This window comes from Aptenodytes patagonicus, chromosome 1, assembly GCF_965638725.1.
Source record: "Aptenodytes patagonicus chromosome 1, bAptPat1.pri.cur, whole genome shotgun sequence".
NCBI lineage: Eukaryota > Metazoa > Chordata > Aves > Sphenisciformes > Spheniscidae > Aptenodytes > Aptenodytes patagonicus.
Window position 1 is genome coordinate 153,013,072 of NC_134949.1, and position 127,581 is coordinate 153,140,652.

The 127,581-nt window shown below is 39.7% G+C and overlaps 1 protein-coding gene across 1 annotated transcript; it reads left to right on the plus strand.

Moving 5' to 3' along the window:
• Nucleotides 1-17,375: 17,375 nt before the first annotated feature.
• On the plus strand, nt 17,376-121,018 carry TMEM131 (transmembrane protein 131). Its single transcript, XM_076359114.1, has 41 exons — nt 17,376-17,517; nt 36,934-36,995; nt 48,237-48,277; nt 55,855-55,923; nt 68,104-68,227; nt 69,200-69,316; nt 70,146-70,268; nt 70,985-71,065; nt 74,011-74,161; nt 74,295-74,351; nt 75,329-75,390; nt 80,627-80,735; nt 82,681-82,789; nt 83,630-83,783; nt 83,885-84,055; nt 84,382-84,492; nt 84,579-84,713; nt 85,194-85,298; nt 86,650-86,736; nt 91,180-91,332; nt 91,489-91,564; nt 91,669-91,786; nt 93,762-93,900; nt 94,010-94,119; nt 94,509-94,575; nt 95,533-95,684; nt 97,015-97,157; nt 98,303-98,489; nt 99,627-99,812; nt 103,359-103,517; nt 104,133-104,728; nt 108,799-108,974; nt 110,223-110,350; nt 111,770-111,894; nt 112,044-112,202; nt 112,942-113,116; nt 113,441-113,562; nt 113,669-113,765; nt 114,865-114,962; nt 116,362-116,525; nt 119,991-121,018. Exons 1-41 carry the CDS (start codon nt 17,376-17,378, stop codon nt 120,285-120,287), a joined length of 5,637 nt encoding a protein of 1,878 aa, XP_076215229.1. The 3' UTR covers nt 120,288-121,018.
• Nucleotides 121,019-127,581: the final 6,563 nt, after the last annotated feature.

Below are 127,581 nucleotides of genomic sequence, written 5' to 3' on the forward strand. Positions count from 1 at the left end.
TTACTTTTGTGACTTTATCAAATGTTTCAAAAGGATCTCTTAGGGTAGTACTGGTTATAATAGCATCCTGAAATGCCAGCTGAAGGCACTGCTGCTAGCAAGGAATACCTGTAGCTCATGGTTCCTTCTTTTACAGTCTGGTTACCATACCCAATACTGAATCTGCTGTGGTTTCCCACAGCTGTTGATCCTAGGATCTAGACGTAAGGTATACCTTTAATTACTGATATAATTATTTCCACCATGCGTTATGGATTATGTTGTAGAATCCCATAAACTACATAATTGCCTGCAGGTAGCATTCACGTCATTATCCATGTATCATAGGCACAAAACCACATGCTCTTTACTGAAGAAATCTTTACTGTCATTTCTGTATACTTCTCTACAGAAATTTTCCTGGAAATACCCTTCAAGATTTAAAGAGGTACAACTTCTATTTGCTGGCTTTTTCTTGACTTGAATGGACTGCCTCATCTAAGAGCAAAGCCCAGCCCTTACGACCAGCATACTTTCTGCTCCACGTTAATTGTCTCATCTCCATCAGGCATTAGAGGTGGCTTGTCAGAGGTAGGATCATTCTGGGTTGCAATGATAATTCAGGGAATTTTCAGCACACAATGATACTCGATTTTTTTTCCTGCTAAAACAGACAGTGAGAGGTCACCTTACATTCAAGGTTGCCCTACACTTCGGTAAATATGGCACTCTGTCTGCAAAAAAATCAGCTAATTAAAACTGCAGGCAGTTTTCTACTGAAGAGCATATTTTCAGTTTGATCGGCATGATGGCCTCCCAGGACAGATAACATATACTACTTGGTATTTACATTAGGCTCTTCCCTTCCTCCTTCTGAGATTACTGAAAACTTGACATGTCTACAACATTCTCTGCAGTCTTTGAAAATTATTTACAGATGACAGGAAGGGATCTGGTGGCCTCTCATATTTGTCTTGAGTCTTTTCCAATTAAAGAATTCAGGCAGCATGAAAACTTCAGCTGTATCTGCTTAGTCAAAAGAAGCCTGTGACCAAAAGCTGTTCAGCAGTCAAGCACAAAAAGCGGTGGGACAATGGAGATAACGGAAAATCATCAGAGGAGTATGAGGAGAAAGCACAACTTTGTTTTCCAGTTTATACCAACATTCAAGGTCAGGCTGGATGAGGCTTTGAGCAACCTGATTTAGTTAGATGTCCCTGCCCACAGCGGGGGGGTTGGACTAGATGACCTTTAGAGGTCCCTTCCAACCCAAACTATTCTATGATTCTATCTAGGACAAGTCTGATGCTGTGGTTGGTGATGTATCTCAGAAATGCTCATTGACTCAGGTATTACCAGAGATTGCTCAGTAGAACAGCCAGAAAACGTCGATCTCCCTGTTGTAGCAGGTATCCTTTCCTCCACTTCAAATAGTTGCATTTAAGTGATTTCTTTTAGCATTTTTAAAATATAGGTGGTTTTGTTCTTCATTCCTGGCTTCATAGGAATGGAACAGCTTGAAGAACTGAAACATGCATATATCAATTCTTCAGCAACATGAAGCATTTAGCTGCTTATTGGTTTTATATAGTACTCTTTGCAGAAGTGTCTAGTAGCTGGAAGAATGAGTAAGAGGGACAGTCTATGACTGATCTCTTGATCAACTTAGAAAATAAGTACTTTTATGGTTGGGTCTTTTTTTTCCTCATATAACATCCTGAGTTCCTCTTTTGTCAGAGACTTCTACTGACAAGAAAAAGTTTACAGTACGCTAGGTAAGCGGAAGGCACTCAGATTACCAGGTATGATGGGATCAGGGCTGAAGGCTGCCAAAGGACCATCTCCCTCTGCGAAAGGAAAGTACTGGAGTCACGCAGCAGGGACGGGAAGCGTCAGCATCGCAGTCTCAGAGGAACGGCAGATGGCTGGGCAGATCTCAGATATCTTTGGCAACGGGGGATCAATAACTCTCATGCTCAGAATTATGGAAAAAATTAAGAAAACCGGCATTCCTTCAGCAAGAAGGAGACAGGCACGGACAGAGGGGTCTCAGCCACGTGTCCAGTATTTCTAGTCATGAGCCCAGAAGGCCCTGCTTACTAAGCAATTTCCCCTTCAGGGAAAGAAAAAAGGCAGAGCCTTCTGCATAGAGCCTATTAGACCACACTCACTGTTTAGAGCCATCTGATACCCTGGGAGAAGGAAAAAGAATTCAAATATGTGAAACCATCAGAGTGAGGACTGTACAAGAGAACAACTAAGTTATCAGGTGATGGCACGTGCCATAATTGCTAGATAGTATGGAAATAACATTCAGCAGCTGTTATTTTACCAGCATTACTAACTCTAGTTCCCCCACAGACATAAATGAATAAAAAAGCTCTCTGCTGCCTACAGATCTGAGATCACAAGCCATGGGCCCCAGAAAGGACTTTTGCCCTAAATGTCTGCATTTTATTACAGTGGTAGATGTACACCATAAATAAAATGAACTAAAATATTCATTTGCTTGGTAACTAAAACAAATTTCCCTAGCCATCAATATGCTCCTCAAAGTATGCATAAATGTGGACTGATGTCAAGTGAGTCACAGAAATAATAAAATAATGCTGTTTATCTTTACACGTCAGCTGTTGTGCTATATGAAAGTCATTCTATATTACAGAGCTTATAAAGTTAAACGAGATTGTACTGCCACAGTAAGAAATTATTCTAGGCCTTTCTTTTCTGTGAAGAAGTTAAAAAAGAGAACAAAAGACCATTACATACGATTCTAATGTTAATCTTCATAAGAACATCTATTTTACTTGAGACAAAGTCTTAAACAAATGTTTTATTGCAAAGGTATTGGTAACCCACCTGGATCAGTGTCTTAGATTACCCTACTAATCTTTGACCACACAGCAACCGTAAACCAAACTGGCAGAGGTATAAGTCAATATTCTTTCATTCTGACAACGAAGACAAGACAACCGAGGCAAACTGCCTCAGTTGCTGTTCGTTTACCAAGAAAAGTATATTATCAGCAAGGCTGGTCACCTAAAAGCAGGACTCTGCAGGTCTAGGTCCCAGTTCAAGGGCCAGATTCAGGCTCAAAGGAGTCTTGTGAGTCTCTCGTTGTTGCCTTGACTTGACTTAAGCCCTCCTCTGCACAAAAACTGTGCATGGCTTTAACTCAACCATTACTTTTCTGGCAGCTCAGTTGCCTCTAGGTTGCAGCCCCCAGTTCCTGCTCTCTCCTAAATAGGTGAGGGAATAAGTGGTTTAAAATGATTAAGCCAGACAGCATCTCCTCCAAAAGATGGTGCTGTATTTTATTAATAACATGCTATGCAGCTTTATACTGTAGTTGCTGCCTCTAAGCCAGCAGCAGCAAAGGAAGGCAATGCTGCTCTCTGCGCTGGGCACGTTACTGCCTTTCCCTGGTAGCCTTTGCATACTTTGCACCTGCGGCAGTGGGCTCAAAACAGAAAAAGCATTTCTTCTAAGAAGAAATTTGTTGGCCTTGAGCAGGAGGGCTTTCCAGTCACTGAGCTAATACTCTCTGAGGGTAAAGGGAAAGCAGGACAGCATCTTGACAGTGCTTCTGGATGTCAAGGCCAAAGCCTTTTGCCACAATTTTTAATATGTAGGCTGTGCATCTTGCAAAGCAGAGTCTTATAATACTTTTCATGAAGTGCAGCAAGGAAAAAAGCAGAAGCATGACTCCTTGGAAATGTCGAATAAACAGCAAACCAAAAAGCAGCAATAGGGCAACCTCCACAGAGGCGGCTTATTTGCATTGAGGAACCTTTTGCTGGGGGTTTCCCTCTACTTCTGGTCAGAAGATAGTTTAAGTGAGGCAGAACTTCATGTATTGAATTAGGAATGAGTAATACAGGGAGACTGCGTGCCCAGGAGGAGGCCATCAGAAACTCTTGTATTAACATTCGCTTTGAAAAGAGTTTGCAGAAAGGCAATTCATAGTTTGTTAGCTGAGGAAGATAACGTCACTGATAATGCCATGGACAGGCTACCGACTGAGCTATAAACACTGAGACAGAAATTTAGGGTGTTTTTTTAAAGGTATCAGCTGTGAATTCCCAGCCTCAGGGTGATTCATTTAGACCAGATGCAGCATTTCAAGGAATCATTTCTAGTGAAGTGACTGAAGAGTTGGAGGAGGCCCAAGTGCAATGCATTCATAGGCATCCCATGGGTCAGATGAAAGAAGCTGTTTCTGAAGGGGACCCCGGGCCAGATGGTATTTGCAGATGATGTAGAGACAAAGGCCAAAGGAGGTGGAGTTGCCCAAATGGAAGTAAGCCTCATCCAGTAAAGCAGGAGCTGCAGAGATGTCGGCACACAACGACCAGAGCAACACGTGTCCAGGCACCTGCTGCTCTCAGCAGAATTCAACAGCTGAAAAGGGTTGTGATTTGGTGAAAATATGATCCATGAAAAATACTTAGGAGCTGAAGGGGAAGAAAACGTACTGCCATAATAACACTGGGAGCTACTAATGACCGGCTGATGCAGAAACCAAAAGAAATTAATCTCCCATCAAATTTGGTGTTTGTGAAAACTCAGTGGATTATGTTGTGTGATCAGTATTTCTATTGCTATTGTACTGAGAGTTGCCTTCATCTAGGGACGCTGGAGGGGTTCTGGGCTACTGAAGCAAGTAAATGTGCTCTGGAGCAGAACTGAACTGCTCCACAGAAAGCTGGCAGGAAGAGACGTGGCTCCAGGGACTTCTCCGAGCTTCAGGTACTTCTAGAATGAGTATGGAGTGACAAAGATTAATTGCTCCCCGTGATAGCTCTAAACTAGGTCATTGTGCAATAGCACGCCTAAGTGAACCTGTTGGAGTATTTGAAACTACAGCTGTGCCATCAGGTTTTCTCCTTGTCAGAATGCTGCCTCACGTGGCATCAAAAGTTGAGCTCTAAGTAAGAACAGAAAATGTGATTGACATTACTAGACCCTAAGGACAATAGCCAAATGTTTCACAGCATGTCATGGCAAAGAAGTGTGAAACATCCCACTTTGTCTAGAAATTAGGGAAACATTCACAGAAGACAAAGAATAGAAGCTAATAATACAACCCATTTTCCTTAAATTTGCAAGGATTTGAGCAATGCAACTGAGTGTAGTATCGTGACATACCACAATGTGCCCTTGCATCTTTTTTTTTCTTGTCACAGTGGATAACTGTGAGGGATTACATTGGGTGGTGGAAATGGCCTGACTGCAGCTACATCATCTTGAACTTCCCATACTGCAACTATTAAAGAAAAAAAAAACCCTCAACGACTTCCCCAACAACTGAGTCAAAGCTTTGCAATAACTACAAGAAAGGCAATTCAAAATAGTGGCACACTTTCCTGCAATCAAGAGCAGGATGTCTTATTGGTTTTGACTGGGAGTCTGGGTCATCCAATTACATTGACACTGACAAATTAAGACAGAGCACAAACCACCACAAGTCCTGCAGAGTACCTTTCATATTCATGCATACGCCAGAGGTATTTCAGAGGATGAGAAATTATCTAACTCAAGGTATGAAAACTGAAGACACCCAAGAAAACCCACAGGAGGAGGATCCAGCCCAGGCCCAAAGATCTGTGAAGCTTTTTTCGAAGATTAGTTAAGAAGGTTTAACTCGCTGCGGATGTCATTGGCTTCTGCACTGAAGCCTTCAAGAGACAAATTGCACGCAATGGATGGGCCTGGTCGACAGAACAAACATTTTTGTCTCACCTATAATCTAGAATGAAGAATGTGGGGTATCCGCCAGACTTGAGCAGGCAGTCTCACGCTGGAGCCTGCGAGGACTGGTGGGCTTCCTGCAACCACAGAGATCACAGCAGTGATCAAACTGCTAATGCTTTCAAATTCTTGCTAAACAAAATAGGGAAAAGTTGCAGAGAGCACCTGGCAGTGACACTGTATGGTTGTCTTAGTGGGAAATTGCTGTGTTTGTATTATATTACACTTTTTGTGTTTGATGGGTGAGGAGAGGCAAATGGAAATTGGGCCAGAGCTTTTACTCAGAGTGCTCCTCTAAGTCTTAGACTTCTATGTCTATCTTACATAGATAAAAATATGCCTATCATAAAGTCTTCAATGCTAAAAGTATTCCTAAGATATTTGCTTTATGCCACATCTGATCCCAGCTGACTGAGAAGAGCAGCAAGCGTTTCACAGTACCCCACCCAGACTCTCTTCGAGAAGATCAGTCCTGTAAACTGTAGGATCTGTGTGTGCAGGGATTATACTTTATGATTGTATAACTACACAGATTTTTAAAAAAAAAAAAAGTTCAGACCACAAATTGACACTGTTGTATAAATCAAAAACAGCCACCTGAAATAAGGCCTTATCCGTCACCACTTGTTCAGTGGGGGAAAGCAGCACATGTGGTCTCCAGTCTTGTAGCTGCCTGGCTGAAGAGGGCTTGGGAGCACTGAGGAGCTACTGCTGCCTAGGAGGAAGGGAGTGCCTGGCATTAGTCACCAGAAACCGGGTCTGAATCAGTTCATGGAGTCCTGATTCAGCAAGTTAAACACTGATGTGAAACAGGAGATGGGTCTTCAGCACTCTGCACTGAAGCGGAAAACTGCCAGGAAACCCAAGGGGACGCCAGTGACATGGCTCTGGAGATTCAGCGGGACCTGGGACTGGGACAGGCCACCCAGGCCTCCATGGGCTTGGACCCAGGCGTGGGACGTTGGTGTGCTGGGGGGAGGATATCCTATCTCTGGGGAGGGCAGTCACCACAAGAGGTGTATGAGGTGGCCCTGGGAGCCCTTGGCCACGTTCAGAGTTTGCTTTTCCCCATCTATTTTTGCTCACCCTGAGTAGACAATATGAAGGCTTACACTTAGGCCTCCTGCACCCGAGAACAACTGCCCGCAATTACGCAAAGCAAATGTGCATTTGGGGAATGCCACATCAGCAGTCCTCCTAAGGTGCATGGAGGATTAGTGCCAGCTCCGTATGATGTTTACGTAAGAGGATTTGATCTGTGCTTCCTAGTGTGAGTCACAGGGCTCTGCCCTGCTGGTGTAGCTAACAGTTAATTCCTGTGCTTCTGTACTTGGTCCCAGTACTCTGCTTTCTACAGCAACTACATCAGTAACAGTAACATTGCAGAAGGCGTTACGGTCCAATTTCAACACAGATATTTTTAATTGACATTTTTGGTTTTCCACATATTTTTTCTAACCATATTTTTTGAACTTGCAAACTTAATTTTCAACTGCAAAGCCTGCTTTCTTTATTTAGATGAAAACCAGAACACTAACATTTAGAAATACAAAGTCGCCAGCACTGTTTAAACACCCTCCTTTAAATACGTAGGTTTGCAAAAATGAAACTGGTGCCCCTGTATTTTGAAGAGCTAAAAATGACACTGGTTTCAAAGATATGAAGCATGAAAAGAAATTAAATGTTAAACTATAAATAACTCATTTTTCACTTGTGCTCCAGAAACTTGCACAGCTTTCTATATAGGTAGCCACTAAGGTACCAACATATTTATCAATGACCAAATGTAGTAACAAGTTTGAGAATTTCACAGAATGTCACTGAAGCACTAGGGTGGTGGATTTTTTTTTTATTAGGGACAGTAGTTTCAAAAATATGCTTTCTCATCTCTTTCCTTACAAATTTATAGGTTTTCTATTCAAAGCCTTGGTGTTCCCTCTTCCTGCCTTTCAGTCAGTGTACCCATTTTGTATCTTAGTTTTCTGACTTTAAACAGATCACAAGACTGACAAACCACACAAGAATCTAACAAAGCTTCACTTACCAATATTTTTAAGTGTTTTGCCTTCCCCATATTTTAGGAGGGACGGGCAGGTAAACCAGAAGGGATAGTAAATAACCATGTTTCGAGCAGGATCGAGAGTTTAATACCCGCAAGTTCTGGACATGACCAGCCCTCCTTGGGCTCAGACTCTTGGTCATGATACTGAATGATCTTTGCTCTCCATCTGGCATGACTATGCAACATTTTCATGCAGCTTTATTGCTAAAATGCAGGTTATCATGGCAAGTATGTACTTTGGCAGCTAATTTATCTTGGTTTGTTCTTCTTCTTCTTGCAGATTTACTTGTTTGTTACATTTTTAAGTGTGGTGTGGCTTTCTGGATACTTCCAACACCATCAGATGTTGCTTAAGGGAGAAGCTGGACTCCCCAGATCCATCTGTCATCGTTGTTTGCCCAAATGGTTCTCTGGGGATGTTTCCGTTACTAGTGTTTCCATGAAAGCAGGCTGATGGCTGGCTGCACAATCCCCAGCCAGGAAGTCCCCTTGGCTGTTTTTCATCTAGTCCCTTTCTTCTGACACGTCCAGCTTTGGTGGCCTACAAGGAGTCAGGCCTCCTCCTGGAAGAGCTATTGAGTTCACTTGAGACACTCACGCAATCACGCTGTGTCAAAGTACAATGAGAAGCAGAGGAATGTTGGCAAGAGAAAATTCTGTATAAGCTATGATTAAGACATTAACAGAGCTGTTGTTTATTACTCAATTTTCTATCACAGCAACCAAGATCAGAGGTTTTGTCTTTTATCCCCCTAAGAAAACCTTATCTGGATCAAGTTGAGTAATAGTCCGTTTACAGATTTTCTGCGGGACTCCCTCCTACGTAGGTTTTTCAAGAACTTGCAAATGCTCAGTCCTCTATGACCATCTCCTCCCCATTCACCACCTAAATCATTTTTGTACACGTAAGTCTGGATTTTGTTGCTTAATGTTTGTTTTGGAGCCACAAGAAACCCAATTGTCTTTGAAAAGCTTAATTTAATTTCAACGTAATTTTAAATATGTCAGTTTAGAGCTGCTCTGGTTTTAATTTTTTTTTCTTTGGTTTCAATATATTGCCATTTTTACATTTTACTTGAACAATCCAAAGGGATTATATACTATGAAATATGAAATTATATACTAAGAGTGTTGTTGGCACAAGAACAGTTTGCTTCCACTGTGCAGTGACTGCCAATTCACTCTGTATCCATGTACGACTGCTGCAGAAGCCATTGTGAGAGCTGACTACTGCAACTAACCAAAAGTGTCCATGCAGAGTGGTGCATGCAGTCACTTGTGGTCTGAGCTAGCTGGATGTAAGCCAGACTAGTACGAATATCAGGTAGCTGCATTAAGCAAAAGCTCAGAGCTGTGTTGATAAGTCCTGCAGAGAGAGCAGTTATGGTAAACACGAGCACAGTGTCACACCGCTGCGGTTTCAGTTTTCATATCAGAGCTGGCCTGCATCCTGGTAGCTCAGAGTATAAGAGCAGGCAAGCAACTCTCCACACCCATCCATGTAGACATAACCCCTGAGGTATGTATAAGATTTTTTAATATTCCAGAGAGGGCATCAGTTCCCAAATGCTCTGTCTTCTCTGGGTTCTCAATTCTCCCCCCTGTTCTTTCTGTTAGATGAAATTCCACCTCTGTCCTTATGTGTGCCCAGGCATCTATACCTGAGTTCAGACAGGCAAGGCTGACAGCTATTGCATTGCTGATGGGAGAGCAGCACCTGGAAGAAGAGCAGCTGGTTCTTATTAAAAACAAACTTCTTCAAGAAAATTGACTACTTATTCGGGAGCCTCAGCTCAGGCTTCCTTGGCCCTCCAACCTACCGCAGCTCCTCATCCAAGGCAGCGCTTCGTCTTTTGAGTCTTTTTGTACTCTGGTGTATAACAAAAGACTGGGATGTCTCACACTCAGACATATCTCAGCTTATGCAGACTGGGATTTGATAGACACTAGATACAATTTTGCAGGACAGTAAGACATGCTAGCCCAGTTAGGATGAGCCAGCATTGGGAACTGCAGCCAATTCCTGAAGCACCGGCTATATCCCATTTGCAGGACTGCTTAGCCCCATGCTGTTACTGAAACCTCTTGCAGGAGCTGTGTTACTGCTGTCCCACTCAGCTGGTGCCACTTCTCTTTTTTTCTGCCCTGACAGATCTGGTGTCTCCTCTGAAGGGTGAAAGGGAGGAGACAACACTCATGAGCTCTGTACCTCAGCTCTGCAGACCCCACTCTTTCCCCCAGAACCTATAGCACAAAAAGGAGAGCACAGCACAGCACAGCACATTTTAAAAGAAGCTGGGGAGGTCACAAATAAACACAGAAGCTGAGGGAATAGAGCCTTGAATGATGATACTAGTACAGTCTATAGACCTTGGGGCTAACCCTCACCCATAAATATCTCTGTATTGCTTCTTGGGAGCCTTTATTTCCCATTGTGAGAGATGAGATAATAAGCACTTGGAGACATGTTAAAGTGATGTCAATCAGTCCACATAATAAAATACCAGGGAAGGTCTTTCCAAAGCTACAAAGCTGCATCATGAGAGTCTACCCTAGCTTTTGGTCTCATCTTTTTTTTTTCTATTTTAACATGCAGAACTGAAAGAGATGCTTACCCACAGCAGCAAAGGGGAAGTCGGACAACAGTGAAGAGCCACCATTTATACAATCCAACCCAGAAACAGAAATGAAAGAGACAGCAGAAGACCAAAAAAGAAGAAGTGCACACCCGAGAGCCTGTACCCAGAATGCCAGTACTAATGATAACATAGGCTACCTGAAAGGACAGGAAAATCCAGACATCCACCTACTCAGTCTTCATATCATGTAGCATATGACTCAGTTAAGATGGAGAAAATATCTAGAGCTGTCTGAAGGGCAAAGAGTAGAAGCTAATCATCAAACTATTCAAGCTCCTCCAGAAGAGAGATTTTTAAAAGTTGGAGAAGAAGACACACCACAAGCACATAAAGCAGGAAGAAACGGATGGAGCTGCTTTGAAATTTTAAGGCATTTAATCCAATTCTACCATCAGAATTTCATCCTGCCTTATCTTGCAAGTTGATCTCTGTGTGCAGATGTCTCTGACTTCGGTCTCCTTCTTTGAGGATCAGGGGCCCAGGCAGCAACTGGAATCCACAGTGCCTGATGTGTGCCGTCTTCACATGCTTCATCTATTCTTCTGTTCAGCTCGTGAATTGAAATCAACAGCAACTCACAAAAATGCCCTCCTATGCCATAGGGATATCCGGGTTCCACATGCATTGGCAGGTAATCTGGGACTGAACAAACTCTGGCCAAGAATTTCAGATGGAGGTGTCTGTGGCTGGGCTTCTGAATGTGCATGGGGACAACTGGATAAATGATCAAGTGTGCTGATCATTTTCAAATTGCCATGAAAATCACTCACACTTCACCAGTCTGAGTATTAACTAACGTCTTTTCACCCAGGCACGGATACCCTTTGGCACTGGCACATCATTGCAATGATGCGCTCATCAGAAAAGACACACATAGCTGAGTGTACCACCATTTTGGTAGATTCCCATTTAACTGAAGGAACAGGTTTACAATGAAGTTTCAACACTCAGAAAAGCTTTAGGAACTTAAGAACGTAGTCTGTGTATCTTTGGGCTGAACAGGGTATTTGGTTGGTCAGCACTCTGTTCGGGCCCATTCATTTTCTATTTCTTCCTCTTTTCTCTGTCTTTCTAATGCATCAGTGGATTGCTTCTGCAGTCAAGGGTGTTTTTGCACTAGATGCCTCCTCTTCCAGCAGAAAAATCAACATACAGAACTTGCAACACAATTAGCAGCTATCTAGCATGATTCTGTGGGTACCACACTACGACACCATGTCAGCAGTCTTGGTTTCGTACCAGACTATCATTGAGAGGAGTCCTGTGTTACAAAGTTCCAGCATTGCTGAATCAGTGTGGAGTAGGGGGGGAATAAATATCACACACCTTGCTGTCACACCAAAATACCTGTCAGCTACACCAGAAATTTTGCCAGGCTGCCAAACATTGAGGAGGCAATACTACCGTGCTGGCAGCAAAAGGGGGCTGTATTGCTGCACCCTTGGGGAATGAATCTGGAAAGTCTGGAGCATACTAGCAAGGCATCCAACAAACACACGGTCGAATGGGAGCAGTTCCCTTCACTGACAGTACTCTTGTGCGCAGAGCTAACCTGGTGTTGAGGTCTTCTGCTACGTTGGACTTTGTGGCAGGATTGAGCCCTTTGTGTTGTATCTCCCAAGCTCGCTATGTCCCAGCACATAGCACCACATAGGATAGGGCATGAGGGCACTGATAATGCATTAGGTCAAGTAACAGTGGTCTGTCACCCAGCACGGAGAGCTCGTGTCACTATACTACAGCCGCACAACACCCATTTCTAGCCAGCCTCCTCTGGGCGCCTTCACCTTTTATATATCAAACCTCTATGCCAGACACGAGTAATTAGGTCATCCCAGCCAAGTCTGTCTGGTGCTGGGATCACAGTAGGAGAGAGGGGCTATGATATGGCAATTGCATGACACTGATGCAGCAGTAGGGAAACATGAAGTGGTGGTCAAATGAATGAGGCTAATGCTTATTGCACAACTTTCCAGGTATGTATTCACAGCAACAGTTCACATCGTAGTTCACAATAGTGATACTACAGCTAGCACTATTGCCAGCAAAATACTGCATCATTTATTTTATTAGAGGAAACCAGTAAACCAAAATCACACAGAGTGTCATGGTTTTCATCATGGCAAAGCTGAAAGCAGGCTCTCATTGGGCAAGTGTGTATCATAAATGACGAGCCCCATCAGAAGGTGATCATCCCTTTCTCTGAGAAAGTAACTTCTGGATCGTTACATTTAGTTCATAAAATGTAAATTTCTTAAAGAAATGAAGGATATTTTCTCTCAATGGGCTAACAAAAACTATATGACATATCTTGGATTTTAATTTAGGTGTATGATCATATAAGTGATTAAGCGAACAGAAAAGAGAAGTAAAACAAATAATAAAAAAGCAAATTTAACACTGTTCATCTAGAAAATAAAGTCATTAAGTAAAAAGTAACAAGGGTTCACTGAAAATAAATCTTGTAGACAATCTTGAATATTAAAACCCCAATATATCATATCTACTCTGTTTTCTTCATGCACAAGTTTCGCAATGCCATAAATAAAATGTTGGAAACAAAGCCCTCCAATGACTTGAAGCTGGCATGGACAATGAAGCAGAGGGGGGGAGCCCTGAGCCACTTGTCCTCGCGGCAGGGTTGCCTTCAGCACACAGGTCCAGCCGAGTACCACAGCTGCAAAGTATCGGCAAGTAAAAGACACACCACAGATCCACAGGGTGGTGAACCCAGTTTTAGGGTGCTCAGAAACGTAGCCAAGTGATGCAAAGCACTGAAGTGATGCAAACTTATTTTGGCAGCTCAAGCTATTGAAACATTTCTGAAAGGACAACTTTTCCCTAGCAGACTCAGTGCTGGTATGTGCGTCGTTTCTGTGCAATCCATCATAACGTTGAGGCAAATGAGGCAATTTAAGGAACAGCAGCAAGAATTATCTGGAAGAGCGGTTTTATAGAGAAAGGTTAAAAGAGCTTAATACATCTAGTTTTGTTGAAGCAGAGGTAGATGGAGGCATGTCTCCAGCCAGCAAATGCTTAAGTAATGCAAACCTTAAGGATGGCGAGGAAATACTTGTGCTTATACATATGGGAACAAGTAGGAGTAAATGAAAAGAGGGTGAGGAAAGACTGAATATCAGAAAATCTTGTTGGCAGTGAAGAGCAGAGCTTGTGCAAATTTCTCAGAGGAAGTGGTGGGACTTCTTTTAGTTAAGTTATTTAAAAAAGAATTTGAAAAATACTAATAAACAAGCGTCCTGGTTTCAGCTGGAACAAGCTACCAGGAGTAAGTCTACTAGCAGGAAAGCTGATTGGATGATCCAACAGCCTCCTCTGTCCCCATTTCTTTCTTTGCTTGGTTTATTTTCAACCAATTGGCCATGTACAACATTTGGGAAAAGCAAAGAGAAAGTAACCTGGGGCACATTCACAACAGAAATCTCAATGCCAATTTAAGAGACTGTATTTCCCACTGTGAGGTCCTGTCCTCCCAGCAGAACCTCAGAAAGGAACATTTCTCATTTATTAAAAGCGCAACATCACCTGGATTTGATCCGTGTCCCACAGAAGAGGTAACCCCCTGCAGAAGAGACACGGGGGTTCAAACATTTGATTATGGCTTTTGGAGTCTGACAGATAACCTCTAATGAATACCAGCAGTTGAAGAGGTTACAGCTTCTAACCAACCGCTTTGCCACTCTCCCAGAAATTTCTGCCTCCATAGCAAAGGTGGCAGGACAGAAACCGCACATCTGTATTTTAGCAGTTCTGTTTCCTTGCCCAGAAAAAGAGTATAAACTATCAACGAAGGTAACTTCCCTGACAGTTGGAAGCTGACACTTGGGTGTGCATAGGACCAATACTTTAAACTACCATAGGTCAGTAAATGTTGCAGTCTTTAAGTACACACCTTTCCACTGAAGGTAGGCAAGACTGAAGGTAGACCGACCATACCTCTTCTGGCATGAAATTTACTGTGTTTTAGCAATCATGCTAACAAAGCTGACAATAGCTGCAGAATTCAGAGTACGGCTCCCCATTTCAAAGTCTTTCTGATGGGTTCTCCAGTAGAACAGGGCATTTCTTCATCTGACAAGTCAGCTGTTGAACTTTAGTGTCCAAGTATTTGTGCAATTTCTGTTTATCAACACAAGTACACTTCCGTAAGAACTATATTTTATGTCTCGTCATAGTTTATTAGAACGGTTTTTTTTAGTATAGGAATTGTTTTTTAAAAAACTGTTCAACAGGCTCAAGCAATACTGCAATATCCAAATGTTAATATTTATATGCACTGCACGCATAAACCAAGCAACTTGAAGAGCCTCAAACATGTATGAAATAATATAACCCAGATTAATTCAGAAATAAATTAACAGAATATCATTTGCAGACATTGAACCATATTGTACTGTTTTTTCCTGCACAGAAAACAGTGGGAGTTCTGGACAAAGATGAAAGGGAGAATATGTACTGTGAGCTATTTGTTTTCTACACATCTAATAATATCTTTTCAGAAAGACATTCTGTATATAGAACAATTAAAAACTGCCCGTATTTTAATGCTGTAAGGTTTAAGATTCATACATACCATAATGATAGGACTCACAATTGTTCTCTCATTTATATCATGGCTTTTTTTTTTTAATAACACAATTGGCAGTTCCATTTTTACTCCAAGGCAGATTTTGCTATCCTCACATCTTAGTTTCATTAGAGTTCCCATTCATTTTAGTGGGTAGGATGCTCTACAGCATGAATTAGAGCGAGAAAGTCTGGCTGCTCAGTTGTGCAACACTGGATTTGAAATACAAGAAATAGCTGACTTCTTTTTCCAGAAAAGTAATGCGTGTACAGCAGAAGCCTAGTTAAGAAGGTAAAATCAGGATCATATAGGGTCTACTGTAATAAAGAAGCAGCACTAACTGCTGTTTGTCTGAGTTCTTTACCTAGATTTGATTGTGCTCTTTGATGTACATACCTATCCCCCCCAGAAGATAATGTGGGCTTCTGCTCACAGCAGTGATTGGGCTTTATATTTACTGTGGTTTGGGTGGTTCTGAGAACTGTGAACAGAGACTCATGCTCCTAAGTCACTGACTCATGCATGTCCTTTTTCAATGCAGTGGTCAAAAAATTATACAAGTTTGAAAGATTAATAACTACACAGCAGCCTTTAACTTGATTCCTCACATCTTCCGGAAACGATCACTGTTGCTGGGGAAGACTTCGACCCAATGTTTCTAACTTTCCATTCCTCCCTTGAAAATAAACCTAGTTGATGCTGTGGCCATGGTTCAACAAAACAACAGCATCCAGAATTTCAAGGTGTCTTTGGGGTGTTCTGACAATAAAGAACACCGTATGTTATGATTGTGTAAGAGCCATAATAAACGTTACTATTTTCAGTTAGGCTGTGCGTTAGTCAGTCCCTTAGAGACTCTGGATCTATTACACTATACAAATCTATTATGCTGTTGTGACAGCTGAAATTCAACCGTGTTCAAGCACTTCAAGCCCAATGTAACGTTGATCACGTAAGGAAATGAATGATTAAGAACACAGCATGGGTGCATACAACTTTTTACTCTAAAAAGCCAAGCCAGTTCATCAGTGAACAGACTATTGGTGCTACCGACTTTTCCCTCTGCCGCTTTATCCAAGATGGCTTTGGCAGTATCAGTCCTGATCTTGGACAGCCGATATCCAGTGCAAGCTACAGCTGCAGTTCACATCTCTTATCGGCAGCCTCGCCATGCCGCACGCCTGGTATCACAGCTCCTTTCAGCATTGGTGAAACGTGCCCATTTGCCAGTGCAACGTTACAACCACTTGACAGACACGCAACCTCCTACTTGTTAACAACGTGCCTTCTCCCCCACTGCAAATTCGCTTCATGCATTTCAGGAAGGCCCTATGGCCACTCGTGTCTCTGAAACCGATGGTGACAGGTATAACATCTTTCCTCAACAGCGGCAGACGCGTGGTATGACGCCCTTGCTCTAGCACAGGGCCTCGCACTACGCCTTAGGCATGCAATACCTCGCTCTTCTCCGATTTTATTGCTGGCGAGGGTGCTGCGCGGACAGGCCCGGCCCGGCCCAGCAGCGGCGGGAGCGGGGCGGATTCCCTCACTGAGAGAGCTACCGACATCCCCGCCCCGCATCCTCCTGCGGCTCCAGCAGCGCGGCCGAGGGGCGGGAAGCTAAGGCGCGGGAAAAGGACACAAACACGGGAGAAAAACGTCCCCGCCGGGCGGTCGTTGCCCGCTCAGGCACCGCCGCCCCGCCAGCGAGACCGCCCGGCGCACCATAGGAAACGGCCCTCCCACCACCGCGGCTGGCCAGCGCGTCGCAGCCCTGCGCGCAGTCACCCTCCCGCCACCATCTTGAATGTGGGCAGGAGAAGCCCCGATGCCCTCTGTAGCGAAACAATGAGAGCGACACCCCAACCCTTCAAGAGGCGGGGAGAAGAGAGTACCGAAGAGGCGGGATGACCCCACCAAGAACGGCGAGCGCCTGCAGAAGACCTAGAGTCACATTTAAAAAAATAAAGCAAACCAAAACAAGCCGCTCCCCGAACTCTCTGCCCCGGACAGAGGACGGGGGCGGCTTGCCCGCACTTAAAATGGCACCTGCTTCCGCCCTCGCCGGGTAACCCCGCCCCCTCAGGCAGGGGGCGGGGCGGCAGCAGGTATGCGCCTCTGTGTGCGTGTGCGCGCGCGCGCCCGTAGAATGGCCCCGCGCGCGCGCGGCCACCCACCCCCACTCCCCCGCCCGCCCGTGACACACGCGTCAGGAGACGCAGCGCGCTGCGGGGCGCCCGCCCCCTCGGCCCCGCCCCGCCCCCTCCCCCGCCCCTCCCCTCCCCTCCCCGAGCTCCTCCGCGCGCGCGCCGCGGCCCGGCCGGAGACACGGCGGACCCGCACCGGCTGCGGCAGCGCGATGACGGCGCGGCGGGAGGCGGCGGCCGGCTGCCCCGGCTCCCCCTTCCCTCGCGCCGGCAGCTGGGCGGCTGCCTGGCGGGGTGCGGCGCTGCGCTTCGCCCTGGCGGTGCTCCTCCACACGGCCCGGGCCGAGAAGGAAGGTGAGACCCAGATTTCCCTTCCTTTCTTGTCCTTCCTCCCCTCCTCCTCCTCCTCCTCCTCCTCCTCCTCCTCCGGCGGCGGCTGCGGGGCTGTTGGCGGCCGCGGCCCGCGCGCTCCCAGGCGGCGGTTGCGGCGGCGGGGGGGGGGGGGGCGGCTGGTGAGGCTCCCGGCCTCGCCGCCCCTTCCCCCTCGGCGGGGCCGCCGGGTCCCGCTGCCCGCCGTGCGGCTGCCGCTGTCGTCGTCCGTCGCCGTCCCCCCCTCTCCCCCAGCGGCTGCCGGCGTGCGCCGGCGGGTCTGCGTGTGCGTGTGGTGGCGGGGGATAGTCGCTGACATCGGGGCGAACTTGGTGGGGCTTCTCCTCCCTGACAGCGCGGGGATGGAGCTGGAGCTGCCCTTTAAAAAGGAGAGAGGGAGGGGAGAAAAACAAAAAAGGCTTTCTCGCGTTGAGCTGGTTTCCCTGCGGCAGGCTTCCAGCAGGAGACCGAGCCAAGCCAAACAGAGGGGCAAACCTGCCTGAGAAAGGGCAAAAATGCACGCTCGGAAGTGACAGCGAGACCCCCTTCGCCTCCCCGAACTTTTGACAGGTGTCTGACGCCTCTGCGAGGTCGATGGCATGTTCGCCAAACTTTAGTGAAAGTCGGACGGGGAGTTTTTAACTTCTGCTGTCTTTGATTTTGGCACATTGTCTTTTCATTGTGGTTTAACAAGGAAAAAAAGCCCCAGGCGAAACACCTAAGCATATTCTGTAGCATTGCTGAGAACGGCTTTCAAGCATTTCCAAGGTGCAGACTCATGGTCTACTTAGAAGTGTGGCTGTGTGGCAGCGTTAAAAAGCAGCAGATAAATGTAATGTATTACAGAAGTAGGTGAAACAAATTTACTCCGGCTGACACAAGAATTTACTTTTCAGGCAAGCTGCTTGCACTGGAGGAGGGTATATTGGAAGAAGATTGAAACGTGTCAGGCCAGATGAGGTCTGAGAGGATGAAACAGAATAAGAATAAAAAAGTATAAGAAGGGAATGGAAGAGGAGTTTAGTGAGGAGGCTGTAGTCATGTCTCCAGACCAGATTTTGGGGAAGAAATGCATCCTAATAATGCATGTATCAATAAATGTCGATATGCCTTTCATTTTCTAATGCAGGGCTCAATTTGAGTAATTTCCTAGTACCTTGTTTTTACAAATATGATGATGTTGATATTAAGGTGGTAAAAAAAAACCAATCAATTTTGAGTCACAGCCATTCTTGTTCACTTGACTGCATCTTCAGAGAATTTAACATTTAGAAAACAGTGTGAAAAAGGTACAGGATTCTTAGTGTGATGAGAATTTGTAAGTCTGTCAGTTCAGTCTGTAGTGTCTCAGGGTACTAGAAAAGTTCAAATGCTTGAGAAATACCTTTTTAACTCTGATTTTGATTGCATTCCTTTACAGGTAATAGCTTATATGAGTTTATAAGCTTTATCAGAGATGTCATATGCCGGTATGATGGAATTGCCCTAAAAGTTGTGACAGCTGGGGCCATGGTCTAGCTTTGTTCATTTGTGAAGGAGATACTGTTTTTTCTATGTGGACTTCCTTGGCATTCCTAGATAAACAAAGGCAGGTTTAGATTCACAGAGTTTGAACGGATATGATTGAAGTCCTTCAAGAAAATGGAATAGTTTGTACTGATACCATTTCCTTCTATTGATACAGTCTGTTGCTTAAAACTTATCGTAGCAACACTTCTGTCATTTTCCAAAAGTTAATTTGATTCTCATACAGAACACAGCTTTTTTTCAGTCTTTTCTGATTTCTGACACTCATTTTTCTTCCCAAGATTTCTGCTACTTGAGTGTAGTCTGAGTAGTGCGTTTAAGCTTACTAATAAGTCTTGGTTTGGTGTTTTGGTTTTTGTTGTCGTTTTGTTTTTAATTAATCTTTTATGGATTCCGTAGAAGAATTCGTTGATGATCTGTGTTTGTGGATCACACATTGAAAACTGTTGTCTTGGTCTCTTTCTTTTGCTGAGTGCAATGCCTGTTTATAGCCCTGGGTAAAAGAACAGTGGAGTTTTAAAGCAAGACAAAGTCAGATAGTGACTTGTGAGACCCAGTCCCACTGATCTTAAACTACAATCTAAGTGCCTGTCTGCAAGGGGCAGTAACTGAGCATAAGCGAGGAAAGACCAGCTTGAATAGTGGGCCTTTAGACCAAGGTAGGAGCTCAAAATGAAACGCTAGTTCAGAAGAAAGGAGGGAAGGGTGTTTCGGGCTCTATCCTTCAGTGCCTTAGCTTCTGCCAGGTTGTGTCAAGTTAGACATGGTGAGACACAGTTTAAAAAAGATAATCTGGAAGTAAGGAAATAGCTAGGAATATCCTTTCCATCCCCCAAATGTGGACATACATGTTTCACTACAGCTGCAGGAAGGAAGCTGTGGAGAGGGATTAGAACTGAGGTTGTGCATTCTTGCTCCTGTACTATTTTCTACGCTGCTGAGTTGAAGGTGACTGTAGTAAGACAGTGCAGTATACTCCAGAGAAGTTGCTACAGAAAAAAATTGATAGAAGCAGGTGCTCAGATGAACGATAGGAGTGAGAGAAGAATAGATCAGATTATCACAAAATAAACTGAAAAATGAAGGTGGAGGACACTATTTTCCTCTTACCTTGCACGTACAGGAGCAGAAATGGGGAAAGGTGGAGCTGATGCACAGAAGAGTAATGCTGGCTTTATGCTCCTATGGAGAAGAAGCAACAAGCAGTTCTTTATGGAAGAAGATTGATGGTGGAGTATTCCAGATTGACGTGACTGCTTCTGGTCCCCAATCTTAGTTAAAGAGTTTGAAGGTAAAAATGTAACATGAACAGCTTTGCCATTTGTCTAACAGCAAAAAGCAAAACTGAAATCCTTTGTGTATACAAGCTGTAAATCAAACTCATGGGGAACAGTGATATTGCTGTACACTCTGTCTGTGCTAGAGAAATAAAACTTGTGGAAAGTATCCGGTATCTGAACAAATGAGAGCAGAGAAAACTGCATGTGGACCAGCCAAAAAAACTTAAACATCAATTTCAGATTAAACATTGACGTGTGACTTTCCCGCACACACACCCCCCACCACCACCCCGTCTAGCTGGGTACTCAGTGCCCATGTATTGCTGAAGAATGAGTAAGACTGAGAATGTTGTAAAATTTTTTGTTTGTTTTTTTCACTTAGGAAATCTGTGAACCCATAGCAAAAGAATGACATGTCACGAAAAAAATTCTACATTCAGTCTCAAAGAGCCTCTTGCCATTTAGGAGAGGCAAAAATAACTTAAGAGTTTCTTTTGCAAATACATATGATTTTCAGGCTTTTTGTAGGCTCATCCTTTCCTAGTGTGTAATTATCACGTTTGTATTGCCACATGGATTGAGGACAACTTTCAGTTTATATTTGAGCATGTGTGGTTTTTGCTTTGGGTTGGTTTGTTTGTTTTGGGTTTGTTTTTGTTTTTTAGTTGGTGTTTTTTTTGGGACACACACACAACAGCCTTCTGGGTTTCAGGTTGAAGGAAGCCATAGCAATGCCATAAGCCTCATGGTCAGTATTATGTTTTGAAGACAAATGTCTAACATCAGCATGCTTTTTTACCTGAGAACTGTTTTGTGTTTGTTCCTTTATTTATATTAATTTATATTTATTTATATCCCCCCCCAATCTTGATTTTATACAACAGCAAATTTTTTTTTGTTTTTATAATCGCCTTTTATTTGGCCAGCTGGCTGGAAGCCTGCTGAGACTACTTTGATAGTTCTCTTACCTACCCACTTACTCACAAGATTGGTGCAATTAGAGCAAGGTTGATATTTAGGCTAGGTTCAATCCCTAGCTGTAACTTTTGAAGTTACATCTTAGTGCTGGATCTGGGAAAAATTTCTATTTGAACATCTAAGATCTGATATCAGATAGGTCAGTGAAAATGCGGAATGTTCTTTTTTTACTAAAGCTTGACTTAGTTTCTAGGATGTTAGTAAAGAATAAGATAGGTAGAGAGTGTAAATGATAGCTAAAATAATCACGGAAGAGTTGAAGGGAGGTGTTGTCATTGGAACAGTGCACTGGGATGCTGGAGTTCTGATTCCGTTTTTGTCATTCTGTCTAACCTCAGGCAAGTAGCTTTTCCTTTTTGCTTTTTACCTATAGCTAAAATGGCAATCCAGGATACTTCATATGAGTATCGAAAATAGACTAATGCTAGAAGGTGGTGTGGAAGAAAGTTTATATGTTTAAAATAACATTATAAAAAACTCTTCACATATACTACTTGTTTGTCATATCCTGCAGTCAGAACTAATATAAAGCATGCTATCATTTATTTTAATACTAATGTTTGACCCTGACTTAAATCAAAATGTGATATAGAAAGAATGACCTCAATCAAACTGAAAACACTTTAGCAGCTGAAGTAGCACATCAAAATCATGAACAGTGTGAGGAAAACACAGTGAATAAAAATTGAACATGCTGTCTCACTATGTTTTTGAAACTTAAGTATGGGAGAGCTGATTAGGTTTGCACTACATCTTTTCTCTTGTGAATGATAAATATTAACCATGTGCTTGGATTGAAAGGTCTCATACTTGTCTGCAGAGTCTTTGGGCTAAATTAAATATAAGGAAAAATTGTAATGTGATGGACAGGAAGTTGAGACCCCACATTCTCTGTGACCTTCTGTGTAATCTCAAAATGGTTGCTATTCCCTCCTCTGCATCTCTTTCTCCCTCACCAGTGTCCAGTTATATTGCATGTGTGAGGCAGACTGAGGTACCCTCACTTGTAGAGGTCGATTGAAGGATAATGTGCTGCAGTTCAGGGCCTCGGATCGTAAACTTTTGAAGGAACTTGCTATGTATTTGTATAGTGCCTAACATGATGAAGCACCTCCAAAGTTTGCAGAAGTATAGGCATTACTTTATTAACAACCCCATGCAGCGCTACAGGCTTGGGGAAGAGAGGCTGGAAAGCTGCCTGGAGGAAAAGGACCTGGGGGTGTTGGTCGACAGCCGGCTGAACATGAGCCGGCAGTGTGCCCAGGCAGCCAAGAAGGCCAATGGCATCCTGGCCTGTATCAGAAATAGTGTGGCCAGCAGGAGTAGGGAAGTGATCGTGCCCCTGTACTCGGCCCTGGTGAGGCCGCACCTCAAATACTGTGTTCCGTTTTGGGCCCCTCACTACAAGAAGGACGTCGAGGTGCTGGAGCGTGTCCAGAGAAGGGCAACGAGGCTGGTGAGGGGTCTGGAGAACAAGTCTTCTGAGGAGCGGCTGAGGGAACTGGGGTTGTTTAGCCTGGAGAAAAGGAGGCTGAGGGGAGACCTCATCGCTCTCTACAACTCCCTGAAAGGAGGTTGTAGCGAGGTGGGTGTCGGTCTCTTCTCCCAAGTAACAAGCGATAGGACAAGAGGAAATGGCCTCAAGTTGCGGCAGGGGAGGTTTAGATTGGACGTGAGGAAAACTTTCTTCACCGAAAGGGTTGTCAAGCATTGGACCAGGCTGCCCAGGGAAGTGGTTGAGTCCCCATCCCTGGAGGTATTTAAGAGACGTGTAGATGAGGCGCTTAGGGACATGGTTTAGTGGGCATGGTGGTGTTGGGTTGACGGTTGGACTCGATGATCTTAGAGGTCTTTTCCAACCTTAATGATTCTATGATTCTATGATTTAAAGCTTTCAGTTGTGATTTTTGTGATTGATTGCCAGTATTGCAATATGGGTTGCTTTGAGTCATTTGGATGCATTTGTGCATGTTAAAATTTCAGCTGTTTGTGGTGAAGCTTGGTTGTTTGCTGTGTGTTACTTTAGTTCAAAACCTACCCAATTTTGCTCTGCTTAAAGCGATACATGTTATGATTCCATGGTGTGATTTACTAAGTTTACAAGTATAAAGAATCTTTCAATCTGTAAACTTGGTAAGTGAGCTGGGAGTTTGACAGTGAATGGTGGATGTTGTGGTTCATGCATAACGAGCAGTAAAAGTTGTGTGACTGAAGCGCAGGCTAGAACCAGTTTGGTTTGTTCCTGTGTTTGTGGGTTCAGCAAGAACAAAAGTCAATAAAGATCCGTTTTATTTCTCTTGCTAGTAACTGCTATCCAGTGTGGTGCCTCTGACTTTGTCAGTCTACACCATGAACTTACCTGGGTGTAAGAGGAGCTGCGAGAAGGTGCCTTTTTTTTTTAAAAGACAGCATTTGAAGTAAATCTGTACTCTTCATGGTAATAAGTGGGGGTACTTAAAACTGGACTAGGTAATACCTTGAGCAGCCTGCTCTGACTGGACCCTCTCTGACCAGGCGGCAGGGCTGGAGGCCTCTGTGGTCACTTCCAGCCTGCCTTATTCTGTAGTTCCAAAAGGCGAGTGCGCTGGGTGCTTGTTACAGAAGCAACTGATTCTATCCATTCACCTGTGGTAGTTGCCAAATTCAAGTTTAAACTACAGTTATCTTAATTCTTTCTGTTTTTTCTAAAAAAATTGTGTTAGTATTTCAGCATTTTTAATTATTAATACCAAGATAGAGGATGCAGAATTTCTTCTTGCATAGGAAGTATATCAATGCATTGCTGAAATGGCCTTTATTTTGTGATTGACTTGTTTGGCATTAGTAATCTAGCTCATTAATTTGGAAATAGGAACATAATTCAACTTAGTTTGCTCACTGTCACCCACCTTTCTTGTATGGAGGAATTGTGACTAAACAGTCTAGATATGGAGGCAGTAATTCCTGCCGCCAACTTCCCTTTTCCCATTTTGTAAAGCTTGTAAATGGAAAATGTAGATACCTGATTTAGGAAACCAAAGGAACCAATGACCATGAGAGTTAAAGGGGAGGTATTTATCTTTCTAGTCATAAATACAGGCAAAGAATCATCCTGCGTCGGATATGGGTTTGTTAGAGGCAGCTGGTAAAATTTTAACGTGTGATGCAGGAATGTGGGATATCTCTGTTTTTTGAACTATCTACATGGAATAATTAGTGATTTACTGACTGTAGCAAGGATGTGATGCAGCATCTGCATTTAAACACTTTTTAAAGTCTGTATTTAACATTTGCTGATAAGCAGGCGTGGATAACTTGTGCTCTGGAATATTAAAGGGACTAAACCGGGAGTGTGTGCGCTCACGCGCACTCCCTCTGTTTTTAAAAACAACCTTGGAAGTAGCTCTTTGCTAAGAGCAAAGAGCTGAAGGATTGCAGTGTAATTCCACTCTCTGAAAAGGAGAAAGAAAATTGAGGAATCTTACACTAGTTGGAGATTTTCCTGCTACACTTACTAGATCTATCTTCTCACTAAGACTATCATAGAGGTGTTTTTAATACCTCTCCTCCTGCTGCCTGGCATGCATAGCAGTAGAGAGCCATCCGAGAACAACTGGAGTGTTACTGTAGTTATTGAACTGGTTTTAAGGATACCTGAATGAAATTTAATGGAAGGAGGTGTACAGGAAATAAAACTATGTACTTAACAGCTCCTTCTGTCCACGTACTGTATGAAGTTCCAAAATGTTATTTAATAGAACTGTTTAGCTGACTCTAATACAACACGCTTAGGTTTTTAAAGGTATTTGTCCAATGTATCCCTTAACTATTCTTCATAAGGCAATCTGTCTTAACAATGATGCCTTAAGGCTTATCTGAGGGTTTTTTTCAGTTGAATATCTAGATCTGTGTTGGACTGTACAGATTTGGTGCAATAGAATGTGCACAGACTTTTTAAAGTTACCTAAACTTAAAAAAAAATTCCAAACAACCCTTGGTTATAGAGGGGTTTTTTTACGTTATTTAAGTCAGGAAGGTACAGCTAATAGTGGTGTTAAACTGATTAAATCACCATTTGAGGGAGTGATGATAGAATAGGAGACAAAGTTGTAGACAAGCATGGTACTGATTTAAATAATTTGAAACACTTGTTTCCACTAAATGTCTTATATACCCATTGTTCATCAACTTGACTCTTTAGATCCATAGATCTGAAGTAGAATGGGGTCCTTGCAGAGGAGGGTGGTAGTGAAGAAAAAAATGCCTGAGAAAAGTTCTCAAAGAGGAGGTTTTTAAATAGGGAATTTTAGCTTTTGAAAATAGAAAGCTTTCTTGTTTCCTTACAGGCATACTTTGTTGGAAACATCTCAAGGTAGTTTCCTCAGTGTGAAATCGGATGGCTTCAGCATAGTTTGATGTGACTGGCTTATGAAATTTCTTTATTTTTCTAATAGATAAGCTGCAGACTGCAAATGTCTAGCTTAGATTGAAGATGATAGAAGATACTGATATTGAGATAGAGTAAAGAAATCAGCTGTTTTTCATGACATCGGCTTCCACTAGGGGATTTTTGGGTCCCCCATTTGAGATGTTGAGATAGGATGTTAAGTGAATTTAAAAACTGGTTATCTGAAGCTTGTAAATAAATACGAAGTCATCTAGCAATACAGAAAAAGTCTGTCCTGCTTAATATCTTTGTCACTGATCTGGAGTTGGAGTGTACCAAATCTGGGGAGCAGTCAGTATGCTCAAGGGCAGAGCTGCATTTCAGAGAGATCTAAACAGGACAGGACAATGAGCTGACAGGACCTTCGTGAAATCCAAAAAGGACAAATGGAAAGTCCTTCATATGGGACAGAATAACCACTTGCAGGGAATACAAGCTGGAAATGCTATACATGAGTCAGCAATGTACCCTAGCTACTAGACTGAACAAAGTGATTATTCCTGTTTACTCATTACTTAATAGACCACACCTAAACCACTGCATCCAGTTTTGCTCTCTACCGTCCCACTGGAAGGCTGCAAAGATGGTCGGTGGGCACATGACCTATGAAGAGAGGCCGAGGGACCCAAAGCTGCATGGAGATGAGGCTTTGAAGGGACCTCATGGCAGCCTGCCAATATCAAAGTAGAGGTTGCGAAGAAAATGGAGCCAGACTCCTCACAGAGATGCATGGCAGGAGCCTGAGAGACAATGGTCATAGGGTGAAAGAAGGAAAGTTTGTTTTGTACCAGGAGGTGCTGGTCTGTGATGATCCGAGTAAGAAAGGCACTCAGACACTGTGAAATATAATTGAAAATGCTATTTATTAGAGCTAACACTATAAAGAGAGAATAGTATAGATAATCTTACATCTGTTTTGATGCTGGGAACCCTGAGTTGTGCAGCATCACACAGGCCTCCAGTCCATGTGCAACAAACTGTGCAGACCCTGTCCATAGAAAGGGTTACACCATGTTGATCCTTCAAGCTATTGCTGAGTTTTCTTACAAGAAAACAACTCTGTTCATAGTTTCTACTGTCAAGCAGAAAGGATGTTCACATGAGAACTTCTAGCTGCACTTCCAGATAAAGGCAAGGCCACCCAGGTGGCATAATTGCCAGTACCAAGTGGGAGCTGCCTGCAGGCTCCTCTGTTACAGTGAGCTGGCTGAGCTCATCCTGCAGCCAGGGGGTATGTGCAGCACAGCACGGGCCTGAAAGCCAGCCCGTACATGCAGCACAGCACAGGCATGGGCCTACTCAGGCTAGCTGTTGCATGGATCACTGACTCCTCAATGTATTACGGTCTTCTGGTCAGGATCACTACAATGTTCTGGTTTGACATAATGAGACCATATTTCACCATGAGGACAGTCAGGCATTGAAATAGATTCCCTGGAGAGGTTGTGGAATCTCTGACCTTGGAGGTTTTCAAGGCCCAGCTAAACAAAAGCCTAAGCAACATTGTCCAAATTCAGCATTCGCCGTGCTTCAGCAGAAGGTTGAGCTAGATGACATCTTAAGGTCCATTCCACTCTGATTGCTCTGTCTCTGTGTTTTGGGTCTCCCTCATGATCTTAAAAACTTGGTTGGAAGTTGCGATAACTTTGTCGCAAATGATGGGAATATTCACAAGACAGGAGAATTCTGGGTTTCCACGTAACTCCATGGTGAAATCAGTGCTATGGTAGTAGTAATTTAGATATAATTTAGATAGAAGTGGAGTTGTAATTGGATCCAGGAAGTTTCACGTGTTGCTGCGTCACTAAAGAAATGTGATCACGGAATAAAAAAAGGACCCTGTCAGCCATTCCTTGTTTCTGTAGTCATGCATCACATAGGCTTTATTTGTCCCCTGATTTTCATTCTTTGTCTTGAACAATTCGTTTCAACAGGAATATTTGTATCCCATCTTTCATGCGAAGGATAATACAGCCGTTAGTTTCTATCTTTGCTAGCTGCTGACAATAAATTGGATTGTGGTTGATGTGTTAATATACAAGATATATTAAAGTAATACTTTACAATCTGTGCAACTCGTATATCTGAGGAAATACTGAGCTCTGGATATTGAATGTTGCCAAGTTTGGCTGTTCCTTTCTTGCAGCAGGGGACATGGAGTACTCGGTCCTTACTGGCAACCATTTCCTTCTCATACGTTTGCTTTGGTGTTCTCGACCTGTGTTTAACTTCAATCTGTGGAGCCAGGAATGGGCAGTCTACAGGTACCAGAAGTTACCATTATCTAGTGAGACCCTTGCCCCCAGCCATCCTGCTACTTAATTCAGTGATAGAAAACACTGAAACTACTCTTGCCCTCTAAGTTGTTGCTCCTAAATATAAGAAGATAAGGAAGGGGTGTGTGTGGGGAACTTTTATATTATGATATAGCTGCTTTTGTATTACCATATACCTTGTCAGTTGCCTTTCGTGTAGCTTAACTAGGTTATGATCTGCCCAAATAGCTTTGGCTAAACTGTATCTTCCAAAATAATGAAAAGATGAATAAATTCCTTGTTTGGGGGGAAGCCTGATTATATCTGATGCTGAAGGAGAGATCATTTTCATTGCAAGAGACTGAATCTTCACAGGTGAAGTTACTCTGCCAGTTAGTACTACTGAGTATCATTATCTGATGGAGAAAAGACCGAAACAAACTTCCAGTTCATCGGGGAAAATTTGATCAGAGTTCCAGTACTTGATGAGTCCCATTAATTCTTCCTTTAATTAAATTGAATTTCTCTAGGGGAAAAAGACATTAGAGTAAGAAACTCAGAAATTGAATAAAAAAATTTATTTAGCTTTATTTAATTGTGCTTTGAAAGTACCTGCGTTGGGGAAAAAAAATTCCAAGGGTGAAGGGCCATTTAATCTAGCAAAGGTGTGCATATTTAGGTTGAGACTTGGTGCTAGGCATGTCAAAGTAGAAATGAGAGGTATTTTTGAGTGAAGATAATTGACTTACCTTAGTTCAGGGGCAACTTAGTGATGTGGGGTGGTTGCAATCTTTAACGTAGAATTAGATGTCTCTCCAAAATATATTCTGTAACTAAGCCTAAGGGTTTGGAATTACTGGGTGAAATTGTGGTCTGTGTTGCGCAGGGTGTCAACCTAGGTCATCACAGCAGTTTCTGGAAGAGTGACTAGAAGAGGTAGTTTATTTACTTCTGAGGGGTAACTGCCTGCAAGGTATTTTGGGTAGCTGAATTGAATTTCTGCAGTTAAACATACTTAAGCATTTCATTTCCATATGCCTACTTGCACCTTTAATTTCTTATTAATGTTTTTGGATTTCTTCCCCAAGGCTGGAATTCCCCTATTTTGTTTCATTCTTCTTGCCCTATATTTTATCATCTTTCAAAACTTGCTGCAGTTGCTCTTCTCCACCCATTTCTTTTCTGGCTTTATCAGACATCGTGGCCAGCTTTTTCCTGCTGGTCTGTGTTCCCACATGGCAAGTCAACAGGCTTTGCTAAACAATCAGTAAGTAGCATTACTGCCACATCATCACAGCGGACACTTGAGTAACAGTTGCCCCATGAGCACAGAGAAAGTGGAGGTACTGCGCTCCTCCCTCCCAATGATTCTTCTCTCCAGCTGTAATTTAGTCTTAACCAAGTTGCAAGTGTTACGCAGCAAAATCTAAATTGATGTGTTGTCCAAGTTCCCTTGTTCTATAAATTCATGCAGTTCCACCCTGATAAGTCACTAAAAAAAGGGGGGGGGGAGGGGTAATCAGGGCAGGGAGGAGAGCAGAACTCTTGTCACTCAGTAGGCCCCTGTTTCTGTATCGTAACATTGGTTAAGACAAGTGATACAAAGCATCCTCTGTAACAGGTAGCAAGGTTACGAGTAAGGATTGAAAATTGAGCGCTGTCCACAGAGCGTAAGCTGTAGCTCTTATCTGATTGCATTCACATTGCCAGCAAGACATTTGGATGTTGGGAGGTATCTGTCTGGGGCTGTCGTCTTCCTGTTCTGTGGGGGTTTTTGGAAGCTGAAAATCCCATCCTCCTTCCTCTTTTCTACAGTGTAGAGAACAATTTTTTCTCTCTGTGTAGGTTTATTAAGGTCATTAATCAGCCTGGATGTACCTTTTAAGTAGGTCTTTGCACTGTGTCGGTACAATCCATTTTTTTTGAGTTAGTGGGTTTTATGGGTTTGTTCAGTGGCTAATTTCATAAGAGTGCAAGTTTGGAAGGCTGACGTTAATGGTAATAGTTACAATTATTATCAGTTAATGCATTGTTCTCCTGAGGCTGCAGAATCTATGAACTGACTGTCATTTCTTGTAAACTACATATTAAATGTTTCTATATGCTGAAAAAGTTAGAATTCCAGTAAGTCCATGCTATCTGTGCACACACCAATTTGCAGTGCTACATGAGTAGTAAAATTTATTGCCACAATTTAGAAGTTTCTGATCTAAAATTTGAGAACTGAAGCATGATGAAGATTTAAGAATAGTTTGGAGGAGCGGCTGCTTTCCCCCCCTCTCATTGCAGGACAGGTTATATTGTTTTTGAGGCTAGTTCCAATTAATTTTATGTCTGTACAAGCTCAATAACAACAAATTTATAGAGGTATAACCGAATTTAGCATATTAAAATTTTAAAATATTTAGAATCGTCATCATTAGAATAAAAACCCGTAATTTGTATGGCCCAAAGCCAGAAAGAAGGATGCTACTTGCAGATGTTGGGTTTCTCTTTAACTTCCTTTAAAATTTTTCCCTCTCTTTAAATGATTTATGAGAAGTTTCAGTGAATGTCAGCAGTATTGTTCTTTTTGGCTTAAAAATAATGTGCCCTAAAGTCTTTCTCCAGATGAGAGAATTATTTCTCCTTTCTTTTTTTTTTTTTGTATAAATTTATTTAAAAATAAGTGTTCTCATTCATACCCCCCCATGAAATCTTCATGAAAAAACAGAATTGGATATTATTTCCTGAGAAGCACTTTGGAGCCAGCAATTAAATGTCTTTGGAGGAACAAATGAAACTATTGAAATGTTTAAAAGTAAAGCACCAACTTAAAGCAAATGTTTTTAATAGGTATTTTAAAGCATCTAGCAACTTTTAAAGTAGTATTTGATTTTTTTTTTTTAAGTGAAGTTTTATGATATTTATTGCTACCATCTGAAATAGACCATTTTGGTCAATGGCAGATAACTTTTTAAACTCTTACTACAAAAAAGATTAAAATAAAAATTGCTCTAGCTGAAGTGGATGAAAATGCAAATTTCTGTAAGGTGGAAATACAGGCTGCGTACGGAATAAGCATCTGAGAATAAAGGTATCTGAATAATGTGTGATTCTTTTTTCTGTCCATCTAAAATCACCTAAAGTAATTTTCTTAGAAAAATAACTAAATAAAAGCAGACTGCTAGGTATAGTACGTGTTACTTTCAGTGAGCTTTTTAGTTTCTAGGTATGTTTCTATAGTTTTATTGCAAGAATGCATCCATTACACAACACATCCAATCAGTGCAAACTCCGTAAAAGAAACCTTCAAGCAGTTGCACCATCTTCTGAAGCACAAAACAAATGCCTTTGAGCCAGATGTGTGAACTGTGTCTTCAGGACGGAGACCCGCTTTCTTCCTTTCTCAGACTAAGCAGTAGCTTCATTGTCTGTCTGGGGCCTGTGTTCTGAATCAGAATTGTGCTGTCACTTTCTGTGTTGTGGCTGGCTTTAAAAACTGAATCGATCACTGAATTCCTAAAAATCTGCGTCAGCCTTAACTAAGGGGAAAAGAGATGAGTGGATGAACGCAGTGTGACAGCTCTCCTTACTAGGAAGGGCCTTGCTGTGTAAAGAAGCTTGTCTTGTATCTAAAGTCAGAAATGGCACGTGAGTGAGTTAGCAAAAGATTATATGCAGACTTAGTTGGGTAACAGTGTATACACTCAAATTTGTGCTGTTGTGTGCAGTAAAATACAAATTATTTGACCTTTTTTTCCCCTCACTGTGGAATAGTGAGTCATGCGCTCAGGTATTGCAGTGCAAGTGATCTACTGTCTCTGTTTAGCTTGTATTAATTTGGGCATAGGTTGGTGCATATGAACGTATTTGAGTATGTGTTGTGTAAAGTCATAAAAATAATTTTTTATAATCAGTAGTACAAAATGAGGTTTTTAATGAAAATTCTATCTTTTTGTTATTTAGCTTAATATATTGCTTTTTCGTTTCACATGATGATTGAAGTGCATTATTTAGGAATGTTTCTATTTGAACTCTAATATGTAAACAGAAAATAAAAATTTGGCAAGTTGGCTTTTTGAGGGATGGTAGTTAGGGATTTTAATAAAGAAAAACAAATGAATATGTTTCTATGTAAAAAGACTTCAAAGTGAGTTATTTTTGCGTGTGATCTTTACTACTTTGTGTGTATTTACTGTCTTGGCTGTGATGGCTCTTCCTGAGGTCTGTTGGAAAAATTGTTAATTTCCCTTCATTATGGACTACTAGAAAAGAAACAAGTGAATTGGCTATGTAAGTGCAAGAGGATTTAGCTGGAAAGGGAGCCTGCTGGCTGGTGATTCTTTCTCGGAGCCTCTTGCCTGAGATTCGCTGCCTCATAAGACAATGATCTTTTACATTTCCAGTGAACAGTCACCTGTTAGGATGTGGGCAGAAATTCAGGCTGATAGCTACACCGAATCTCCCACCTTGGAGAACAGGCCTTTCTTTAAACAGCTTTTATTGTGTTGAACACTGAAATGGGACGTGTTTCTTGAGGCTCACCAGACTTTTGTATTCTTGAAGCCGATAAAAATGGTTGCTTGCATTACAGCATAATACTGTTTTTCTTTATCTGTGTGGTATTTAATTTTTTACAATGTAATTTTCCTTTCATAATAATGTTATTTTATCATTCTATATTCACCTGCCTGTATTTAACATGCTGTTCAGTTTTCCACTGTTCAGGATGATTGAAATTGTGTGATTGCGCATAAGCAGTTAATTCGTAGTCAAAGCTTTAAAACCAACTCGTCCAGTTTTAGTTGTGTTGTTTAACTGGTAGTGATACAAATGCTGTAATTACAATTACATAGGCAGAAGTGAATGACATTTAGCACATTGTAAGTGGCTCATGTGGTTATAGTTACCTTGAAGTGAGCTTAGTCATTAAGACAAAGGGTTAGAAACTGGACTTTTAAAAAACTTAGTGTAAATTAGGAGAGATTTAAATAATCAATCTGGCCCTATTTTATTAAGTTGGGACACTATTTCCGGAATTTGGAGAAGATTCATAGACTAGATGATACTGGATTGTATAAATACAGCTTATAAGAAAATTAGAAAATTGGTTTAGACAAGAGTTAAGGGAGAAAACAGTTCTTACAAGCATGTAAGAGGATATATAATGATGATTAACATAAAAATAAATGAAAGCACTGTGTTATGGAGTAGCTGTTCCAGGACTAAGTAATATTTCAGAATAGTGTTTTTATAAGCATGTATGCCAGAATATACATTCCTATTGAAATGAAGAAATTGACAGTGGCTAAACGAAAGAAAAATTTGCAAAGCCACCTTAAAAATCAGATCTCGATCAGAGTAGGCCTCATAACCTGTGAACCATGGAGAATTTTTTCTTATCGTTGCACACCAAGAGTCTTGGCATATTCAGTGGTCTCGCATTACATGCAAATTTATTCTGTTATGTGTTATTCAGGCACATCTAAAGACTAGTGTTGGCTAAAGTGATTTTGATACTAAGTTCCGGTTTACTTTGGAGAAGTGTAGAATTTTAAAATTTTCTTCTTGTTACTTGATGCTTTATAGGTCTGTACTTTTCTTATTTTAAGCTAAAATATAAAAGGCCTGGACCAGAGACAATTAAAATAGGAAAGCGTTTGAGCAAAATTTGGCTGCTAGCTGTATAAACTTGTGAGAAGATGCTGCTTTAAGCTGTGAGGAATTTAAGTGAATTCAGTATCTCTTTAGGCCACTATTGTTTCCATGTTTATTACTTTAGGTGTTTACCATCAAGCACTGTGATGTTGTTGGGAAGGGCAGGGGAAAGCATTTAGAAATCTACTGGTAATAATGACTAGATAGTGGTTTTATTGTTCCGGAAAGCTGTGGTTTGGGGGGTGGGGGTTATGGCTGTGGTGGTAGTTTTTGTTTTGCCATTTTTTAGAGTTTGGAAAAGCTTAGAAAATGCTCTCTGTAGGAAAAGGTGTTTTGGAGCAAGTGGAAAGACCTACATTCATAGTCTTTTTCTGGTATCTTTTATGGGCTTTTCATAGAAAAGCTGACTTAAGCAAAGAAGTTGCATTTTAAAGGCTGTAAACTGAAAACAGAAAATGAAACTTACAGTATTTTTAGCATTTGCTGTTGCTTATATCACTTCTGTTAATAGTGACCTACTGTCTGAAAAGAGGAAACCAAGATACGCAGGCTAGAAGCTGGAAAAATTTGACCCTGAAATCACTTAATATCCTAGTAGTGAGTGACTGAAATTGTCACAGGTTCTCATGAATCTGATAAATTTGCTTCTTGTGCTTGAAAGGATAAAGGTTTTCTGCTGAGAGGGGTCTGTGTATACCTCTTAGAAGAAAATATTCTGTTCAGCAGAGGTGAGGAGGAAAGGAGACTGTGATTCTTCTGGCCTTGAAATCTGTGGATATGAATCTTCATCCTTTTCCTTCTTTGGGCCGTGAACATGCTAATAGCATTTAAAGTTTGACTAATAACTATTATAACCAGCCTTCAGGGCTTCAATTGCCTGTAGGGTCAGGAAGAAATTATTTTCCTAATGTGTAATTTGGCTTCTTGGCTGCTGATTTGTGCAGTGGCAGATCACACTGTGACAGCTGAAATGCTTCCTACTCCAAATGTTATGTTGTGCCCCTCTCATAGCAGCTGCTGGTCATGTGGCAGGGGTGACCGAAATGGCACAGTCAGCAGTTCTTAATTTGCTGCAGTTTACTATTCCAGAGTATTAAAGTATTGGCTACAGCATTAGGCTGATAATGGAGCATGATGGTATCAGCCTGGACTTCGGGAAGAAGTTTTTCCAGGAGAAATTGTTAGGGGCTTTGCAGAAACAGTCATCTTCCTCTGTAGCATGGGGAATGGTTCACCTAATAAAGCATGCCCAGGTGATCTCATACTTAATTGCTTGCAGAGTCTTTTGGCATTGGTAATAACCAATTCTCTATGGTGGCATACGTATTTTGTGTAAAGAGAACAGAAAAGACTATTTTTGGACTTGCACTGCAGAAGTTTGTGAACTTACTTAGCTCAGGTAGTACAAGTGCAAATGGTGAGCAACTGCTTCTAATTCTGGAATGGGCAAGTACTCAGAAGAAGCATTCTGCTCTTCGGGCTCCGTCTGCATTTCACTTTGAAGAAGCCTTTGTCCTCTCTGTGGTCCATATTGGACAGTTTGAGAGCTGCTTTTACAGGGATTTGGGTGATTCTTTATGACTCGTCAGTGGAGCTCTTTTAAAATGTAATTGGCTTTGCCTCATTTGAAGGAGGTGACTCGTTGCTTCATCCTGAATTGAGAGTCTGAGAAGTCAGTTGCAAAAACAAGCTTTCATCTCACGAAGGTGTAGGTATTTACTTGTCATTTCCTTGCTTTGATGAAATAACCGATAAGGTAGAAACAAAGGCTTGAAAGTTAGTCTAAAACAAAGTAAAAGGTGTAACCACAGAAACTTCATCACAGTCTGAGTTGAGATGCGACTGCCGTGAAATGGCCAGCAGCCAAGCTTTGCAGTGCATCTGACTTCACCTGGCACTAACTGTCATCTGCTCTCTGAAAACATTTCTTAAATGATATAATGATGAATGGCACTTCTATTTAGCAGTGTCATCTGCTCAAAACGTTCTGTAACATCCATTGCTTTGTTCGTAAGGTGCAACAGGGGTGAAATAGCTGTAGAGTGGCTGAGATAGTGTTTGGGGTCTACAGAAGGGCTGTCTGTGTTCAAGCTGCTTAGGTAGAAGGCTTTGGCTTGTTTCTCTGAAAACTGTTTCCCACTGACCTTCAAAGTGGGAGATGAAGGTTTAAATCTCCTTTTTCAGACTGGGATTCAAATTCCATCTTCCAGAAGCACACACTATGCTTCTGTGTGCTGGGAAATCTTTAACTTCTTCCTATTGAAGTTATTCCTCTTTGTGGAAAGAGGAGTGTGTTCTCACTCTCTCAGCTTCATCTAGCTGAATGGTAAAGGCAGTCATGGAAAAAGGTCGTAGGGTAGGGGAGGAGTTAGTTATAGGGATTTTTGGTTTTTGATACGATTTTCTACTTTGAGGTTGTCACTGTATTTTATCCTAAAGAGGTGCTTTTGTGTGTGTGTGTGAATAGTCTTTTGGGGAGTAAAATTTAGACCTGTTTGAACTTCTCTTTCCTCTTTAACTCATGTTCATTCTTGTACAGATTCTTATATTTTACAGGAAGGGCAATGCCCTTATTTCTTTGTCTTTAAAAGAAAGTAGCATTCCCTACATTTTGAGAGGAATTGAAGAACAATTGCCTGACCAAACATTTAGAGGAAATGCATGGAGGAGGAATGCTTAATTTGCGGATCCTATATGTGACTGAGGCATGGATTTTTCATCGAGTGTAGTCATATGGTGCAAACACTTGTAAACTGTTGTAAATTTTATTATGTTACTGTCAAGATGGAGAGAATTGTTGCCATGTTGAGGATTAGGGAACAGTGTGAACAAGGCTTTCCAGATGTACAGTTAAGATTTTAGGTGTATAAATGAAACTGAAATTCCATTTGTAAGCGTTGGAATTCTTTGTGGGCTTAGATGCATTAAACTCAGTTGTTTAGCTACCCAGTCAGTCATATTGGTTGAAGTACTGAGTTAGCTTGGTACAGCTAGTGTTTTTAGGGAACCTAGAAGAAGTTGTTCACTTTGGAGTTAAACAATTTTGTGCCAAAAGACTGATTTGTGAAGTGTGGTACTTACTAATATGAACATCTTGGAATTGGGGCTCTCAGAGGAAAATTAGTATCATAGATTTGTGTTTGGTATTTCGTTAGACTCTGCATTGTTATTTTGGTTTGTCATAGTTCTATCTACTAAACAAGGTACAGCAGATTTTAGATGTTTAAGTTGCTTTTTTTAATTTAATAACAAAATGTTTTTCTGTTAAGTAACAGTTTTTTGTTTTTCTTTGCAGCTTTCATCCAGTCGGATGGCATAATAGAAATGCTACGTTTTGATGAAGGAGACCTATTGCAGGTATGTAGTCAGAGTAAATCATCTGAACTAGCAATGTTTCATCTTTTTGATAGCTGCTTTTTGAAACTCATGGGTGAGTGGATTTTTGAAAATAAGCAAGCATCAAACTTAAGTAAATCCAAAAAACTTTTGGGCCTTCTAGAGTTATTTTCAACAGTATGCTTTGATGTGTCCTGAGGTTCTGGTTCCCTGAACTTTTGTGTTGGGAAACTGGTGGAGTTTACCACAGGTTCTGTCTGGCCTGTTTGTCCAGGCTTTTTTTCCTCAGAAAAACTGGGGGATGCTTTGTGTTTAAGACTCATCTTGATGTAGAGTTGGGGTGCAATTGGATAGCACGACTAGAGGAACTGGGAAGTGTTGCAAGATTCCCAAATGTAAAGGCAGCCCTTGGGACCAAGTTGCCACTGGGTTTAAAGAAAGTTCAAATTACTGCAGTGAGGTAATTGCTGTTGCAAGTATGGATTTTTCAGGTATAATGTTGCCATTCTTGTCAGCTTTCTTTTGGTGTGAGTCAAAACAGATGAAAAGTTAACTTAAAAGAATACGTGCTAATATTTTGAGACCGTGGTAGTAGTTGGGAGGAAAGACATAGCAACGTGGCTTGATACTTCAGAGCTACATAGTTCTGAAGTTTTATTGACTAGAATTTCATATGCATGCATTTTGTGGATTGTATTTATGTTGAGAATATCTTTCGTTAAAATTCCTTGATGATGTTAATCCTGGTAGTTGAGAGGGAGGAGAGGAGAAAGAAGAAAGCAATTAATTGTTTAAATTATTAGAACACATGGCATGTGACTGTGTTTAACCTCATTAGTTACCAGGGCAGTGCTTGATTTACAATTTCTACCTCCTGTCTAGTCTAGAAGAGTCAACAAATGTAAAAGCTGTATAGTTCTGGGATTGTGATAATAATATTTGTTTCAGATTTATGAAAGTGTTTTTTCTTTTTTCCCCCACCTACCTAAGTTGTTTGGGTTTTTTGTTTGTTGTTTGGGGTTTTTTCCTTCTTCCACTGCTTGTTCCTTAATGTAAATCAAGAATAACTTATTACAGATTTTAAAATTATAATGTACAAGGATAAGATCCTTCAAAAGGATCTAAACTGGTGACAGAAAAGGTTGCAGTTAAAAACAAACAAATCCAACACCCCCCCCACTCCCCCCAAAAAACCCCCACCAAACAAGTAAACAAAAAAGCCCCAGGTTTCTCATTAAACAGTTGTTTAGATGTCATGTGCTAAACACATTCTCATAGTAGATATCTATGTAGGCTTATTTTTGGACATATAGAGTAGAATGGTGGAAGTTTTCCATATAGTGGTTACAGTCTCAATTATTGCAGTTTTCGACTCGGAATATTTCTTCAACTTGCATGGATATACCACATCAGTATAAATATAAGAGAAGAAAATCACTAGGCTTTGTTTCTTTTCTTTTACATACTCTATTAGAATATATTTTGTTCGACAAGAGTGGTTTGATAAAAATGACAGACAGGTGTTGGCCCAAATTTTAAGATAAAAATGATGTAGTCGAATTCACTTACCTACATTTTAGGTGTTGTTTTTTACCAGGATCCTTTTTTTTTTTTTTTTAAGTAATTAAAATTAATCTTACAAATCTGAAATTATCTTATTTATTAATTTTAGCACTCTATTAATCACTGTCTTTCTCTGGACTAGAAAGTAATGGTGCTGCTGTGAACCACCTCAATAGTTCATATAAAGGTGGAAAAGTAAAATGGATTGTTAATCATTCCAACTTTATCGCAAGATGCAACAGAGACAGGAAAATTAGTTTAAATATTATGGTGGGACAAAGTCAAGCAATTCTGGATGTTGCACTATAAACTTCGCAGTGCTTTGGATTGCATTTGGCTGCCACTTATCCTAATACGCTGCTGAATATTTGATTTAAAACAAAGCAAGAGAGACAAAATTTCTAATAAATGGATTATATGTTTTATATTATGGTTGTGGCTCTTAAGCCAAAAATACCTACGTAAGTGAAACCAGTTCCTTTTAATCAGAATGATACAGCATGTTTTCTCTAGCTTACAATTTCTTTGTTTTTTTTCCCTGTAGATTTTAATATGGTGACCTCTTGTGACTACTTACTGCAATTAAAAAATAAAACCAAAGCAAACACATTATTGTAAAAACAGATTTATATCTTGTGAACCACAGTTACTAAACTTTTAAACCTACTGTAATGTCATTGAATGTTTCTCTTTAAGGCTTTCTGTAAGTTTTCACAAATGTTTGTTGATTGTAGGTCATCCATCATTACAGAGCAAATACAATGATGTAGTAGTAACTCAGTATTGTCTAATGTTATGTCACCTTCAGGTGATTTTTGTGTGTAACAGCACTTGTTTTAGTAATTCCAAAATGAGTTGTACTTTTTTTGACAGCATTTTGTTTGCTCGTATAGTTTGTATTTCACTATGCTCTCCAGACACATTCTTTTTCTTTAGTGTACTACCGCTTAGTCAGTTATTCCCAGTTTTAGATTTGAGCTCTCCTTCAGTTAAACTTTGCCTTGTCAGTGTCAGGCCATCTCCTCCATGTGTCCTGATTATTTGAATCCTTGTCCAGACCTGACAGATGCTTCAGGTCCCTGACGATGATGTCATCTGCAAATATTAGGAGTGCTGAAATAAACTCCAACTGTTACTTTTAATAGATTATCCTTTCATGTTAAGCCAACGTACTGACTCACTTTTTGAGGACTTTATTCTGAAAAGTGAACAGTAAAGTAAAACTTATTTTTCAGAGCAAAGTTTTCATTTGCTTTTAGTTCATAAAGGACTGTTTCCCAGGTCATTCTATTTATTGTGAGAGCTCTTGCCTTGGGTATCTAATGTTTTCCTGCACAATGTAGTTGGGCCGCTATTTTCCAGAGTGAGCAATCTTCTATTCTGACTAAGTGTTTGGAAAGTACTTCTGCTTATGTAGTAGTATTTTTAAAGTAGCATATTCCTACAATGAAAAAGGAAAATGGTAAGACTCTTCAGTCAAGTTTTCTTAATGTGAATCGCTACACTTACCCTTGCTGCAATAATCTTAAGTGTATGAAATGCTTTTTTACAGGCAACTCCTAGAAATTATTTTACTGATACTTACTGGTTTGCAGAATAGCTAAAATAGGGGAAAAAGAAAACCTCTGTGGTTATATATACTTAATACGTATTTGCTGTCTTTGTTCATAAACTGCTGTAAACTGCTAGTCACAAAAGCTGGTAATGAGAATTACAATGGTCCTAAATGTCAAATAGACAGAACCTTAACATGACTTGGTGGTGGCTTTGCAACAAGGAAGCTACGGGACTGAGTTACATGTGTGGGAATCAGCAATGCTGATCTCTTACTGGAGGAATTTTAGTGTTTTCTGCATGATCTGTACTTCATTCCATATGGCATGGTAAAGAAGTATCTTAACAGAAGTGGCAACCGTTTGCTTCTGGTGTATCAGCAATAGTGTTTTCAGGGTGTAAAGTTTAAGTGTATTTTTTTAATTACCTCAAATTTTCATACTGTTGACTTTTAAAAGGGTTTTGATATGATCTTCATTAATATCCATATAGCCAAACTGCTAAGATACAGACCACATAAGCAGGCAATAAAGTGGCTGGACCATTGACCTCAATGGGTGTACTCTACAGTACAAAGTTCAGCTGGCAGTCAGTTACCCATGATGGAGCTTGATACTGAGGACAATACTGCTTAGTGTCTTCGTTAGCAGCCTGGATGATGGTATAGAGAGTATTCTCAGTAAGTTTATGGATGCTACCAAATTGGGCAAAGCAGTTGATACACTGGAAGGCAAGGCTGCTATTCGGAGGGACTTTGGCAGGCTGACAGGAACCTCATGACATTCAGATGAGGCAAATGCAAGTCCTGCACCTAGGAGAGAGTGACCCTGTGTAACAGGACAAGGCTGGGCAGTGACTGGCTAGACAGCAGCACTATAGAAAAGACCTGGGGGGTGCTGGTAGACAACAAGTTGAACATAAGATAGCCATGTGCCCTTGTAGCAAAGGCGGCTGCCAGCCGACTGAACTGTATGAACAAATGTGGAGCCAGAAGATAAGGGGTGTGATTTCCCCCCCCGCCCACTCAAGCACTTGTGGGGCTGCAGCTGGAGTACTGTGTCCTGTCTGGGCTACCCAGTACAAGGAAGGCACTGACATACTGGAGCAAGCACAGCGGAGGGATACCAGGATGATCAGGGGCTGAAATGCTTCTCACATTAGGATGTGTTTCTTCAGCCTTTAGAAGAGAAGACCAAGGGGAAAACTAATTGCTGTGGGCAGTGTAGAGTTGATGAGCCAGATTTTTCATCGTGCACAGTGGAAGGATGAGAGGCTTTGGACACAAATTTCAGCACGGGACGTTCCAAACCCATGTAAGAAAAAAAGCTTTTAAACTTGAGGGTGATCAAACACTGGACTGGATTACTCACAGAAGTTGTAGAATTTGTGTCTTTGGAGATACTCAGGACTTGATGGCCCAAAGCTGCGAGCGACCTGTGCTAACTAGACCTCCCCTGAGCAAGGATTGACTAGATGGCCTCTGGAGCTTCCTTCCAATGTGTGTGATTTTATAAAAGAATAAAAGCCATCTCAGTTCATTGCCATTGCTTGTGAGCAGCTGAAGTCCTGCTGCTGCTCAGAAAAAAATTGCAGTTTCTTCGTCTTGTACAGGAAGAATTACCGTCCCCAGGCTTTAGTTTAAAAATAATTAATTGATGCCCAGGAGTAAGTGACTGTTGCAAAACCAATGTCAATAGGATGTGTTGCATCAGCTAAAGTCAACTGATGTTTTTGTTTCCTTATGTGAGTTTGGGTCATGAAAGAGTGTGGCAAGAATAACTCAGTTCAGTCCACTTTCAGCTACCTTCCAGATTACACCATTCATTTTTTTTTTTGTTACCTTAAGCAAGATATTCATCATTAATTATGTTTCTTTTAATTATCCTACTTATTAGCATAGAGCTTGTGAATGCAGCAGTGAAAATTTAAGCTGCCATCTATGTATTGGTTTTGTAGCTGTCTCTCAACATTTAGTTGCAAGCAGCACATAGCTTTTCTACAAGAAGGAACCAGCCTTACTATAAAATATGTAAAATATTCATACAAAATTAAAACTGAAAGAGTCTTTTAAATTAGTGTGGATACTCTTGTGTAGGAATACAGAAAGCTTTGGTTGATGAGAAATTTGGTAACATTAAAGAAATGTATTTGGTGTCCAGAAACCTTAGGACTTTAGGGCTTTAATTCAGTTGCTGAAACATAGGTAACCAGTGCTATTTGAGATGCTCTGGGTTGTCCCAGCCCTCTACATGGACCTGGCAGATATGGCACAGGGCATAGGAGAAACTGCGTGCCCTTCTGGATGTCAGTCTGAGACCAGGCAGGTTGCCCTAGGACATTAATCTCAAGTAGCAGCAGATGCCTATGTTTAGATGACTGAATGTAGTGCTAGGTAATATGACCTCTTACCAAGAAGTGAAGAACAGCTATTATAACAAACTGGTGAGACATTAAAATTAAACTTTTTTTTTTGTTGGTTGGGGTTTTTTTTGGTGGGATTTTTTGTTTTCTGGCTAAAGTTAACAACCATGGGTATGTCTTTAGAGACAGCATTTAGAATGTAAGGTCTGTGGTTTGATTCTCCATGTGCACAAGATTGGTGTCTGGTACTGTTCCACAACTGTACTGACGTCTGTAAGGTGTGCTGTCAGGTACAGATTCTCTGTGAAATCTTTCTTGAGGATATGAGCCTCTGGAGAGAAATTGTTGTAAGTCTTAAAACCGGTGCTGGCTGACTGCCTTCAGATCTTTTAACTCACTGTGTACAAGTTGTCTGAAGATCTTTATTCTGAAATCCCTTTGATTTATAGTTTAATCCTTCTAGAGTTAGGTAAGAGATAAATTAAGGCATGCAACTGTTAGTAGCAACAGCCTAAATGCATGTGCTATCTTTAAATTTAAAAAAAACCAATCATCTGTCTCCAAGACTTGAAAGCAGCCTTTTGGGTAGAAGGATTATAAACCCCCAGTACTGGTGGAAGGGGTGATTTTTCCCTCTCCTGCTTCTTTTTCCTACTCAGTTGTATACTTCTACTGTTTCTTTTGTGCTAACCTTAGTTTTTGTTGTTAGGCTGTTAGTCAGTTGGATCAGGAAATTAACCCAACTGAATTTTTTTTCTCTGTAACTTAGCTTATTGTGTCTCTTGAAATATTAATAGTGTGCACGTGCAGCCTCTATTACAGATGTATCCTTTACAGGAGAAAAAAATAAACTGTATTTATTAAAGAGCATAATTTTATTTCTCTTCACGTGATAACCCGGCAGTATTCAACAAAACCTACACTTTAGATAGTGGAGTGATCTGGTACATGATTTTAGTTCTTGGCATTTATGTTTGACAGTTTTGTGCAGTCACACAGGAATGCCAGACTGCAGTACAGTAGGTCCACAACTTTACTTGACGATCAAATTAAAAAAAAAAACCCAAAACTTTAGAACATGTAACTGAACACATTTGTATGTTTTTGTTTACTGCACAACTCTAAAGATTGACGTGTAATAAAAATGAGTGGTAATTATAGAAACTGCCACATGAAATTTATTTTTGGTTTGGTTCCATGATGCTATGGTTGATGAGCTGCTGAAGTTGGTATGCTATTTCTTTGCTCTTGATTGACCCTGATTTAAAAAACAAACAAACAAAAACCCTAAAAAAACCAAAACAAAAACGCACACAACAAAATACGCACAAAACCCCCAAACAAACCAAAAAGCAAACAAACCCCTACTCAAAACACAAAAAGTATTATTGAAATGAATTTGTCATCTTGCTTGTATTTAACAGACATCTGAAAGCAAAAATCAGGCTTTTCCTTATAAGCATGAATCTTTGATGGATTTTTGCTCTTAAATATATTTCAGACATATGATGTCGTACCAAAATGACTTGTGATTTTAAGCTTTACGTACAGATATTAGACTAATATTTTCATAGCAAATCTGTAATTTCAGAACATAGGAGGGAAAACTTGGGTATATGATCAGCCAGCGAATTTAACTCCCAACAGTTGACTACAGCCATGGTTATGTAATAGTTCACCTGTTGTCAGTGACATGTATTTCCATTTGTTTCTGTATTTTTCTGGAGTTAAATTTGATCTCCACTGCCCTCTGTCTAAAAGTTGGTCTGGGTGGGGTCTTAGACTAAGACTAATATTAGGGGTATTGACTGCCAGTTACGATGCTTAAGAGAGTAGATAACAAACAACTTTCTCTATCAAATAATTTAAAATTTAATAGAACGTGCTCTCTTCTTGGAGCCAAAGCTAGTTGTCAAGGATGGGACAGTGTTGGTAATGACAATTTTGGTTGCCCTGTCATAGGATCTGAACCTGTTAGCTCCATCATCTGACTGCCAGGTAACTGCTGGTAATTTAATTATGTGCTCTAGTTATGTTTCTAAAGAAAAATCAATTACTGAAAGGAAGGTTGTATTTAATTGTAGTGAATAATGCACTTTCAAGGACATTAGTAAGGAATACAGGGTGTTTATACATCTGTTAACTTCATAGAGTAAGTTTGGTTGTTGTCGTGGTTTAACCCCAGCCCTGCCCAGCTGCTCGCTCACTCCCCCCAGTGGGATGGGGGGGAGAATTGGAAGGGTAAAAGTGAGAAAACCCGTGGGTTGAGATAAAGACAGTTTAATAAGTAAAGGAAAAGCCGCATGCATAAGCAAAGCAAACCAAGGAATTCATTCACTGCTTCCCATCGGCAGGCAGGTGTTCAGCCATCTCCAGGACAGCAGGGCTCCATCACGTGTAACGGTGACTTGGGAAGACAAACGCCATCACTCTGAACGTCCCCCCCTTCCTTCTTCTTCCCCCAGCTTTATATGCTGAGCACAATGTCATATGGTGTGGGATATCCCTTTGGTCAGTTGGGGTCAGCTGTCCCGGCTGTGTCCCCTCCCAGCTTCTTGTGCACCCCCAGCCTACTCGCTGGTGGGGTGGGGTGAGAGGCAGAAAAGGCCTTGACACTGTGCAAGCACTGCTCAGCAGTAACGAAAACATCCCTGTGTTATCAACACTGTTTCCAGCACAAATCCAAAACACATCCCCGTACTAACTGCTATGAAGAAAATTAACTCTATCCCAGCCAAAACCAGTACAGTTGTATAACAATATTTCACAGGAACACTGTCTCAGCAATTTTTGGTTGTCTCCATCCAGTAGGCAGGAAAGTCAGTGGTGTGAATGCACAGCGTGGAAGAATGGAACTGGTGAAACCAGGAGAAGAATGGCTTTAAATGACTGTGCTGTAGTAAAAAAAGAGAGGGATATATGTGTGGTAGGGAGGAACAGCAGATGATTTCAGTTAGTAGAGAAAGCACTTAAAATGGATTTGGGTCATTTTTTGGGTACATCTGCATTAATGATTGTGTTGCATAGATCTTCAGATCCAAAACTTCCTCATCATCGACACTTGGAGCATACCACTTGCCACACGTGTCAGAGATGTACAGAAAGCTCATAAATACTGAGACTTACTGATCAATTTGTCTGTTAGCCTAGATTAATGGTAGCTGGCTGTGGTGAAGATCAGTGTGCCTCTCAGCTGCAGTCAAATAACTCAGGCTTTTTAGTCCTTGTAAGCAAGCACTAGTCTGTTTCTACTGAGTAGGCTGTGCAGCATCTCTTGCAGAGCCTTCAAATCCAGGTGTAGTCTGATATGCTTTTAGAGAGAATGGGTATATCTGCAAGCTGTAGGCAATAGTAGCATAGTTTAAAATAAAAAATGGAAAAGAAAATTGGAAAGGCAGATAGTGATTCATGGTTTTCAGATTTATGATAGAAACGTAGATAATAAGAATAAGCTTATGTAATTATAAGTAGCTGTTTGAAGCTTATTAAAACTATTTTTAAGATACTCAAGCAATATGTATTTTCTGCAGAGCTTATAAAATCATGCTGTTGTGAACTAGAGGAAATCACTGGCTTAATGTTTTGAACAAGTGCTTGTATGAAGTGTTAAACCAGCTTTTGACAGCACAAGTCCTTTCTGGATGGAGAGAAAATATTTTTGGTTGATTCACTTTGATTCCATTTCCTATCTATTTTTTAAGTTGAGAAATTAATGGGTAGCAGTTTAAAATGGGAAGTTTTGCTCTCACCTTTCCAGTCTGAGGAAAAATTAAGGTATGGAAGGCAGAGATCTGGTTTTTCTGATTAAATTCTTTAGATTTCGGAGCTAGTCAATTAACTTGTTAGGCAGTACTTCCTGGGAATTTTTAGATACAAAACATTTCGTATCTTAAGCATTCATCAATTAACTAAAACTGATTTTAAATTTCTGCTTTCTTCATTTTAATTGAATTACTTTTACTATTCTGAAATAATTCACTGCAGGTTGTAAGTACTCATATCTTACTATAGAAAATGGAGGGTGACATCAGAAATTAAGAAGCTGAACTAAAAGCTTTTCAGTATGTGAGTAGTATACATTAGCAAGGAAAACTTAATGGGAAGATTTGCAAGCCAATGTATTTTAATGAAAAATAAGAAATGCCCTGTTTTCCTAATTGCGGTACAAATGTAATACGTAAGTTTAAATGAAAGCTTGCTGAGTTTAAATGAAAACTTGCTGGTTTTTAAATTACAATAAAATTGGCAATACAAAACAACTTACTTTGTCCCTTAGCATTCTGTTCAGTGAGGAAAAAACACACTGATCATGCTGTACTGCAAAGCGTAAGTTCATGTGAACACCTTCCTCCTGCAGTGTTCCTTTAGCAAGGCCGTCTGCCCCTCTATTTCAGAGGTTTTAAAACAAAAAAGCTAATTGATGCTCTGCCTACACATTTAAAATTGCAAATAAATCCTCAAGTTACAAACAGATTAGCTTTGTTTTACAATGGTAAATAATACACTTCCACCTTTCTTTAGTTTGATACAAATTGCAGGGTCAATAAACCAAATCATTTCATTTTAAATCTGAAACACTACTTAGATTTACAGTCCAGAATTGATCCTTGGCATGAATCAAACATTAGTGTTTGTGGACTAAATGATTTAATAGTAGTAATTATAAAATTCCAAAGAAGTGTCTCCAAAAAGCAAAATAAAATACAGGTTCTTTTAGTAGAGGATTTTTTAAGTAAAGATAACTTTTTAAAAATTATTTTAATAAAAAATACTTTCATCTTAGGAAAAACAAGGAAAGAAAGTGTAATTTGTAGTTGAAATAGAAATTGGTGAAGTGCCCAGCCAAGGGACTTGATTTTAGTTCTGAAATGAGATATGAAAAATTCGCTTTCCCCTTGCAAACAAATGACATCCTTATACTAGAGGTGAACTATGTCAGGTGAGCCAAGGTGCACCCTAGACTTTATCAGACCTGTAAGCTTTCTTCTGGCTCCCAGATGATAAATATTCATCTTGGCCATGAATTGCCTTTAAGAGAAGGACTGAAATCCTCAATTTGATCCCCAAATCTTATGGGAAGACAGAAGTTTTCAGAGTCAGCTACGTTTTAACTTTAGCTGTATCAGGAGGACATTCCGTTCACAGCGTTCTAAACCAGTTGGGATTTCTTAGACAAGGGTAAACTAGTTGGAATTTCCTAGACAACCTAACTTCCTTGTTTTCAGGTAATTAACCGTAATGTCCAGCAGAGCGGTAGTAAAGGTATGAATAATAGAGGCTGGAAGATCATTAGCAGGGAAGGAGATGAAGTTTCCTAATCAGATGGAGATTATAGCATTCTTTGTTTTCTAGTTCGTTAAATTACACCAGTGAGATAATTGCTTGACTGTTATTTGTTTTATATGTTTTTCTTTGTAATTTGTTTCTTACATCTATGCTAGGTTTTTCATTTGCTCCCTACAATGTTACAATTTCCTGGACTTTTTTCCTCCTCTCAATTTTTAAGTTGTTAAGTTGCTGCTTGTCTTATAGTTTGTAGGAGTTCTGCCACTGGAACTGACTGCAGTTCTTGTCCAGGGCCAAACAGTCTTTCGGTAGCAGCTTAATTTCTTTAAGTAATTAATTGGAAAAAACCAATTTGCATTTTCTGCTCCAGATCAGAATTTCTCCTTTTGTCTTTCAAGATCTGATCTACTAACTTGTTACAGTTGCTGGGGTTTTTTCCCCACAGGAAGTATAATGCTGTCAGTGTCTTAAACTTAAAATATTTTTTTTCTTTTACAGACTGAGACAACTATAGGCCTCAGTTCATATCAACAGAAAAGGTAAGCATGATTTTCTACAAGTTTAATACAGCCATCCTATTGCGAGATTTGTGATACTTTTCATAAGAATAATAAAGTTTTATTGTAAACAAGGTCAAATACAAATCTTGTAGTTTTTCAATTATTTGTCTCATACAGAGGAAATTTAAACTAAAGTATAAAACAACTTTTAATATTGGACAGCTAAGTCACTTCGCATATGGAATAAGAAATGGAAGGATTCTTTAATTCACTTTGTAATGTATACCACAGAGTAATTCTGTGTAAATAAAGAGGGGATAAACTGAGACTCTGCTTGTAGATTTTCTTTTTTTTTTTAAATCATTTTACTGAAGTTTTATTGAGAAAGGAGTGGGTTTGTTTACCTGCTTGGGTCCTTTTGAAGAAAAACTTTATGATGTTACTTGCGATAGATTCTTCCCCACCCCCTTGTCTGTCTGTCCTGTGTCCCTCCCGAAGACGTAATCTGTAACCAAAGAACTTTGCATGTATAGTATGAGAGGAGGAGAAGTGGCCTCTTTTTTTCTCTGGTCCCTAATTTTTCCTCTGGAGACTCCTCAAATATTCCTGTGTATTTAATGAGTACATTGAACAGTAATAATGAAGCCTGTTTCTTACACAATCGCATTCAACAAACTGCCATGTAGAGTATAGCTTATTTTCAGTAAATACAGCTAGATTTTTTTCACGGGCTGTTTCCAGTTCCTTCCCAGGAAGTCTTATAAAAGGACTATTATTTTTTCATTTCAGATGAGTATATGAAAAGTTCTTATTTTACTATGTATATAGTTGCTTAAACATGAGTTTAAGAGCATTCTTTTTGCAACAAGTTTTGAAAAATCTCTGGAAAAAAACAACGTTTTTCATTTTACACTTAAAAGCTTTGATCCTATTTGTATCACTTGCCACCAGTCTCTGCTGCCTTCTGATTAGATACGGACCTAAATCTTGCAATGTAAATCTCCTGAATTGTATGAAAGTACTGTAGACTTTGGCTTACCTAGTACTAGGTTTCTAAGTATACTTGGAATTCAGGGTTTCAGGGGGAAAGTGAATTTGAAGGTGCTGAAGAATCTTATGAGGATGTGGCAGGTCTTGCACTCCACATGAAATTAAAACATAAATTCACATTAACTTTATTGTGATAATGCAAAAGAGGAGAGTTAATATTATGTACTGAAATAAGACAGTTACTTCATATTTTGGTCTGAAGCTCGAGGCAATTTGTGTATTATGGTAATGTGAATTTTGTCAAACTTGTATTATACAAACTTCTCATTTGCTTTTTAATTTGAAAAGTTTAGCTTAGTCATTCTGCATAAAACTTGAAAACTTGTGGTGCTGTACTTTCCCTGAATCTGTCTTCTTTCCCCTTCCCCAGCAATGGAGGCTCCTCTCTGCCCTTCAGGACTTCTGCCCATTTATTTCTCATCTATGAAGTCTCTCAAACTTTCCACCTGGTGCTTTTACTAAACTATTTGTTTTCTATTTGTCTGTTAATATTGGATTAAGCAAGCAGAATATGCATTTCGCTAAACTGCTCCCATAAATAATCACTTCCAAAGGTGTGTTCAGTACTGGTTTCTCTATTAACCACTTACACATACAATATATACAGCTCCATGTGTGTAACTGTACTGTGATAGGAGAATGAATTACCACATGTAAAGTTACCATGCATTTAGAGTTACTTGAATTTAACTTTCCTGGTTGCTGTAATCATACAAATCATAACATTTCATGATAAAATAGTTTTTTAAAGAACAAATTAAAATGATGCACTTCAAATTATTTTTTTACTAGGGGGTTTCCTCATTTTGCTATCTTAAACTGCTTGTGTGAAGCCCTGTGCTCATTACCCTGTGGACTCAGACTTTGCACAGCAGTAAAAGAATCTCTTAAATTTCATTATTGAACTTCTCTTGTATATTGAAAGATAAATAAGGCGATCCTTAATGCTTCCGGAAGAACACAATCAAAGCAAATAGGTTACAGAGCAGTATAACTAACATTAACTTCCAAAACTTCCATTTCCGTAAGCCAAGTAGCTTAAGCTAAGTGATCATTGTGTTCTTCCCTGTCATGGTTTGTAATATTAAATCAACTGGACTTCTGGTCATTCATAACTCTCAAACAACATGAGTGGTTTAAGATGCTAGTACCCCAGTTGTTGTTTACCTGTCCTTCCTGCCAAGAATTTTCTCTCCTGTGACAGAAAGTGAATATGTGTGCCTGTGTCTCAGTTTGCTGCAGTTTGTGGTCCAGTAACTTGTTTTACCCTGCCGGCGATGATGGAATGTACACAGATTGTGAACTGGAGCTGTTGTGCTGTGGGTATTTGTCACATTCTTCCACAAGCTGTTAGGGGATTGCAAAATGGTAGGGATCACAGTGGTAGACAGGAACTTAAACAGCTGTAGCTATGCGCTGCAGTATGTCAGTCAGATTGCAAGTATGAAAACATGAATTTAGGAATGACAATTGAACTTCTGAGAACCATGATTAGTGTATTTTATGTCTTGGGTAGAGTCACACTTTATGGAGGTAGTTTAAATGGAATAGTATCTTGTTTAAATCATTGAGTCTCAGTGGCAGAAACAAGTTGCCTTTATTGGGACCTAGGGATTGTGTGCAATTTTTTTGTCTCCCAGGAAACAACTGAATTTGGTGGTCCTTGAGAATGAGACTGAGGCCATGGATTAGATATGCTTCCAGGATTTTTTATTATAATTTCTCATCTAAGAAGATCGCTTTCTGTGTTTGAAATTTCAGTGTTCTAGAGTGTGTTCTAATACAATACCGGTTTACAGATTTGAAAAATCTCCAGGTTTACCAGGAGAAATAGTCCATTCCACTTCAGAGCGCTGGCCTATTTGGGGTTCAATCACAATGTGATAAAGATCTGCATCGCAAACTCTTCGATGCCATATTACAAAGTAAATACCCAATTTGCTGTCTGTCTGTTTCTCTCTCTCTGTCGTTATTGGTTTCACATGGATCTTTTTCAAGTATTTTTCTAGGTAATTTTTTTTCAATGGCATTGCTGAAAAATCTAGGCTTCTGGTCCACATGCTTAACTTCTCTAGATGACTTGTCTTTCATTGTCCTTATTAGAGATTATAGTATCTCCTTGGTATAGCTTGCAGATATTTCTTCCCTATCTATACAGTTTATTCAGTTCTTTGATCTGCTTTTTAACACTAATTAGAAGGAGGGAAACGAACTAGATGTTTAATTTGTTTTGTTCTTGCCCATGGTCAGGTTGCAGTGCATCTATTCAAGCTTCTCCCTGTTCTTTCCCCACCCTTTCCCCAGACAACCCCCTCTGGAAGTGTTAGCTTTGAAGTTTAAAATCTGATATCATAAGCATGTTTTCCTGATACAGGGTTAATGTTGGTATAACTGAGCCAACCACTAGCTGGGTGTAGTTCATGAAAAACTTTTGTTGCTAGTCTTTTTATTCATCTGTACTCACAGCAGCGGCTACTGCCAGATACCAAAGTGGTCAAATGTTTTGTGGGAGTTCACTTTCTCACTGAGGCTGTGTTTAATACCCATATTTCTGAAATAATTTTAACTATAAAAGTTTAAATACGTTTTCTGATATATGCAGCTCAGCCTTATCTTTAAATATTAACAAGTCATGGATGCGCTCAGGGAAATAGGATTGGTTACTTTTTTAGCCAGAAATGTTCTGTCTTTGAGGTGGCTTTTTCAAGGATGTTCTGGCACAAAAAGTACCTACTGTGAGGTATTTGCCTATTTGTTGTTTTAAAAATTCACGTGGTTATTTTTGGACACACTTTCATTTTATTTTGTGGTAAGGGAAATAAAAAAGTAGTGTCTTTCTAAGAGTTTGTGTTGCTAAATAAAATCATGAGATCTCTTGCTATTTGATGGTTTAATGCTGTTGTCTTTATTTCTTGACGATTTATGGCACAGGAGAGGAGATAAAACCCTTAAAACAACTGGTAAAATAATGTGGGAAAAATACATGTAGAGTAATGCTTAGATTTGAATTTTCCACAGTAGCAATTAGAGATGGTACAGATAAAATTCCACAGAGCACAGACCTCCTCCAGAAATCCCAGAACAACTAGAAAGGTAAAGTGAGGATACAGAGAAACAGTTACTGCCCAATTTTGCAGAAATCTTTAAATACTATATTTGACAAGCATTTTCTTCATCTCCAAGTGCAGAGATGTGCACGATTATTTAAAATTATGAGTGCCTAGTACGCTGTGATAAACAGCAAAACATTATAGAAGTGCTGCAGAATGTCCTTAGATGGAAGAAAATTGTTTCCTAAGCACAGATGGACATCCATATCACCTACAGTCTTTCCAGGCATTGATATTTTGACCATCTTTATAACTGCACCTGTGACTAACCTTGTTGAGACATGAAGTTGCACTTCTGTGAATCGCATCTGGTAGTAGGTTGCTTCTGGGTAGTAGCACTACAGTAGTTATTTTAGTAGTTGAGGTAAATGCCCTCTCACTTGGATGGCAGGGTGGATGGTATGGCGAGGGTAATGATCGTGTCAGGGACTGCATGTAGTTCACTCTCAAGTCTCATTTTTTAAAATCAAAATTCTTGCAGAAGGGAAAAAGTGTGTGACCATCTTAAATCATCGCCAAGAACTAGTCATTCCTGAAACTTCATAGGTTAGGATGACTCCTGGCCAATTCTTGGTCTGGTGGAGCTTGTCGGCAGATGTCAGTAGTCCTCTCTTTCAGATGCATCTTTTCCTTTTCATGTTCTGCTTGACTTTGAAGGTTAGAAAACTTGGGGGGGTAGGGAAAGAAAAATGTTTAAATTCTGATATAAGACCGGGAGCCATAGCTCTACATGCATACAATAGTAATTAACTTAAATGTCATTATGCTGTAAAGTTGCCCTACCCATGGGTGTATCCAGCCTTCAGTGAGCAAGTGCCCAGCAGAGCAGACATTATCATCATTTTCTAAGTCTGCTGCAAGTTGACTCATGTTGGGCCTTTCAGTAGGCAAAATTTGGGAATTCCAATATTGCTTGTTCCCATTTGAATCTTATTACAGTTGTTACTTTTATTATAATAGTTGGCATTCATTATGATGTAGCTGCCTTTACCAAACTTCAGCCATTGAAAAATTCTGTGTTGTCTAAATGGCTATCGAGGACAATATAGCTATGCAGTCTGAGAAAATGTTGCTTAAACTTTTCATGTACGTGGAGAATTGTGTATGTCCTGGTTGTTTAAGTTAGTTCAAGTTACTCTTGACTGTATTTTCAATGCATTTGAAATAAAGATCTTCATTATCACTTTTGTAAATACTGTAAATACTTCTGATAACTTTTCTATAAAAGGAATTGATATGTCCTTTTACCAATAATTACCAATAAAAAAAGAGGTGCTGGCTGATTGTTCAGAGTTTTGAAATTGGAAGAAACTGACAGAACTATTTTAAAAATCATTATTGAAGAGTGGTAGTTTCTGTTTAGTGTTATCTTGACAACAGAGGTACATGAGCTTTTTGTCCTTTTCAGTTTAAAAATGCACTCTAAATGTTTTTTAAAATGGGACCATAAACTTTGAAAAGTGAGATGATCACTTTGAAGACTTATTATCAACTTGTTTTATGCTTTCAAAATATCACTGCTAATGTAATTTTCTAACTTTATTCTTTTATGTTCAGTGCCTCTGTAAACTTCATTTTGTTGAGCACTTGTTCCACGAGGTTTGATTTTTAACCTGAGAAGGTATATCCAAGCTCGCTCTCATTCAACAACTGTAACGAGTCACAGTAGCACTTAATAGCAGCAAGAATTGTAACTTTCTGTAGATTTGAATACAGTTCTTCCTATTAGTGTTTCTTACGCCTTCACTTCTATTGTTTTGTGAGCTATACATACACACATGTATACACATACATATATAAGTATACACTAAAGCTGACTACTATGTCTACTCTTGCCCCAATAGTGTTTTATTATGAGGATAAAGCTATTTTTAACGACTAAGCTCTAAATAGTATTGAAGATGCTTTAACATCCAAATTTAGAGAGCTATAAATCGATCAGCATGAATAGATCTCCCTATTACACATGTATTATACTTGAAGTGTGAAGATTCAGTTGTGGAGTACTGGAGTGAGTCATTGAGACACTGTATTTTTATAAAAAAAAGCTGTTGATTTGTTATACTGTTGTCGTTGCCCAGATCTGTGCTATTGGAGAATACAGTTAAGACTTCATACCCTATTCTTTAATTTTTACTCCTGTAAATAGCTTTTTGTTGAAGTGGTTCTGGAGTATGGAAAGACATGTGAATTTGGTCAACAGTTGGTTTTCCTGGAAGTATGCTGGATGGAATTAGATTTATTGAGTTCAAGGCCTCAGTTTTCATAAGGCGAGCCACATGTGCCTGTCCAAGGGCATCTGCCATTTCCTGGCTTCTCCCTCTGTTGAGGCGGAACTGGGTGGTTCTGCTGCCCTGGCTGGGTTTGTGGAGCAGCTTTGCTTACCCAGGACACGTGGCTGCAGCTCTGTCTTTGGGCATCTAGGATTGATACAAAGTCAGAAAACAAGGATCTAAAACAAGAGTGCTATTTTAGTATCAGTAACAAAAGCATTTAAAGAAAAAAGAAAGCCATTGGTCTTGAGCCATTCAGGAGCCATTGATCTTGAGCCATTTTTTAGCCTTTCCTGCTTATTTCTTTTACATAATTGTCTCCCTGTTTTATGTTGTATGAATATGACTTTTACTCAGCCCAAAATAAAGTGTTACTGAATTGCAGAGATGCTTAAGTGTGGTTACAGTCACATCTTTCTGAATAAGAAAACGTTTCAGTCAATGAAACTGTTTTGTATTTTTTCTTGTAACTTAAGTTGTGGGTTATTGATTGTGTTCTATATAACTGTACTGGTAAAATAAGCAGTAGTAGAAAATGTTTCCAGATACTGTTCTCTCTTCGCTGCTGATTTGTTTGAGTGGTATTTAAGTTTTAGTCTTCTTGTAGCATTCTCCTAAAGAGTTCCCAGAGGGCGGTTAGTATAGGCAAAGTTAAGGAATGTTTCTAGAGCAGAGTTGCTGTCTTCTGGAGATTATGGGGTTTTAACAGTATAGACACGGGCTGTTTTCTCCCATGTGGCAGCAGTACCATCAAATGGGTCCAAGATAGTTTATGTACTAGTATAGATGTAGCTAGAGAAACTCATGATGTGTATGTAAATTACTGTTATACATTGAGGAGGATGTTTGGATATTGCTATTAAAGATGATATGAACCTATTTAGCTTACTGTTTCACTTGGCCATCACTATATAGAGGAAAACTAACACTTCAATTATGTCCGTTTCCAAGATATGTACTCTTGCATAGTCTTTCTTGGAGACACCACATAATCATGTAAGTGGCTGGTAAAATTACGGTATTCTGACTGGACAAGTTTGTCAGGCTGTTTCTTCTTTTGAATTAATTGCTCCATTATTAGTATTAATTAACATTTTGCTAAGAAAGGGCAATTTGAGGTGGGAAGAGAGCAAAAATATATCATTTAACAGTATCTTTTACAGCATTTTAATTTTTCTTGCAGTGTATCCCTGTATCGGGGAAATTGCCGACCTCTCCGGTTTGAGCCTCCAATGCTGGATTTCCATGAACAGTAAGTTGAAAGGTCTTTTGATCTGTTTAATTAGACAAATAGAAAAAAAAAACCATCTCAAGAGCATTTAAAACTGATGGAGAAGGTTGTATACATAAATGGCATTGATAGATTGTCTGTAAGTGTAGTTGACCTACTTGTTCCAGAGAGCTGGTGTACTCGGTCTTAAACATCATGTAGCGACGTATCAGCTGGCATAGTTTTGGTAGGGTAGGTACTTGCACTTACTTCTTGGGTACATGTGCAGCCGCTCGGCAGAGTGGAGACAGTTTTAAGTCTGGAACTTAATGTACTGAGGTGAGATTACCTTTCTGCTTGTACATAATCCACGTCAGAGAGCATCTACTCTAGCATGTCCATTTTACTATTGCTTTAGCGGCAAAAAAACTTTGTCAGTGGATCTGCAGTTATTAGAACAGTAATGTCGAGTTGTGAAAATACAGCCTCAAGGAGAACAGCCTCCAGGAACCTAGCTCCATGCTCCACCTTGCAGCTGGTTGCTGTTTCAATGCTCAGTGGCTGAATGTAATGGTTTACAGCAAACGTATCTGTGACTTCTCCAAAAGATAAAAGAAAGGGAGGAGGAAGAAAGTCTAACAATTTCAACAATGTACCTGTTTGTAATCAGTTCCTCTGAGAACTACTTCAGTCTTAACTTTTCTTACCAGTAACTGGTTACTATGTATAGGTAGCTACAATCGTTCTGCTTGTTAACAGTCAAAATCAGTTCTGCAGTTGGTGTACATGGATGCAGCCTCTGTTCATGATTGATACTTTGACGCAATGTGAACTGCAGTGAGGACATTTGAAACATATTTTGTTAATAGTTCAACCTGGGAGAAAGAAAACAGCGCAGGTGTGCCTTAGCGCAGTATTGCTTCCCCCATCCTCAGCCAGCACTGCTGCTGGATGAAAGGCTGCTTTATTTACAGATAGGCCACAGATTATTAATAAAAATATAGTACTCCTTGTCTGTAGGAAAGACAATTGTACAGTATGGTGACTACAGAGATGTGCAAGGAAGGTCCTGTGTATTGACATGGTGTATACTTCTGTGTTTCTGAAAGAAGAGAGGCTGTATATTGTTTGCACAGAGTAGTTTTCCAGAAATAACCTTTATACAAAAAACCAAACGTAATGCCACTAAATAGCAAAGCTGTATGAAAATGTCTCATTTTACAGAATTTATTTGTGCTCAGTCTAACAAAATTGTAACTTTTACTTCTGAGTAAAGACATAATAAATCACTCTGTCCCCTCTTATTCCCTCAAAATTTCAGAATCTCTAGCTTGTGATGTTGTGTGTTTTTGTTGGTTTGTTTTTTGTAATGTCAGTAACTGGTCCTAGGTAAGAGGGTATTGAGCTTCTAAACTGAATAGTAAAATACCTAGTGGTAAGCCCTGCTCTACTGCATCTCTGCCATAACAAAATCAGGTTATAGTTAACAAATTATACTGGTAAGTGCAGCACAAACTCAAACTTGTAGAGCAGTTTGCTCTTTGTTAGAGTTACTGTAAACTTACCTATTGATTTGGTTTTAAGTGATTTTTCTCTTAAAATTGTAAAAGTTTTCAGTTCATAGTAATTACAGAATTTGACATTTGAAATGTATTTTATACACCTTTTTCTAATATGAATAAAGTGTTTTGTTGATGGGCTCTGAAATATCTTGCTTTTAAAGGTCCTCTATAGTTTGCATGCTTATCTGAAGAAAACTACATGTGCTTCTTTGCTTTGTGGATTTCCAAAGATGCTTTTGTTTGGTTGGTTGGTTTCTGTTTTTTGTTTTCCTTGGTAAAAATAGATCCCAGACGGTATCATAAATACTTTAAGCTGTTAATTATATTTTGGCTTTTTATGTAAGCTGTTCTTGTCAGAGCTGGAAGCATTGAAGAAATAGTGTAGATCTAGCATACTGTTAAAGTAGTGCAAATCTCTTACTTAAGAAGTACTCTGTACAATAAATGCAGAACTGCACTGGGGGATCGCTGCCTTCTATCAGTTAAAATAGGGAACCTATGTGTTAGATCTTGGTTCATTATGTGTTCTGTTTCTTGTTTTGTGCTTTTGGTTTTTTATTCCTAACAGTATATGATAATTAATATATCTGTTGTAGTTTCAGTCATAATCTCAGGCAGAAATCGTCTTCTGATTTATTAAAAGTTCAGTAAGATGTTAAAAATGGTTTTAGAAAAGGTTTAGATATGGAGCCCCAAAGTTCAGTTTAAAATCTGTACTTAGGCATTTAAATAAAAGTGAACCAACTCTGACAAATGCTGAGTAACTCAACCTTATGGTGGGAACAAACTGCAGGTGCCAAGCACCTTGGAAGTCAAATAATGCAGATTTAAGCTTTTGGCTTTTTTGCCTTTTAAGATAGACAGGGTTTTCACATTCAAATTCTGGCTTTTCTTTCTTTGTTAAGAATGGATTTTAGGAAAGGCATAAAATGTGTATTTAGTTTCTAAATAAGTATTGTACCTAAACGGTGTTTTGTTAATAGGTAGCATGTAGCATTTAGTAGAGCAAGCTTGTTCAAAGTTCATGTTTATGCTGAGCTATCAACATATATCATTCCTAGGCTAAAGTAGGTTGCAATATTTCATTTCAGTTGTAAGCTAGCCCATTCTTCCTGTGACATTTTCGGTCTGCTAAGAGTGTGTGGGTTTAATCAGATGTTTCAAAAACATGCCAACTTGAGCAGGAATAATATTTATTAAAAGTTATTTTGTCTAGGGATCTCAGAAAATCAAAATCAGTATTAAGTTGATAAATAGGTACTGTAGACACACTTCCTGTGTTTCACCTGGCGATGAGATTACAGTGGCCTTATACTTCTGTTTTATAACAGTTGGGGGTTTTTTAATGCTATTTTAATATAAAATAAACACTACCATATTCTACCACTTTGAAGGTAGTCCAGGTAATCTCACATTTATCAAAGGAAATGTATGCTGTGTATTAGGATATGCAAATCTTTAGCTCACTTGAAGAGATCCCAAATGTTCTCTGTATACATTAAGCCTCTGGGAATGGGGTGGAACTGAGACAGGTTCTCCCATATCACTGCTCCAGGGGACTGCTTGGACTAAGTGGAATACTCATTTGGTTATTTAATGTGAAAGCCTCCTGCCTGTGTTTCTGAAGCAACACCAGTCTTCCTCTGGAACAAATTCTGCAACATGTTGGATATCGGAGATTTGAGGCTTTAAAGAAAACAAACAAGCAAAAAAACCTCCACCCAAAACCAACTCCGCAACTAGCTGCCTTTGTTCTTAGCTGCGTTCTGTGCCTTGTAATCTCTCTTTTAATCTGTTACTCTCCCCTGTTGTTAAATGGGAATGGAATAATTGAGGTGTTCTAACATACAAACAGTAACCATTACGTTGTCTTCCATAGCTTTGGGAGTTGGTTGCTCAGAGGCTATTTTGGCAGAACAGTCATTACCTATATGGCTTTCTGTGTTTGAGAGAAGTCTTCATATTAAAGCTCTTGCAGGTGGCCCATCTGGGTGAAGACTGAAGACTGTTGCAGGGCAGTTTATATTCAGTTCTTGCACCTGCTTTGTGAGAGAACTTGAATCTTCATAGGTCTTGATACATTGCCTTCATCTGTGTTAATTCAGCTCTGACTATATCAAAAGTAAAGCTTGTAAGTTCTTAGCAATTAAATTTTTAGTAGAAGTCACTTTTGGTAATGGAGCACTTGGGTATAGAGTATTTTAGGATACTAACACAACATAAGCTAGAACTCCTTACCATCAAAATTTTAAAATGTGGAATTATTTTAAAGATGAAGCTGACATCTTACCCTTGCTTCATAGAAATGATTGGTAATGTATGAAATGACACTTTTAGCAGAAGTAATATTTTAATCCTTGATCAACGTATGCTTTTGTGGTGAATGGAGGTTCTTGCTTCACTCAATGTGAGCAAGGTCCCATTCTCTGGACAAAGTTTCCTCGTTGGTAGGACAGTATTCTGAAAATCTGTCTTTCGGTTTTCTATGGATAAACAATCTCGCTTTGCATTTCCTTTGAAATGTTTTCCTTAGGGGGTTTTTTGTACTGTTTTCGTGTTTCTTGTTTGTGAGCTCTAGTATTTGGCAGGATATTCTATGAAAGCTTGAGCTGGCCTTGAAAGCAATTGCTTGGTAGTGTTCAAATATTTGAGACCTTCTTGCAGGTCTTGAGACATTATGTTACTTGAAGTAATATAAGAGGATGGGAAGTTTAGCAAATTGGTCTGTTTTCTTCAAGAACTCTAATCTCTTTACAGGAAATAGTGGAGAATTTTAGCAATTAGAAAACTAGTGATTTGGATAAATTCTCTTACATTTTGTACAAGTACATTTACAAATGGTGAAGGGACCTGTAAGGTACCTATAATGTGCAGCCAAATGTTTACACAGTACATTTGATACACTCCTAATGTGTGAGAGTTTGAGATCTGTTGGAATTTTTAAAAAATGTTGCAAAATGAAATTTTCATTTCACTTGGAGTTTTTTAAATGTAAGAAACTGTTGACAGTAAATTGACATTTAGTCCAGATCTACCTCTGGTTTTGTTCGCATATCATGCTAGACTGCAAAATGCTGCCAAAGCAAATAATAGTTTATTACACTCTTAGATTCATTCAAATCACAGTTGGTGACATGATTGGATAAGACTCTACTACTGGTGACTTGTATATGGGGTTTTGCTAACTGTTTGGAAAAGGTATGATTTGTTGTATGGGATCTAAGTTAGATTCCTAACATAAAACGGGGCGTTTGCTCTGTTTAGTATGTTGCATGGACACTAACTTTTTGTCAAGTACAATATAAAAGAACTTTCTTGATTTGTTAAAAGCCAGTGAAATCTGGAAGCTGAGAAACAATTGGTCTATAGGCTAGTACATATAGAAAAACAAAACCTTTCTGTTTTCTTTTGCTTTTCCGCGTTAGAGACGCATTTGCATTCTCAAACTTACATGCTTCACTTACTCTGACTTCAGTTAAAGAAGCAACTTGCCTGTGTTACTCATCCAGTGATGCATACAAATTCATGTGAAACGGGAAGAATGCTCTAGTCACTAGTTCTCTAGTCTTGTACATCATGCAGGCTTCCTTCACGTAAGGAATTAGCATTTTGTTCAGAATGGGGTACAAGAGGCATTCCCCTTCAGTCTCTAGAAGTAACCTTGTAAGACCAGCTTGTTGCATTTCATTAAAAGTGGCTAGATACATTACAAGTCAACACCCAAGTTCTTACTGTTGGAGCTCACTCTCTCTGATCTTCTGACTGGAGAACCATCTGCATTGGTTCAGGAAGTTCCCAAGCTGCATATATTTAGAGGCTAGGAGAGTTTCCTGGGCACCTGACTTTCTATGCTTTCCACATTATTACACTTTTGCCTTCTAGGCATCTGCTATTCATTCCTGTCTGACACAGGACGCTGCTTTAACCCATGTGAAACTTTTGATATGCTGTGCGACAGCTGGTCTTACAGTTGTTTCAGCAGTTGCCAAAGATGCTAAAAGAAAAAAATACTTAGGGGAAAACATATTTGTTAAACTCTCAAATTCATGAGGAATTTAACTGAATTGAATGTTGAGTATATTTATCTATATTCCCAGCATTCCAAAATCTAAGTGGAAAGCTTTTGGTTGACTTCAGTTCTCTCTCCAGTTTCATCAGAAAGAGTAAGAGATGGAAGAGGAGGAATGTATCTGCTGAATTTATATCCTTTGCTTTTTAGTAACACATTTGTATCAGTTTCATAAATCAAGCGAGCATTTTACAGAGGTGTTTAAACTATATGCAGTAAGAAAAAATGTAATTACTCCTTTAAAAGGGCATTTTCTCAATCCATATTTGCTTCACAATAAGTAGCTAGATATTTTTGCAAGTTAAGTTTGAGCCAATAACTCAAGAACTCGTCTCCCCAACTTTTTGCAGGAGCTGGTTTCCTTTGTTAAAAGAATCTACCTCTTGATCTCTAGAGCAGCAATGAATTCCGTTACAAGGACATGCTTACAGTACAGTGCAGATACTAACTCAGACTTTGGAAAGAGTTGAGTCGCAGCAGTAAAGAACGTGAATGCAGGCTTCTTTACCCATTTGAACAGGCACCTCACCTTGTTAATGACCGTCTTCTCATCTAGGTTGTGGTATCTGTGACAATGATACGGTCGAGTGTTTATGGGTAAGGATGAGGGGGAAGGCCAACAAGGCAGATATCCTGCTGGGAGTCTGTTATAGACCACCCAACCAGGATGAAGGGGCGGATGAAGCATTCTACAGGCAGCTGGCAGAAGTCTCTCAATCACTAACTCTTGTTCTCATGGGGGACTTCAACTTCCCGGATGTCTGCTGGAAATACAACATGGCAGAGAGGAAGCAGTCTAGGAGGTTCCTGGAGTGTGTGGAAGACAACTTCCTGACGCAGCTGGTAAGTGAGCCTACCAGGGGAGGTGCCTCGCTCGACCTGCTGTTTACAAACAGAGAAGGACTGGTGGGAGATGTGGTGGTTGAAGGCCGTCTTGGGCTTAGTGACCATGAAATGGTAGAATTCTCAATTCTCAGTGAAGTAAGGAGGGGGGCCAGCAAAACCACAACCATGGACTTCCGGAGGGGGGACTTTGGCCTGTTCAGGACGCTGGTTGAGAGAGTCCCTTGGGAGACAGTCCTGAAGGGCAAAGGGGTCCAGGAAGGCTGGATGTTCTTCAAGAAGGAAGTCTTAAAGGCACAGGAGCAGGCTGTCCCTGTACACCGTAAGAAGAACGGGTGGGGAAGACGACCAGCCTGGCTGAATGGGGAGCTCTTGCTGGGACTCAGGAAAAAAAGGAGAGTTTACCGCTTGTGGAAGAAGGGGCAGGCGACTCAATGAGATCCCTGTACTCTTCTTAGGTCATGCAGAGAGGAAATGAGAAAGGCAAAAGCCCAGCTAGAACGCAATCTGGCCACTGTTGTTAGGGACAACACAAAATGTTTTTACAAATATATTAATGACAAGAAGAGAGCCAAGGAGAATCTCCATCCTTTATTGGATGCGGGGGGGACCATTGTCACCGAGGATGAGGAAAAGGCTGAGGTACTCAATGCCTTCTTAGCCTCAGTCTTTAACAGGCAGACCAGTTATCCTCAGGGTACTCGGCCCCCTGAGCTGGAAGACAGGGACGGCAAGCAGGACGAACCCCCCATAATCCAAGAGGAAGCAGTTAACGACCTGCTACGCCACCTGGACGCTCACAAGTCTATGGGGCCAGATGGGATCCACCCGAGAGTGCTGAGGGAGCTGGCAGAGGAGTTTGCCAAGCCACTCTCCATCATTTATCAGCAGTCCTGGTTAATGGGGGAGGTCCCGGATGACTGGAGACTTGCCAATGTGATGCCCATCTACAAGAAGGGCCGGAGGGAGGATTCAGGGAACTACAGGCCTGTCAGCCTGACCTCGGTGCCGGGAAAGATTATGGAGCAGTTCATCTTGAGGGCGCTCACAAGGCATGAGCAGGACAACCAGGGGATGAGGCCCAGCCAGCACGGATTCATGAGAGGCAGGTCCTGCTTGACCAACCTGATCTCCTTCTATGACCAGGTGACCTGCCTAGTGGATGAGGGAAAGGCTGTGGATGTGGTCTACCTGGACTTCAGTAAGGCCTTTGACACCGTCTCCCACAGCATTCTCCTAGAGAAGCTGGCGGCTCACGGCTTAGACAGGTGTACTCTGCACTGGGTCAAAAACTGGCTGGACGGCTGGGCCCAGAGAGTTGTGGTGAATGGAGTTCAATCCAGTTGGCGGCCGGTCACGAGCGGTGTTCCCCAGGGCTCAGTTTTGGGGCCAGTCTTGTTCAATCTCTTTATCAATGATCTGGATGAGGGGATCGAGTGCACCCTCAGAAAGTTTGTAGGCGACACCAAGTTGGGCGGGAGTGTTGATCTGCTCGAGGGTAGGAAGGCTCTGCAGAGGGACCTGGACAGGCTGGATCGATGGGCCGAGGCCAACTGTATGAGGTTCAACAGGGCTCAGTGCTGGGTCCTGCACTTGGATCGCAACAACCCCATGCAGCACTACAGGCTTGGGGAAGAGAGGCTGGAAAGCTGCCTGTCAGAAAAGGACCTGGGGGTGTTGGTTGACAGCCGGCTGAACATGAGCCAGCAGTGTGCCCAGGCGGCCAAGAAGGCCAATGGCATCCTGGCCTGTATCAGAAATAGTGTGGCCAGCAGGAGTAGGGAAGTGATTGTGCCCCTGTACTCGGCCCTGGTGAGGCCACACCTCGAATACTGTGTTCAGTTTTGGGCCCCTCACTACAAGAAGGACGTTGAGGTGCTGGAGCGTGTCCAGAGAAGGGCAACGAGGCTGGTGAGGGGTCTGGAGAACAAGTCTTCTGAGGAGCGGCTGAGGGAACTGGGGTTGTTTAGCCTGGAGAAAAGGAGGCTGAGGGGAGACCTCATCGCTCTCTACAACTCCCTGAAAGAGGTTGTAGCGAGGTGGGTGTTGGTCTCTTCTCCCAAGTAACTAGCGATAGGACGAGAGGAAATGGCCTCAAGTTGCGCCAGGGGAGGTTTAGCTTGGACGTGAGGAAAGATTTCTTTACTGAAAGAGTGGTTAAACATTGGACCAGGCTGCCCAGGGAAGTGGTTGAGTCCCCATCCCTGGAGGTATTTAAGAGACGTGTAGATGAGGCGCTTAGGGACATGGTTTAGTGGGCATGGTGGTGTTGGGTCGACGGTTGGACTCGATGATCTTAAAGGTCTTTTCCAACCTTAATGATTCTATGATTCTATGATCTGTTTTTTATCAGCGTAGGTGGACCTAGTATTATGCAGGGACAAAAGATCATGAGCAAAATCTTATGTGCTTTGACAGTTCATGTTTGCCTGAAGGTGTGTGTCTGTACTAGCTTCTTGCAATGAAAAGTGCTAACTGTGACTGCTCCAGGAAATTCTGCTGTAAAACTTGGTACCAGGTAACGCTATACTTGTGCAGATCATTGCAGCTTGATAATCCGCAGCCTGGAGAGCATCCCTTGTGTGATTATCGCTTGGGATGGAGGTTCATTTAAAGGTGTCTGGTGCACACTGCTTTACCTGGATTTTATCATGTCTCATGGCAGATAAAACAAGTGAGGTTTGTCCTATTTCTGTAGATTTGGCTAACATCAAGCTTAAAGAATATAAGGAAAGCTGTATCTGAGCAAAACATAATACTGGACTCATTGTTTCAGAATCAGAATGGTCAACAAAATAGTAAAATAAAACATAGTCCTAGCAACAAAATTCCTTTTTAATGACTTCTGCCTTTATCACCTATAATTATACTGTGGTGGTTTAGTCTGGAATCTGAAGTTAGTGAACTGTGATGTCTGTCATGGCTGCTTCCCTACTAGTTGTTTTTATAGGCTTTAGCCTCTCAAATATACTGTCTTATATTCCCCTCTTTTCAGAACTGGAAAAGGATGAAGGTCTTAAAAGATTGTTAATATTTGAAACATTTCCTGGGATAATGAGTTTTACTTCCAGACTACCTTTCTGACAGGAACAGGTTGGCACTTCAGTATTACCGGTTCATTCAACATTGTTTTCTTGGCTTTGTGGTGTTTCACACATTATGCATCATAAAAGGTGTCACTTAAGTCAACTCTGATCTTAGGTTTTCAGTACACAGCTGGTTCTGTATAGAGACCTCAGGTGATATGCTAATCATGTCATTTGCTCACATGTAATATAGTGCTTAAAATCTACCTCATCTTCTCTCGCTTCCTGCTGTTGTGGTTGGTGGGAACTGTTCTGCTTGATTCTTGTTTTCAGCTCTTAAGTTCCTCTTATGAAGACTGGTTGGAGTGCATTGTAATAGAGGAGGAGGATGGTTTCCCCTTCTCGGGGAGTTACTGAACATGCTCTGGGGAAGAGAAGTATCCAGAAACTGCACTGTGGCAAGCAAAAGAATTGCAACAAGGTGCTGGGAGCATGTCTTCCACACAAATTGCAGTGAGAACTAGGGAACAGACAGCTGATCCTCAGGAAAGACTGAAAGAGCTTTCTTCAGTGTTGGAGGAGTTGGTCTATTTTCTGTCTGTGTTTGTAGAATCAGAGGGTACTTGTTTAAGGCACGATCACTTTCTCTAAACAACGAAGTCACTGTGAAATTGCTGTCTGTTATAAAAGCTTGCTTATGCCTTTCACAGTTACCAAGCAGATAAAATACTCAAGCTCATCTGTACTGATGTCAGTGCAGGAGTGTTTGAAACAGTGGGTTCAGAATTCAAGGGGTGCTGGGTAATTCTGTATCAGCAGACACTTTTCTCAGTTGTGCCTTTCCGGTTGTTTTTTTTTTCTTTTTTTTTCTTTTCTTTTTTTTTTTTTCCCCCCTGGGGGTGGGGTAGAGATGGGGAACTTTGAAGGGCTGGCTCTCATTCAAATTCCTCTGGTTTGATAAGCTTTTCCCTAGCAAATGGAGAGCAGGTGTATAGGTTTACTGTTTGATTCCATTGATCAACAATGTAGCAGTTACAGCAGTTAATGCAAAACATCACAGCTGATAAACCATTTCCCTTTTTAATATCCCCATGTGTACTGGCAACAAATATGAATACTTTCATGTTATGGCTTAACCTGGATGTTAGGTTTTGTACAGGTTTTAAAAGGTGAGGAGAGAAATTGTTGTCTTCATTACTAGTTAAGTTAGAGAAGTCTTAACTTTCTATTCTATGATTCTAAGTCAAAATGAGGTTTTTTGACAGTGAAAGAAGGATCAAGAACAAGTATTTGCTGATGCAGACATGAAATTAGGAGGACTCAGCAAGCAAAGCAAAGAGATGTACAGTAGTAGAGTGCAGATATATTTTACTGTTAGTGACGATGCAGTTTATTGAAGGTTAATAGTTGTGTCTTTGAATTAGTATCGTGGTCTTTAGCATCTATCTGTTTAGCCCATGTTTCATAAGTAGGAGGTTCTGTCTGTTACCGCAATCACTTTGTAAATTGTGGCATATTTTGATTACTGTCACTAAATCCTCCATTCAGTGCAACCTTTAATTTACAGCAAACTTATGTTGCTCTATCTATTGAGACACATCCTCCCCCCCAGGGTGAAAAACTGTGTGCCTGCAATAGCGCTTATTAATTTGGCCTGTTAAAGTTAACTGAGGATGGCAGAACAACTGCCTGTTATTGGTCATCATCACTTCAGGTATGACAGATAGTAATTCTTATCAATAGTTTTGCGGTCCTTGCAATGTTTGGAGCAGGTGACATGGGAGGGAGTGCTACATGGAATATGTGTAGCCTGAAAGTTAAGAGTTAAATATTTTGAATTCCAAAATTTAATTTGGAGCAGATTGTAATCTACATGCTTTATTAGTGCATTGGTGCTGATGTTTAACACATATGTGTTAAAAGGCATGAAAAAAATTCTGAAGAGGTACCAAAGTCTGAAAAATAATTGGAGAAACTGAAGCATTTATTGTCACGTCAGCTGTTGTAAGCAAAAAGGAACAAGCCTAAAGCTTGTGTGGAATAAATTGTTAGCATCTCCTGTTACTGAAAAAGCGTGCTGTTGTTTAACTGACTTCTGTGTTTTAGACTTCTTAAATTCTAGAATTTATCTCAAGCATTTCTTATTTTTTTTTTCTTAAGGTATGAATTCAAATGCAATATACAAATAAAATAGTTGTTGCTCCATGTGTCTGTGAACTTAATTTTGTAGAGCATATTATAAAATATAACACCAGAAAAATTCTGGGTTCTGGGTAAGACTACTTACAATCTATCAGGAAAAAAATTGTGCTTAGGCTTTTGTCTAGGGTGTGTTCTGTTTATTTTAAGTTGCTGTGTGCAACCTTTCTTAAGATAATTATTTAGAGGTTCTAGCACAGGAATAGAAAACTTTGCCTCTTCTGATTCTGAAGTAAAAACCTGAAAAATAGAATTTCATTTTGGATAGGTGTCATTTTAGAGGATGATACAATGTTAGGTAACCCTTCAGGAGAAAGTAAGCAATAAAATAATGGAAAAGATGTTAACTAAGTAATTCTTCAAGGTAGAATTTACATATGTTACTTAAAAAAAAATTTAATGCAAAGTTCTATTGTCAGTGTTCATCACTGTTATGTACCCGTCTGGTTTAATGGGACAAAGCCCAATGGTCCATTTTCTAGAATTCTCACACTTTAAAAATATTCTCTCTCTGTTTTGACAGGCCAGTTGGAATGCCAAAAATGGAAAAAGTTTACCTACATAACCCTAGCTCAGAAGAAACAATTACATTAGTATCAATATCTGCTACAACATCACATTTTCATGCATCATTTTTTCAAAATAGGGTAAGTTATTCTGCTTTCTCAAAATGAGCTTTTCCTTCCCCCTCTCCACCCTGAATGGGAGCTTGATTTCCCTCCCTTCTTTAAATAAGTTACTTACTGCAATAATTACATACCTAAAAGTATTAAGATACTGCAGTTCTTGATCCGTATCAGTTACTAAGCAAATTTGAACTGAGCACGGAAGCACACACAAACCCTACTAGACTAGAAGGAATGAAATATTGCGTAGGAGTTCTGACTACGTTGGAAGTGTGTACTGTAGCTGATGGTTTAACAGCAGATCTCCTTTGCTGCTGAAGTGACTAAGAGTATGCTGCCTTAGAGCACATACAGGAACAAGCTGTTCTTACAATTTTTCTGAAAATTGTAAGTCCAGTGAAGTGGTGTTAGTGTGAAGCAGTCACTCCAATGCACTTGTAACTACTGCAGTCACGTTACAGGAACTTGCAAGTTAAAAAGTATGGTGTCAGCAGGGTTAACTCTTAACCACATTACTGTCAGACATAGTCCTCTGGTTTCAGTTTTGTCTGCAGGGCCTGTGGCTTAGCAGGGGCCATGTAAACACTAAAAACTTCAGAAAAGCTGTCTATAAGCAACCTTTCTCACTTATGGAAGTCTTGTAGTAATTGCCTTTCTCCAATGTTCTGTAAACTGTCAGTCCAAAATACTTCTGTAATAAGCTGAACTCTAAGTTCAGAATTCAACATAAAAATTCAATTAAATATGATCCTGCGCTAGATAATAGTTGTAAAATATTGGTATTTTTATTATTTTGTTACACATTTTTATTTGTCTAAAACGTCTACTTTTTTTTTTTTTCCAAATCTGCAGTAGACTTTCTAACTTCAGTTTTCCATAAAGAACACACGGAGATCTTCTGTAGCACAAAAACTATTGTTCATCCTCAGGGTGGAATGTCTTCAATAAACAGTTTTGCTTATTCCTCTGCTTGCTTGCTTTTATTTTTTCCAGAAAATTCTTCCAGGAGGGAATACGTCCTTTGATGTAGTTTTCCTCGCAAGAGTAGTGGGAAATGTAGAGAACACTTTATTTATTAACACGTCTAATCATGGGGTATTTACTTATCAGGTAAGAGAATTACTCTTTCAGAAAAAGTTGTGAAGTGTGAATCACCCAGAGCAGTATCTATTATGGCATGCTTAACCATCCAAGGATATTTGCACATTAGTGGGGGTTTTTTTATAAGCCCAGTTGAAGAAGTTTCCATCCTGGCTGCTTGTTGTAACACAGAGGTATACCACTGTAAATATCTGTAAGCCAGATCGATGAAATTATGTAGGGTTTAATCCTCCCAACAGCTTTTTTCTGTGTTATTTTAGTGGCTCATTGCAGTGATCTAGCTCATTCTTCAGCTCTGTACTCATCTGATCCAGTGACAAGACAATGTTATTCATTAAGCTGGCAAAAAATTACTCACTTGAGATTCAGAAAGATAAAGCAGACAGATGAGGGAGTCTGAAAAGGGAGAGAAATCCTCTTGTTGAAAGAATGACTCTTACCATGGCAATGTTTTGAAAACAACAACAAAAATGCTTCCCATATGGATAGTCTGTTCCATAATGGTATGATTAAAGGATATTTCACATCTTTTTAACCTTTAGCTGCTTTCTAGTGTTTCAGAGTATCAGAAAAAAAGATGGTATTTTGACTTCCTGTGTTCTCAATATGTCAGTGTAAGTAAGTAGTAGCTATGAGAAATACCCTTTAGCTGCAAACTAAACCAGTTTCTCTGTTTCAGTGTTTTAGCATGATGCTAGTTTTAAATCTTTGGTTAGAAGTATACTATGAAATTAATCGAAAAGAGTACTTGGTAGATTACTAAAATTGACGCACATATGTTAGGCTCTGCAACAATTACATACAGCTACTTAAGCTTGTTTTTCTTTTTCTGAACCAGGTGTTTGGCATTGGAGTACCAAACCCCTATCGATTGCGCCCATTTATTGGGGCACGAGTTCCTGTAAATAGCAGTTTTTCTCCTATAATAAATATACATAACCCTCACAGTGAACCTTTGCAGGTGAGCCTAAGAGAAAACCATTAAATGCTCATTTATGTTTATGATATTAAACTGAGATTTTGTTTATTTTGGTACTTCTTAAAATTCTGTTTGAACTTTAAAGCTATTTGAGGCCAAGTCTTTCATATTATATAAATGTTTTTCTGTTTAAGTGCAAATCAGTTGTACTAGAAATTGTAGATTATGCTCACAGACCTCTTATTTGCTAAATTGAGGTTTTACTGTGAAATTTCCATTTTTAAAATGGTCATAATTACTGCAAAATAAAGAATTAAAGTTCACTGGTAATTAAGAAGAATAGTGAAGTAGTAAAATAGATCTTGTGCTTTTAATCCAGGCATGCCTCTTAGCTTCCTTCTGCTTGTTTTGCACAGCATAAGGTGTCTTTATGGTGTACCCTAGTATGTAACGTTGGCAAGCATTCTTATGTTAAGGCACAATTGATGTCTGTACCTAACCAAACAAGTAAATGAATAGTCCACTGATAAACGCGATCTGCTTCTGTTAAGTAAGTGATCCACAAACTGTGAAATGCTACAGAAAGCACGTGAAGTGTAGCACTAGCAAATGGCTATATCATCATTAAAAGTGAATTTATAAGATACTCCAATGGTCAAATAGTTGCTAACCCATGGCATTGCACATTATAATACCTGATAACTAAAACAGGATCCCTTTAAAGTTGAATGCTAACATTTTCCTGTTACCCACCTCAGGTGGTAGAAATGTATTCCAGTGGAGGTGATCTCCATTTAGAGCTTCCAACAGGTCAGCAAGGAGGTACAAGGAAGCTATGGGTGAGTAGTCATGTCTTGCAGCATTCATTGTACTTGTTTGGGGAGGTTTTATTTTAGTATGATTTTAGGTTTTGGGGTTTTTTACCAACTCTTTTTCTTGTCATGTAATCATTAAAAATACCCCATAAAAATTGAAACAATAACAGGGTCTGTTAATTGTATGGTCATAGGAATTGAAGGAAAGGTTTAATTAAAAGAAGCCATCTGTATTGAGCTGTGCTTTTTTGAAATGAGAGGAATAAGATGATTCCCAGTAGAATGAATTACACCTACCTAAGCATTCAGGATAATGTGGTCCTTCTGATGGCCTGTGAGCTGGATCTAACCCAGAGGAAAAATATACGGTGGTTTTGTTTTGGTTTGTTTTTTTTTAAAACTGAGAAAGTCCTTCCTGCAAATCACTATGAATGCATGCATGGGGTGAAAAAGCAGCTGAACAAACTTAGGGAAGAAGAATCTATCAAGGACTACTAAATAAAACAGCAGTGTGTCTAGCTGCAATAAATCCCTAGATCATGAGTCAAGAGTGGCTGAAAACTGTTCTGGAAAATACTCCTACATGCATGCCCTGCAGTTACTCTTTACTCTTCATGTCTGCTGCTGGAGACGGGCTAGTGGGTTGGATGGACTCACGGTCTGGCCCATTAAATCTGTTTTGTTGTGTTCTTCACTTAATGTAGTTTTGAAGTGACACATGCTGATATCTCTAAGTGAAATAAATTTTAGAAGCATCCTGAAGGTAAAGTATTGGCTCCGTGCTGTATATCACACTGTTAGTAATGTCCAACTAGGTACAAAAGATATTTTCCTCTTTAATTAGAATTATTCCTTTTTTGATGACTGTTTTTTGTCTGGGAGAGACTTTAGAGTCATTGGGCTCCAAAACTTGTCTCTTGCTCAAGTGTATCATTACAGTCACTGATGGTTACATCTGTTGTAATGAGTAAAGCCAGGAAATTTCCAAGTGAGCTAAGAAGGCGATCTTAATTCCTGGCTTTTCCAGAGAATGTCCATGAGAATGGCAGTATCTTAGTTTTTGATACAAAAGTTGCAAACAAGTGAGTATGAATACAGATCACAAGCATTTCAAAAAATGCAGTGGAAAGAGTAAACAGATGCTGAGGGTTAGATGTAAACATTAAAATGGATTTTAAAAAATGAAGGTCCTTATGTTTTGACACAGTTTTAGTCAAATGGCATTACTTCTAAAGATAGCCCCTTCCTTGTCAGAACTCAAGGGGAATGTTGAATTCTGTAGCCATTAGTAGGTACGTAACAAACATGTTAGAGCCACAAATAAAAGAAGATTTTTAAATGTCTGGTTTATTTCTAGTTCTGTTTCTTGAGCACGTAGCTTTTCAGCTTCTCTAGGCCAGGTTGCCAGTTAAAAAAAATGATGACATGCCTGTGAAAGCTTCCAGTGTATTGCATGGAAAGGCAGTTAGGTTAATACTTGGTTTTCGTATCAACCACTGGTATTTTAAAACAATAAGGCAACTAGAAGAAATTAAACCAGTAGGAGGAAACAGCCAGATATATCATTGTATTGGCTATGTCAAGAGCTGCACTGCAGTTAGAAAAAGCTGCAAAGTAGAAGAAATTATTTGAAATATGGTGACGATACTTTCACATATGGATGTACATCATTGTCTAAAATTATTTTGATGCCAAATGTTTGGATGATTGGATGAAGCAGTCTGCATATGCAGGAGTATTTTTGTAATCACTGTTCAAAGTTACTTCAGGGATCTGACAAACCTTGGATCCCTGGTTATACATATGGAAGTCAAATCACGTCCTTTGAAACATTAATGAATGGCTGTATTATGTTAGGTCTGTGAGTAAGTGCAAAAACAGAACTTGAAAGCATCTTAGTTTAGGGACTCACCAAGTAGTAGCAGTTGAAACTAGTTACTTTGATATTCAACAGTTTTCAAAGAATACTTCTACAGTCATTGTGCCATGGAAAATATGGCTTGACCTCCAGAATGAATTGGTATGAGTTTGTACTACAGAAAGCACAGAAGAGATGTATAAGACAATCAGCACCTATATGGATTATGTCCTGTCCGGTTTCCTTCATCAAAAACACAAAAGAAAGAAGCTGTCAACTGAAACAATATCAATCGATGCAAGGGCTACTCATCAAAAATTCCTACTTTCTGCCATATTTATTTGCATTTAAAGTGGAAGAAGCTCCAAATTTCAAATCAAGGTTTTCATCTTCTATTTAAAAAAAAATAAAAGAAGAAGAAAAATCCAGTTCCCCAGCCCTTCTGTAATGTGATGGGAAAGAATATGCAATGTTAGTATTTCAACTATGGTTCTGAAGCTAGTCTTGTGCTGCAGCTGTGTCCAGCAAATACAGAAAGAGTTGTCTTTCAAACCCTGAATGCAGACTGGAACTGATGGAATAGGCTTGGTACAGAAACTAAACACATTTTGACTTTTTGCTGTAAATTGCTTGGTGACTAATAAACCTGCAGCTCCACAAGCTTCTGGCTACTTGCAGTTCTGCGGTATTTGAATTTGTGTTTAGCACTGAAACTGTATGCCTTGTGTCTGCTTTAGAGAAAAAACAATTAGAATATGCAAAAACAATATTTGATGTTACTGCACTCAATAACATTTTTATGACTAGATTTTGTTTATTGGTAGATTCTGTCAATTTAGTCTCCTGTCTTTTCACCACAATTTTAATACATAAAACTTAATCAAATGGGACGTGAAAGCCCTCTTGCATATACCTATTTTTAATCATTGTCATATTAGGTGATTACAACTATCCTTACTAAATTTAGTGGTAATTTTAATAACATGCAGCCGCTATTGCAGCTTTTTCTCTTAATACAATTATACTCAGTGCTTCTATTGTAATTTTTTGATGTGGCAGCTTTTTTTTGTAATTACTGCACTCTCATAGATGTGCTTTGATTATTTATCAGGAAATACCTCCCTATGAAACAAAAGGAGTGATGAGAGCCAGCTTTTCTTCAAGAGAAGCAGATAATCATACAGCCTTCATTAGAATAAAAACAAATGCCTCAGACAACACAGAATTTATCATTCTCCCTGTTGAAGTAGAAGTTACAACAGGTTTGTAGAAAAGTGGTTTGGGATTTTTTTGTTCGTTTTTTTGTGTGTGTGTGTGTGGGGGGGTTAAGTTATTCAGCTTAATTAACTTCTAGTGTAATAAGAAAATGGTAACTTTTCTTTTTGTTTCTTAAAGCGCCAGGAATCTATTCATCAACAGAAATGCTAGATTTTGGTACACTACGAACTCAAGGTAAACTATACTTCAGGTCTCAAAGTATTTATAAGGAGTAGGGTGGGGAGGGGAAAGCCCAGTTATCTTTGTACTATTCAGGGTTGCTTGTGGAATGATGCTTTTTAAAAGCCAGAGTTTCGAAAGCAGGATAACAATGTCTTGCAACAGTGCACAAATGTATTCACCTGCAAGTATATTTGAGATGTGTACAAGCAAACAGTAGTTTGCACATCCAGTTATAAGTCTAGTAATAATATTAGTCTTACACAGTTGTGCATGGCTTAGTCTGAAAACCATTGTCAGTTTACTTAATTTGTGAACTTGTTTTGAAAGATTGCTTTACATCTGCCTAAGTTTTAATAATTGTCAGACACAGGGAATAGTGAAAGTGTGCAAACTTAATCAAATTTGTTACTTATGATAAGATCTTTTTTTTCTGAAGTGCCACTTACACATTTGTGCCTAGCATTTTACATTTTAAATTAATATTGTTTAGTGAATTAAAAAAAATAATATATATATGGCAGAAAGTAGTAAAACTTAAGGTAACTTTGAAACTGTAAAAGGGACTCATTACTGAAGAAAAACAGTATGTATCTTCTTTCAACTAAAAAAAGGTAGTTTCTGCAGTACTTTTCCTCAAAACTTACTTAACGTAAAGATTTTTAAATAAGATTAGTTTCTGCTGAATATTGGTGCATCTGGCAAACTCATTCATTGTAGTATTTTTAGCCTGTTCATTTTTTAATGTGTTAGAAATACGAGTGGTTAGCTGAAGCAAGTAATACCTACTAATGCACAAAAATGCAGTTTTTAAGTGTGTTAGATTCTTGGGACTAGCTATTTTGACTGGCTGTACTGTCATGTTAGTCTTAACTTTTTAACACTGAACAATAGTAGATTTATATGAGAAACCAGCTAGTGCAGATGATTTTGTATAAGGTTCTTATGTTAAAATAGCCTAATGGCCAGGTGTGTTTTTTGTTCTTTAACAGATCTGCCAAAAATTTTAAATCTGCATTTATTAAATTCAGGAACAAAAGATGTGCCAATTACAGTAAGTTTTATTTCCTTTCAATTTGAAACTTTCTACTTGGATTTACTTTCTCTCATAAAAATTGATCATTCACAGGTTCACCATGTAGTGTTTAGAATGAGAAACTAGGTGATGTGTGACTGAAAACATAACTTAATAGTAAGACAAATAATCTATATGCGTGGTAAAATTCATTTGCTTCATAGCCTTCTTTGAACGGCTGTTTCAGCATTTATAGGCTGTGCCTGCAATATCTGAGCCTCTGGAAGCTTTTATACTTGAGAACAGTAACTCCTGTTCAGTGAACAAGAGATTAATGCAGAGTCTGTGGGATTCTTTGTCCTCATCACACGCTCCATGAGAGTGTATAAAGCAGTTGCCCAACATAATCTTTTAAGATGAGCAAAGAGTAGCTTTCAAGAGCAGACTGTAAAATGACCCTTGTTTTCTTGAGGTTATCTGCTTTGTAGCTTGAAATAAGAAAAAGCCTGCAAGCACTCCAGAGCCCTTTCCAGTGAGATCACTGCAGCTGCACGTAAAGTGCAGCCAGCTTCAGAATTCTAGGTTTTGGATTTTCTACTTTCTGTTTTTATTACAGAATTTTGGCTCTAGTCTGGTAGTGCGCCTTTGTTCATTCATACCTTTTTCCTGTGTAATTTTTCTCATTGCCCGCTATTTTTCTCACTTCTTCCTTCTCCCCTTCCTGTCTTCCTTGTTTTCCAGATTTAGTTGTATAGCTAGCTATACCTTGTCCCAGTGCACTTCAAAAAGTGTTGAGGTGTTGAAAAGAAACAGAGGAGCCAGAAGAATGACTGAAGGATTGGCAAAGGTTTCTTACTGAGCTCTTGGAGAGCATTTCTGTTTTTAAAGCTTATAGCTGTAACTGTAGGGAATAGTATTTTAATAGTAGAGGTCTAACAAAAACTTAAGATACTGGAAACTGAGGCTAGATGAATTTAAACTAGAAACAGGACACATTTTTGGTAATGAGATAATAGTCCATTGCAATGCTTGCTAAGTTGTTGTTCACTAATAATTTTCAAGTCGAGAGAAACTCACAGCGTAGTACAAACAGAATTTGATTCATCAAAGTCCTAAAGCTTATTGCATTAATGAGCTCGGATGATCCTATAAGGTCTCTCATGGCCTTGTAAGCTATGAACCAGCTTCCATGGAGGATTTTTATTTAAAAAAAGACCTATATATGATTTTTACAATCAGAGGGTTGGTAAATTTATTAAATTATTTTTACAGCTATGTCTGCTGTGTTACATCATGTCCATCTTCTTAGATTTGCCAGGTTTTTGGCATAGGGACAGGTTTTTTGGTGTTCTTTTTTTTTTTTTTTTTAAAGTGTGTAATATACTTCCTGAGTACAATGCAAATAACCATATATTCAAACAATCAGTATAATTTCTAATATCTGATAACGTAGTACCTCATTCATACTCCTCCATTAAAAAAAAAAAACCTACCCATTTTCTTTAAGCTATGGTTTTTGGACTGTAGGCTATAGACCATAGAATGAGGTCTAATGGAAGGCTATAATTTGATAACCATTATACGTGTCATGACAGAACTTTTCCAGATGAATTATTCTTTTACAGTGTATCAAAGCAGTAAATTTGGTGGTCTTAAAGCCTTTAGGACTCACTTTTGCAATGATAAAGTTACCACGTAGGTCCAGATATGATGTATTTTTCAGCGTCACATATGGCACATCAAGTCAATTGTTCTTCACAACAAAGCTGTGCCTTAATGAGAAGTTTGTAACCGTTCCAGCAGTTGAAGCACTGTGTGAATTTCTGCTGCTGTGCCAGTCAAGGAATTTCAAAGTGGTAAGCAAGAGTAAAGAATTTTTGGAAGGAACCTGGTGAATAGCTTACTTCTAGGAAAGCTTGAGAAATGGATTTTTGACCCTTTAGAGCTAGGGTTTAAAAGCAGTGAGACAGAGCTCTGTGACAAATTTCATTTTAATGTCAGAAGAAAAGGCCAAGGCTATATTTAGCGTATATTTAAGCTGGGTGCTGGAGGAACTAAATATCTTCAGGTCATCTGTGTATGAGAGACCGCTAATATTGTTGCCAGAGTTGTAGTTGTTCTGCCTTTAAGTTCTTAGTCATGCTGTGGTCCAACAAATTGGTTGAGGAGGATAAGAGCGAGTCACTTGACTTTCTTTTTTGAGTTCCAAAACTCTTCATAAAAACTTCCTTCATTATATTTTGTAGGGTTTTCTCCATTATTAGGGAGAATCATGTTTATTTCATGACTGGATGAACTGTTGTCGTGCTGCAACAATTAAGCCATGCTGTCAAAAATCTAGTAAATGTAGATTGTTGAACACCTTTTATCCCTTCTCTAGAATGAAAATTTTGTGTTTCCTTAAGGCAGTTTAAACCCATTTGATTGCTAAAAGCAAAGGCATGCTTTAAAATTTGAGCTCCTGATCATGTTTGATGCATAAAGAACCTGGAACTTCAGGACAGCCGTATATTGAAGCTGAGTTCTATCAGTTTGAAAATAAAAGTTTCTGTATAAGAAAGTATTTACTTACTTCTGTCACAATTCACATACTTTACAATAGATTTTTTTTTTTTCTTTTACCAACCTGCGAGAAGTAGTTTACTTCTGCGTTATGTTTTCAGTCTGCACATTTGAGTGCATGCATCTCAAAGTTATCAAGGAAATCTAGTAGTAGTTTATTGCATGGCTGTTCTGGATGGTGCTTTATGGTGAAAGTGAACTTTCATTGTTTGGGTGTGTCCCTGTTTAAACTGGAGGCCAAGTTATTACTGACAAAATAATTCTGTCTGTAAAAGCGAATAAATCAGTACAGAGGTGATACTAATGGAACCAGCCTTAGTCTGCTGCCTGTAGCCACGGGGCTTGTTCCTCTTGCAGCAGGGTAGCTGTGTCTTTACTATCTGTAAGCAAAGGTTTACAGCCTGCGCAGTCTTCAGAGCAATATGCTAGGTGGACAAGACAAAACTATGCTTGGGAGCTTGTTGACAGTATGGATGAACATGTGCCAGTGTTTCAACCCATACTCTTCTCCTCTTTAGTTCATTAGAATAGGTATAGCCTGAGAGTCCTTAAACCTTTGAAGTCTTTCTCAATAAATGCTGCAATAGCACAAAGCTTTCTCCCCCCTCTGTGTTCTCTAGAACATTTTAATGTCCTCATATTCTGCTCCTATGCTAAATACTGAATGTATCTTCGTAGAGCGGGGTCAGGAATCTTGACTGGGGCACTCCATGGGAGAGCCATGTGTTAATGAAGCATGTCTATTTTAAATTCCTCTTCCCCACAGAAGTTGCTGTCAGGCCATTTTCTGAGAAAATTGGTGGTATTAGATTCTCGATGGAACTTGTTTTGCATGTTTTCTCATGACCTGTCCATATTTGATGATTCTTAAGGCACATCTCAGGACAAGTTGTGCTTGGGCTTTATTTGAAATAGGTTAAAATTTGAGGGAAGTGAAGTTGAAAGGATTCTTAAGGATGTTTGTTTTTCCTTCAGTTGTCTTAATTCTGTATTTCCTTTTATAGCATGTAATCAAGCAACAAATGAGAAATGTGCATGATGTAGTTAAGAAATTTTCAACAAAGCAGTGCTAAATTCCTTCCTTAACTAAATTAATTAGCTGTAGACATTTTGAGTAAATACATCTAGGTTTGTTACACCTGTGGTTTAAGACATCCATCTCTGAAATCTGCCATTTTTCTGGCAACAGGCTGTCCTTTTGAATAGTTCCGATTTGAATTACTAAATGAAATCAGCATAATTTCAAACTTAAATTAAAAAAACCAGCCTTTTGCATGAAAAGAGCTACTAGAAATGGTTATCCTTTCTGCCATGCAAAAGCTATGAACTTGATTACAGCTTTGGTTTCATCTGCTTTAAGAGGTTTTTTTTAAAGACACCTCAAGATCTCAGTTTTGTAGTATGGATTTCATTAGAAGAAAATTGTGATAATTACGAATTGACTCCTGAAGAGAAATAGCAAATATCTGCACCACATGTATGCGGATGGTTGACAAAGGTCAGTACTATAAATCCAAAATACAAAACTTATAGTTAAGCTAACAGAGATTATTCATTAGCTGCAGGAGCAGTATGCTTGTTTCCTCTAAGGATCACGTGGCCTGCAGAACTTATGTATGTATGATTTTATGGCTTTAATTTACAATCAAGGACAGCATAGCTTGGAAGAACTGTAGTTGGCTTGTACCACTAGCTGTCTGCCTTGCTCCTCTCTGACCAAGAAAGGCTCAGCTGCTTATGAAGCAGGTGCTAAACCTCTGCAGCCCAGCATAAGGTAAACCAGTACTCATTTTGGTTTCCTTAATACAGCATCCTGTAATTTGCAGTAGCTTAACAGCTGCTACATAAGCAGCTGAGCTGTTCTTACAGCAGGAGAAGACAGCTGGGAAGGAGGAATCACGGCAGCCATCCTGATTTTAAGCAAAACAAGAATAAGAGCATTTAAATGCTCAACGCCCAGTTTCTCTCCATGGAATCTAGATAGAGAGTTTGCTAGCAATCTTTATAGAGTCTTCAGATACTGACGTGGAATCCATAATCCTGCTGCATAGCAATGAGAATCTATACAAATCAGCTCTGGCTAATAGCTGACACAATTGCTGTTCCAGTAATGCCCAATTCGCATTTTCCATTTAGTTTAAAACAGTAATCCTCAGACACAAGAGGTGATCTCGTAAAATGTTGGTAGAGAATGAGTGTCATCTCACATTTACAAAACTGTTCTCTATACAGTTAATATTTTTTTTTTCCTGTGGCAGCTCTGCAGACTTAGCATGGGATCAGAGACAAGGTAGATGTCTGTATCATCACCAGTGATTACACAAGTCAGTTAACAGCTTTGTTAATGAGTGCACCAGAAACAAACAGTCTAGCTATTGTAACCCTGCAGCATTAAGAATAAAAAATAAATCTTTATTTAAATAAAGCTTGTTTTCTATTTTATTAACGTGTTTCTGTCCATACTGTCACTTCATCCAGTGTTCCCCAGGAGAAGTCTCTGTGGCCCACTTTCCTGCATACTGACTCAGTAATTTGCAGGACCTGGAAAAAATTCTGAAGCCTCTTATAATGCTGCTTTGTTATAGGAAAGACAGACCTGTAAGAACTCAGCCAAAACTAGTTGCTGTTATATCACTTTGAAGGATACGTGAAGGCTGTACAGTGTGTTAACAATGATAAGTTTACAGGTGCTTCATATTTTGATTGTTTGCAGAGTGTTAGACCTACACCACAGAACGAAGCTATAACAGTACATTTCAAGCCAGTTACGTTAAAAGCCTCTGAAAGTAAATATACCAAAGTTGCAAGTATTAGCTTTGATGGTAAGTACTGCTCCTCTCTTCTTAGAACTTGTCAAGTGCTTCTTAAAACTTACTGAAACTTTATGAATTATTTTCCACTCTTTTAACAAAATGTTATTTGTAATTCTGAGAAGGAAATTCTCCTACCTGGAAAGGCTTACAGTTCTTCTAACTTAAGTTATTTCTGAAGGGATCGTCTCTGATCATAATCAGCAAGTAACTTAGACTGGTAAATACTGATGAGAAGAGAAGGAATTCTTAAGCAATCTTCTATGTGTGTATATAAAAATTGAACATCAGATTTCTATTAAACATAAGCAAGATTCTTATGTTAAGACAGATTATTTAAAATGTATTGTTAGTCTAAATAGGCATTTGTTTTTGAGGAATCCTAACAAACCAGGACGTGTTCCTCACAATAATATATATTAGAGGCAAGTATATCCCTTGGGATTGCCCTTCGATCCTTCCAAAGTTTAAAAAAGAATCCGAAGTCTTATTTCTAAAAAAAATACATTTTGCATTGGAATGCCCATGGAAATAGGGCTCTGTTATGCTCTTGAGAACCTTACTGTGAAAGTTCATTTTGCTATCTTGAATTCATATTAAAGAAAAAGGGAGATGAAGGTGGAAAAACCTTTTACTGGTACCTTTCCTACAAAGATATGTTATGTATGCTGATACTGACTTTCATGTATATCTTTATGAAAGAAGTTTTGGGTCATTTCCCTCCTGCATGGTATGACTGTAAATATGCTGACATTTTGTAGAAAGGCACCTCCATTTTTTATAGAGATTTTAATCAATTGTCAGAATGCTGTTGACCTACTCGGATGTTACTGCTTTAAGATACCAGTTGGTGCTCTAAGTCTCTCTGCTGGGATTGCTTAGAAATGGAATTTTATAGATGCAATGTTTTTCATTTCAGGTAGACATAATTTTAGAGGTTGCACGGTAGGAGAGGAGAGGATTGATTTTTATTATTATTATTTCTTGATTAGCACTTTAGATTTTTAATAGCTTACAGTTTGTAAAATGAGTGAAGTATGTTTTAGCCTATAAATAAATTCTGAAATAGCTGAACTCTGTCAACCTGAGGTGGAAATATGTTCAGATTTTGAAGCTGGAGGGGATTGTTATATAAGAACCTACTGACTAACATACGGTAGATCTTGGAAGGAATGGTAGTTGGGGAAAAATACCCAGCCAAGTTGCTTAATGTGTTTAAGGGATTGACTTGGTGAATTCTTTTCAGTGAAGCAGCCAGCCCTAAATATTTGCTGTTTCAGCTGTCCTAATACATTCAGGGGCTTTAGAGGCCGGTGGTTTCTCCTAACTAGTATTTGAATCCTTTGACTTTTCTGGCAGGATAACATTGCTTTTCTGTGATCTTGGAGCAGGCCTGTGAGCTTTGTTATTTAGGCTTGTGTAGTTTGGGTTCTTACGTGGATTCTGATTCTATTTCTGTAAAGCTTAGCATGTCTTCGATTTCTTTGTTATTAAAATGTTGCTGCGTTCCTGGCCCAAAGTCCTGCTCAACTGGTAGTTCTGAGGGAGGAGCCCAGCCATTTCAAGTTTCTGTTCTGTTAGTGGAGGGATAGGTGTATTCCATACTCTTTAAGTAGGGAATTCAGCTCTCCTGGGATCTGAATTATCCTCTGGACATGTCCAAGTTATTTGGTTGACAGGAACAACCACGTTTCCCTATTGTAGATAAGCTTACTAACTCAGGCAGGTCAACTAACTGGTGTTAAGCGGGAGGAATTCAGAACTCAGATCTCTTACTTCTGAGATTTATTCCATGTCAGCTGTTTATTGAAATTTCCTTAAGATCCATTTTTCTTTTCCGTGATACTTCATCTCTGGGCTTGCTCTGTGCTTTTATTCTTCCACTCATGCTAGTCTAACGTAATGGATCATTTTTTTTGTCTGCTTTAACAAACTTCTTATATTCTTGTGTGTACAGCATCAAAAGCAAAAAAAGCATCACAGTCTTCTGGGAAAATAACTGTTAAAGCGAAAGAGAAGAGCTACTCCAAACTTGAAATACCATATCAAGCAGAAGTGTTGGATGGGTAAGCTTACAGTAGTTGAAAGTAGTTTCAAAAACTAAATGCAGTAAATTAGCTGATGTGGCAGGGAATTTAGCCTTTTTAGGGGGAGAGGGGGATATAAAGAGATGATACCCAAGTTTTCTGAATCTGGAGCTCATTTAGAACTACAATTACTTGTTTGAATTTTTCTGTTTTTGCACTAGTAGATGAGGTAGTCTTAGTAATGCATAAGTTGGTTTCAGGGCTTGGGTTCAAAGTGACCTTAGTGAGTTGTTTTTCACAACAGTTGAAGGCTGCAGATGAGACATTTGAAAAATGCAGTATTGGAAATTTTTCCGGTTTTGCATTTGCTGTTCTATCACTATATGAAATAAGGGTAGAGAAAATATTTTTGGTTTTAAGCAACACTTTGGAAGAACTGCCAGTGCTTCCTTATTTTTTGTTATTTATTTACAAAGTATGGCTAAGTTGACTTTAAAATTATTGTTGAAATGAGGTGCTACTTTATCAACAGAACTCACAGAGTATTTTAAAGGCAAACAAACTAAACTTCATCTATCAGAACTTTTGTGCTGCAGATGCCTGATTTGGTTAATAAGGAATATGCATGATTTGCAAACTATCTTAATACTTCAACAAGTCTTTTTAGTCCTCCTAATATGCTGATTCACATATTTTCTTATCTTGTTTGAATTACTTAATTGTCAATGTCCCTGCCGTGCTGCTAATATAGTTTCAGCATGCAGTGGGTTATGTACCTTTTTCACTGTTGGATTGAATAAATTCTAGTCTTCTGTGTAAGAAAAACACTTTATGTTTAAGGAAAGTCTTTATTTTTCTCATACTGTTTTCTTTTAATAGATATTTAGGATTTGATCATGCTGCCACACTCTTTCACATCCGTGACAGTGCTGCTGATTCTGTGGAAAGACTGATCTATCTAACAAACACATTCAGTTTTGCGGTCCTTATACATGATGTTGTGTTACCAGAAGAAGCAAAACCAATGTTTAAAGTAAGCCCTATTTCAGCGAACGTTTTTACCTAATAGTAAATGTTTAAATGTGCTGCACTTTGTTAAATTGTAACACTGATCTTCATTGTTCACTGATCTAGGTCCAGAACTTCAGTAAACCAGTCTTAATTCCGCCTAATGAATCCAGATATATTTTTACACTTCATTTTATGCCTTCCACATCATCTGTTCATATAGATAATAATATTTTACTTATCACCAATGCTTCTAAATTTCACCTACCTGTCCGAGCATACACAGGATTTTTAGATGTAAGTATCTTCCTTTTTTTTCTTAGCTACTTTAGTCGAATTAGAGGCAGACGTCATAGGACTGTTTTTAATTCTTTATTCTACTCCTATGGGAGGATGGCGCTTTTAATTTCAAAATTATTTTACCAGTTCTTTCCTTAAACAGGTTCAGTTACTGCTGAAAAATTCTTTTTTGTTCCCTTTAGTTTTACGTAGAAAATGTACAGAATTTTGAGATTATCACGGTACTGCTGTATTAGACTTATTAATGCATTTGTTAACGAGCTTAGAGTTTGAGCACATTTTATATTTAACTTATGCTAAAATACCTTTATCAATCTTTCTAGTACTTTGTACTGCCTCCCAAAACTGAAGAACGATTTATAGATTTTGGCATATTGAGTGCAACAGAAGCTACCAGCATTTTATTTGCAGTCATCAACAGCAATCCGATAGAGGTAAGGATGGATTTATTTTTAGTTTGCCTTTTAAAAAATTTACATCAGTGTTGTTACTGAAAACAGTACCTTTTGTTCTTTTTAAGCTGGCCATAAAAAGTTGGCATATTATAGGGGATGGTTTGGCCGTAGAACTTCTAACAACCGAAAAGGGAAACAGAACAACGATAATTGCAAACCACCATGAACTACAAAATGCTAGTGCATCCGATCAGTCTTCAGTAAGTAATCCTTTGAATCCCTTGCTTGAAGCTAGATTTAGGAGGGGGGGGAAAAGAGACAAATCTGTGCAACTTCTTGCAGTTTCATTTTAGCAGGGGGGAGGGAGGATAAGAATTCTTAATTTTTGTCTGAATTTGAGTATGATAAAGCATGTAGAATTTTTTAAATTTATTTTAAGCAGCAGTATTATGCTCAGACTGGTTAGATTTTGAAAGGGGAAACTTCAGGAACAGTAACTTCCATGCCTTCAGATGATGCTCATCATTTATCTGGGAAAAGAGGAATTTAGCACCTCAGGGAATAGATAATTTTTGCGTTAGTAACTTATGTGTTCAAACTTTTCTTTTTACCACTGACAGTTGTTTCAAATGGATTTTGATTCAGTTTAAAGAAATAAGAGGATGTTGGGTATGTTTTTTAGTGAAACTTCTTTCCATTTAATGGAATATGACAGATACTTTTTCTCCTACCATTTACAGGTGATACTAGCATCAGGTTATTATGCTGTGTTTAGAGTAAAACTAATAGCGAAAGAACTTGAAGGAATTCATGATGGAGCTGTACAAATCACGACAGATTATGAGGTATATTTATTGTATATTCATGGGTGTTGCCCAAATGATATGTTCAGTTTTTAAGCGTGAAGTTTTAAGAGTTGTATTAGTGGACATATTGCAGTATCAGGGAGAAGTTGAGGTTGGAAGGGACCTCTGAGGTGAAGTTATCTCTGCAGGTTAACCCTGCATCAAGTAATGCTACTTATGCTGTGTCTTCTCTGAAGGAATGAAGAATGACTTCATTATGATTTTCATCTGGCTTTCAGAAATATCCATTTAAATCTAATGCTTTGAGGTATGGGTTCTTCAATGACTTGACACATCCTCAAAGCATCAATGCATGGATCTTTTGGCATAACACATGCTGACAATGTGCTTTTTGGTACGTTATCAGTTACTGAAATTGAGCTATAATTTCAGAGGTTTTTTGTCAAAATCCAATGTGAAAGTTGTTTTGAAGAAATTGCAGTTTGCTGATACTTGATGAAACAGAGTTCTTACACTAAGATTAATAAGGGAGAGAAGAACAACCAGTTAATTCTCAACTTCATATGCCTTTCCTGTTAATGAATTATTTTGCAGAAGAGAGAGGTTCTAAGACATAATGGAATCTGTATTTAATATCTTCGGGTGATACATGTAAAAAAACAAAAAAAAAGTGACACACTGTGCTTATGAAGTCAGGAAATTATATAGCTTATTGTGTTGTTCTGATGAAGCTACAGAAAATGGGAAATTCCTAATTTCTGCCAGTTATCTGAGATCTTAAGCTTTTTTTAATATGTCCATACACGTATGTAACCCTTCAGTTACAGAATCTGAAGCGTTTTATTTTCTTGCTTGTTCTTACAAGTTATTCTACTTGTATTGGTAGCTTTAATAATACACAGAAAGGATCTCATTGCCATCCCTTCCACACTCCTTTTTATAAGTCTACGTCTATCTCGAGGTCTTACCATGACTTCTGATGTTTTTTGAGAAGTTTGGTATATCCTCTTCCCTCATACTCATTTACTTTAAAGATGTTACCCTCCTGTTTTCCAACAAAGCAAGCCCCATTCAAGTGAGACCTATATAATGCCCCACTGGAGAGCTTGTATTTTAACTGTGCTTTTGTGTTTCATGTAGAATGGTGCTAAGTCTGACTGAGCAAAGGTGTGCTTCCTGACAATATGGAGTGACTGTTCTGAATATGATGATGTGTTGCAATCTTAATCTTAATTCATGTCTCCATGTTTTAAACGTATATATAAACCTAAGCTACATTAATTGTAGAATTTCAGGGTTTTGTTATTCTATGCAATTTAAAAGTGGAAGAGACCTTTAATGGCTGAAATTTAAGTATTTTTTTCTAAACTTTTTTCTCCCCCCCCCCCAGATTTTAACTATACCAGTGAAGGCAGTGATTGCTGTAGGCTCGCTGACCTGCTCCCCAAACCATGTTTTTCTTCCACCTTCTTTTCCGGTAAGACAATTGGCTCATAGTATTAAGTGTTTTCTTGCTGCGTTTTTTATTTATCTGTTCTTTTCAAGAGAAACCACTGTCTTGAATTGTTGCATGTCAAGTTGCTGGAGAGATTGTGCTATTGAGCTGTTATGATTCAGTTTGTTGCTATTTTTGTGGGGTTTTTTTTCTCCCCACATGTCCCAAGCATGAGTTATCCCTACATCTCCTCTACTGCCCACTTGAATGGGATCTTGGGAATACTGATATGATCCCAAACCTGATTCTTTGCAGCTTCATTCTAACGTAGCTGTGGTCACTTGGTTATTACCAATTCATGTGCATTAGCACCAAGAGTAAGAGAGAGATGAAGTTGCACAAATGCATTTTTCAAATTCCTGATGTGTGATACCAAAGACGGTAACAAAGTCAGCTAATAAACTGACGGTTTAGTGTAAGAAGTCCTTGATCTCTGCGGAAGCATTGTTGTATTGTTTCCACACTGAAAGTAGATCTTCTCGAGGGTACATGGTGGAGTACATGAACAGGAAAGCAAGAAAACTGTATGGGTCTACAGCTCCCTGCAAAAGTATGTAAAGGCTGTTTTCATCCCTGCTCCTGCAGTAGTGTTTATTCAGTGAGTGCTAAAAGCAGCTTCTTTGCTCAGGGCTACAGACTCAAGCAGCAAGCTATTAACCAGATAATACCTTCTTCTCACATGGCATTCAACATAACCATAGAAGCATGGGCAGTCAAGGCATATTGACTTTGCAATTGGTATTTCATTGAAGTCTGAACTTTATGTGACTTTCTGATGAGTGGGGAATGTAATATGATGGAAAATCACAGGGAGAGAGATTGAAAACTGGGGGAAAAAATGTAGTAAAAGGAGATAGAGATGGCAGTTTTCTGAAGGGATAAAACTAACTCCATGCATGTTGGTGGAAATGTTTTTTGTTTCCTTGTTTTTTTTCTTTTGTTTCCTGCATAGTCTCAATCTGTTGTAGAGCACTGCCTGTTCTCACCTCCTCTTCTGATAGCTCCTTTCTATCTCCTGCTTATCTTACAATTTGTGTACTCTCAAATAGTAATTTTTCACTGGCACTTTATCAAATACTTTACCTCATGTCTAGTAGATAAATGACAATTTTTTGAAAAAGTAATGCAATAGGTCTCATTGGAGGAAGATAGGTCAGTCGGCAGGACTTCAGTAAATCATTGCTACATTTGCCCCATTATCCATTCCATCTTCCTTCTGATCTTCTACTTCACAAATTGTTCTGAAGTCTTTTGCTACTCTTGAGGTCAAACGGCCATGCCTACAGTTGCAAAGATCACTTGTTATTTTTTATCTTTACAATCTATGTTTCCTATTTGACTATGTGGCCTCACCGTTATATGGATATTTATTACACTGACTACTGTATCTGTAACTTCATCTATGAACTGCTCCACAGCCTTTGATAAACTGAAATAACTTAAAGGTCCGTTTCCCTTTCTTTCACCAAAGATAAAGCAATTTCTATATTCTGTATCCTAATTTATATATCCTAATTCCTGGCAAGATCATTGTCCCTCTTGAATGCCACATTAAAATATTTTGTTCCATTTTGGGTCATAAAGAAGTAATTTTTTTTAATCTCCCTTTCTTTTGTTCTAACGAGAATGGCTAAAGAGCTTCTCAATATATCTTAGTATACGCCCAAGGTCTTGGTCAGCTTGATAGGGTTTTTTTGTTTGCTTTTGTTTTGGCATGTACTACTTCTTGTAGCACCTGTGTTTCTCAGCCTCTAAGGCGTAGCTTCCTGCTGTCATCGTTCTTTCTCATCCCCAGACTGCTGTGATTTTTATTGGCTTCATGTTCTTTTCTAGTAATGTTTTCACATAATTATTCATTCAGGGGGCATTTGGGCTCCAGCATTTTGTTTGGGAGTATAGATTCAGATATAATTATCACCTTTGACAAGATTCTAGACTGTTTTGTGTGTTCAAGCCCCAAGCTTTTCAGAGCAGTCAGCTTCACTTACTTCTTCTGTTAGTTGATGTCCTGGTTTTGGCTGGGACAGAGTTAACTTTCTTCCTAGTAGCTGGTACAGTGCTGTGTTTTGGATTTAGCATGAGAATAATGTTGATAATACACCGATGTTTTAGTTGTTGCTAAGCAGTGCTTACACTAGTCAAGGATTTTTCAGCTTCCCGTGCTCTACCGACTGAGAAGGCTGGAGGTGCACAAGAAGCTGGGAGGGGGCACAGCCAGGACAGCTGACCCAAACTGGCCCAAGGGACATTCCATACCATGTGATGTCATGCTCAGTACATAAACTGGGGGAAAGCTGGCCAGGGGGGCCGCTGCTCGGGGACTGGCTGGGCATCGGTCAGCGGGTGGTGAGCAATTGCATTGTGCATCACTTGCTTTGTATGTTCTATTATTATTATTACTATTTTATTTTATTTCAATTATTAAACTGTTCTTATCTCAACCCACAAGTTTTCTCACTTTTACCCTTCTGATTCTCTCCCCCATCCCACGGAGGGAGAGTGAGCGAGTGGCTGTCTGGTGCTCAGTCGCTGGCTGGGGTTAAACCATGACAGTTGATCACTTAGCTCTTTTGATATTTGAGAACATTGACAGCAGACTTACTCTTCCTTTTTCTTGGATTCATTTCAAACTAAACTTGTGATCACTGAATTCATGATATTCTTGCATATAGTTTTTCTGTAATGCCTCGGTTACTTATGAAAATAAGCCTAAAATAGCATCCTTTCTTCTTATTTCAGCGTTTGGTAGAGAAATTTGACAGCTATAACATCCAGGAATAACTAGGCGCTACAATTTTAGTAACACTTTCTTTTCAGTTCATACCTAGGGTGTAATTCTCCTGCAGCTGCCCAGTTCCCAGTGCTGTCTGTTTATAATTTTAGTGTATTTGCACCTAAGTCTGATTTCTGGTATTCTGTCAAAGTTTGTCGGCAATACACTAACAGTGTATACAGGCCTTGTAATGATCAGTGTCTTGATTTAAACAGATCTTAGCTGTGTTGACCTCTGCTTCATAATGGCATTTTTAGCTCACAGTGCCACCTCTCAACTCTTCCCTGATCAAAGCTCATCTTTGAGGACCTCTATGCTAAATAGCATTGTTCTGTTTTTCTTATTACTGATGGGTAAAGTCTTCTTCCCTTATCTGTTGTTTCCATGTCTAAGTGCTGCGTAAGGGTCTTAGTATCATACTGTTCATTTGTTCTACAGTTTAACAAACCTTTTATCTCGCCCATTTGATGGCAGTTTGTTACTTATAGTATTCCATAGATGAAGCTCAGACATACCTCCTATTCAGTTTAACAGGACTGTACTGTTTAGAGGTTTATTCTTGTAGTTTCTTTCCCTCTGCAGTTGCTACTATTGAGACTGTTACAGTATGTGACTATTTCCTGAGGCCACGGTCAAATTTTGAGCCTGCAAAAGTGCATCTCTCTGATCTCTCCACTTCAGTCCTTACCTTAGAGAAATCGTTAAAAAGCTGAAAGTACTGATCTAAGGGGAACATGAAAAGCTCTAGTCATGTTCATTAGAAGGTAGTCTTGGGTATTTAAATTTGCTTGTACTCATTTATTTTATATAAATCTGAAATCTTGTCACTGATCTTGAGTGGCGCTTTGTTGTTTGTTTTGTTTTTATTTATCATTTACTCTATACTTGTCAGGGTTGGGTTTTGAGATAAGGTGAAAAACATGGCCACAGAGTCATTGATTTACAAGTGAAGGCAGAGGGAGAGCTTGAGCATTGTAGTGATTCTGATCATGACAAACAACTAAACTACATGTTCTATGCTTAAAAGGTAAAACAATGTTTGGCTCGGAAGAGGAGGCAGGGTGTAAAGGTGTAGGGAAAAAACTTGCACTGTTTTCTTTTTAGATGTTGTAGTTTTAGTGCCCGGTGTCTTAATTTCACTGGGAGTGGGAAGGAGGGTTGTACCTATGTTTTTAAACGCCCTCTGTCACCTGTAGTGTTTGTAATCTGCAGCTTCACTCTACTGTTCCTTTCAGGCTATTTATAATTACCAGCAACTATGTACTAGATCTGTTACAAGAAGCTCATTTCCCTTTTGTAATAAGAGGCTCAGAGAACTGAAGTTTTCTCTTGCCTTTCCTCCTCTGGTACTTTTTTAACATGATTTAAATGATTAAGCAGAACTGTTGTACTAGCTCTTCAAGACACTTAAGGTGCACTTAATTTTGAAAGAGGGATGAACTGTGTTTGGAAGCAGATGGAGGAAAGAATAGAACTTCACAGAAACTTACCTTGAAGTGTTACAAGTGGTGTTTTTTTTTAAAATAGCATAGCTAAAAATCTCCATGACACATTTCAGCTCTGCTGTGGTCTTTGCCAGCCTGCATAAATAAATACATATGCTAGGGAAAATGCATATTCTGCAGACTTTTTTCATCCTTTCTTTTCTTTAGGGAAAAGTAGTTCACCAGAGCCTGAACATCATGAACTCCTTTTCTCAGAAAGTGAAAATACAACACATACGCTCCCTGTCAGAAGATGTAAGGTTCTATTATAAGAGGCTAAGAAGTAATAAGGAAGATTTGGAGCCAGGAAAAAAATCAAAGGTTTGTTTATGCCTTATTTCTACATGTTTACAAGTTCTCTCTTATATATAGCATATGTTAAGTTTCTGTGGTCATCAGAAATCTTCTTTCTTTTTTCTTTGGTCATTAGATTTACTGTGCTGTTTCTTAATTGATCTGCTCTTACCTGTTTTGCAGATTGCAAATATTTATTTTGATCCTGGTTTACAGTGTGGAGATCATTGTTACGTAGGATTGCCTTTTCTATCTAAATGTAAGTAATGTTCAACTTTTTTTTTTTAAGATTTTCATGATAAAGTTTTCTCCTTAAGCAATGATTTTACATGAAGAGTTTAAAAAACACGTTATTTCTTAAAGCGGAATCTAAAGTTCAGCACAGCGTAGCAATGCAAGAAGATGCATGGGATTCTGACTGGGATTTGCATGAGAACTTATTCAAAGAATGGACAGAAATAAAAGAGAACTCAAGCCATAGGTAAGTATTTTATCCCTGCTACTTTTTCAGGCCTTAAATCACTAGATAATTCTGTGTTATGTGTGCTCTTATAAAATACAGGGTTTCTTAGTATTGCAGTGCCTTTTGAGAGGGGGCCAAGAAGGAGTTACTTGGCCTTCTCAGCAAAACCTTTAAAGAGAACATTTTAAAAGCTAAAAAACAGTAATAATTTCCTCAAGTCAAAGAAAACACTGCAAGTTACTATTCATTGGAATATGCTGCAGTTCTTCAAAAGACGGTGACAGCAAGGCAGTCTCTACTCTGCAAAAATTTCCAATAACAGATTATACTGTTTGTGTGGTATCCCTGCTTAATCTGTTTTAAAGTAGTAACCTCAATATCCCTCTAAGATTTCATGAGGTTTTTCTGTTGCTACTATTCTGAGATGATTGCATTTCAGTGAATTATCAAATTGTCTGGTATTTTTCCTTGAGATTTGCTAAATAGAAGGTGATTAACGATTGCTATTTAATATTTAGAAAAAGTCAAACTCTGTAGGCTGCTATATACCTTTTAAACATCTGCCTTCTCATACATAAAGTGATTTAATCTCCAAGAGACGTAAGTTAGCATTAACAGCAAGTGCATGTGTCTTTTGTGATGACAGCATCCAGACTGCCATTTCAAAAAAGGTATGCATATTTGTGGAGAAACAAAATGACTGTATGTAGCTAAATAGAGTAACAAAAGCATACCTCCTTTATCACTTTCTTGTTATAATGCTGATATATTAATAACTCCTGAAAAAATTTGATCTAAACAGAATTCTCTATTTAACCACATGGGTAACTTTCAAGAATGTCCTATCACCTACAGTAAGAGGACAGTAAAGGAAAATTCTGTTAAAAACTACTTCTGAATAAGTAGTAGTTCTAGCTAGAATATTCAATGCTTTAATATTATTTAATGTACTATATAATCTAGAATATGTAATGCTTTTAAAGAGAGTTAAAATTAACCAGCTATCCAAGGTAGCATTTAGCAAAGGAGAAGCTGCTCCTTCTGAATACAGAGGGGTTCTGACTTGGGCATTTGGAGTCTCTCCAAAATACTTCTCTAGGTTTGAAGTCTAGCGTTTCATCTGTTTTGCTGACTGGAGAACTCAATACTGTTAGTCTTGTCTCAGCTCATGGTGGAGAGCTTGTAGGAGAACAGGAATCAAGTCTGTTGCAGAGGTTGGTTAATAGCAAAGAACTTCATTCACTGATGGAAATAGTAGCTGGCACCAAGTGTGACTAGTTCAGATTTGCTTTAGATTTGTTAGACAGGAGTATAGGCACATACTCCGTGTATCCATTGCACCTAGAGTACATGTACAGATTTACTGTACATTACACATGTGCCGGCACAATGTTTTCTGGATAGTGGATGTCTGGATGTTGTATTGGAAACAGACTGTAGCAGGACTGATATTTTTCCTTTCTACTGTTTATACCTTTGCAAAACATCAAATATATTTTGGGTTATTTTTCTTACTGATCTGAATCTCAGTTTTATTCTCAGAATTTGTTTCTGCAATAGTAAGAGCTAGGCACTTCCTAATGAAAGATAAAATTTGTGTCTCACTGTCCAGCAGCAATTTAAGAGAAATGCGAATACCAAAAGATTTGTGATGCAGTGCATAAGTCCTACCACATTTTTCTGCTCACCTTTATCCATAAATAAGCCATAACAGAACACGGAATGGATGCATGTTGACAACTATACTTAATAGAGAACATCTTTAGAATCTTTGGGTTGGTCTCCTGTAGCATGTTTTGGTGGTTCCTGTTGTGCTTTTTAATAGCAGTATGTATGGGCAGAGCTCAATGGGATTTTTTAATTGCATATAAATATAATGTACCATGCTATTTCTCAAACTAATGTTGTTTTCAGGGTGCTTTTAAGCCCTCTGCTTTTACCAGGCTTTTCCTGGTTTACTCCTGTACAGTAAGTTTCATAACTGTTTCTCCAGACTGAATGCTGTATTTGAAGTAGACACAGATCTTCAGAAGGATGTCCAGTTGAAAATTACAGCAGAAATGGCCTGGCCTTCCATACTTGGTTCACCACGCCATCTGAGCTTCCCTCTTACCAATACAAACAGTTCATCAGTAAGTTATTTTGTTGATAGTTTCATTTTGTAGGGACTGCATTTTAATAGGTATTTCTAATTACATTAATCCTAATGTAAACTTTAAAAAAAAATGTGTTTCTGAATAGGAAGAAGAAATTTTTCTAGAAAATCCAGCTGACGTTCCTGTGTATATTCAGTTCCTTCCTGTAGCTCTGTATTCTAACCCATCCACCTTTGTTGATAAAATGTTAGAACGGTAAGTATTGTTTTAGAGTACTTAGGGCATTCTCACTCTACAGTAAAACACGTTTTACAAAAAATGCATGCAGTATTTGGCAGCTGTGTTGATAATTACAGTGTTGGCCGCTTCTAGAATTTGAATCATTAGGCCAGTTGAGAACTGAATCTAGGCTGATTGCCACTGAATGCACATCTGTATTTTTTTGCTAAGCTAAAATGATGTTTACATTTCTTCCTTAACTTGATGTATGAGGGGGGGAAATAAGAAAAATCAAATGATCCTTTCAGCTGCATATTGTTTGAGTCCTATCATAAGTTCTTGATTTGTGCTAAAATCCATAAGTGAAAGTATGTCATTATCTTCCCTGATCTGGGGGGAGAAAAAAAATTGCACGTCTGTTTCAGGTTTAATTTGAGTAAGCCAACTAATTTCAATCTGAGGACTCTAGAGTTCCAAGTCTTCAGAAACTGCGTAAGTATTTCAATATGTTCTTTAAATTTTTTTTAAATTTAGATATTTTAATGTTTTAATAAGAATTCAGTCATACATGTCTTCAAGTTTAGGTATTTCTATGTGTGAAAAATGTGATGCTTCTGTTGGATATTTTCAGGGAATTTGGAACAGTAGTATTTCTTCAACTGTAACAGTTAAAATGTCGCTTTTTCTGTATGCTTACATTATAATAGGATTGTGGAAGTTACAGGAAAACTCTATTTATTCATTCTCTTACTGATACAGGATTATTTTCTTCAGTGTGGTGGTTGCTAGTTCTAAAATTAGTAAAGTATTGAGTTTTCCATTGCTTTGTTCTTTATTTTAAATGATCGAGTTTTGTGGACAACTTTAAGTGTGTGCTTTTTCATGTAGAGTGTGCCACATCCTGAACACCTTCTTTTCTTGTCCAATATATATGCCTTTTCCCCTCCATTTGCAGTTTGTTTTAGATTAGCAATTCGATGCTTGCACAGTATCTAAAGGCAAACATAGCAAAACACACTTTTTTCAAGTTCTTCTATTTTAAGTTTGCTTTTTCTCCTTTATATATTCTAAAAATGTTTTAACAATGGAAAATTTTGAGGATAGAAAATGTTACATAATGGCTTAATGCTAATTTAGTGTTTAAAATATACATTTAAGAACTTCTGAACTCTTTCTTCTACTGGAGCTTGAATCCACATGGGTGTAGTTTAGCTCAGTTCTGTCTTGCTATGTTCTTCTGCTTCTTAATAAACACAGATGGTTTACTAAGTAGGGAATTTCTTGTGCTATCAGACTTTCTGGTTAAAAAAAAAACAGTGTATGTCATTGGGTAGTACACTTCTTTATGACAAGACCAATTTTCTAGCTAAAATAATATCATTTCTATCAAATATATGTAAAAATTTCCCATTTTTAAAAGCGTTACTTTGTTTTCCCCACTCTCTTAAGGTCCAGCCTCTACAGAGCACTGTAGGACTTACAAAGGGCCTGGCTCGTCATTCGGTTCTAAGCCTAATATTAAAACCTGGTGAGAGAAAGTCTGTCAAAGTAAAGTTCACTCCAGTTCTTAATAAAACTGTTTCATCATTAATTGTCATCAGGTATGATAGATATTTCCAAAATGGGTGTGAGTTCTTTCTGATGTTTTTTATTTATATATAAAATCATACTTGTGATCAGCTGTCAATAAGAAACTATCGCTTTTACAAGAATGATTGTAGAATCATATGTGTCTGGAGAAAGATTTAATTTAAATGTAATTGTGATATGGTTTACAGTAGTTAAACTGTATTCAGTACATACTTTCTAATATAAATATACTGTTATACTTATCATAGAATCACAGAATAGTTTGGGTTGGAAGGGACTTTTAAAGGTCATCTAGTCCAACCCCCCTGCAATGAGCAGGGACATCTTCAACTAGATCAGGTTGCTCAAAGCCTCATCCAGCCTGGCCTTGAATGTTTCCAGGGATGGGGCATCCACCACCTCTCTGGGCAACCTGTTCCAGTGTTTCACCACCCTCATTGTGAAAAATTTCTTCCTTGTATCTAGTCTGAATCTACCCTCCTTCAGTTTAAAACCATTACCCCTTGTCCTATCTCAAGAGGCCCTGCTAAAAAGTCCCTCCCCATCTTTCTTATAAGCCCCCTCTTTAAGTACTGAAAGGCTTCTTAAGTAAGGTCTCCCCAAAGCCTTCTCTTCTCTAGGCTGAACAACCCCAACTCTCTCAGCCTGTCCTCACAAGAGAGGTGTTCCATCCCTCTGATCATTTTTGTGGCCCTCCTCTGGACCTGCTCCAACAGGTTCGTGTCTTTCCTGTGCTGTGGACCCCAGAGCTGGACGCAGTACTCCAGGCGGGGTGTCACCAGAGCAGAGTAGAGGGGCAGAATCACCTCCCTCGACCTGCTGGCCACGCTGCTTTTGATGCAGCCCAGGGTACGATTGGCCTTCTGGGCTGCAGGCACGCGTTGCTGGCTCATGTCCAGTTTTTCATCCACCAATACTTGGAGACTTGAACTCTGAAATACATACTACACTATCTTGAAAGTAGAGACTCTAGATGCCATTTGCAAGATCAAGCTGCAATGCAAGTTCAATCTTCCTAGTCAAGAGCTCTGTTTGAATAACTATTTCACTTTTGTATCAGGTGTGATACATTAATATGATGACGAAATATAAACTTTAACTAGTACTTCATTGGGTTTTTTATTTGTATGCTATGTTGTGATTTCTTAGGTTTTTTTCTTGCAAACACAATGTTTGAGACCCCCACTATTTAATTCCATATTGTGGGGAATTATCTGTGGAACTGCTTCTATTTCTGTCCTCCAGATTTGGGATATAACTTCATAGTCTGTTGAGAAGCTTGCAGGAGCAATAGACTGCATAATCCTTTTATGAATGTTTCCCCTTTTTCTTTGTACACAGAAATAATTTGACTGTAATAGATGCCATAATGGTACAAGGACAAGGAACGACTGAGAGCTTGAAGGTTGCAGGCAAACCTCCTGGTGCAGGAAGTTCTTTACGCTTTAAAATCACAGAAGCATTATTAAAAGACTGTTCAGAAAGTGAGTACTACTTGAGCTACTGTGCTGAACAGAAAAGAAATTACATTTTACATGTACAACTTGAAATGTGTGGAAATATTTTTCCCCCTGTTCTAGTGCCCCAGAAATTTAATTCCTTTAAATACATTAAAATTGCTTCTTCATTTAGGCAGAAAATGAAATATTTTACCTTTTTTCATTTTAATGTGAAAATTAGGAAAGATAAAACAAAAGCCCTTCATCCACTAGAATTCAGGATAGAGGAGGTGAAGATCCTAGTATATTTACTAGGATAATCTCTCTAATTCCTAAATTTAAGTCAAATTGGATCACAGATGCAACTTTCTGTATGGGTTGGGTTTTTTGTTTGGTTTTTTTTTTCCCGCTCATATCTTCAGAATCTGTATGGACGTAGCCAACAGGGAAAAAGGTAGGGTATGTTCCTTGATGAGAATTAAATCCCAGCCAGATTCTACTCTGGGGTCAGAAGTTTTCTGCTCTGTGGCCCCAGGCTTGCTTCCGAGAGGAGAGTTAAGAGTACCTGTATTACCAAAGGAACTGGTAAAAGAGGTTTAGTTGTATCTGGTATTAAAATCTGCTTTGTTACTTTGCAGATTTCCAGATGTATTTGTAAAGTGCCATGTTAATTATTATCTGAGATTATTCTGCTTTTTTTGAGGGATGAGTAAGAAAACTTCAAGTAAAGCTTAGTCATTACCTCTTACATGTTGTGGTTTAGGGATTTTTTTGCTAATAAGGTATGTGTAGCTCAGCCACGGATTTTATTTTTAAGACACAAAAAAATAAGCTTTAATTCTCCTCCTGCTGGGACTTTTCACAGAATACCACAACACTAAGCAGTACATCAAAGAACTTTACAGCTTAGATGATTTTTTGTGAGGCAGCAGTGCTATTACAGGCCTGGGGGTTTGTGGTTTTTCCCTGATGAGTTAGAGTGCTCTGGAATTGTACAAGTGCCCTACCTTGACAGTGATGAGAATCTGGCTTCGGAGATCTGTTTCTGCAGGTTACGTAAAGATTTCCATGGGCCTCGCTATCCTTTCCTGCTATAATATTGACAGAACTCTCTTCTGCTGTAGAATATGAATATAGTGAGGGATATCTGTTTAGCATAACACTAACCACTTTCTGCTGTTTGTTTCTAGAAATGAAATACAAAGAACCGAATTTCACACTGAGAAGAACATTTAAAGTGGAAAATACAGGGCAGCTGCAGATTAATGTGAAAACTATGGAAATCAGTGGCTATATATGTGAAGGATATGGATTTAAAGTAGTTAACTGTCATGAGTTTGCACTAAGTGCCAATGCCTCTAAAGACATTGTCATATTGTAAGTGTTTTTTCTTACATCTAAATAGAGTCTTACATTAGGAATTCTGTATACCTAATTCTGTTTTGGAGGAAAACTCTGTTGGTTAAACTCTGAGGTTTTTTACTTAAGCTTTGAGTGTTTGTTTGGTTTTTTTTAAACACAACATAAAACATGAAATTTTTCTCTCTTCTTGCAAACACAATTTGATTTTTTTAAATAACTTCAGGTTTTCATGACTGACCGTAGTATTACTTTTATTACTATCTAGTAAGTATAACTTCCTGAGTTGGAATAGTGTTACTATATGGGGTTTTATACATTTCCTTCATTTGGGTTGTGAATGCACATGAGATCTAGATTTACATATGTTTTTGGTGCATTGCAGTATGTAGAAAAGAGCCTTTAGTCTAAGGATTATTATCATAATGCACAGCATTTTAGTCTTGAATATTTTGTCTGTTGCCTCAGTGATGATTGTTTAATTCTGTCAGTTTTTATTGTAAAAGATATCTGCACCAAAACCTGATCTCTCTAACACTGCTTGGATTTAAATTTAACTATTCAGAATATGGTATCTAAAAAGTTTGGAAGAGGCTTCTGTTCTGCAAGAGGACATACGAGATACTGCAGGCAGTGAAACTTCACTAGTATATCTGTAACAATCTTAGTTTGTGATGAGACGGGAACATAGTGGTGGTGTTTTTGAAAAGGCATGCCGTTGTGACTTAAAGGTGAAGTGTTTAAAAACTTTATAGCTCACATAATGGTCGGTTCCATTGCTTGCTTACAGCTGCTGTTAATTTTTTACTGCATTCATAGCTTTCTTTTAACAGATTTGGTCAAAACTTAATTTCAGTTATTATATCTTCATATGGTGTATCGGATGTGTTAAGCATAGGTGTTTATGAACTTAGTCAAACACGTCTTGCGGTATTTGAAAGATACTCAAGTATTTTTAGGCTAGTTGTGTAGATGATTATTAGTCATACTACTAGGGCTATTTGTTATAAACGTTTGATTAGGATGCCAGTCATGGCAGTAATTGGTGGAGCTTGTGGTTTGTTTGTTTATTTTTAATTTATGAATAATACAAATTACCTGAAACTTTCATGCTGTTCATATGAAAAGTTCTAATGTGCTTTACTTTGTTTTCAGGTTTACACCTGATTTCACTGCTTCCAGAGTCATACGGGAATTAAAATTCATCACTGCGGGAGGCTCTGAATTCATATTTATCTTGAACGCATCCCTTCCATATCACATGCTAGCAACGTGTGCAGAAGCGCTACCCAGGCCCAACTGGGAATTGGCACTGTACATAATCATCTCAGGAATAATGAGGTAGGGTGTATGTGTTTGTTCTTACCGGTATATGTGCATGAACTACCACCGCTTGAATACAGGTTACAGAGAAGTATACATGTATTCAGTACATGCTATAATTGGTGTAAAATAAAATAGGGGGAGGTGAAAAAGGAGAACAAATTAATAAACGCTCCTATGGATTGAGTGTGAACAGTTTAAGGCTGAGGAGTACTGACTTTCTGCTCAAACTGACTACAAAATAATGTATTTCTTGCTTGGGCCTATTTCCTTAAGTGAGAGACATACTCTTGTTAACCCTGGTAATGTGTAGTTTTTTGGTAAATAATTAAGCCAAACTTGAATCAAATTAGGTATTAAAGCACTGCTAACCGTGAATTCCCATAGAAATTTAAGCACCCTTCTGGAGTATTGTGCTTTAGCAAGATATGAGGCAGTGACTGTAATGAGCTTAGCAGATGCTTTGGATGAATTTAACTTCGCTGCCACTTTTATGTGACAGACAACTGGTGATACTAATAATGGGATTTCTGAGAACCTGAAGGGCATTGTTTGCAACACCGCACGCTCGGAGGTTACGTAGTAGCATATTAATGCACTTTTTTCCTCAGCAAACAGACGTATGTTAGCTGTGACTGGTTGAAATATTAGTTGAAAATTCCACTGCGTTTTCATAGTCTGACCTCTACCTATCTTTATTTATTTGAAATCTGAGGTTATAAACAATGTGTCCCTGCTCACCTCTTGGATGTGAGATGCTTTCCCCCACTGCCTGTATCCAGAGAAAACCCTAGCATAGAAACTTATCAGGATAAGTTGTTACTTATCAGTAGCAACAAATGCTGTTTTCCTTTTTCGTTAGTGTTAAGCTTGTATCTTAGTGTGAGATGGATTGCTGCTGTAGATGCCTGTGATGGAAAAAGTAGTCTTTCCGTATGCTGCAAATCCAAAGCATTATCACAGATATGTAATATTCCTGCATTTTTTTTTTTTATATTAAGATACTGGCTCTTCCATTGTGCTGTACTATATTACATAAAAGTTTGGTTAGGCTGTCTTTCCTTCTAGGGATTGATAAAAGACATAGAGAAGATAAAGTTACAGTCTGCTTCATTTTCTTTTTTGACTCTTCAGCACTTTCCGAAGTAATGCAGTGTTACTTAGGGAGCTGCATTTTCCTAAGTAACAGGAAAATTTCTGTTACTTAGGAAATTTTGTTTCCTAACTAAAACTGCATTACTTCAGAAAGTGCTGAGTAAGTACGTAAGTGGTTTTCTCTGTATGTTTGCTAGAAATTTATAAGCTTAGTTTCTCTTTAGTTTATTGACAGAGTGAATAATGCTTGTCAGCTCATAAGTGTAGTTTGCATGGATAATTTTATATGTACTGTATTTGTTAATTAGACTTTACAAAAGAATACAGAATACTAATCCTTTTCCTCACTAATGTCTTTTTCCTACAAGTACAAAACATCCTTCTTGGCAGCAAACTAGAGAAGAGTCCTAATGTAACCATTTCATAATATTCCAAGGATCCTGTGCACAGCCAGCCTCTAACTTTCAGGGTGCCATCATAGGGGTTTGCTAGTTGCCCCTAAAACAGTACTTCTGTATTGTTGCAAAGCTATCCTTAATTTCTAGGAATGAACAACTCTAGGAGTTTGTCTAGTTCATGTTTTTAACTTGATAAGGTGGTGTTTATTGTTGCCTTCCCTAAATCACTGTTGGTTTGGATTGTTACCATGCTCGTGGCTCCAAGTTTTGAAGTCCAACTTGATAGGATATGTACAAACACGACAAAGGAGCCAGTCCTTTTTGTGAAGAACTTACCAACTAGGCATATGTGTGCTCCAGAATAAAACCGTGAGGGGAAAGAGCGATGTACCAAGATCGTTCTTGGGCGCCTAGACCATGTTACTCCCCACTGTGTGGTGTTCCTCATACTAATTTGTTTTGTAATTTAAATGACATGAACACTTCAGGCTAGTTATATTTTTCTTCTTTTTTTAATCGTAATTTTTTTAAAAAGCAAAAAACCCAAACCACCGCTGCTCCCACCACCACCACCCCAAGACCAGAAAGTGCAGTTGAAAAGACCACAAAACAAGATTTGTTCTGTTTTTCATTTCAAAGCTGGTATTCGTTTATCAAAACACTAAAGTTGGCTTACATAGAGGGAGTAGAGTCCTTACCCAGAGAGTGGCAGAGGAGGAGAAGCCCTCAAGGTGACCTTTTGCTGCAGCCTCCCCTGTACAACCTCTGTGGAGCCCAGCATTGATACCATGAGGGGAGTGCTGTGGGGTTGAGGGGGAAGGGTGCCCACCCAGCCCACCAAAACCCTGTGCACTCCATCCCAAGTTTGTCTAGCACCATGGTGGTAGAGATGTGATGCTCTTGTTGGTATCAGTCTCGTGAAACTTTCAAATAGCGTTGTGGATTACAATTAACAAGTGAAAGAGATTATACCTTATTCCTTACATCCCAGACGTAATTCCATTTTTGATGGCATGGCACCCAAGGCAAGCATTACTCTTTTGAGTAACAGTTTGTGTAAGCTTGTCTGAAAAATTCCCCTATTTCTTCAACTTTTCTGTTGCTTGTTAACATATTGGATGAAAATTATCTTTCCTACCTTCTGCCATCTGGTTATGCATCTAGAATCCTTTTTAATCCCTGGGGCAGGGAAAAAAGCACTAATAATCAGCTATCAACAGCTGAGTTGCCCCCAGAGTTGCTTGTATTTTTGGTGCTAGGTAAAACTTAAAAGATGATATCTAGACTAGATTCTTTTAGCTAAAATTAAGCAAGAGGTATCTCATCCTTTTGTGTGAATTGATGCTGGTTTTCATACATTTGGCTTAGAAAAACTGGCAGTCAGAACAGGGGGGAGAACAGAAACTGAAGTTGCTAATGCAAAGTTCTTTTCTCATAAACTTTCTAGGGTAATAGGCAAGGCAAGCTTTAGTCATCGTCATTGTGTCTCTTCCCCCCGAAACTCCCACCTGTTAGAAGACGAAATCGATAGCAGTGCGATGAAGGTCTCTGCAGTGGTATTATTGCTTCATTCAAAAATATAGTTCACTGCAGTGCATTATGTAAGTGGAGAACTCCTAAACACGGTATTGCAGCAGATGCAGTTAGTTGTAAAACTCCTTGAAATAACGCTCTTAAAGCTTACGTCTCTGAGCAGAAGTACAATTCTCTGCAGAGGGTCTCTGCTTTTAAAATGGTATTGCACCAACGAGATGTGAGAGCTGCTGACCACTCGGATGCCATTTTAATTATATCTCTCTTTTTTTTTTTTTTTTTTTTTTTTTCCCCTTTGGATTCATGTTCTTCACAACTGCACGTCAGACTTGCATCTAGCTTCCACTCTCAGTATTAGTGATGCATATCATGCTAGACTTGTGTATTTTATGTTTCTCTCAGACAAAGTTGTGGTTTGGATGCAGTTTTCAGCTTTTCAGTACAAGATACAAACTTTTTGTCTTGTGTGATTAGATTCATTAACCTTAAAATGCTCAAAACTAAGAAATACTTAGATGACTGCCTCTCTTCTCTGCAGTGTACTCTTTCTCTTGGTAATTGGAACGGCCTATCTAGAAGCTCAAGGAATATGGGAGCCATTTAGGAGACGCTTGTCCTTTGAGGCCTCAAGCCCTCCCTTTGATATGGGAAGGCCACTTGATCTCAGGAGAATAGTTGGAATTTCATCTGATGGAAAGTAAGTATATGTTTGGGGGGTTTTGTGGGATGTTTCCCCCCTTTTTTTTTTCCTTAGTTATAAGGCCAGTAAGAAAGTAATACTGCTCTTTGGAACAGTATGAATAAAGGAACTTGAATGAATAAAGGTCCTCGCAGTTAGTTATAAAAAGATGGCTTGGTTAAAATGATGGATTTTGTGATTGTGAGGAATATTCATATTTTGGGAAAAAAGAAAGAAAGAAAAAAAAAAACCACCAACCAAAACCAAACCCTGTCAAGTTTCCTGTTAATGTTCTCAAAAATGATACAGGCTGCAGAAAAATTGCAGGCCAGAAGTTCTTACCTTTGGTGTCTTAAGTTAAAAAAAGATCTTCTCCTTTCAGTGTTCCCTCCAAGATACATATTGACTGTCGTTTTACTGTGTCTTTTTTCATGTGCACAGCAAGCAAGTGAACACGGCAAAGGCTACTGACTTGTCAAACAAGTTCTAGGCATTTTTGTTGGTTATATGCCAAGAACAGTGTAGTTCAAGGTTTCTTTTGGACATAGTGATTTTCTTTTGGACATAGTGATTCTTTTTTCATGTGGAAGAATGGAAACATTGTAGAGTATATTTAAACACTTGTTCTTTCAGCTTGAATGCGCTTGGATCAGATTCTAATCACGGTTCATCCAGAGGGATCTATGGAGCAGGCAGTTCGTCTTCACGATCCAGTGCAGGGAATCATAAACAATGCAATGCAACAGCACACCTTCACAGCAATAGAAATGCACCTGATGTTGAAAACATCAAATCCAAAACCAGTTCAAGCATACCTAATAGGACTTCAGCACAAGCAGCTTCCATGCAGTCCGTGAACAGAGCAGGCCCCTTTACCTTGGATTCGGGTGCCACAGCTCAGACTCATGCCGCAGGCAAAAGAGCCAAGGGGACGAGGCAGAACCAGCAGCCAACGCAGCAGCAGGCACCAGCTTCGGCAGAGCAGCCCCTCCAGCAACCCCCAGCATCCGGGCCCCAGCAGCAAGAGCAACAGACTGAAAGCGCTGTGCCACAGCTACCGCTTCCCAGCCCGCCTCATGGCGAATGTGCCAGCAGCAGAAGGCACAGCTCGGAGGATTCAGATCTCACTGGGCTCATAGAAACTATGGAAAAAGACTTTGACCACCCAGAATCCCCTTCCCCAGATGTGTTTACAGAGCAGCCCCCATCTCCACTAGCAAAAAACAAAGGTAATACAATTCTGCTTTTTTTAACAGGATGATTCATTATGTAAGCCACAGAACAAGATTTAATCAACTGTAAAGGTCATGTTTTCATAGCGTGGAAAGTGATAGCTTCTCAGCTGTTCCCTACCCTGCTGTGTGTGCCCGTGTCTTGAACACTTCCTTTATTCATTTTATGGCAGTGAAGTTCTCCATGCAACGCTAGATTGTGATTCTTCCTGCAAAATCTTTGGAACGTTTTGATGAATGCGAGCGTGAATATTTAGACGTCTGACCCTCTGAAGAAGAAAGATGCTTTTGGTTGCTACTCCTTTGCCTTTGGGTTAGCATCCATCCCTCCCACCTCCATCATTTGTGCTTGGGGCTGGAGGTTGAGGAGAGGAAAAAGAAGTTGTCCTAGTGTATTATGAGAAGTGAGACGGGGAGAAAGGGAGGAGGGGAAGAGAGAGAAATGGGTAAACCCCTGTGGTGGTGTTTGGGAATGGAATTCCTCGTGCCCAGACTTGCAGTTGTAGAAAACCCTTGATGTCAGGTGGTCAGCAAATTAATATATGGCACCTGTGTTCATAAGTTGCATTCATCTTTGCATGAGGTTAGAGTTGAGTTTGGCTTGTTTATGCATCTTCTCAATTGTCTAATGCTTCAAATAATGTATTGAATTTCGTACATTAGATACATTCAGACTTTCAAAATTATACGTCAGTTATTTTCCTTCTTATAAACACTTTGTTAGAGTAGAACTTCTAATCATGCTTTTTGTATTAGCCATTTCACTTGTGTCCCAGAGCTATGTGGTTCTAAATTTAACCTTAACGTGTTTATTTCTAAATGATTTTTCACTCTTTTCTAACAATCCCGTTGTACAGAAACGGTACTGATACTGTGTTGCTTATTAGAGATAAAGTTAAGAAAATGAATGGTGGGAAGGCATGTAAACCCTGAAGCATCGGTATGATCACGCGCCACCAAAGAGGAAAGCTTCACTCTGTTAAGTAGTAACGAGCAGAAAGTTCTTAATTAGTTCAGAGTGGATGTGATGACACATCTGGACTTTCAAAGTGGAGACTGAAGTGATGAGAGGTTTTGGGATCCTGCTGAAATATGCTACTTTATTTCTGGGCTGTTTGGGTTTTAGTTTAGACAAGGGGATGTGGTTGGGGGAAGCAATCTTAAGAGAATTATGACCAGTTTGTCAGGTATTCATTTCATAAAGGCTAAATGGTACTCCAGCAAATGACACGACTCTAGGTGGGTTTCACAGGCAGCAGCGTCTACGTTAGCAAATAGTGCGGTGTTGGAGCTCTGGAAAGCAAAATGGCTGCTAGTGAGGGTGCAACGTCCTCATGGGGCATGTCGGAGTGGATTTACAGTGGACTGATCCAGTCTGGGTACTGAATGCCTGAAAAGGCTGGGGGCGCTTCCGGAGCGCGCCTTCCATTTGTAGCTCAACCTAAAAAGAAACCAGCTCTTGCACTCGGGTACTGCTGTACGATGCAGCCGCTACACAGTATGCGGGGACCATTGAGTTTGGTTTCAAAAGCATATTCCTGATCCAAATAACATGGTGTACCGATGTTAACATTTTTGTACCTATAGCAATTTCTAGCAGTCTCTGTATGGGGAGATTGTCTTAGCAAATAGCTGCTTCTAAGTGTTGATAGACCTTTGATTACATTTTTTCACCTATACTTAAATGCATTTTCTTGAGGTGGGTGCTTCTATTGATTTGTCTATCAATTTCAAAAGCTGTTTAAGTGATGATAAAATACTTAGTTCTTAATCACTTACATGGGTTCCGTTTTTTGGCATTACTTTCCCGTTTTGTAACTTTCTCCTGATTACAAATTCATTCAGATAAATTCACATTTTTCCCGCTGTTACAGAGGCTTTGCATCGTTTGTGCTTTGACATGGCGGTATACTGAATATTTAAACATATTCTGAATTGCAAAATACATTATGAATGTTACATTTTGCAATCCAGATAGTTTTCTTGACCTCTTCATTGTCTTAAATCAATAAATCAGATTTATGCATGTAGACTTCTTTTTGGACAAGCTTTATTTAAAAAAAAAACCAAAACAAACATTATCTGTAAACCATAACTTGACTCACAAAAGCTCAGCACATCAAATAAAACTTGCCCATTTCCATTTGCCCTCTTTAAAAATGTAAAGCTATAGGGGAAGTTCCATTATCTATCTCGATCTACATACACACGCTATTTGTCTTTAGATAAATAGCTCGAGCTAGTCACAGACATTTGCAAAAGCAGCGGCTTCGGGACTAAAGCTGGCTGGCATAATATCCTGCGCAGGATTCCCGTCTTTATAGTCTTCTGTTTCAGCTTCCTGATACTTGGGTCCTGGCAGACTGCTGCGGAGGCTACATTAGATTTTTGTTGAACAGCTGCTTTACGTTATATTTTTATGTCATGATAACACTTAACATAGATTTTCTAATGATGAACATTAAACTGTTTAGCAGTCCTGAATGTAGACTAAATTTGAAGCAAATCTTAGAACGAGGCCTTCTGAGGCAAAACCAGAATACCCCCCAATAAGCTGGAAGCTGACCTCTAGAAAATTTCCATACAAAGATTTACTTGTATTTACGCTTCTACTTGCGTTCACACTAAAAAGAGTATTTTATCTCCTTTGTTGTTCTTGATACTGAAACCATTGATACTAAGTCTGAAAAAAACAAAGTGTGAAGGCGCTGCCCTTTGATTTGTATCTGGTATTTGCCAAAATACTGGAGGCAAATTTATGTTTTGGTACAAACTTTCCCTGAGGAACACTTTGCCAAATGAAATATGACAGCTATCGTTGTGCTTCCAGTCTCAATTCTGACTTGAGCCAGTACAAATCCCAGTAGGGGCTGAATCCACTTACTCAGCACAGGTTAACTGAGTCTTTACTTGAGTGAACTATTATGTCCATGCTGGAAGCTGTATGCAGGCACTGTGCGGCTTATAAATGAGAGTGCTTAGTCTGAAGGGCTGTATCTAAGAAAGATCTTACTGGTAAAGGTGTTTACTACATCTAATGAAAGACACGAGAATATTGTGAATGCTCTCATCCTGTAAGAGAATAACAAGACGCGATGGTAAGATAATGATGACTCCACAGATGCGCACGCACAGTTTCTCTGTATTGATGCTGGTTTTGATAACTGTTTTACTCCCCAGGAGCCTAATCCTGCCTCTTTTGCAAGCCAGGACTCTGGCTTGATTTTGAAGGTTCTTAGACCTCTACATTTTGAACTTATACTATGCTACGTTTCAGTTAGCCCGTAGAAATTGCAGGAAAAACATAATCAGTTGTTCAAGTAGCATTATTTATTTTTATGTGGATCACTTCAGAAAAATTGATTAAACATCCCCTGGAGTGTTTAACACATTGTTTTCCCTACTTTGAGATGCAGTAACACTTTTAATGTGTTGAGCCAAACTATTTTATGTTCAGCTTAGTCATACCTCTTAGAATAGTACACTCTGAAAGAATAAAACATGTCAAGGGGAGAAAGTATACTTGGGTGTGAGATTTCAGGTTTGGGGGGGTTGGGTTTTTTACATGTTTGCTAGACAAATACTATTGGTGATTTTTCTCATCCACTCTAGTCTTACTGCAAGTTGTTTTTGTTTTGTTTTTTAACTGACAAGCATGCTAATCATTTCCGTTCCTCATTTGTTCGGATGATAAAGCGTGTACCAACTTCTGAAGTTCATGTTTAAATCTAGTCTTACATGGTGAAACTGTCAAATTGGATTCTAAGGTGTTTAAAAGGAATGTCCCGAACAGAGCAGAGAAGAATTACAGGTAGCCAGGTGCCCACCGTCTGCAGAGAGGCAATGGAGGTAGGGCTCAGGAGCATAAATGTGACGGTGGAGATCAGGGTTCTTCAGGTTTGATGCTGTTGCTCACATGTGGTGTGAAGTGGCTGTAAATGGTCAGTGTATCATAACAGACAACAAACTTCAGAGGCTTAGTCATGTGGGTTAGCCTCTACAATGAAGTGAACTAGCCCATCTGGGAGTGCTGCTGCTGAGAATCTGAAGCATCCTTGTCTCCCTAGGGAAAGGGAAAACACTTCAGCGCAAGGTGAAGCCACAGAAGAAGCGGGAAGAAAAGGATAGAAGAGGGAAAGGAAAGCAACAGGAGGATGAACTGAAGGATTCCTTGGCAGATGATGACAGTTCTTCAACCACAACCGAAACCTCCAACCCAGATACAGAACCACTTCTCAAAGAGGTACGGCACTCCTCATAAAAGGAGGCTCCTGTGTAACTGGTGGGTCACCTGTTAGAGCAGCAATACAGTCTCTTCCCCCCACCCCACCCCCAGCTTTCACATATGATACTACCCAACAAAGGAAGAATGTTCATTAAAAAACATCTTTCCCAATCCTTGCCTTTACTTCTTCTCTATAAAATTTGCTCTTCTGTGGTGTTGAACATGCTTGAATCATGTAGTCTCAGGACTGGAAGTGCCTGAGCGACTGTGGCTTGAATAAGCCACCCGTTGTCAGCAGCATCGTGGTAATTGTCTCTCTGCACGCCCCCAGCCTATTCTATTTGCAGAATGAAACGCCAAAGTATGGGCACTAATTTTATTCGATAATCAAGGTGTATGCTAAAACCCTGCATTTCATCAGTTACAAAGGGTCAGTGCACTGGTGGTAACTTGTCAGCAGGTAGTTAACTTAATTACCTTTGACAATACCCCTACCTTATTTTACTCATTTGCCTTACATGCTTCTAGGTAATAAACTGAAGCTCTAACAATTTGTGTAGTGGTCAGGTTGTCTTAAGTATTTTGTCCTAAAGCATGTGCTAGAGAACCAAACAAAGCGAAGGTAATGGCAAAGAGAAAAGCAAGCCTAAATTTTGACATGTCTTAAATTTGAACTTTGGAAAAGACAGGGATTCTAGCTGGGGGGGGAAAGGAAAAGAAATCCATGTAGTACATTTTAAAAGTCACGGTTTAGTAAGTTTTCATTTGAAAATCACCTTTGATTTTTCAGGATGGCTGTTTGACAGTATACTTGTATCCAGAAAGTCTTAGAAGTGTGGTTAAAAAAAAAATATAAATTGAATGGTGAAGTTGCTCATATTCTTTGCTCTGTTGAAGAGTCTGTTTTAGACAGCCTGGACTGCGTACAACAGACGCAGTATAGGTCTCAGTACAGAGCTAGCATCTTTTGAAGTAGACTCGGAGGCCGCGGCCAGAGGAGCTGTGTACTTGCAAACATCAGATCTGCTTGAAGCACATTAATTTGCTAGATAATTTTGATTTCTGCTTCTCCAAATAGGAAAAAATAGATACCACGTTTTATAGGTATACTCGCTAAGTAGTAAAAAGATACCTTCTATGCTGCAAAAATGCTCGTGTTTTCAGATAGCGTTCTTTCCTCAGCCCTATTTATACTATGTATGTTGTGATGCAGGAGGGACTTTACTCTTCATGAATATTAACATGTTGTTATAATATCTTTTATAGGTACCTGAAAAACAAAAGGGAAAAGTTATACCAGAAAAACCTGAAAATGAAATAGTCCAAGTAAAACAGAAAACTAAAAAACTGCTAACAAGTATCAAGAAAGAAATCCCTGTAGATGTGAAAACCAGGTAAGCATAACAAAGGCCTTTTAGTAGAGAAGGCATCGTGCTTGAAGGGAAGATGGGTTGATAAAAATCTGTGTATTCGACTGTTGTAGCTGCCGCTCTGGCTAATGCCAGCAGCAGGTACCTTTAAGCAGCTTCCTCTTCCTTCCTGATATCAGGGAATATCTGCAGCTTGTAAATAATAAATTATTTAATGGGAATACAGTGCCTAAATGAGAACTAAACCCAGAGAAGAAAATCAGGTTAAGCAACGTTAAGCTTTTTGTAACAGGTATCGCGTACACAAAATAGGGTTAATGTTTCTCCAGGAGCTCCTAGCGGCAGCACAGTAAGCCAGCGCTAACATGAGTGCCTGTAGTTGCTCTTGATGAAACTGCAGCCGTGCAATTTCCTTTTATGCATCATAGAGTAAGATCGGGGTCTTGGATATGTTAGTAAAGGAGGCTGCTGCCGCTGCCAGCCCCTTTCCCTTACTGGCAGGTGGCTGATTGCAGATGACAGGGGAAAAATGAAGAACCTTAGTCTTGCTATATCTCCTTCATTCTGAAATAGTATTCCAAAATCAGATCGGTAGCCACATGCCACAAAAGTAAACTTTACCAAACTCAGGCATGGTACATTGGCTTGTGTTTTCCCTGTTGCTGTAATTAATACTAGACTAACTGGGGTTAGTAGTTAGTACAAATTAATTTTCTTCAAAATATTTCTGAAAACGTTGCCTGGCAAAGTCTCCTCCTTATCTTATTTATTCTTGCCGTTATCTACTTTCCTTTAGCATGTAAATCACAAGTTCATTACATGTGACAGTATTCAAAGGCCACAATGAGACCTGGTTTGTAATTCTTCTGCAAGAAATGGGTAAAATAGTTCCTCCCTAGAAAGGTTGAGACATCATCAAACAGCTGGAGAAAAAGAACAATACGTAGCCAAATGAATTTGGTGGTGGGTTTGAATAGTTTTGTCATCGACTAAAAGATGATCCTGTACACTGAGGGCAATAGCATATCAGGAGCGTGGGATCTCACGAGTGCGGGGGGGCAGAGTAGAAAAACGGCAGTTGCCATCTCTTGTTGCCTCTGTATAATCAAACAGGTTTTGTAATCCTGGAGCTCCAGGATGAAAGCTTCTCCTGGAAGGTGAGTGAGCCCTAATAAATGTGTGGAGAGCAGTGTGGGCAGAAAGTCAGCCAGGGCTAGGAAGGGTGGAGTTGCATACAGGAGAAGTGCAAAACTCTGCTTATGAATAGCTTTGAAGATGAGCGCAAGTTTGACATAAGAAAGCCACAGGAGACCAGTCTTCTGTAAGACCGTATGGCGCATATATACACACACACACACACGCGCATATATATATATATATAAAAAATCTCCTCTTCAGCACTTCAGAGAGCTTAAAAATAAATGGATCTCTGTTTTCATTTAGTTCCTTGGAATTGTCTTATACTCCCCCGCTGGAAAACAAGCAGCGCAAAACCTTTCCATCCAAGATATCTACACAGCACCTTTTGACGAATGGGTCTAAATCAAGAAACCTCCCCAAAACGAGAGGTAGTGTGAGGCTATTTTTTACAAATACCTCAGGAGTTTTATTCGGTTGTTTGTAACCCCTCTTGAGTGCTTAATTCTAAGTCTGGTGCGAGAAGAAAGCTCTTCAGTTTACCATCCACACACTTGCTTTCCTTCTTTTGTTTTAATAGGTCTAAACAGTAAGTTAATGGAGAGCAGGCCATCAGTATTAGCAAAATTTCTCCCCAGTGGGTCTGGACAGGAGCTAGGAAACACCAGCAGCTCAGAAGGGGAAAAGGATTCTCCACCGCCAGAGTGGGACTCTGTGCCTCTTCACAAAGCTGGCAGCTGTAAGTAATCACTAGAGGATGACAGAATCAGTCTTCTGCAATGAATATCCGTAGGTAGGCTTGGTCTGTTTATAGATCTTCCTATCTTTTTTTCGCCGCATAGTTGTGTTCCTGTTTGCTGCCGTAGGCCTCATTGATAGCATCTGGTACGATTTGGGAGGTTTGAAAACCACATGGGCCATTCCGCAGTTCTTCAGTGATGAACAGGATTCCGAAGCTGCGGGGGAAATTGAGGAAATGAGAATTACCGCTCGAAAACAAAGTGTATTTTCTACAGCAGATGGGGTTTTGCTTGGTCGAGTCTGCTGCAGCCAAAGTTGAAACTAATTACATGATTTGTCCTTGAGAGGAAACACTGAAAACACCTTAATGCAGTGGTTAGCGTGGGGCACTATAATAAGCTTTTTGGTTGCGTCGTTAAGTCCCCTGTGTGGGAACCGAATCACCTTCCTCTTGGTTGCATGCAAACATAGTCATCCCTCTCCACAGCGCTCACTCAGAAAGGCTGTTTCTTCCGTACAAATCAGTTTCGGTGCTTCTATTGCAATGCAGTCGCTCTGAAAATAGGTAGTAAACCTGAATAATGTCAGGTGAATACAGAGAAGGAGCTACTTCTTCAATGACTGGGAACAGCCTTTGTCATAATTCCTCTATTTGAACAGAAACGCTAGCAGAAGTTTGAGAAGCCTTTGTTTTAAAGTAATTACTACAGGAAAGCGTTGTGTGTTTCTCTTTATAGCTACGGACAACCTTTATAAACTCTCTCTACAAACCCTGAACGCAGATGCTTTCCTGAAACAGCGACAGCCCTCGCCGACACCCGCCTCTCCATCTCCTCCTCCTCCTCCCGCATCTTTAGCTTTTGGGCCACGAGGAGGCACTTACAGCAGCATTGTGAACAGCAGCTGCAGCAAGTGAGTCCAAATCTGCACCTCCTACTGATTTCCCAAGCACGGAACGCTTGTGGAACCCATGCGCTTCATACGGTGCATCTCCCTTTTCTCAGACCCATTTCCTCTTCCCATGGAAACTGCTTTTTTGCAGATATTACCGTGCTATTTATATTTTTCTGGGGTTTCTTACGACTTGGTAGATCGGAAAAATGTGCAATTACATGAACTGTTGAGCTGTTAACATTTTCATGAATGCTAGCTTAAATTGCTGCTTTTTTTTATCAAACTGCTGAAGTCCAAAACCTTACTCTTTTTGTTTTTCCTCTCCCCCCCCCCCCCTTTTAGTGAAACGAAAAGCAAGCAGCCTAATGGTACCAAACATAAGCTGGCAAAGGCAGCTTCTCTTCCAGGCAGGAATGGTAACCCCACTTTTGCTGCTGTAGCTGCCGGTTATGACAAGAGCCCAGGTACTAGAACCAGTTTGGAGTTCTAAATATTTCTGAATATTTCCTGAATATTCCATTATTTTGGAGGGTTTTTTATTTTACTTGTTTTATATATATATTCTTGCAGGTGGCAGTGGTTTACCAAAGGTTTCTCCAAGCAAGGCGGATGTTTCCAGCAATATCGGCATTTCCCACACAGTTGTTGACAGTGATGGCTCTGACAGGTAATTTTTATATTCTCTAGGCAAATACCCGGGCCCCTAGAGAAGAAGATTGTAAGCCGCTAATGGCATTTTGAAGGTAGTGACGGAATTAATTCTGGTTCCTTTTTTTTTTCCCTTTTGTTTTTCTAACCTGTTTTTTGAAGTCTGGGCACAGCATCTCTCACCTTGCAAAAAAATTTAGAACTTAGGAGTGACTCAAAAGCAGAGAGAAGGATGTGATGGTGACTTTCTCCCCCTCATTCTCAGTAACTCAACAATCTTGTGTTCCCCGGGCATCCAAACAATGAGAAATCGGCTTGGCTCTTTCAGTATTGAGGAGTGTGAACCAAGGTCACTTGAAATAGTTTACAGGCAGAATATCTTTCTGTACAGCAGTATCTTTCACTCCCAGTTTTAACGCCGAGGCCAGAACTATCACTGGGCTTTGCATTACGAGGAGGAGCAGGATACAGCTGCGCTCAGTCACGTTCCCCAAGGCGCGCTGTCTTTTCCAACATGTTTTGGCAGTGCACGTCTGTCTCGGTTGTGAAAAGCAGTGAGTGTCTGGTAACCTTTCTGGAATAGGAAGGAGACTTGAAGTTTCAATACGCAAAGGAATTGCTTTTCTAAGCAAAGTTTGTGGGTGGGGTTTTGGTTTGTTTCTGTAAATGTTTATCACTGGTTCCAGTTAATTCGTGTATTTTCAAGAAGCTTGCCCACAAGCTAGAGTGTGAGCATTTGTATCCCTTCTGAGTGGTTCTAAATTTTATCTGCTTGTCAAAAAAGCTGCGCTATGGCTTGGACTCTATACCTGTTCTGAAAAACAAAAGAGCTACTCAGGTTTGTGCTGGAGCTCGGTCTACAGATGAAAAAGCATTCTGTCTAGAGCAGTGTGTCGCTCCAAAGTGGATGTATACACGGGAAAATGGTATTTCATTGAAATCTTTTGTTAAAATAAAAATAAGCTAACTTCCTAACTCTTGATCATTAAATATATATTATATATACATACACACACATTTGTACGTATATATCTGTATATAGATTAGTAAGTCAATGTTGTTGGTAGTACTGTGTTAATGAGTTCTGTATTGCCTTCCCATTACTCCATGATACTCAGTTCGGGTTTGTGGAGTCCTATCAGCAATCCCAGCAGTCCCGACTTCACGCCTCTCAATTCATTCTCTGCATTTGGACATTCTTTTAACTTAACTGGAGGTGAGTTTTTGTTTTCAAATATTTTCCGTATTCAAATACCGGTAAAGAAATGGTGTGTCTCTATTCCCCTGGTCTAAGTTCAGGCACTGTTCCCTTCCCTGACCCCCAAGAGGATGACTACATGGGAAAGCGCGTTAAAAATTTGGTGGTGTATTCTGTCTTTCAGCCCAGAGAGAGTTAGTGGAAACTCTCTCAGAGTGTTTCTTGGGCTGGAAATACTTGGTTTTGAAGCTTCTCGGTTTCAATAAAATTTCTTGATATTTGTTTTTTCCTTGGTCTTCCTACCCTCCATCCTTCCCCCTGAAGCTTTACTGTAGGCCTCAAGTGTGCCACAGGGCCTGTGGTCTCCTGAACACTTTACACCTGCATAAAACCATTGCTCTATAAATGAGGCAACGGCCCATCCCTCGTGTTGCTTTCCTCTTATGTTTTCCTCTAGCGTTTGTATAGCTGCACGATGAACTGATGCATACTAAACCCAGTCATTAATTCCTGTATTTAAATATTTAGGTAAACTTTCCGTAAGTGACTATCGAGATGTGGATATGTCCACATATGGATGTTCTGTGTACTTACTGTAGATTTGTATACCGTGTTGGGGATGCATGGTATATTTTAAGGTGTCTGCAAAAGATGATAAGCAAAGCAAACTTCGTATGTGGCATTTGCAAAATGGATTGTATGTCTACTGGAAAAATTGTGTGTCTACTGAAAAATGCTGGGCATTGATGCATGCAATCAATACCAGCTGTTGCCCTGGGGTTCTTTCATCTTCATTGGCAACACTTGGCCCCAGACTGAGGGACTGCAGTAAGATGCCTGAGATCAGTTCTGTGTGCGGGGACCTGGCGAAGCATGAGCACTGGTGCTGCCCTCTCCTCCTCATAGCGGAGATGGGGTCTGGGCTGGGGCACAGCCAGTGCCGCCTCCCGTACCAGGAGTTACCTGGGAAGGGAGCGCTGCAAGGCAAATGAGGGCTGCGGTTAGGAGAGGCTCCTTCAGCCCGGTCACTTACTCCACCTGCAGCTAACTTGTTATGAGGAACTGCCAGGACTCTCAGTATTGCTGTGCTCCCGCCCGGGTTCCCTGACTGTTTGCTTTCGGGTAAATAATACCGGGAACCAAACAAATCCCATAGGCTGACACTGAATTATACACAGTAAGCGTGTAACTTCTCCCCCCGCCCCAACCATGATTCTAACTTTGTAGCCACTGTCTGATGTAAGGCAGGTGAGATGAGACCTGCATTGCTGTGTGACCTTTTCTAATCTCAGTTCCTGCACTGCAGCAGGACCTGCTAGAAAAATACAGGAAATAACTGTGAAGAGTATTAGTCTGCTGTGGTTCCTCGAAAAAGAGGAAGAGTAATTTACTCAGTTTTATTTCATTTTATTTTTAGAGGTTTTTAGCAAACTTGGTTTAGCTCGATCTGCTTATGGGCAGGATGTTCAGAGAAACTGGAGTGAATTCAATAATGTTCCATCATCCATCTGGGATCCTTCAGCTACAGATTCTGTACCCTCCTGGCCAACAAGCTCGAGTTCCCCGACGCATACAACTGCAGTAAGTATTCAGTCCAAATACAGCGTTGTAGTACTGTTACCAGCCTGTTCTGTATCTGCCATCTAATTTCATTTAGAGGATTTTTAAATTTGGATGAAAAAAATCAACTGAAGAATAAAGGAAAAGGGAAGCTATACATATTCATCATTCTGTGTGGTTAAGTTGACATGGCTGTTGGACAAAGAGTGATTAGTCCGCTCACTTGTGGATGATGAATCCATGTAATTTGCTTCATATAAAAATACTTCTCGCGAGAGCATCTTGCAGCACTTACAAAAGCGTGTTCCATTCCCACGTGCTTCAGGATTGTGGAAGGAGCTGTTCTGCTCCTGTGCCGTGGCTGGACACTGCCTCTGTCACTTCCAGCTTGATGGACAGTTGCAAAGTAGCCAATACGATAACTTTCAGACTTTGATTCTGCTTCCTGAATCCAGTGTTGCACCTACTTGTAAATTAACAAAAGGTCAAAACAAACTTATCTAAAAGACCTCAAATGTATTCTTCTCAGCTTAGAAAAAACACTAAAGGACTGAGCATAAGGTGAAGCCTTTAAACTGACTACTCATTTTGATGGAGATCTTGAGCATAGCCAGAGAAGAAGAAAAAACAACTTTTACATAGATTGTAGCACTCTCTCTCATCCTTTGCCTCTCTGTCTGTCAGAATAAAACTTACACCACAACAGCTGTCTTCAGTGCCAGCTGAAATCGTTCTTCATCTTGTCTTCTGAAAATGTTTTTGTAGTGAGTAAGAAGCAGTGTTTACTTCCCCTGGTAGTGGTTCAGATGGAGAGGGGGAAGGCAGGGGGCAGGGGAAGCCGAAGAAGGTCACACAGCTTCTTATGGACATACACTCACTGATCCCACCCTTGTCATGTGGTTACAACTGTAGCTGGAACCTCACTAAAACTATGTAAGGAGAGATTCTTGCTTTTTGGTCTCATGGAGGGCAGATTTCTCAGCATTTGATAGAAGGACGGGTTGAGGACAACCAGAACAACCTCTCTAGCTCCTAACCTATTTCCCGGCTGCTTCTGAAAAATACCCGGAAGTGTGCTTCCGGAAGCATCGAGACGGAAGCCAGGCAAATGGTATAGAAGAATTGTCAGTCTCTCCCTTTAAATACTTTGATTTTGGGGAGGGGGGAAAAAAAAAAAAGGGCATTTTAGGAGCGTATTCAAGGAGAAGATCACTTAACAAACAAGAAGCAGCAAACAGACTGAAATGTTCAAAACCTTTTTAATGATAGTGACTTTTTTTGAAGTGCTTATGGTGAGCCAGAACAGGAAAACTTGGCTATTCCTGCCACGGAACCTCCTGGCTCTAAGTGCTAGATAAGAGAGCAGGTACCAGGCCAGGGCCCTGTCCTTTTCTCCTATCTGGCACAAGAGCCAAAGCTGTTCTTGCAAACAGCACTTACATAGCGGCTTCTGTGTTACCCTCTTTTCTAGGAAGGTTTCTGGGGAGTTGATTTTGATCATTCTCCTTCCGTATTCCTCTTCCTTTCCTGTTTTATGCATAACTCTCTGCTTCTGCACTAAATAGCATTTGACTTCTGGGTCCCGTCTCCCCTCAGGCCTTGCTGCATTGCTGGTACTTCTTCCCAAGTTTCTTTCTAACCACAGTCCCTTACTCCTTTCCTCTGTTTCCCCGCGTGTAGTTCTGTCTGACGGCCACTTTGTACCTCCCTCCACCAGCCTTGAAAGGGAGTAGCAGTCTCATCTAAGGTACTCTTCTCTGCCACTCCTTTCCTGGTTGCTTCTACTTTATCAGCAATTGCCTTTCTATTGGGCTCTCCCAAATGCTTTTGGGACACGTAGGAATAGTTCCTGGCTCTTGCCCGCAGGAGGAAACAGCGTGGACTTTTAGTGTGTTAGGGTTGGCGTCTGAGCAGGAGAATGAGTGTTTCCTGCTGTAGGCTTAGTAATCTAATGCTTGTATAGCTTAAATATAACCATTTAGTTACATAACAGTAATAAACTGAGACCCTAGTTTGGCTCAGCTTCTCAGTGACATTGGAGAGTCCTAATGACGTTGGCCCGGTTAACCCCTCAGTGTGCTCAAAACTCCTGTCCAAGCCTCGGTATCAAATTCTTTGAGGACGCTTTGGTAACGTGTTAGTGTCCAACCAACTTCAGGTACGATTAGACTGAGCGTATCTTCTTCATTCCAGGGGAGAAAATAAAAACCTGACATGAAGACATTTTCAGAGTTTACCTTGTTTGCTTTTCTAAAGGGACTTCTATTTTAACCTTCAGATGCAGAGTACACTGATACTGGTTAACCTTTAGTGTGCATTATCTGAGGGCTGAGAGCTTGGGAAGGGATGCCCTATCTCCACCCAGTAAATCCAAACATAAGGATGTTTGTACCTTACAGCACATACTCAGCAAGTCCACTGCCTTTTGGATCTATCTAGTTTACTGCATATTTGCAAATTGAATTTACAGCATATGTACATTAAATCTATTGGCGCTGAGGTACGTAGTGTGTTAAGCCTACATGTAGCAGGTTCTGTGCTAATATTAGCAAGAAAGTTATGCTAACCTTTCTCATCTTCATCTTTGGCTGCTTCCGGGTATCACTTTCCACCACACCATGGGTTAGATTCCTCTGCTCGTTGCTTGCTACTGTTTGGGCTTTAATAAAACAGTTGACAAAACCTGGGCCTTGTTCAGTTCTGCATGTGTTCTCTAGGCTTGCTGTACCTGTCCTATGCATCCCAAATGCATTTGTGACATGTGTTGCAGCACACCTGCATCTGCACCGACCGTTTGTCAGAGACTTCCAGATGTCTTGAGCCAGGACAGACTTACTGGAATCCCATGGCAAATGGCCAGTTCTCCAATCCCCTCTCCCTTCAACTGGAAAAATTTTGGATGGGGGAAAAAGTATGTGCTAGGAATATGAGGAGGTACAGTGGGGCTGAACACAGGTGGGTTCATCCAAACTGTACAATTTATAACAGCTATGTCTGAACACAAGGAGATAAGTTTGCAAACAGCCAAAAAAGGATCAAGGAATAGACTTTGCTGCTACCTTCCATCGCAACTTGAATTTTGTTGGTTTTTCAAGACTCGAACCATGTTTATCTACCTCATTCTAACTAGTTTAATTAAGCTTGAGCTTTTTGGCCCTTGTGTGTTAAAGCTTGAATACTAGTAGCGCTTAAATTAGTAATGGTATGGGGATGTATAAGCTCAAATGAAAACAGCTTAAAAGCCTGTAATGTAATTGCACTCTGCGGCCCATTCAGTTACCAGACACCTTCGGTGACCGTTAGTAGCGTGGTTCCTCTGGGCAAGCTCTAGTAAAGGGAGCTCAAAGCTCCACGTTGCAGTGAAGACGGAAGGGGTTCCGCAGCAGGCTTGCTGCTTCCTAGATACTTTTCTTTCAGGGGGGCTGTAAGCAAGGTGAAAATAGAGGGTGCCGAACTGCTACTTACCTGGCTCTGTCTTTACTGCAGTCGATCCTCGGCAACCCAAGTGGCCTGTGGTCGTCCACTCCATTCAGCAGTTCCATTTGGTCAAGTAATCTCAACAGCGGCCTTCCCTTCACCACTCCAACAAACGCGTTGTCAGGCATTGATCTCATGGGTAGTGAAAACTCCTCCGCTGCTCCTCCTCCACCCGCTGCTGCCACCGTTGCCAATCCTGCTGAAGACATGGGGCAGACCTACAATCCTTGGAGAATTTGGAGCCCGACAATTGGAAGAAGAAGTTCAGATCCTTGGTCTAATTCACACTATCCTCATGAAAACTGAAGTTAAGCAAAAGGAAAGAACTCTTACCCAGGTCATGATACAATTCTGAATGCAAATTTTTGAAACATCGTTTTCAGGCTGTTGCTGGTCATTGCTTCCCCGCCCCCCCCTCGCCAGTCATGCTTTCATCACTTGCTCCTTTTTAAAGTCTGTCCTGCGATATGGTAGTGTGAGATTGCAGATAAGCTTGAAAAAGTCTGGGTGTGGTCACAAATCCCAACTACAGCTGAAGCCTGTAAATCTGAACAATTTCACTGGTTTCATATTTTACCATCTGCCATCTTTATTTAGGAAACAATTTGAACTATAAAACGGTCCTGGCATGCAATACTTTTATGAAAAGTACCAGTTTGGGTTTTTAAATCTTTTCCAGTATTATCCTCCAAGTTCTAATTTAAAATCAAAAGGCACTTTGTGCTAAAATGCAGAGTATTTTTTTAAAATAAGGCTGTCTTTGTTAACACAGGTTCTAAGAATGTTAAAAAAAAAAAAAAAAAACAAACCAACAAAACCAACACAAAACCTTAAGAGCAAAATGGCTGAATGTAAGAGCATTCTGTTGAGACTGTAATACACTTTCTGTGCTGTTTGTACATTTGTAAACCTCAATGCATTTTTAAGTTGAACTGAAATGCACACAGCCAAGACTTGTGGAAGAAACAAGATACCTTGTGCATTTCTTACAGATACAACTTTGGGTTGTACTTTAAAATAAATACTGCTTTTTTCAAGATCTGTCTGCTGTAATTCTGTTCTCCTGGTATTTTCTAAATTTGTGCGTGCGTGAAATCACTTGGCGGTGGTAGCCTTCAGGCCAAACTTGACTGCACATAGGGCCTATGTTAACAGAAACTTCACTGCAGATGAAACCTGGCTTCTCAACAGCGGGTTTGTATATCAGCGGAGAATTAGAAATTGTTTTCAGGGTTACGCAGTGCCACCCACTTGAAAATTTGCTGGATAGCAAAACGTTGGAAAAACATCTACGCTGTTTAAGTTTCCAAGTATCAGGCATAGTAGCAGCTACGCTGCTGTTTATGCTACGCCTATATCTTTGTAACGCTGTTCTTGTATGGGTCTGAACAAGAACTTTACTATTTTTAGATATGATTTATCTGTGCCTTTAAGGTGCCTGTTTCCCTTCATTAACAGTAAGGCAAGCCCCAGTGACTACATATATATATTCATCTGCACTAAAGCCAGGTAAAAATGAACCCTTCCATTACAAGAAAGCATTAGACGCTAGCGACAAATTTACTTGTGACTCAGTGGTGCTGCTTAAAATTTACAGCAGCAGATTTTTATCAGAAATCATCCTTTAAAAGAGTAAGAACTCTATATTTTAGTTAAAACCTTTATGCTACAAAGAATATCGTATGCAACAAAATATGAGGGTTAAATAAACAACTGAGACTAAGTGACCGCTTTTCCAGCTTGCTTTGTATAAACAAAATCTCTGCCACTCAGATTGCTGTTTTCTTGCTGCCACCAGCAGAAACTTGAAGGTACAGATCTCTGAAATGGGAACTTGCTGGAACTCCTTTGTTCTTAAAATTTGGGTGTTTCTAGAACCATGCAAGGTCATGAAATATTCAACTTGGATTTGTATGCAATTTTCTTCCGAGTAACTGGGCAAACAAGTCTCTTACTGCATGCAAAATAAAGAATAAGTAGTTAAGCTACTGACATGCCAGGGCCTGCTTCTCCGTACGTGGAACTTGGGAGGATAACTAGCAGTAACTTCAAGGTGGAAGAAGCTGCTTAAGTTAATGTGCTGCCTCTTTTTCCCAGCAGGTCTTTATGTGAGAATTGATTCCATGGACGGTAGAAGCAGAAATGAATTCTGAGACACTAATAGTCCTTAGTGGTTTAAGCAGTTGTGAGGACAGGAAAAATTTTCTGCTTTAAAAACATTTTGCTTTGAACAAGACAAGGCAACACACAAGTAATTTAGACTTTTTTTCCCCCCCAAAATGTGAGCCGTTCCCTTGTGTTATGCAAATAACCTCTGCTGCCTTGAGAATATTCTCAGTTCTTGCTTGTGAAGAGTTTCCTCTTGAGCACCAATTAAATATTCCCTAAGTTCCAGGGATGAAACAACCTGAACTATCAAGATCTTTGACACGCAGTTTTCAGTTTCCCAAGAGAGGAAAAAGCATGTCCTTCTCCCCAAATTTATAAGGAAAATATCCTAGGCTTAAAGACTTCTTACTTCTGAGTGTCCTATCTTCCTTCCCTCTACTCAAAGGTTATTTTGGAGAGCGCCTTCATGCTGTTCAAGAAAGCAAAAGAGCTGCCTTAGAAAGAAGTCCTAACTGTAATTTACAGAATTTAGGTGAAATAAAATCTGGGCAAAAGTTAGGTATTTCTAAAGAAACCTCTGTGTATGGTGAGTACACGCACCGCATGGGTTTTGCTGCCTTCTTCCTGAGGTGTCTACTTGCCAGCTTTTACGGTATAGTCACTCTTTACATGCATTGAAAACATTTTTTAAATTGTGAACATTGGGAGGGTGCGTGGGGTGTGATGAGCCGGAAGCATCCACAGACATCACAGAATAATAGAGAGGACAGACCTCTTATGATGAGGTAAAACTAAAAGAACACGAGCTTTTGGCAAAGCACATGAAAAGTCTTGTACAAAAATCCAGATGGGGTTGAAAATGTTGCAGCCTTCTGGAAGGACAGCTTAAGAGAAAAGAACACGGGGAGAAGTAAGGTCAAAAGCAAGGGTGGACTGTGTTTTCAAAAGCAGAATGAACAAGACTGAAGCTCAGACCGTGAGGGAAGTTCCATCTTGAGTAAAAAGACCAGAGGAAAAAAAAAAACCAGCTTAAAGCGCTCCACGATGGGCTGTCCTGGAAACCAGGGAGCTCACAGCTCTTCTGATAATCTAAAACACTTCTTCAGTGTAGCATCAGGGCCAAACTACCATGAGTCAGCTCTTCTCTTCCAGACCTGGAAGCTACCACGAATACAAAGTTCCCAGCAAGGAAGAGAAATAATTACTGTTAATTTTGGTAATTATTTTGGTGCTCCAAAAGGGCAGTTCTATTCTGCCAACTCTAACAAATAGACTTGAAAAGCCTGAAAAGTTTCTGGCCTGTTTTTAAAATCAGAAAGCCTGAAGTAGGTAAGCATGGCCCTAACATGTGAAATCCGTTTAATTAGCATGAGCCCTATTTCAAAAAGCTCTTGAAAGGCATTAGAGATTTTGGTTAGGTATAAGGCCATCTCAGAACAGGATATAAAATTCCAGTCAAAGGACAGTTAGTGTTTATTTCATGGATATGGGCACATGGAATGAACCGACATACCAATGAACAGGTCTGGGCCCAGCCCTGGCCACAGCTCTGTGAGCAGCAGTACGTAGCGTAGCGTGGCCACTGCCCTGTGAGACAAGTACCGAACTGGGGAAAACTCTAGGATAACATAGGATGCAGAATCATAGAATCATTAAGGTTGGAAAAGGCCTCTAAGATCATCGAGTCCAACCGTCGACCCAACACCACCATGCCCACTAAACCATGTCCCTAAGCACCTCATCTACTCGTCTTTTAAATACCTCCAGGGATGGGGACTCCACCACTTCCCTGGGCAGCCTGTTCCAATGTTTCACCACTCTTTCAGTAAAGAAATTTTTCCTCACGTCCAATCTAAACCTCCCCTGGTGCAACTGGAGGCCATTTCCTCTCATCCTATCGCTTGTTACTTGGGAGAAGAGACCAACACCCACCTCACTACAACCTCCTTTCAGGTAGCTGTAGAGAGCGATGAGGTCTCCCCTCAGCCTCCTTTTCTCCAGGCTAAACAACCCCAGTTCCCTCAGCCCCTCCTCAATAAGACTTGTTCTCCAGACCCTTCACCAGCTTCATTGCCCTTCTCTGGACACGCTCCAGCACCTCAACGTCCTTCTTGTAGTGAGGGGCCCAAAACGGAACACAGTATTCGAGGTGCGGCCTCACCAGTGCCGAGTACAGGGGCACGATCACTTCCCTACTCCTGCTGGCCACACTATTTCTGATACAGGCCAGGATGCCATTGGCCTTCTTGGCCACCTGGGCACACTGCTGGCAATGTGAATGTGAGTAAACAGCAGATTCTCAACACTGGAGCGTCATGGTCAGGTCATACTTAAGTTGTCCACTGGACTCTAACTGACCATGAACTGTCTGCCTGACCCAATGAGAGGTAAAATTAAGAGTGCACAAGTGTTTACCTCCATGGGGTAAGAAGCTGTCTTTCACTGACACTATTTCACCCGGAGTGATGTTTTACACTAAATATAGCTTTGACTTTGCCTTGTCTGTTTTCCCAACCTGTAATTACGAGCAAGTTTTCTGAGCTTCAGTGGTTCGGCCTCATGAAACAATGACGACTTCGGCTCACGATGAGTCAGTTTGTTAGAAGAGAGCCACGTGCTGGGATTGGAAGTAACCCAGCTTCGTACAGCAAACTGTACATTTGCTGCAACTGGAAGAGCGTTCAGTCACCTCATTTTAAACAGGTTCTGCTTCAAAACTCTTTTGCCCAGAGCCTGTTTTCATCTAACGCCAGTCAAGGATGGACTTTATGTTCAACCAGTGCTTTATTCACATCAATACTAAAGCAGTCTTCAGGATGATGGGATCAGCATGCTCTTCAGCAGCCCTCTGAAGGCAACTGCTAGCCATACTTACTACTATGAGTTTGCTACTTTGATGCTGTGTGATCCAGCAGTGAGTGGAGCATGACTTTTTTTTTTTTTTTAATATATAGCAAAGAAATCAAACAACCAGAAAGCAAAGCCACAAGCATCTGCAGGAGCCAGAGAAAATACAATGAAGTGTATTTAGTCCCCCCTAAACTCTGGGGGACTAAAAAAAAATCAAATCTTAAGAGGCAATGAAAACCCTAATATCAATATATTTGCTGGGCTATGAGGACTGTCCTGAACAAAACTCTTTTCTTCTTTTTTCGCAGAACTGTGTAAAGGTGGCTGCTCAGATCCAAAAACATCAGTTGACCTTAAGCAGCAGATCACATTGCACCAAGAGAAATGCACAAAGTGGAGGGAAGTGTCAAGAAAGCTATTATGGCCACTTCCTAAGGAAACCTCCTTGAGATGTTTTTTTTTCACGCTAGGATCACCAAATAGTGGTCCTTCAGGAGGCACTCTATATCTGAGACCTGACGTCACTCTCTATCTGCCTACTGTGAAGCAAATGTTTCAGTCAGAGTGTCATTAACACTGGATAATACGGGATCTTGGAGGGGGAAGTACGCTCAGTCTCTTCTGAGGTTTTACAAGATAACACCCAAGCAGTCCATGAGTGGCAGCGGGAAGTGAGTGGGACGTTCTAGCACTGCAATAACAGGATTCACATGGGATACATGCAAGAGACTACTTACAAGAGGTGAAGCAAACAGACTGTCCTGGAGTCCGAGCCGGACTCTCTTGCAAGCTGTGAAAAATCGCAGCTCGGTTACTTGCCCTAAACAAGACAGGGGATCTGGAGTCTTGCATCCTACAAGAGACAAAAGGTATTTGCTGGGGTGGGGTGGGGGGGAAGAGATACCTCTAAGAAGGAGGTACAGGCTGTCCATTTTATAATTCTGGGGCTAATAAAATACTCCCCAAAATTAGCTATTCTGGAAACTTGCCTGGGCATTTTTTGGTATGGGTCCATGGCAGGATGACATCACCTGTGGTGTTTTGGCTTGGTTGCAAGGAACTCGCTGGGAAGCAAGTGTACTGGGAAGGCGAGGACCTGGAGCGGCTTCTGCCTCGCCCAGTAACACTCACTGGCCCATTCTGGAGCTATTTTCAGGGAAGACAATACTCACTGGAGAGAGGACATTAACCTGCTTTATGGCAGTGTAGAAGACAACAGAAGCTAGGGAGGATGGCTCACTGCCTCGCAAGAGGGAAACAGAAGCTGGAATCAGACGAGAGAGTAAAATGTTCCTTGGTATGCTCCTTCACTGGCTGTTGTTTGCTTTCTGGAAGGGGAAAGGACTTTTAGTCCCTTCAGCTTTACATCGTACATCCTCCTGGTATAGCCTGTCCTTAGCAGTCAAGTTAGTTACCAGCAAAATTCTGCCAACATTGAAGAGTTTGGCAACGAAGAATGAAGGAAGTCCCTAAAAACTACGCAACATTCTACGTTAAACGGGTGTGACTCAGCTGACAGCTCACAGGGAAATTCCTGTTGTGCTGTATAAACTAGAAACCTTTTTGGACAACAGTAATTTCAAGGAATATTCACTTATGTCTCGTTCCAAACCAGCAACACAGAATTTTTTTCCTATGAGCTTCTGATGCAGGTCTAACTGCCAAACCGTGCACTCATTTGCCTGCCTGCCAAATTCTGTTCTGTGGCTGAAGACTCGGCCTCCAATTCGAGGGAGGGGTAGGGTGTAAAAATCAACAGAACTTAAGAAAACATCAGTAATGCCTTAATGCTTCAGTTAAACTAAGCAAAGGCCATGGCAGAATGGAGTATCTTAATACTTTGAAATACTGGGGGGGGGGAGGCAGGCAGAAGACACAAGGAATAAAACAGTTTAGCTACATTTAAAAAGTTAGTGACAAATTCAGATTTCATGTATGTGTGAGGAAGGGAGGGAGGAAAGGCGGGATAAAAGAGGGTTCCTTTCTTTGAAGCAGCTGAACTCAAAAGTCTAAAGAAATGCTCCAAAAGGGTAACTCAGCACAGCTCAAACAGAAAGCAAACGTCCATGCTACAACAGGTGGCACACAGAATGTCTCACTGTTATGCAGAGCTTAGTCTCAGATGTGCAAATGTGGGACCTGGGCACTGGCCATGAGTTGAACCCATGGTTCCAGGCACATGAAATGAGAGTGAGGCGCATTGTGTGCTGACTTATTGCCCTTGCATCGACCAACCGCATGCAAAAATCCGTATGATGCAGTTATTAGAACAATAGAAAGTGAATATTGCTGAAGTCAGAAGGTTCGGCACCAGAAAGCTTCAGAAAATGGGCAGTATTTAACTGTGCTGACTTTGTTTTTAAATAGAGCCTCCTTGTGAAAAGTCACTGATTTGGTCTATACAGCAATATTAACCCATGGGGAAAAAAAAAAACCGGTAGGCTTTCAGGAGTTCTGATTAAATCAGCAAACTGGAAAACACTTCCCCTAACTCAATAAATTTAAGTAATGTAATTTCCTCTCTCTGCAAGTGAAGAATAAGAGTCCTACTATTTAGATAAACAGCACCCCTCCGTGGCTACAGACAGCATTCAGGCCATCACAGCAGCATCAGCTGGCCTTAAAATTTCTTCTATGATTT

What these genes read in the sequence shown, in the direction of transcription:
- TMEM131 (XM_076359114.1), top strand. Translation starts at nt 17,376, where the DNA reads ATGACGGCGCGGCGGGAGGCGGCGGCCGGCTGCCCCGGCTCCCCCTTC. An exon ending in ATTGCCTTTTCTATCTAAAT is followed by an intron (nt 91,565 to 91,668) that starts GTAAGTAATGTT and finishes TATTTCTTAAAG; the next exon opens with CGGAATCTAAAGTTCAGCAC. An exon ending in AAAGAGAACTCAAGCCATAG is followed by an intron (nt 91,787 to 93,761) that starts GTAAGTATTTTA and finishes CTGTTTCTCCAG; the next exon opens with ACTGAATGCTGTATTTGAAG.